The 121,901-nt window shown below is 42.3% G+C and overlaps 2 protein-coding genes and 1 long non-coding RNA gene across 7 annotated transcripts; 1 reads left to right on the top strand and 2 right to left on the bottom strand.

Annotated features, from left to right (window-relative positions):
- Positions 1 to 16,987: 16,987 nt before the first annotated feature.
- SH3GLB1 (SH3 domain containing GRB2 like, endophilin B1) lies at positions 16,988 to 55,376 on the bottom strand. Of its 3 annotated transcripts, none has more exons than XM_005298088.5 (11): positions 55,151 to 55,376; positions 46,246 to 46,387; positions 39,964 to 40,092; positions 37,266 to 37,399; positions 36,735 to 36,827; positions 34,728 to 34,814; positions 32,534 to 32,557; positions 27,746 to 27,835; positions 26,910 to 27,010; positions 22,167 to 22,398; positions 16,988 to 17,468 (listed from the first exon to the last, which is right to left on the bottom strand). In XM_005298088.5, exons 1-11 carry the CDS (start codon positions 55,220 to 55,222, stop codon positions 17,361 to 17,363), a joined length of 1,212 nt encoding a protein of 403 aa, XP_005298145.1. In that variant the 5' UTR covers positions 55,223 to 55,376; the 3' UTR covers positions 16,988 to 17,360. The 3 variants fall into 3 exon arrangements, with proteins under 3 accessions (XP_005298145.1, XP_005298148.1, XP_005298150.1); XM_005298091.5 differs by having other exon boundaries at positions 34,776 to 34,814; positions 55,151 to 55,344; XM_005298093.4 differs by lacking the exons at positions 32,534 to 32,557; positions 34,728 to 34,814 and having other exon boundaries at positions 55,151 to 55,344.
- Positions 55,377 to 55,514: 138 nt separating this feature from the next.
- LOC135973010 (uncharacterized) lies at positions 55,515 to 103,835 on the top strand. Of its 2 annotated transcripts, none has more exons than XR_010589685.1 (4): positions 55,515 to 55,725; positions 58,829 to 58,968; positions 85,681 to 85,822; positions 103,471 to 103,835. It is a non-coding gene; the product is annotated as an uncharacterized LOC135973010 (long non-coding RNA). The 2 variants fall into 2 exon arrangements; XR_010589686.1 differs by lacking the exon at positions 103,471 to 103,835 and adding an exon at positions 92,036 to 92,099.
- Positions 67,676 to 109,987, bottom strand: LOC101947008 (calcium-activated chloride channel regulator 1-like). Of its 2 annotated transcripts, XM_065554185.1 has the most exons (15): positions 109,744 to 109,987; positions 98,840 to 98,952; positions 97,147 to 97,287; positions 96,530 to 96,680; positions 94,796 to 94,913; positions 91,912 to 92,089; positions 86,792 to 87,019; positions 84,176 to 84,400; positions 83,082 to 83,259; positions 81,482 to 81,588; positions 77,878 to 78,108; positions 77,046 to 77,316; positions 75,779 to 75,943; positions 71,548 to 71,784; positions 67,676 to 69,470 (listed from the first exon to the last, which is right to left on the bottom strand). In XM_065554185.1, the coding sequence occupies exons 2-15, from the start codon at positions 98,930 to 98,932 to the stop codon at positions 68,989 to 68,991; spliced, it is 2,805 nt and encodes a 934-aa protein (XP_065410257.1). In that variant the 5' UTR covers positions 98,933 to 98,952; positions 109,744 to 109,987; the 3' UTR covers positions 67,676 to 68,988. The 2 variants fall into 2 exon arrangements, with proteins under 2 accessions (XP_065410257.1, XP_065410256.1); XM_065554184.1 differs by lacking the exon at positions 109,744 to 109,987 and having other exon boundaries at positions 98,840 to 99,011.
- Positions 109,988 to 121,901: the final 11,914 nt, after the last annotated feature.

Here is a 121,901-nt window from a genome sequence, read left to right as displayed (position 1 = left end):
TTCTGAAAGGGAATGAGCCTAGTGGTCACAGACCCTTCTGCCCATTCCCCTCAAGCCTGAACCATTCTAGTCCATCCGTCCATACCTGGCTTCTGTGCCCATTCTTTTCCTCTCGCCTCCACCACTCCCCTCTTCCCACCAAACTTCTGATCCCAGTCTCCACCTCTCGGAGTCCTTGTCCCAGTCCCTGCCCCCTCCCCGCCCTGCCCCTCTTCATTTCCCACCCTTCCCCACATCTGAGACTCCTTGTCCCAATCTACTTCCTCTACCACCCCGGTCCAGTGCTTGCCCCTCTGCATTCGAGGCTAGCACCTTCCTCCTCCTCCTTGCCTGAGAGCCACCAGGGTGAGCACAGAAGACACAGGAAAGTGTTTCCCTGCTCTCAATTTTTGAGTCCCCCCGCCCCAGCTAGGAGCAGGAATTGCAGAGAAAGTCCTGCTCAGCGCATGCAGCCCTAGGCTGGATCACGTTCAATGCAGATTGAATCAGAACTTAGCTACCAAGCTTTAAAAGTCCCTACTGAACACATGCAAACAGATTTTTCAAGGGTTTGTAACTTGGCCACATTTAAGGTCTCCCTCACCCCTGACAGCAACAGCAAGAGACACATCCCTGGTAACACAGTAACCCTTCCTGCCAAATTGCAAGTTCCTGCTCCAATTATGTTCCCTTTGTTGCCCTAACAATATGTTAATTACTACTGGTGTAAGAGTAAGTTCAGGAATGGCTCACGTGAGACATCGGTGTCTACTGATTCCAGAGAACTGTGAATCTGATTGTTTGGTCCAATGCAGTGTTGACAAAAAACTGTTTGCCAGTCTGTAAAATTGTTATAACAGCACCTCACGGGGGGCGGGGTTTGAGGCTTGTTTGTAAAACACTGACAGAGTCAGAGGAAGGTACTGGATCAGCACCAAGTATTTTTACAGGAGATTTCTAGTCACAAACCCATAGTTATCCTGATCTTTTTTCAAATTGCAGATAAAACCTATTTTCCTGAATGCACCTGTATTTTGCTCCCCTTGCTGCAGGGTCTTTTGCATGGGCCCAAGAGCAAACCACCAAGCACAATCAAGCATACCCATTCTCCCTGCCTCTTTGTGGCTGAATGCTGTGCCTCTTCAGTTTCAGCTTGGCTGCTGTTAATGGTATACACCTTCTTGCAGAGCTCATGTAAGTGGCTGTGTGCACATTATGAACTTAATCACTCTAGCTAGGCATGAATGATGTAAGCCCCCTCAACACAACAGGGAAGTTGACTATAGACCACAGACTAATACCAGAAGCAATATACTGGGGCAAAATATTTTCTTTAATAACAATGGCCATAGTGGGTCAGACCAAAGGTCCACCTAGCTCAGTATCCTGTCTTCCGACAGTGGCCAATTCCAGGTGCTTTCAGGTACTGCAATTTTGGTTGCTACCTTTGACAATAGTAGGGCCCTTTAAGGTTCATAGAATATTAGGGTTGGAAGGGACTTCAGGAGGTCATCTAGTCCAACCCCCTGCTCAAAGCAGGACCAATCCCCCGACAGATTTTTTTTGCCCCAGATCCCTAAATGGCCCTCTCAAGGATTGACTTCACAACCCTGGGTTTAGTAGGTCAATGCTCAAACCACTGAGCTGTCCCTCCACGACACCTTATGTGGTCCGAGGCCGACTGTCCCACCTCTCCGCGAGGTTCTGCTGCAGCCTTCACCGCAAGCTGCTCTGCTCCACCAGCTGTCCCGTGAGCTGCTCCACTCCGCCAGCCACTCCACTGCACCAGCTGTCCCATGAGCTGCTCCACGAACTGCTCTGCTCTGCCAGCCGCTCCACTGCACCAGCTGTCCTGTGAGCCACTCCAGCCGTCCCACAAACTGCTCTGCTCCGCCAGCCACTCAGCAACACATCTTCAGCCAGCCCACCCCCCAGCACTCAGTGATTTCAGCTCTTAAGTGATTTCAGCTTGTAGTAGGGGAGCCTCAGTGCTGGTGCACCATTGGCCCAAAGTAAATTCAGCTCAGCAGCTTGTAACTAGACTCCTAATGGAATCAAAATTAGCTCTGATATTCCACAGTGGAGAGGGGAAGAGGTGCAATTGGTGTTTCAGGCCCTCAAAAGAGGCCCATACCATCAGGTACAAATACCTGTCCCCGGCCTCTCTCCAGGTTCATGGTTTCCAATCTAATTCCTGGTTTTAATCATTTTGGCATCACAAGAGTCCTCACTGAAGAACTGTAAATTGCCTTACTCTGGAGGAATTAGGTTCACAAATCAAAGCTAAACTAAGAGCATTTGAAAATCACATTCTGAGCATGTGCAGGTTTTGTTTGTTTGTTTGTTTTTGTTTTGTTAAGTTCATTAAGGCCCTAATCCTGCAATGGGCTCCATGTGATCCAAGCCCCAGTGAAGTCAAAAAGGCTCTGTGCAGAGCGCATTGAAGGATCAGGGCTTGTGTGTACATTCTGAGAACAACATGCTTTGTATGTGTATGCAATTAAGTTAGCTTTGCAGTGAGCCAGTCAGTCATCTAGGGCCATGTTTCTTCTCTCTCTCTCTGTTGGACTGTAGAAAATGCCATAATACAAAAGCTGTTTAATTATGCCCCTTGAACATTATTTTAACATCAAGAAATTTTAAAGTCAGGTTTGTACATACAACCATAACTCTTGCCTGTAGGTGTGCATTCTGATACCGTTGAATGACATGAACACATCCTATTTCTCAAATACAATGTATTCTCCAATTTTTATTCAAAGCCTTAAGACTCAGACTTTCATAATCATCTAGTCTGACCTCCTGCCCACTGCAGGCCACAGAACCGCACCCTCTCTTCCAATAGATCCCTAATGAGTGAAAGACTTCAAGTTACAGAGAATCCACCATTCACACTACTTTAAACCTGCAAGTGACCCGTGAACCATGCTGCAGCAGGAAGCAAAAAACTCCCAGTGTCTGTGCCAATCTGACCCAGCAGGAAATTCCTTCCCCAACCCAAATATGTGTTGTCTTACAGTACAGTAGTACACAATGTCCCATGATACTGAGAAGAATCAATACATATCAATTATATGAAAGCAGTAAACTACACTTATCTAGGATGTTTTCCAAATACAAACAGAGTAATACTTAAGGTCCTCCAGCACCTCTAGGGGTTTGGAATTAAATTAAAATTCTTTCAGTGATTACAAAGCGATTACAACATTGTCATTAATACATATTTGAATAATATAAAGACATGTAATTGAAGGCCATCTTCTCCCAGAAGGGAACAGGTTACAGACAGCACAGCACAGCCTTAACTTTCATTGTTCATGTCAGCAAATGCCATTCTCTGGAGACTGCATGGTTAACTCACGCCCTGATCCTGCAATCAGTTCCCTGTGAGCAGAGCCTCAACTTCACTGGGGCTGCATTAACAGCTTACACGCAATTATTAATAGCTCTTGTGTCCAGCATGACAGAGGAAAATAGCGTTTAAATTACAATTTACACCAATTTATTCTTATTTATCTGTACAGTCCACCAGGCTCATTTCCCTACAAGAAACAGAATGTAGAAAAATTAAAATAAGATGTATAATAGTCTAAACAAAAACAACCAACATCGGCTCATAGCACTGCAGTGTTCCAATTCTCTTTCACTGTGCCAGGCACTAACATTCGGTCAGGCAATGTTCCATCTGAAATATCTGAGAGAGAGATATTTTCCCTCCACCACACTCAGGGGTTTGTTGTTAACGGAAGATCTGGAGAATGTGGTCATGGGACCACACTGGAGCCAAACTGTGGTACTGCGCATGATGGATTTCTTGTTTTGTACATAATGCCTGGCTTTCTTTTCTGCGATGAATCTACATCACTATGTATCTACCAGTTTGCTATGGCAAGTACTTTTAAAACCAACACTATAAAAACAGGAGTGAGGTAAGATGTACAAGTAAAAATTTATGAAATCTGAACCTGGCACCATCACTAGTAGGGTAAGATATGTAAGCGTCATCATCCACATAGTGGTGTTGGGCCCTGCTGTTTTGCTACTGAACTGCTTTGTTGCTAGTTGACAAGGAGCCATCCAATCCCCATCTAAAATGCAATGAAAAGCTAGATCTTGCGGCCAGAGCTCCTCTCCTACTGCACAGCACGTACATTGCTGGCATTCAAGGAGCCACCTCTGTGTCATAAAAATTCATCTAAGAGTCTCAGGGAAAGCTTTGATAGAAGCCTGCTGGACCAAGTGTGCCTTGCACTATGCCCCAGATCTTTCTGAACTGGCTCTGCCAAAGAGTTAGGAGAAGACAGATCTACAAGGGAGGACCCTCCCAGGAACATACCCTGTTGCCAGTCCTGAAGGCTTCTCTTTCCAGAGCTGACAGCAAAAGCCATCCAGCCAATCTGAACTGCCTGGCTGGAGTCAGCTTCTTGTGTAACTGGGTTCCATACAATCTAGGCCTTTCTATAACCAGAAGATGGAATTACACCCTGAACTGCTAACAACTGCTGAACACAGAGCACTAGCGTTAGGTGGAGAACTCAGTGTCTCTGCACATTTAGGAGAAGGAGAGCTGAACTCTGCAGCTTCCAGAACAGCTCCAATAAAGTACCTTGTCATAATCCAGCCTGAAGATAAAGACATGCAGAGCTGTGGTGAGGTCCATATTAGAGTGGAAAGCTCAAAGCCTAATGACAAGCTGCAGATGAAAGAGGCACTTAGCTTCTTTTGAAAATGTTCCTTAATAGATTTAGGAGCACAAGTACCAACTGACTCTCAGTGGGACTTGTGATCCTAAATCTTTTAGGGGCTTTTTGAAAATGTCCCCTGTAACTGAGAAACCAAGAGCAGCAATGGATCCAATATAACTCTGATGCAAAGACCACTCTTTGCAAATGGAGGACAACTCCCGCCCCAAAAGGGAGCTAACACAGCCTTTCCCCACGTCTCCAAATGTTTTCCCGTACAGGCATCACTTCAGCCTGATCTGGAATGAGTCTCACTACACACCTTATCTCAGCTAGGCAATGAGAAACCGACATCGCCACAGAATCTGAATTCTCTGAAAAGCTGGGGAAGAGCCAAGTATCAGCAACCTAATGACTCTGCCGCTCAGAAACTGTCTGCAGCAGCTCAGTGCACCACTGAACAGGACAGGTGACAAGACTGAATTGAGTTGGAACCCACATGTGAGCCTGGAGAGCAGATGAGAAGTTAATCAAAAGTAGGGCCCTATCAAATTCACAGCCATGAAAAACGCATCACAGACTGTGAAATCTGGTCACCCTCCATGAAATCTTTTTTCATTGTGTGCTTTTACCCTATACTATACAGATTTCATGTGGGGGACGAGCGTTTCTCAAATTGGAGGTCCTGACAAAAAGGGAGTTGTGGGGGAGGGGGGTGTCACAAGGTTATTTTATGGGGGGTCTAGTAGAGCAGGCTTCTTCTATACCTGCCCCACCAGGTGGTAGGTGATTCTGGTTGCTGTACCTGCATTACAGTAGCAGTCCTCAAGGACATAAGAACGGCCATACAGGGTCAGACCAACGGTTCATCTAGCCCAGTAACCGATGGCTAATGCCAGGTGCTTTAGAGGGAATAAACAGAACAGGTATCATCAAGTTACCCATCCCCTGTCGCCCATTCCCAGCTTCTGGCAAACAAAGGCTAGAGACACTTCAGAGCATGGTTTTGCATCCCTGCTCATCTTGGCTAATAGTCACTGATGGACCTATCCTCCATGAACCTATCTAGTTCTTTTTTGAACCCTGTTATAGTCTTGGCTTTCACAACATCCTCCGGCAAAGAGTTCCACTGGTTGACTGTGTGTTGTATGAAGAAATACTTCCTTTTGTTTATTTTAAATCTGCTGCCTATTAATTAAGGAAATGTTTATACTGCAATTAGACACTCGGGGCTGGCCTGTGCCAGCTGACTTGGGCTTGTGGGGCTCAGGCTAAGGGGCTGTTTAATTGCAATGTAGATGTTTGTGTTCATGCTGCAGCCTGAATTCTGGAATCCTCCCACCTCCCGAGAGACCAGATAGCAGTATGGACCAACTGTTCATACACAGCTTATCCAGAATAAGGCCCCTCAAAAACAAATTCCTTATATGCAATTTCAGAGCTTTCTTAAGCTATAATGCACACAAGCTTCTTAGGTCAACTAACTCCCAAATGCAAAACCCAGTGTGGAGACATCATGTGGATATAAGACTCTCCCTGAAATGTTATATCCTTAAACCAGTACATGGATGCACTCAACCCTATACATAGATTTTTAATATGTGACAGATTTAAATTATATTCTCTTTTAATTAATCCATCATCATACAATTCAGTGGATTCATTTGTATTAACTGTTTCAGAAGGCCTCATGAATAAGAACAAAAATTAGACTAAATACAAGTCCACCAAAAGCTGCAACCCTCCTAGGTTCCCTACAGGCCAGTTCAGTGCATTGCTGAGGCAGAGGTAGCTATTTTTCCTGCGAGAGCAGAAAGATGAGCAAATTAACCAATATTTTTTTTTCTTGGTCACACATGTGTTGGTGAAATCCGAAGTATGATCATAACTGCTTTGTTAGTCTTACATTCAGCAGGGAAACCATTAAATAGTCTTCTGAATTGGCCAGCTAGAAGAGAACAGTATAGAAAACTACTGAATGCACTAACCCAGCTTAAACAATGGTCATGTTTGCCAGAAGCATCATTATGGAAACTACATCCCTCTCACAATGGAGAAGTCTGCTTCAGTGACCCACTCCAAAGAAGTGTAGGTTTGGCAAACATACTGATGCATGAATTATTATTTTAGCTAGTTATGCGTTTCCAGGAGAAGCCAAAGTTGGGCCTGATCTCTTCAATAGGATTGTACTTTTCCTCCAAGGCAGGATATCACTTATATTAAAATTTTAGGATCAGGTTTTTAAATTACTTATTTTAACAGTTTGAAAGATAGCTTCAGGCCAAAAACATCATGGAAGAACAAGAGCTTGGGGAAGAAGGGAATTTTCCCCCTCTTAAATAAATCATGCAACCCTCTTCAAAAATCCTGGTTTATTGCAGTGTAGGCAGTAGCTGAATATTGTGACAGACCCAGCATGTGCCTACAGCCTTTGTACCGCAAGAAAGGAAATGCCCATTCTGATCCTCTTACTCTGAAAGATGTGGTATATCATCATATGAGCCAGGATGATAACCAGGACACATGATCCCAACTCTACATCCTCTTTTCTCTCCCCCTGCATGATTGTAGTCAAGGCTCTATATATGCCATGATTCTGTGGCTGTGAAGAATTTGCCAAAGATTTGAGCTCCAGAATCAAAACACTTAAATTAAAAAGAAAAACAAGGGAGGGGGTGTAGGAGGAGTTCAGCTGACTGGTTATAAAAATCTAAAGACACTAATTGAATGCAAATGAACAGTGTGTCATGTTCCTGAGTCTGCAGAGAGCCTGAAACAATAGCTCAGGTCAGAATCAAATGAGCGGGTTGAAACTTTAATGCAACAAATGAAGCATTAAAAATAGTTATTACTTCAGCGATATTTTAGCAGACATTCAAATTGGTGTTTTGTTTAACCTCTGTTTTCTTAAATATAAATGAAGCTTCATATTTTCCAGTCTGCTACAGAATTTGATAACCCTGCTCCAGAATTTGGGTTTGGCTTGCTACAGAGTACACAGCACTATGACTATGTTGTTTGATATGATTACAAGCCACCTGATAGTATTAATCCAAATGCAACTATTGAACAGGCCAAAAGGAAGGATTTTTCAGTGGTGGAAGTATGTACACCCACACAGGCCAGCACACAAAGTATTGATCCCTAAATACCTGTACCCCTTTTACAGAGTAAACTCAGAATGCATTCTGCATTACCACCAAAATTAAACAAAACCAATCAGAGAGAATTAACAAAAGTAGTAAAACAAAATTGCTCTATCAAATCAGAAATATAGCTTCTGTCAGAGTTTCTCCCTCCCCATCCCCAGTAGTCTTCTCAATTTTGGTTACTATAACTTAACTAGTATCCAAAATACCAAGTTATTAGTGTTTCGAGACTGAGAGCTATACAAGGCAGTGGTGATACTACTACTGGATCCTACCAGTAAAGTAGTATCCTTTGTTCTATGACAGTGGTTTTCAACCTGGGGTCCGCAGACTATAAGAGGTCTGAGAAAGGTGACTATGAAAATAGTTTCAGATTCCAGAAAATGCATTCAAAAATATGTAACTATCCCCACCTACAGGTCAAAACATGGAACTGTTGTCATTACCATAGAAGCCCACAGTTTAGCGCCCTGTCTCATGCTGCGTCAAATGCCATGCTGAGCAGGTGCAACATTTATAGTTCAATTTTGTTCAGACAGTTTTCAGTCTAAGACTTCTGAGGTAGGGGTCTGCAGACCTCAGGGTGATTTTCCAAGGGGTCCGGACCTCCATTTGAAATTTTTTAAGGGTCTGCAAATGAAAAAAGGTTGAAAATCACGGTTCTATGAAGTAGAACATTAACAGAGGACCAACAGATTTCTAATGTAAAGGATAGTGCGAACAAGGCGTACTTTGGAAGGAGGAAAAGTGAACGATGAGAGCCGCGTAGAAGTGTCAGGGAAACAAAATGGAAGTTGCAATGGAAAACAAGGTTTTGTACCCATAGGTACATGGTCTAAGATAACTTTTGTTTAAGGACCAGCTTGTCTCTCTAACCAGATATAAGGTAAGCCACTGTTTAGTGACAAGCTTCCAAAAGAAGATGCCAGTTTATTTAAAAATAGGTGATGTTTTTCCACGTTACAATACTGGTCCCAAATGTTTGGAAATTTTCAGTGAGTGTGATTTTTGCCTAGTTATGGCCCAGTATATGGCTTCAATTTACTGAAATATCTCAGAAGCACATCCCACATAAAACTTCTGCTCAGAAAGCCTGGGGGTGTGCATTTACTTAGGACTAATGTACAGCTGAATTGTTTAGACAGTGGTTTCCTGCGGCACGCACAGTGCTATTGTATCTGCATCCTAATTTGAATGCATAGCATAAAAAACTAATATAATTGGCTGAGAGATGAATAATGCTTCATAAAATACCTCAATAGTACAAGTTTATGCGTGTTCTATAATTCATGTGAAAATAAACTGCAAGAACTACAAAATGAGTTCAGCTTCCTCACATATCAGTCTGGCGTTAAATACTGCTTATACATAACTATAGAAATATATATGGTCCTCACGGTTCATTTCAGTTTTGCATTATTCATTTGGGTCATTGCTAATCGCACCTTAGTTTGACAATTAATTTATTACGCCTTTATTTTATCAAATGCATCAAACCAAGAACGTGAAGGAAGATGGAAACACACAACTAAATTTAGAAACCTGATAGATCTCCGGCTCTCCCTCGACTAACTTCAACCAACGGGGCTCTACTTTCGGACACCCCACCCCTGCATTCCATGGGAATGTTCATACTGAGGCTACTTTTGACTGAACAAATTATCCATTTTTCTCAGGATGATCAAACGGTCAGAAGATCGAAGATAATGGGCCATTGTGAAATGAAGCTATAGAATTCAGCAAGACTTCTAGAGAACAAGAAGGTAGCAATCTTTTCAGAACTGCTGTTTATGCAGCATATAGGCTATGTCTACACTAGCATCTGGATACATGTCCACACATCTGTATGTTCCCCTTTGACAAGTGTCCAAATATGCTGTGCTAGCCATGGCTATACACTTTGTACCTGGGTATATCCACATCCACGCTGGTACACACTTCTTTGGTACACAAGGTTAGCTCAGGGGTGGTATCCCGGGGTTCAGTGAGTCACAGGAGACGTCCTAGGATCTGACTTGCTGGGTATTGCAGGCACCTTCACAAATCTGGCAATGGCAACCCCTGCTCAGCCCTCTCTCCTGTCTAACTTGGTGGAAAACATAGAGCAAGTAATTGATTATGTGGTTCTGCTCCTGCTCCTTCTTCCTGGACAAATGTATGTATATTACAGTATGTGACCATTGAGAATCTTGGGTGAATGGACTCGAATCTCTCTCACAAGCCAGAGATAGGTGACTGATCCACTGACACGCTATGACACAGAGATGCATGAGAGTGCCAGTGTTGTGACTGTATATCAGGGGCAGGCAATCTATGGCACGTGTGCCGAAGGTGGCACCCGAGTTGATTTTCAGTGGCACTCACACTGCCTGGGTCCTGGCCACCCGTCCGGGGGGCTCTGCATTTTAATTTAATTTTAAATGAAGCTTCTTAAACATTTTAAAAACCTTATTTACTTTACATACAACAATAGTTTAGTTATATATTATAGACTTATAGAAAGAGACCTTCTAAAAACGTTAAAATATATTACTGGCACGCGAAACCTTAAATTAGAGTGAATAAATGAAAACTCGGCACACCACTTCTGAAAGGTTGCCGACCCCTGCTGTATATCCATGGTGGACTGCTGCTTCTGGATCACAAAAATCAGTGGAGTATGGTGGGGCAACATAGTCTTCGAAACTCCGGAACTTCAGAATGAAGCAGATGTTCCTGGACCTCTGTGAGGAGCCAATCCCAACTCTAGAGCAGCGAAACACGTGGTTCCAGAGATGCATACTGGTGCAGCAGCAGGTGGTTATTGCCCTCTGGAAGCTGGCAATGCCAGACAGCTACCAGTCAGTCACAAATCACTTTGGGATGGGGAAGTCCACTGTCAGGCTCATGGTAACGCAGATTTGCGAAACTATCAACACTCATCTACCCGTGGGTGGCTGCCAAAGTTATAGAAATTATTGCGGGTTTCCAGACAATGGTGTTTCTCTGAAAACATCCACTCCATATGCAGCGGCAGTCAAAAAAGCTAACAATGTTGAGAATCATTAAGAAAGGGATAGATAAGACATAAAATATCATATTGCTCTATATAAACCCATGGTACACCCACATTTTGAATACTGCGTGCAGATGTGGTTGCCCCATCTCAAAAAAGATATATTAGAATTGGAAAAGGTTCAGAAAAGGGCAACAAAAATGATTTGGGATATGGAATGGCTTCCATATGAGGAGAGATTAATAAGACTGGAACTTTTCAGCTTGGAAAAGAAATGACTAAAGGGGGATATGATAGAGGTCTATAAAGTCATGACTGGTGTGGAGAAAGTAAATAAGGAAGTGTTATTTACTCCTTCTCATGACAAGAACTAGGGGCCACCAAATGAAATTAATAAGCAGCAGGTTTAAAACAAACAAAAGGAAATATTTCTTCACACAATGAAGTCAACCTGTGGAACTCCTTGCCAGAGGATGTTGTGAAGGCCAAGACTATAACATGGTACAAGAAAGAACTACTAGATAAATTTATGGAGGATAGGTCCATCAATGGCTATTAGCCAGGATAGGCAGGGATGGTGTCTTTAACCTCTGTTTGCCAGAAGCTGGGAATGGGTGACAGGGAATGGATCACTTGATGATTACCTGTTCCGTTCATTCCATTTGGGGCACCTGGCATTGGCCACTGTCAGAAGACAGGATATTGGCCTAGATGGAGGCCATCAATGGCACTCACCCCCCTATACTTTGTCCATCAAAAGTGAGTGAGTACATCAATCAGAAAGGGTCCTCATTCAAGGTCTAGTAGACCACAAAGGCAGGTTCATTAACACTAACAACAGACACACAGGAAGGGTGAGGAGATTGGGACTGTACTTGAAGTGGAAGGAAAGGACTTTATTTCCCCAGAAATAATTGTTTCTGTATAGTGTCTCTATGCCCAGAATCATTCTGGGGGACTCCATCTAACCACTCCTACCCTGGCTAACAAAACCCTACCCCAACACCAACAATCTGGCAAAAATGGGAATTCAACTCCACACTAAGCAGCTTCAGGATGGGAGTGGAACACATCTTAGGATGGCTAAAGGCTTATTGGTGATCCCTCCACACCTGGTTGGATGCCAGTGTGGCCAATGCCATCCCCATTATTGTGGTATGCTGTGCATTTCATAACATGTGAGACTGAAGTGAATACTTTGGGACAGAGCAGGCACAGAACAGGACATGTGCATGATGGCACAGTTACATCACTGTTTTTCCTGTTCCGTTTTGTCAAATGCATAGGGAAGTTTATCCAACCTTTCTTCTCCCAGACTCCCGTTAACAAAGTTAACTTATTTCCATGCACATTGTATTTTCAATACGTCTCTAGCTTATTTATATTCACATACATGGACAGGGGTGGGGTTGGACTGGCTGGAAGTTCTGGGAGGGACAGATAGGACCCTGTAGTTCTCTGTCCTGGGCAATTACACAACTCAAGGCACAGACTGGTGGGGCCCAAAACCAAAGGGGGGGGACGGGACCCCCCCAAAAATGTACCTTCCTATCATAGCCTAAATGATGGGTCTGCACACAAGTAAAGGAAACAAACATTTATTGAAACTAGTGCATATAACGTAACACTGAACATTAAAAAAAACAAAAAAACAAATCAGACTCCCTGAAGTATACTAAAACTTCACTGCCTATGACTCAGTCTCCTTGGCCTTGACCTCCCTCTCCCCTGGACAAGGAGGGGGTGGGAAACAGCTGTGGAAAACATTTTTTTTGGGGGGGGGGGAGTGAAGACCACAAAGAGGGGCATCTCCAGCATGGCATGGGGGGGCAGACATGTGTCAGGCAGTCTCAAGCTTATCCCCCTGCTGCACTGGCACAGATCTCCCTCAGGAGCGGTTTTGGGTACTTGTGCAGTGTGTTATGCCTGGAGTCCTGAGGCCTCCCCTCTGTCATGGGGGGTGGGGGTGGGGGTGTCCTCCACCTTGAACAAAGTGGGCTGCAGCAGGAGGTGCCAGCTCTCAGATACTGGCAGCAGCTATTGTAGCAGGTGGGACGCAAATCTGTTCCACCACTTGTAACAGGGACTACAACAGGACATACTCCTGGCTCCTTTGGGGCAAGCTTCCCTGAACCATGAGTCCTGCTCTAGGAATTGGACCATTAATCCCTCCTGCCTTTCAGAAAACATTCTTCCCTCTCAACAGTCTGTTGTTTCCACTCCACAGTTCTTCGCTCCCGTTCCCTCAGAAAGTCAAACTACTCTTAGCTTCTCCTGTCGAGCCCAGCGAGCGGGTCCTACTGTCCCCCTGAAAAATACATGCAGTCGCCTCAGCCAAACGTCCTGCAACTACAATCTCAAGAGCAGTGCTATGTTTTATCTGTCCTTTGAAAGCAAGTAAGAAATCCTCCCACAACTTTGCTGTGGAAGGCCAAGATATAGGCACTTTACAGCATCTGAAGAATGCTATTGTTTCATTCAGATGCCTTTTACAGACCAAGAAAGGAACACCTTTTGAAAATGTAGGTAGTATGAACTAATGGTTTTAAAAATTGTAATGCCTTGTGTGCGATTGGACTGATGGGGGCATTTATTTCAGGGGCAATATTAAGAGTTCTCAATTTTTTCCTCTTCAGACTGGCCATCTGTTGCAGAACATAGCAGTTTTGGAAGTACACCTCTACCCCGATATAACGCAACCCCATATAACATGAATTCAGATATAATATAGTAAAGAAGCACTCGGGGGGGGGGGGGGGCAGGACTGTGCATTCCAGTGGATCAAAGCAAGTTCAATATAATGCACTTTCACCTATAACACAGTAAGATTTTTTGGCTCCTGAGGACAGCGTTATATGGGGGTAGAGGTGTACCAGACTGGAGGGTTTGGGGATGGGGGTGAAAGAAGGTGGCTTTACTGTCCTGTGATGGGGATCCAGCAATCTATGCAAAAGAAGTTTGTATAACTTGTCAACTCTTTACATAATTGCTGAACGGAGAGGCTTGGGGAGCCATGAAGGTGGAGCAAGCAGAATTACACTGCTGTTGATTCTTAAGAACTAGCTGGGGTTTCTGCTGCACCAAACATTTGCTAACTGGGAGACTATTCCAATGGAAAGAGACTATAGTCTAAGCTAGCAGACAGAACTTGCACAGAAGTAAGAATGAACCACTTCAAGTGCTCACCTGTACTCACACCAGCCCCTGCAATATCAGGAAATGAATCCCCTTCATCCAGAGAACAGTTGTGTCTTGGTTGGTGACTACTGGCTTCTATACACAGGTCCACTCACATGTTTATGCCAGAGCTCCCCTACCATCTGCATCTAAACACAGACTTTAAGGCATTTACGGGGTGGGGGAGCTTCCAATCATGCATGGATCCTATTGAGTCTCAGGGTCCTCCTCTGACTCCTCAGGAGGGGCTTGCTGAACTGGCTCCTCCAGGTAGAGGTGCAGAATGTGCTCCTCTCCTTCTCCATGGTCCCTGCTGCCTCCACAACCTTGCCTCCATTAGCATCCCACCAGATGACAAAGCCAGCAGGCTTGAGGAGTGGGTCATGCATCACCTCCGGCTCAGTACTTGGAGCTCTGAAGAACACCTGGTTCTGCTCCTTGAAGGGAGATGTTGCAGGACCCCTCCCAGAATACTGCCAGAGTCTTTTGACCTCTGTTAGTGGAGCCTTAAGTGCTTTATCCATTCCCGGCCCTGGGCCACGGTGCAGTAAATGCCCGCCTGTGCCAACTCTCCAAAACTTCCTGGTACAGGTGTAAGTTCCTGGTGTTGTGGGAGAGGCAGTGGAGGATGGTGAACTCCAATCACAGATTTAGCAGGACCTGAGCATGCTCAGCTGACCAGGCAGCTGCTCTTCAGCATGTTCCATGTCCATGTGTGGGTGTGTGAAAGAGAGAGAGGAACCTTTGTAGATTTGGTTAGAGAGTCAGGCAAGACAGTGCAGTGGATTGTGGGAAAGGGGCTAGAGGACCTAGCATGCACCTTACCCTCATCCACACTTCAGAGTGGCATGGGTAGGAGGAATGCCACACCACAGCCCAAGGTGTGATCATACCCACATCGCTCAGGAGTGCTAGAGTTCTTGCCTCGTACATGCCTGGAAGCCGGTGTTTCTGGAGTTTAGATGCAGAAGGGGGGTTCTAGCACAAACACGAGTGGACATATGTCTAGAAGCCAGTGTAGACATAATTTAGAGGTATGTCCAAGAAACATTCAACACCATGTTGAGTATTTTATTCAAAGGAAGGTCTAAATCAGGGGTAGGCAACCTATGGCATGCGTGCCAAAGGCGGCATGCAAGCTGATTTTCAGTGGCACTCACACTGCCCAGGTCCTGGCCACCGGTCTGGGGGAAGGGCTCTGCATTTTAATTTAATTTTAAATGAAGCATCTTAAACATTTTAAAAACCTTATTTACTTTACATGCAACAATAGTTTAGTTATATATTTAGACTTATAAAGAGAGACCTTTTAAAAACATTAAAACGTATTACTGGCACACGAAACCTTAAATTAGAGTGAATAAATGAAGACTCAGCTCACCACTTCTGAAAGGTTGCCGACCCCTGCTCTAAATGGTAACTAGTTCCAAACTAACACTGAAAGAGCTGTTCATTGTGGCTCCCCTCTGACACAGTAATAACATTCTAGAAAGTAAGGGTGGGTGGGTGAAGGAAAAGCTGATGCCACCAGAAGGTATACGTATAAGACATGGGGGGTGGTGAGATGCAAGAAGGTTGAACCCTTTAACATGACTGAGGCACTTTTCACCTTGGTTGGTCAACTGTCAGTCACAAGCCCACTCCAAAAGGAGTTCAGCATAAAAAAAAAAAAAAATCAAGGTTTTAAGAACTCTGCACAGAAAGGAGATCACTGCTCAAGAAAATTAAGGGGGCACAAGGGACTGTTTCTGCAAATGACTTCTTAGTTTAATTGCAATGAAGTTGTGTTCAGCTTCTGAACAAGTGTTCATGTCTGTGTATTCCTCCCAACCTCCTGCTCTGTTCCGAGTGCATCAAGTCACCTTTAGTGATACCATTGTGGTAACCCAGTGTAACAGTTTGGTAGAGTAGGAGTAAGGAAGAGTCTTGTCACCTAGAAAAACAAAACAGATGCATCTCCCTTTTTACCTCTGCTCTTGAACTCCAAGTTTTTTTTTTTTTTTTTTTTTTAAATAAACTGTTTGGTTATCTATTTATTTTTGTCCATTACAATCATGTTAGGCCCTCAGAAGATCTCTTGCCATGTTCCAACACAACTTCTGGGTTTCCATGACATAGATCATTTCCAGACATTTTATCTACTTTCACTAGTTAAAAAATGACATTTCATTAGATCCCCATTATCCTTTTCAAGAGCCAGGCTGCTCTGTGGCAGCCATAGGTTGGTGCATCTCACTAAGATGTAATTGACAACATACTGAAAATTCAATTACGCCCTTTGATTAGTTTGAAGTTAGTCTATTAATACTAAGTGTAAGAGTAAATTAGTGAACTGCCTACCTTTACCTACATGTGACCTTGAACTTAAAAGCACATCTGATGCAAAATGCGTTTGTTACATGAAAGGGACAATTAAAAATAGCATAAATTGACACTGATTTGGGTCATCAGTGGAAGTTATGGTTAAGTCATTGAGTCATTTTCTGCTCACAAGACTTTAGTACTATCCTTTCTTACGTATAGTGAATGCAAACAGATGAATGCAAGTAAATTTGCAAACATTTATGATGCTTTCTGTGACATTTATATTTAATGGAATGAATATCTAGAATTTTCCTGGTATTTAGCTGTTTATTTGAGTAGACTGCAGTAAGCCAGTTTGAAATTTTGGGTTGGTTCATGTGTTTGCTTTATTAAAGCTTTGGCACGAGGGGAAAAACAAAAACACCAAGCAGGGTTCTCTAGAAGTGTTACTTTAAAACAAAAACAAATATACACATTAAAAAAAAAAAAATCAAAAATTGGGTTTTCAACTAGGAACTCAATTTATTTTAAAAGGATTAAAATGCATGTATCATTCAATTGTTAACCACAAATGTCAACAAGTTCATATTCGATATACCATGTTGGAGAACCAGAGACAAATATAGTTTAATTTTTAAAGTGTTAACACCGTTTTTTTGGCTATTCACTATGCTGAGCAAATAACTGGAGTCAGACTGATATCAATTCACAATAAATTTATTTTATGTGAGGAAAGAAGCTTGCCATTAATGAAAAATTCAGTAGAAAACAGTGCCCTCCTGCTTTCGGTCTAGATTACTCAAAAGTAGAAGCTTGGTATTAGTGAAAACTTCAGTAGAAACAATTCTGTAGGAAACATTCTTGGCACATGAAATAAAAGCTTTAAACTCAAATTAAATCTGAACAGAGTATTTACCATGCAACAATACTGGCAGAAGAGCCGGTTTCTGATGACTGGTATTCTTCTCCCTTAAGACAATAAACATGGAAGACACTTAAACCTGCTTTATATAAACTTAATTGTATATAAATATGGTGTCGCCGTAAGTGGCAGTCTTTATTCAGGCCAGCCATTTAGTTTAGCAGTTCTAAGTAAGTAATAGGCACTTTGCCCTTCTGATTTCCCCTTTCACCCATCAACCAGTCTGAATCCATACCAGGGACACTGTACACCGTGATCACCTAAAAACAAAAATACACCATTAACATTTGACCCTAGAATAAATATTCCTGGCAATAAACAACCTATTTCCAAAGGCTCGGATTTCTGATATTAGCTACATGCATATTTTTAAAGGGCATATTTGACATGAACTTCCATAGAGCAGTAAGCAAATGTTTGCAGAAACTATTACTCATGATCAGTAGGAGAGAGCTTGACAAAGTAGAAAGTATTTAAAAAGGCCTGAGTTAGAAAGAGTCCCTTTTCATATTTAGATGAAACCTTTGCCTTGTTATTGCTTTTATACATGTTGACTTTACATATAAATCCTCCATACAGCAGTTTTCCTTAATACTGATAGTTCCTTGGCAACTTAAACTTCTTCTGCAATTTAAAGTTCCTTCAATCATAGAAATGTAGGACTGAAAGGGTCCTCGATATATCATCTAGTCCAGTCCCATGCATTGAGGTAGGACTAAATATTACCTAGACCATCCCTGACAGGTGTTCTTAAAACCCTCTAATGACAGAGATGCCACAACCTCCCTAGTAATTTGTTCCAGTGTTTAACTACCTTTTCAGTTAGAAAGCTTTTCCTAATGTCTAGCTTAAATCTTCCTTGCTGCAATTTAAGACCATTGCTTCTTGTCTTATCCTCAGAGGTTAAGAAGAACAATCTCTCTCCCTCCTCCTTGTAACAGCCTTTTATGCACTTGAAAACTTATGTCCCGTCTTCACTTTTCCAGACTAAACCAACCCAATTTTTTTCCTCCAATCTTTCCTCATAGGTCATGTTTTCTAAACCTTTAATCATTTTTGTTATTCTTGGGACTTCCTACAATTTGTCCATATCCTTCCTTAAATGTGACACCCAGAACTGAACAATATTCCAGTTGAGGCCTTATCAGTGCTAAGTAGAGTGGTAGAATTATTTATCATGCATCCTTACAACAATACTGCTAATACATCCCGGAATGATGTTTGCTTTTTTTTTTTTTTGCGCAACAGTGTTACATTGTTGACCAATGAAAAACCGCAGAACCTTCTGCATTCCTTCTTTCTAGGCAGTCATTTCCCATTTTATATTTGTGCAACTGCTTATTCCTTCTTAAGTGTAGTACTTTGAATTAGTCCTTACTGAATTTCATCCTATTTACTTCAGACCATTCCTCCAGTTTGTCCAGATCATTTTGAATTCTAATCTGGTCATCCAAGGTGCTTGCAACCCCTCTCTGCTTCAAATTTATAAGTGTACGCTCTCGGTCATTATCCAAATAATTTATGAAGATATTCAACAGAACTGGACCCAAAACAGATTCCTGTGGGACCCCTCTCGATATGCCCTTCCAGCTCGACTGAGCCATTGATAACTACTCTGAGTATGGTTTTCCAGCCAGTTGTGCACCTACTTATAGCACAGAGGAGGGCAAACTACGCCCTGCAGGCTGGATCTCGCCCATCAGGGCTTTCAATCTGTCCCACGGGATTGCCAGCCCTGTGGCGCAGTAGGGATAAGGCAGGCCCCCTGCCTGCCCTAGCCCCGTGCCACTCCCAGAAGCGGCCGGCACCATGTCCCTGTGGCCCCTAGGGGGGAGAGGGAAGGGCGGGCAGAGGGCTTTGTGCCGGGAAACTGTGTCCAATGGGAGCTTCGGGGGTCATGCCCACAGGTGAGGACAGCGCACAGCAGAGCCGCCTGCCCCACCCCACCCCCAGGAGTCACTGCCAGATATGCTGGCCACTTCTGGGAGTGGTGCGGGGCCAGGGCAGGTAGGGAGCCTGCCTTAGCCCCGCTGCACACCGCTGCCTCCCGGGAGCCGCTCGAGGTAAGTGGTGCCGGGCTGGAGTCCACACCCCACATCCCTCCTGCACTCCAACCCCCTACCCTGAGCCCCCTCCCGCACTCCCTCCTGCACCCCAACCCCTTTCAATCTGACCCACAGGATTGCCAGCCCCGAGATGCAGTGGGGATAAGGCAGGCTCCCTTCCCTACCCTGGCCCTGCTCCCAGAAGCGGCCAGCACCATGTTCCTGCGGCCCCTGGGGGGAGGAGAGGGCAGAGGGCTCCTGCACCCTAACCCCTTGCCCTGAGCCCCTTCCTGCACACCGCACCCCCTCTGACACCCCAACCTCCGGTCCCAGCCCTATATTCATGGCCCTGCATATAATTTCCCCACCCAGCTGTGACCCTCAGGCCAAAAAGTTTGCCCACCCCTGTTATAGCAGTTTCATGTAGGCTATATTTCTCTAGCTTATGAGATGATTATGTGAGACAGCATCAAAAGATTTACTAAAGTAGATATGACATCTACCATCTCCCCCATCCACAAAGCTTATTACCCTGTCAAAGGAGGATATTAGGTTGATTTGACATGATTTGTTCTTGACAAATCCATGTTGACTGTTTATTACCTTATTTTATTATAGATGCTTGCAAATTGTTTGATTATTTGCTCCATTATCTTTCTGTGTACTGAAGTTAAACTGACTGGTCTGTAATCCCCTGGGTTGTCCTTATTCCCCTTTTAATACATAGGTACTATATTTGCCCTTATCCAGTCCTCTGGATCTCTCCCATCCTTCACAAGTTCTCAAAGATAATAGCTAATGGCTCAGAGATCTCTTCAGCTAGTTCCTTAAGTATTCTCGGTTGTATTTCATCAGGCCCTGCTGACTTGAAGACTTTTAACTTGTCTAATGGCACGTCTACACTTAAAATGCTGCATCGGTGCAGCTACATCAACCCTGCTACACTGCTCTAGCACTTTAATGAAGTCACTATGCCAATGGGAGAGAGCTCTCCCATCAGCATAGTTAGTCCACTTCCCCGAGAGCAGCTCTCCTGCCGACATAGCGCTGTCTACATGGGAGGTTACATCAGTATAACTACATTGCTCGGGGGGGAGGGGGTGTGTGTGTGTGTGGATTTTTCACACCCGAGTGATGTAGTTATTCTGATATAGGTCCATTCTGTAGACCAGACCAAAGTAATTCTTAACTTGTTCATTTCCTATTTAATATGAGATCCTATCCCATTTACATTGATGCTCTTTATGGTTTGTCTGATGAGTGTTAACTTTTTTGGTGAAAAAACATAAATAAAAAGCTTTTAGTACTTCAGCCATTGGTGCATTTTCTGTTATGGTCTTTCCCTCCTCATTGAATAATGGGCCTACCTTGTTCCTGTTCTTCCTCTTGATTCATATGTATTTGTAAAATGCTTTCTTGTTACCCTTTATATCCCTAATTAGTTTAATCTCATTTTGTGCCTTGGCCTTTCTAACTTTGTCCTACATGCTTGTGGTTTTTTTGTATTCATCCTTTGTAATTTGACCTAGTTTCCACTATTTATACGACTCTTTTTTTGAGTTCCAGGTCATTGAAGATTAATTGGTTAAGCCAGGATGGCCTCTTACCATCTATCCTATGCATTGATATCGTTTGCGCTCATGCTGTTAATGTATTTTTAAAAAACTGCCAACTCTCTTAAACTCTGCCTCCCCGCAGACTTGTTTCCCCCCCTTTGAATTTTACCTACCAATTCTCTGAGTTTGATAAAGTCCATTGTCTTTATTCTGCTGTTCCCCTCCCCCCATACCATTCCCTAGAATCATGAATTATCGTTTCATGATCACTTTCACCCAAGTGGTCTTCCACCTTCAGATTCTCAATTAATTACTCCCTGTTTGTCAGAATTGAATCCATAATAGCCTCCCCTAGTTCCATTCTCCACCTTCTGTAATAAAACGTTATCTCCAATGCCTTCCAAGAAGTTGTTGGATAATCTGTGCCCTGCTGTATTATTTTCCCAGTCTATAATGCTAATTAGCACTTTCAGCACTTTCTAATAGATTTTAATGTCAAATAAAAGCCCAATTGTGCCACTTCCTTCCAAGTTCTCTGTTGAAATCAAGTTTCTGTGCTTATGCACTCATCCCTGAGTGTAACCTAAGCAGAATTTAACGACTCAGTCATTATAATGGTAACATCAATGGGTTCTAATGGAGGGAGGTACTATAACATGAAAAGGGGTGGCAGAATTGAACCCCAACAGCTTAACTCATAAGATAACACTTACTGTGCCTGCCTCACAGAAGTTATCCCCATTTTATGATACCAGGATAAGCAAGTACTGGGCACTTCAGTGACTCGCAAACAGTGGCAGTAAAATTCTGATACATTAGGTCAGTGGTTCTCAACCAGGGGTACATATTACAACTCATCTAGATATTTGCCTAGTTTTACAACAGGCTACAGAAAAAGCACTAGTGAAGTCAGTACAAACTAAAATTTCATACACACAATGACTTGTTTATACTGCTCTATATACTATACACGGGAATATAAATATTGTACTTTCATTTCAATTGATTTATTTTATAATTGTATGGTAAAAATGAGACAATAAGCATTTTTCAGTAATAGTGTACTGTGACACTTTTATAGTTGTGTGTCTGATTTTGTAAGCAAGTAAATTTTAAGTGAGGTGAAACCTGGGATATGCAAGACAAATCAGACTCCTGAGAGGGTACAGTAGTCTGGAAAGGTGGTGAGCTACTGCATTAGGTTACACAGAGGTTTCTAGCCTCCACTCCAGAATACTTAAGTCACTATTTCTATGTTGAACACAAGTTTCCTAAAATAGTATTTAGGACATTTAAACTGGTTAGTCATGAGTATGCTGGTTTTAAATTACAATGCTATTTAGAAAAAGCCTCTTACCTCATCTGCAAGAAGTGATAGTTCACTGCTGTTTGCAGCATCATAATCATAGAGAACTCTGGCTTTCCTGCTGCCACTTGATGCTTTCAGTTCACTGAAGCCTGAAGTAACTACTGAATTGCTTACTGAAGGCAATGAAGCAGAGGCAGAAGCCAAGACTGAGGAAGCAGAAACACTTGGCACTGGGGTCGAGGAAGACTGATTATTGTTAGAGCGGAAGGTAGATGGAAAGCTGTGGAAAAACAAGATGACCACTGACTGAATTATTTCAACACACATGGAAGCAAGCCTTCATCACTATAGTAAGAGTTTCAATTATATGACCCTGTGACCTTTCCTACCAACTGTGTAACAGGCACTACACGTTGTGACAGCAAAGCTTATTACCTTCCTTGAAGTCTGAAGTGTAGTTCTCTTCATGCCAGTTGCATCTGTCAACACCCCAAATGGGAATCACCTTTGATTCATGGATTTCACAAGCAGAACCATTATAGCTGACAGAGCTAGCTACTAAGCATTATTAATGAATGATAGTATTTGTGAAACTGATAAAACCTATCGAACATGAATAGGAATATAATACTTACAACTCAGGCGATTTCCCTGACAAGAGAATATATTGCCCATTAAAATTCACACCCCCTCCCCCGCCCGGAAGCCATTGTTGCAAATTCCATTTCACTCTGCCCCACACCCTCACATACCCTCCATCTAACCACCATCCCGTACAGTCTATATACAAAAAGTGTTCCGGCCACTCTAGCTCAGACATCATCTTGCTGCAGATCTCCAGTTTCTCCCATCAGCCCTCCTACACAGGCTGGAAACCCCACAGGTGCTACCCCTTTCACACTCCTGATGTGGGGAAGAGACTTCACCCTTACTCTGCCTACTTTATGTTACCACTGAAAGCATTCATGGGATTTCAAACAAAATTAAGAGCTGGAGTCTTACCCTGAGCATCTCAGAATCCAAGTTGGAACTTGCATATACTGGCTGCAAACCCCAGAGTAACTACATACCCTAACAACAACATAATTTCATCTCCTCAGACAGAAAACTAAGCTAGAATGTCTGCCCTCCTTGCTTGGCAGCCTGCTTCTACAGAAAGTCGGGCTGTTGTCTATATCTGACAGCACCAGTGGTCAGTCAGCTAGTACGCAAGCCCAGTGGTCTACATAGCCTCTTCATCCTCCTATTCTGAGCAATCAGCAGCTATGCCCCATCTATTTACAAATTTAGGGCCCTATCCAGTGTGAAAAGTGGAACTCAAGAAACTGTCCTGTCACGCTCCATGACTAATACAGTGGAGACTTTCTTGTCCAAGATATATGGCAGGAAGGACAGGAATTGGTTTAACCACCACTGTAGTTTTAAGCTAAGTAGATTACTCCTGAGGGAATTCTGTGCCAAAAAATTAAAAATTCTACAATTTTTATTTGTCAATAAATAAATGTGGTTCCAGCATGGTAGTGAGGAGCACAGACCACTGGCTGTACTGAGGTGAGAGATCACCCTGAAGCCCCCACCTCCCCTGGTACTGGGACTCAGCAGTGAGGCTGCACCTGACCCTGACACAGTGCAAGGGCTAGGCCTGCCTCAGAAATACCCCGGGGCCCTGCCCCTCTGCACCAGGTGTGGGTGGGCAGGTTTAGCCCACCAGGATCCAAGTGTGGAGGGCTTAGTGCAGAGGGATCCCGGTGTGGGGTGAGAGGTTTCTGTGTGGGACGATCTGGGTGCAGGTGACTCAGTGGGAAATCTGGATGTACAGGGGCTCAGGTGGGGGTGGTGGTGGTTCTGGTTGAAGGAGCAAAGGGACTCTGCAGGGGATCCAGGTGAAGGTGGTTGGGGATCAGCAGGGGGGTTTGGGTGAGGGGAAATGGGGCTCAATGTCCAGGTGCAGCTAGTTGGGGCTCAGTGGGGTGGGAGTCCAGGTGTAGGGGGAAGGACTTGTCAGGGTGAGGGTTCAATGGGCCTGCTTAACGGGGGAGTCCCAGCTGCTGCTGAGAGGATGCCGCATGCCAGGCTCCCGTTTCCCCCTGCGATTCTCCTATCCCCTTTTTTCCCCTCCATCTCTTTCCCTTCACTCCCACATTCCTCTCCCCCTGCCCTATTCCATCCCCTCTTCCTTCCCCACTGCTTCTTTACCTCACCCCCCCGTTCCCTCATTTCCCCCCACCCTCCCCTTACCCAGCCCCACCATGGGCATTCATTGTTGCACAGAAAACAGGAAGGCTCCTAGCACACAGAAGGAAATCACAACTGACACTAGGACCCAGGAAGTGGCATTCAGCCCCAAAAAACTGCACCCATGGTAGTCCATTCCCCCTTCTCGGTGGCATCCGAGGTTTTCTGCAGGGAAGCACAGGAATTCTGCAGAGGGGGGCTGTTTTCTGTGGGCACGCAGTCCCACAGAATCCCCCTTGGAGTAGTAGATGCAAGTTTCATATGGCAGTTTGAGAGACTTTCCAGCCCATAGACTGAGCATCAGCAAGATTATGGAGATAGGGTTAAGGCCAAGTTTCAAGACCAGATTGACATATTTCCATGAACATTGGCAGTTTGTATGAGCATGCTAAAATAAAAGCACTGTACATGCCTAGGCAAAGAAAATTAGTTAAGAGGAACAATCTTCTTTAGGTTAAAACTATTATGCTTAAAGCAAGTCCTATTTGCTTTCTATAGATTATCAACCTAGTTCTTGAAGTCTGTACTCTTGCCATTTTCTGTTACTCGGAACAGTCTTCCAAAAACACTTCATTTGACTCATCATAAAAATTTAAGTGATCCAAAAATCTGCCCTTATTCTCACGTAGCTTCTCTTCAACTTTTGATTCTGCGGTATGTGTTGTATACAAGTTACTTAATTTATACTGGTGTACCATCTTTCATGGAGGCGCTCAATGTGTTTTACAGATATTAAACCTCTTAACTTGTTCATAGCAACACAAGCACTTTTTTAGTGGAAGAAATGAGGCATAGGGCTTAAGTGACAAGTCAAGAAAAGACACAGGTGTATTAGCTTTTTCCTGCTATAGCTACTACACTCTCCCACTCATTAAGGCAAAGTTTATGCATTCCTTATCTATATAGAGAAATAGAAAGCCTCATAGTAGAACCTCAGAGTTATGAATACCTCAGGAATGTTGGCTGTTTGAAACTCTGAACATAACGTTATGGTTGTTCTTTCAAAAGTTTACAACTGTACATTTACTTAAAACAGTTTTGAAACTTTACTATGCAGAAGAAAAATGCTGCTTTTAACCATCTTAATTTAAATGAAACAAGCACAGAAAGTTTCCTTACCTTGTCAAATCTTTAACTTTCACTTAAAAAAAAAGTTTACATTTAACACAGTACTGTACTGTGCTTTGTGTCTGCTGCTGCTGCCTGATTGCATACTTCCAATTCCAAATGAGATGTGTGGTTGACCAATCAGTTCGTAACTCTGAGATTCTACTGTATGTATGTATATTTTGGGCTTGTCGTTTTAGCAGCCCCCATACAACATAACAAAAGTTGTAAATGAATTAGTGCAAGTTATAATACAGCATCAAATTTTAAACATACTAGTTTCAAATGCCAGTTATTTCTAAATTTGTTTTGAGAAGGCAAGTTAGTGGTAAAATTCAGTTACCACCATCACAAAAAGAAAGAGTCCAACCACTGAGTATGTGTTAGAATGTGTTTCATCAGGTCTGCTAGAGTTCTAGTTAAAGCAGCTTGCCATTTACAAGTGGCTGCAAAAAAGAACCTTTTCTTCTAGTAAAGAAAAGGTTGTTAACAGGGAAATTATCCAATTAGGGCTTGTCTACACCTTGAAATATACCAAAATAGCTATTCCTGGATAATTATTTGGGAATAGCTATTTTGGAATAAACCCCCACGTGGACACTGATTCCAGAAAGCTTGCTCTCCGTTGAATAAAGTGGTCTGGCATACACCATAGTTTCAGAAAAATTCTGATTGGGACAAAGGGTTTGAAATAGGGAGCTGTATGAAATGTGTAGAATACAATTTGTATAGAATACAAATGTATCAGCATACAATTCTTTAAAGCATTTTAGAATTTAGGCAATAGATGGTTTCTTTCACTTGCTTTTTAAAAAAAAAAAAAAAAAAAAAAAAAAGCTTAAGCTATCCAGACACTAGGCAAGTAGTTTACCTACTCAGTTGCTACCATTAATTTCCCCACCAACCTTCTCATATTAAGAAATGTATTTCTCCCCATAGTAATTTGCTTTACTGGTAACCTGCTCTAAACTTTGGAGAACACGCCTGTATTCTCAAATCAGTTTAAGGTCTTGCATGTCAACATTTAACTTGCTAATGGATCTACAAGTAGTACAATGGCCTCCACTGCATTTGACAGCCGTTTGCTAGAATGGATCACCACCAACACAGTACAATAATTAGAAGTATTCTGCTAGGAATCCTCTAGATCTCTACCAGAAGTGGTCATACATGCTCCCCATCCCTCATTATAGACTCCGCAAAGTCTCCGTCTCACTTTATGCTTCACAGCACTGGCTCTATCTACAGGTTTGGGATTTTTTGCTCCATGGGTGTAACTATAACAATGTAGTTACATTGTACAAACCCTGTTTTGCACCAGTGCAGCACATGTGCATTAGAGGTTTGTAGAACTATATTAATGTAGTTACAACAGTGCAAGTTTTCCTACCTCAAACAAGTCCTTACACAAAGCTGTAACTATAAAAAAAGCTTTTGCAGTTTTATTACCTTCCAAGTTGTTTTTGGAGGTCCAACATATATTGGTAACATTGTGCATAATAGGTCATCTGAGCTTCAACAAAATCAGTCAGACAGCGAAGATGATGTGCCTATAATATAGTGAAGAGTTCAAGTTTTTAGTGCACATGAAGAATACTATACCTGCATTAAAAAGGCTGGCTTGGTAGATTAGCATCAGTGGCAACCCTGAATTGGGGGGGGGGGTGGAAAAAGAGAGAGAAGAGGAGACGGATGGGGAACAACAAATTCATGATCCAGACTCAAAAGGTAATTGGGATGTTAGTGCTATAGAAAATATTTTCAGGCCTGAGAGATATGATGCTTGCATGATGCCCACCATTCTTAATTCTCTGTCCAATTGAAGAGTTACAGTAGTATGCAGTAATTTTGTAATTTGTAGCCTCAACACAGGGTGGGTCTGGTGTGGATCTCAGAAGCTTAGAAGAAAGGCGCCCAAAGGGTCTTCTTACTAGGGCCCTGAGGAGACCAGAGTTAAATTAGCTGGACAGTAACTACAGCTTAGAAGGTTTCAGGGTAGCAGCCGTGTTAGTCTGTATCCTCAAAAAGAACAGGAGTACTTGTGGCACCTTAGAGACTAACAAATTTATTAGAGCATAAGCTTTTGTGGGCTACAACGTGCTGAAGCCACAAGTACTCCTGTTCTTTTTACAGCTTAGAAGTTGAGATTCAAATGGGTATGTATTGTACAACACATTTTAAGGTGTTAAGGAAAAATTAGCATTTTAAAAGTATTTCCAAGCAACTTCCTGTAGTTATTTTAGAGAGTCTCAATTTTATTCATTTTCTTCAATTTAGATACTCACATGTGTACTGCTGATGCCTTCCAGCAGCAGTCTGGTAATCTCTGCTTGACGGTCAAATTCACTCTGAGTTATTCGTACTTCCTGTTCAGACTGAAGAGTATAAACTTATTAGAAGTTTGTACAACACAGCTTAAAACACTGCTTACTAACACCGTTACAGTTCCTACTTGAAGGCCTTGATCCTACAGCCAGGTGCTTAACTTTATGCATCTAAGTGGTTCCACGGACTTCAATGGGACCATTCACATGCATGCAGTAAAGCATATGTTTAGGTGTTTGCAGGATTAGGGCCCAATTTTTTTTTCATGCTCTACAATACTGAATAGATTACAGCTATTTAGTGTTTTCAGGCAGTTTCAAATAGCCATATATGAGCCTTTTTGCCAAAAATTTAACAGAATGTTTTATTAGTCACCAAGTTTTATGTCTGATAGATCTGCATAGGCAGATCAATGGGTGCCTCAAAATTAAGATCTCTAAGGAGAAAATGAAATTTAGATTTAGTCCCAGTCTGATGTTTTAACTTCTCTGCTACACTAGAAAATGAATTAGGCCACCAACAGTAGAACTTCAAGACTTCATATATAACATTAATATTTATTTTTAAAACTCTTTCAAATTCATGGATTACTCTAATTGCTGCTAGTTAGCCTACAGTTCTTAGCAATTTTAAAACAAGTCTAAAATGATCTAGTAACATTAGAGGGTCTCATTTAAACACAAGAGCAAGTCATTCTGAATTCCACACTGTTCTGAGCAACCAATGCCACCCAAATTGCACATGACTATATAATCAGAGTTGCAGTATCCAAGATTCACTGTTCTGAGGTCTCCGGTGGGAAGTATGCAGTTCTGGTATCTAGATTCCTCTCTCAGTGCTTTTAAATTTGACCATTTAGTGTCTCGTTTCTGTATGGGATAATTCAGCAGGCAAAAGTCTGTCTTTGTCTGAGGTGCAGCAGTTAACTACTCTTACAATAAGGGAAATGAATTTACAAGACCTATTGAAGTGGCACAACTTTTTTTCTTGCATGTCATTTTACTTGAGACTATATTTCTGCTTATCCTACTATGAATAGTTCCATGGGAACACAGAAGTGACTCAAAGGAATATGCACAGAAGAATTATGGAACTAAAATATTTCAGGGTTAAGTTTTTACAGCCACTTTTGAAATGGTTTAAAAGACAGTGAAGAAGCTGTGGACAATGAAGTATACAGTTGGTATTTAGTAGTGAGATGACCTATAAATTTAACACAAGTTAATTCATATTAACTTTCCAAACTTTGTGCAGAGTGTCCCAAATGGACAGCATGGGTCCATTAGAACTTGTTCTGTCAGAAGTCTTTCAGGACAAGCTAGCTTACTCCTCCCTCTCCCCCCAGAAAAGCAGTCGTACTTTTAGAGAAAACAGCAGACACATTTACTATAAATGTTTATGCCTGAAGCGTTGACGCGTATTGCTTCAGAAGTCAGGACTTCACCAGCACAATGAACTCATGGCTGGCCATTCGGAAAGAGCTGTGTAAGAACAGGAAGGAAAATAGGAGGGTTTGTGTGTGTTTTGTTTTGGTGTTTGTTGTTTTGCAACAAGAGAGATGGGAAGGTTGGGGAAAAAAAAAAAAAAGGAAGAGTTGAATTTCCTGCTTTTGCACTCCACACATAGCTTCCCAATGGATGGGAAAACTAGTTAACTGTCTTGAGTTTTACAAAAGTAAATCTTTTTTGGTACTTCCCCTGAAATGTACTGCAATTTGATTGTTTTTAAACACATACAGATATGAAGTTGTAACAAGGCTGATACTTTAATGAAACAGGGCAGAGGGCAAATTATCCACTTTAATGATAGAGAAAATAAAGCAGATTCCTTCCCTTATCAAGTTCATAATGACAAAAGAAGTTATACAACTGTGTGTTAAACAGGCGCACACTGAATTAGTTCACCAGACAGAAGGGCCTTTGGAAGCATCACTGCTCAAGCTTAATTGCTATATGCAGAGCATTACTTGAACTTGGAGCATGCCATCGCAACCTCCAGATCTCTAGTTTCTTCATCTTCCCATGCATTGCCTCATCCCCTTTTTCACTGCTGCTGATTGAAGTGAAGTGTATACCTTATGGTATACCGATTTATATCACTGGGGTAAAATGGTATACATGCACAACTGACATTCTGAGCTCATGCAACTTGTAACCTTATCACCCCTGAGAAGGGTTAAGGATAGAGCCTTGAACTGTAAATCTAGGCTACCCTGCCCTCAGTGTATAACTGCAACCACAGTCAGTGAAACCTCCTGTTTTAATAGGAAGTAGCAGATGACTGTCACTGTCTTGCCATGAAGGGCCCTTGACGTGATACCTGCTCTCCACCTCAGTTCAGACCAGGGATTTGTAAGCCTTCTGAGCTGAAAAGCTTATTGATAGATAACCAGTTGACCCAGAGTATAGTGCGTCCAGTTCAGACAGCACTTCAAAAAGTTAATTGGAAAGGGTGCAGAAGAGCTGCAAGACTAATTCAAGGTCTGGAAATCATGCCTTGCAGTAAGAGACTAAAGAAGCTCAGTCTATTTAAAGTTCACTCAAGAGAAAGTTAAGGGGTGACAATCATCTACAGGTGCCTACCTATATGGGAAAGATTTGATAGACTAAGCTAGCAGAAGCAGGCTTAGACCAATTCAAACTAAAAAAAAAAAAAAAAAAAAAAATCTGTGCTTTATTTCAACAGTGAAGGCAATTACATCCATAAGATTAGTTGTTCTAGTGGTTAAGTGATTCTTCATCACCTAGTCTCTTAAAAGCAACACTGGAGATATATTTCTAGTGATAAGCTATTTCAAACAGAAGTTATGGTTTGATTCAGAGAGTAGTTTATGAATCAGACTCCCCTCTCTCCCTGGGCTTTCAATAAAGGGGAAGGCAGATCAACATAAATGCATTTACATCAGTTACTGGGCCTTCGGAAGGAGGCGTGAGCTATAGGTTGGAGGATTTGACTGGGTGGTCTCTGGTTTTATTACTTTTTCATTTTTTAAACTCTACAGCACTTACAGCAACAGAGAGGTACTTTTATAAAGTACTAAGAAATTCAGAGTGTCTAGCCTCTCTTCGTTAAGATTTGAAAACAAATAAGCCAATAGCTAGCATTGAAAAGTTGCCACTGGATTTTTTCCTTAGATGTACATAACTCAGTCCCCCAGAATTGGCTTTTGGGATACGAGACAGCTCTCCAGACCACTTCTCTGCTAGTTGGGTGATGGAATGCCATTCAGGCTGCTGCGAACTGCACCATGACTAGTGACACCATGATTTGGCAACAAGCTCTGATGTTTTACTCCCAGCTCTCAGACTCCTTAAGACTTTTCTTCTTAGCCCTGGTCTACACTTGGGGGGTGGGATATCGATTTAAGTTATGCAACTTCAGCGACGTGAAAAATGTAGCTGGAGTCGACATACTTAGATCGACTTACTGTGGTGTCTTCACTGTGGTGAGTTGACTGCTGCTGCTCCCCCTGCGCCTCTCGCGGCGCTGGAGTACAGGAGTCGACGGGAGAGGGCTCGATTCATTGCGTCTAGACTAGACACGATAAATCGATCCCTGCTGGATCGATCGTTGCCCGCCAATCCGGCGGGTAGTGTAGACATACTCCTAGTTTTGCCATACGGAAAGAAAGGGGAACCAGTTTGATAGTGTTTATTAAAGCACTGTATGTGTGCTAAAATCCAACAGAAGGCACACAGAAGCCTCTAGTAAGTCAAGTGAAGTCTCAAAGTATCATCTTGCCAACCTATGGTTTGTGTCTTGCATTCCATTACATTGCAGGCAATTAGTTGTTTTGCAGGCCAACCCAAGAGTGCTAAGGCTAGCACTGCTTCTCCTTTTTTCATCCTCCTTCAGATGAGTTTGCTACATCCACAGTATCAGTTCCCCATTTGAGTACTAGGAGGCCAACAGTTGAATTTCTGTTTCTTAATTGGCAGTTCAGAGAACTACCACACAATCCTTCAGGAAAAAAAATACATAATCTACAAAGAAATTTATTACTGTGATTTGTTTGTAATAAGATACTGTCCTAAGAAATTAACTTTTGTAAGAGAAGCCCTACTGTCTTGTTACTTGCAGGCTTACCGTTTTTTCATATTATATTTTGCCACAAGAATGTCACATAGTGGCAGTAGTTACCCAGAAACAGTATTTCTTCAAATTCCAAGTTTATTCCTAAGTACGATGTACATCACTTAGGGTGACCAGACGTCCCGATAAAATTGGGACTGTCCCGATGTTTGGATATTTCGCAATACTCCATTTTTTCCCCCTCCTTTTTGCTCCACCGGCAGCAGTCCACTTTTTTTTTTTTGGCGCTCCGCCGGTGACCTCTCACCCCCCCCCCCCCCCCATGTGTTCTGATATTTTCTTCCTCTCATCTGGTCACCCTAACCTCACTTCACTACTGGAATCTGAAATTCTCTGTAAGGGGCTAAATAGTTGATGCAATACAGCAGAATAGCTGCCAGCAATGTATTAACTACACCTCTATCCCAATAGAACGCTGTCGGGAGCAAAAAAATTCTTACCACATTATAGGTGAAACCCTGTTATATCGAACTTGCTTTGATCCGCCAGAGTGCGCAGCGCCCCTCCCCCGCACCCCAGAGCATTGCTTTACCACGTTATATCATGTCGCGTTATATCGGGGTAGAGGTGTGCAAGAACATGGAACACCTTTTATTACACGGGTACCAAACAAGTAATTGTTTCATAATGCTGCAGTTTCTGAACCGTTTACTTACTTTTGTCACTTCCTCTGCCCAAATCTTGTCAGCATTAAGAGTTAAGACAGACATTTAGAATAACAGAGTGGTTTTAACATAGTAAGCCATACTTGTGTGTTCTTTAATAATACCTCCTTCCCCTTCGCCCGAAGATGTAAAGAGTGGACAACTGTGACTCACTGCACCCATATGAAGGCCTTTGCTATGAACTATGTTCAGTCAAGAAAACGTAATGCATTCTTTAAACACAATAAAGAATTCCAGCTTAAACTGCACACCTATAGCACTATATTACGTACATTATGTGATGTTATGGAGCTATTATAAAAAAAACTTAAGTGGATACTCTACAGAGCAAAAAAGTGATAAAAACCAAAATTCTGTAAAATGGGATACTTGTCCGTAAAACATGAAGCTCTTACAATGTAAAATATGTAACTACTTGAAATGGATACAAACTAGACAGTCTAAATTACTTATTGCAAGTTATAAATAAATTAATGATTTTTAATTTAGTTATGGATACTTTAAGGTTCATAAATTTGAAATACTGATCAACTGAAAGATATGCTCACCCTTCACAAGAGCCCACTAGACAAAACTATGTTAAATATAAAACAAATTGAGAGAAGCGATTTCTCTTGCCATCTTAATTCCATTATTGGTTGCTGCCTCCACAAGGACTTGCAATAAATTGGATAAATTTCAGTGAACTGAAACAATTGATTAAAAATTCTATTGTGACATCTCAATAATAACTTAACACAGCTAAAACAGGAGTCTTCCTAACAATGCAGCTTTCCTTTAGTTTATTATGTTGAAATTGGAAGTTTTTTGTCAAAGTTGTGGTTAAAATATGCAATTATGACCCAAGACTTCATTAGTTTTATAACTAGAGGCAAGATTCTTTGGTTTAACGATTCACTGTCCATCAACAATGGAACCTTAAACACTGAAGTGTTTATTTGTATTACAGGCCACACTGAAAATCAATGCCGTATTGTACCAGGTGCTGTACAGACCAAGGACAACACCAGATTGAGGAACCATCATAAGATATTGTGCATGTTCTACAGAAGTAATTTTGACTAGTGTGAAAACACTCTGGTCTAAAAACAGTGTGTAAATATTTTCCAGGCTGAGAAAGAATCAGCAAATCTTTGCAACAAGTATCTTACAATTGTTATTTCTAGATTAGCCCAATAATCATATTGCAATATTCATAGTTTCAATTGTTTGTACAATTAGTTTGATATCAAAGACAAGAAAGAGTCCCTAAAATATTTAGATCCACAGTTTATTCCAACTGTGATAGATGAGACCCTGATAGCATGGAAACTACAAAGATTATGATGTTGAGATTATTTATTAATACAATAATTCAAACAACATCTTGAGTCTAGTCAAATGCTATGGGCACATAGATATAACCATTTATGAGCAACCTATCTATCTATGTATGTGTGTGTGTGTTCCTGGCTCATCGGGTGGGTTTACTGTGAAATCTGGAATCATTAGGAGGTAATTAATGCAAATCCATAGAAATACGACACAGACAATTATATATACACTGGCTTGGACCGGGTTTCAGAGGTGAGCAAACAAACATCCCTTACCCCACAAAAAACTGCACGAAAAGTCAACCTGCACTGACTGCGGATGAAACTCTGAACCAACACATGTACAGACCCACCGGATTATGGGTAATCCCTGGTAAATTTAACTTGTGTTTATGACACTATTTTATGACATGTTCTCTGTAATGCTTTTGACTGGTTTTGGGGTACCCTCAAGGACACCATAAAGCAGTGTGCAGTTCCCCTGAAATGGTCCTGTACGAAATACTATGGGGAAAGTCAAATAATGCATTTCAGTTGTTTTCCCACAATTGCACTTAATTTTTCAATAGTAAATTTTTTTTTAAATTGGTACATTAAGCTTTCTGACATCAATAAAGTTGTGGAAACAAGGCTATAGTATTGCACACTTTAGATTATTGGCTGCAGTCTGACAAGGACAATTTAACAATATAGAGCCATGAGTCATTTATCTAGTACTTTTTTGGTATTATTAAAGTAAGGACTCCAAGAAATTGGAATATTGATTCAGTTCTCCATTCCAAATATTGGATATGACAATTAAGGCCACTAGAGTTGGATAGCAAGAGGAAACACTTTGTAAAGGAATGTATGAACACAGGAGGCCAACAAACCTTTAGCCATTTTACATGCAGCAAGTTGAGCATGTAAGAGACATTTACCATAATGTTATTTTCTTCAGGCTGAGACGTGTTTAGTTGCTTTAGTGCATAGACAGAGACAAAACCAGGTTACACTGTTATTACTGCAAGTGAACAATATGTTACAGAACACAAAATAGTTAAACACTGCAAGACTGAACTGAGCAAGTGGTGAAGCATACCTAGAAATCCAAACAGTTGCTGGTTTAGTTCAAGTAGTTTTATTCAGCCATTTTAAATACTGCTCTGGACTACTTCATTTAGCTATTGAACATAACGGTGCATGACTTATGAAGAGATTAAAGTTACATGTTACTCCATCTGCATTTGTTTCATTTTCTTTTATAGAACAGAGAAAACATTTGAAACAAGACCTGAGGCTATCACAAAGACTAGCGTTAAAACCCTCAATGAAAGCGTGTGCTACTGACTCAGACATTCACTACAGCTAGCAAGCCAGGCAAACTGCTTTTAGAAAGATCTATGGCAACCTGAACCAATCCCTCCACACTTCTTCACCCCCTCTTGATCTTCTGGCTTCTACTCTGAACATTCACTACCAACTGCAAGGTAAGGCTTTATAGGCCCTTTTGAGTATACCCTCTGGAAGCTTGAAACCCAGGGTTCAAGAGGCAGAAAAGCATTAAAATATTGTTGGTTTGAGTTAACTACTAAAGGGGTTTGGGACTGAAGTATAGGCAAGCAAGATGGTAATGTAGATGTACTTTTAATTACGTCACAAATTGAGGTGTACTTTATAAAACGCAGGTAGGCATACCCGTACTAGCTTTAGCACGGAAGACGTGATGGCATGAGCTTCAGTGCAAACTAGCTACCCCAGTTTAAGCATACCTGATATGTATTCTGTATGTATTCTGGTTGATAGCCCACACCAGGGTCTGTGCACCACATCTTCACGGCTATTGTTACCCATGCTAGCTAAATTAAAGCTAATTACAGGTATTACACCTTAATTTGCAATGTAGATGTACCCTGAGAGGTAGGAAGTCTCATGATCTACCACCATTGAAACACTGACAGATAAATGTTTACAGGACAAGTATTTTTCTTATTACTAGTCCTGTAGTAATGATCAGCAAGTAATTTGTTCCTCTGAATGAAGTCAGCAGATTAATTCCCTCCTGCAACTAACAAAAATCTAATAACGCATGTAAGCAAATCACAACATAACTTGAGAGAAAACTAAGATTAATGAGGCCACTTAAATGTTTTGGAAATGGTTGATCCTGGGATTTTTATGTTGAGTAAAATGGTTATCTGCTATACTGGACCTTGCAAGCTAATATCTAAGGTAACAGGACTTGGAGCTGCTGATATGTAAAAAGGTATAAAGAGGTGATAAATTCCCTGAAATTATGTAAAATGTGTGACAAACCATTCCAAAGAAAAAAGACAAGAATATTGAAGCAAAAAGTAATTTAGCATAGGACAAGGTTAAGCCTTCAGAAGACTCCCAACTGTTCCACTTATGCTCCCACATGTCTAGTAAAACAAACAAAAAACACAAACAAACAAGAGCAACTCTTAATGTTTGGCACACCCCACCTTAAAAATTACTATGTGAAAAAGTTGCTCCACATTTTGAAGTATTAGTGATTAGAAGTTAACACAAACTATGTGACTTATTACGGCTCAAGAATTGTCATTATGACAAAGGTTCATGTAGGATAGAAGAGGAGCAGCATAAAAATTTGCTATGCCTACATTTAAAAATAGTATTAAAGAAGACAAGAAACCCAACACAAAGTAAGCAATGTGCCATTTTCTCTTAGATTCCACCTAGGCATTTCTTATTCAGTTTGACATAGAAATATTTGCTGAAGTAATAATATTAATGTCTGGCTTCTAGTATAAGTAATTACAATTTTCATAGGGCCAGAACTGTCTACATTTGAGACCCAAATGGGGAGAGTTATAGTGAACTTCTTGTTTTTTTAAAGAAAAGATTATTCTACTTACTGCAGCTCTAGCTTCTGCAACTTTTGCCTTCTTCAGTCTGGTTTTTGCTGCATCCAAATCTAGTCTTTTATTTTGCAATAGTTTGCGTTCTTTCTGGAAGTTTAGGAAAATCAATTAGTTTAAAAGGATCATGAAATAAAATGTGGGCTTGTACTACATAAAGATAATCTACAGTAATAAGTGAGTGATATTTGTAACATACTGCATACAAGCGGCCTCCTAAAACTGAAACCGCAGGCATAATTAGATGCAGAATTAGATCCAGATCATTATTTTAACTCCTATCCAAGATAGGACACTTACTAAAAAGTGGCAGATTCAAGAACATTTTCTTGAACCAGACCTCCCCCCCCCCCCCCTTCTCTCCTCTCTAAAAACACGACAGGCATTACTTAAGACAAAAGTCAAGTCTCGACTGCTTTTTCCTTATTGGGAGTTTTCTTTAAACTCCATGTGATTTATCTATCCCTTTACTTAAATGTTTATATTTAGAACTATTTACAAGTGTTTACAATACATTTGTCAACTTACAGTAATTGTTTTATAATCTCCTTCTATAAAATTTCTTAGAGGAGTGAGGAAGTTTATAGCAGATGTCTGAATTAGTTCTCTATCTGCTGTTCCAATTCGCTTTTGTGTTTCTCCACATTTAATTAGTGCATTTCCTGTAAAGGAGAAGAGATGGTTGTTAAACAGTGATCCCTGTAGGTGGTTATGCAAATTTCTACAAGCACAAGAATTTAGGCCAACATTTTGAAGAATTACCAAATGCTAAACAAATTGCTTTTAAAGAAAAAGTTAGAACCAAGGCTGTTTTAATGAGAGTCACTAACTGGAAGTTCTGAAGGAACGAACATTCAGTGTTAGATCTTAATCTATCTGAATAGATACAGAATTGTGGTAGTGGTACTACCTATGGCAATTCTATTTCGCATTTGCTAATGAAAGTTCCAATTGTTAGTATTAATCCAGAAGCAATTTCCCCCTTTTGACAGTTTGAATCACCCATCTGAGGTTTTTGCTAAATAGAAAAATTTTAACTGTTGAGAATGCTTTTTGCATTTAATGTAAACTCTGAAAGTCTACTTTTGAACACACAGGTAGGATTTGTACTTTAATACAAAATGTTAGTAAATTTGATTCTGAAGAACAGTGTTATGAAAACAACTTCAGATAGACACCATCACACATTTCACTGTTCTTGGAATTTTTATTTAATTAAAAAAGAGGAAAGGGACTGGGGACCTTACCATTCAAAGTTTGTTTTGTATGCCCTTGAGGTATGGAACTTTTCAGTGCAAGTGCTGATCAATACCAATTTCCTACCAAAATTCATCCTTGCTCAACATATTAAGCATCATTCAAATGGTGTCATTGCAAGCTAATAGTGTAACGTTTATTTTTGCATCCTAGAATGAATTAAACAAGTTGCAATGGCTGTATACTTATAAGAAGTTACACACACATTGGTCTGAATAAGCTGAGTTTCATTTAGCTTGTTTTAAATAAAGACGAGCAAGCTTCAGGCCTGGTTAATACTTGGACAGCAAGCCACTGATGTTTTCAAGTATCTTGTCGCTTCTCTGATTGTAAAGGTTGCCACTACTAAAGTTATACCCATACACTTTCTGTGAAAATCTTTACTTTGGATGCTTCCAACAAAAAGAGTAGGTTATCTTCTACTTTAACAGAAAAGCCTATTACTTCTAGATGCAAAGATCTCTGATTAAATTCCTTGTGGAAATTAATCTCACAAAACAACTTTTTTTATTTACTTGCGGAGCTACCTTGTGTTCTGAAATGAAAACTATCAGGCTTTGTAATATGTGTATTTTGGCAACAATATACCTACACATTAACGGTTGGTTAATTTTAACTGTTACCTATATTAAACTGAAGGGTAGGTTTAAGAGAATGAGAACTGGACTTCATGTTAAGGCCCAGTCTCTAAAATTTTCCTGGAAAATGCCAGAGATGCCATTATAGAGGAGTAGGTTTTTGAGGGAGTAAGAGAAAGGTATCCATGAATAAGTCTACTATAACTCTAATAATCCCTTGTAGAAAGTACCGTATATACTTGATCATAAGACGGTTCGTTTATAAGCCGATCCTCCCCCTCCCCCCCCCCCCCAAGATGGATAAGTAAAAATGGAAATTCAGCGGTCAGCAAACTTTGGCTCCCGGGCCATCAGGATAAGCCGCTGGTGGGCCGAGATGATTTGTTTACCTTGAGCATCCGCAGGCACGGAGGTGAACCTAAGTAAACAAAGTGTCCTGGTGCACCAGCTGCTAATCCTGATGGACCGGGACAGCAACTGGTGGGGAAATGTGTGTGTGTGTGTGTGTGTGTGTGTGGGGGGGGGGGGGGGGGGGGGGAAGAGAGAGAGAGAGAGAGAGAGAGAGAGAGAAGAAGCTGGGAGTCAGGGGAGTAACCCCTGTGACCACCCCCCACATGACCCCACACCTAGCCTGGGACCCCCACACTCTCCCCATCCCTTCCCACCTTATCTGGGGAGGGCCAGGGGAGAATGTCTCTGACCTGGCTGCAGCCTGCTTGGGGGGGGTGGGGCCGAGCGGCACGGCTGCAGCCTGCCAACCCCAGAGCTGCAGCTGCTTCGAAGGCTGGGGGGGAGAAGAGAAGAGCAGCGTGGCCAGAAGCGGAGAGACTCTGGCCCCACCTCATCCCTTCTGGCTCTGCTGTCTCTCCTTGCTCCCTCTGTTGGGAGGGGCTGTGTCCCACCTCTCCCTCTCTATACCCGTTCATAAGCCGACCCCCTTCTCTGGTGCTTCCCTTTTTTACTAAAAATATCTGGCTTATGAACAAGTATATACGGTAGTTAAAGAGGGAGTCAGGACTAAAACTGCACTGAGATTTTAAACAAGAATTTAGTTGTTTCCAACAGCAATTTCTACTCTGCACACAGTACATATGTATTTCATATTTTTTTCAAAAAAATAACTGTATTCAAAAGACAGGAACTGCATTTTTCCCTTGTGACTAGACATTCATAGGGAAACAAAATGTGAGCTATCTATTCAGGTAGTAAAGTTATGCATTCACTAGGGGGGGTAGAGTTAGGGTTCCAATCGCAGCTATAACTAATGCTACTCTCATCTTCATTTTGGATTAAGACTTCAGAGCTTTAATATTCTCAAAGATGTACACTGAATACATAAATTTGTGCAGTCATTTTTTGAAATTTGAATCATCTTCTTAGCTCAAACTTACCGTATGCTGTTCCTGGGCCAAACTCATTCCCTGCATCAATCATATACTGGCCTAGTAGTTCTGGGTTATTCATACGACTTGGTGCTTTGCGGTCCAGCTTCTCGTAGACAAATTCTTCTATTCTAGCATCTAAAAAAAAGTGTTATTTGCTAATTTGAAGTGCAATTACTGTAAATCAAAGCAGTATTTAAAAAAAAGTGTTCATTCATAGAAAAGCAACTTACTAATTCATTCACAGAATATCAAAGTATTAGGTAATTGAGGAAATCGGATAGTGATTGTCACCAATGTGATATGTTAGTCTAAATATCCATCTGCTCTGTTTACAAGTATTTCTAGTATTATCCATGAAAATTCAATATAGGCTCGTGTAATAAAGCTAATTCATACCTTCTTACACAGCACCAGTATTAGAGGTTGTGCAGGCCACATTATCCCCCAGTAACACTTGAGCCACAGTGTCATTGAATTGTCATTAAATGCAGTTTCGACTAATTTCATCTGTAAACTAGCGTAGACATAGCCTAGCACTTTTTATAACTTATGTTGCTCAGGGGTGTGAAAAAAACACCCTTAAGTGACAAATTACACCAACAGAAGCACTGGTGTGGATAGCACTACGTTGGTGGGAGATGCTCTCCTTCAGACATAGCTATTACCACTCGTTGGGGGTGGTTTAATTATATCGATGGGAGAGCTCTCTCCCATCAGCACAGAGCTACTACATGGGAGATCTTACAGCAGCGCATCTGCATAAGTACAGCTGTGCCGGTGTAAGCTCTCTAAGGTAGACATGGCCTCAGTAAGCAGTTCTGAATTCACCAGGAACAGAACACAGCCTTCTTCCTTATAGCTACACTGATGTCTGTTTCCAAGAATACTTAGTAAAAACTCTGCCTCTAGAGTCAGTAGTAGATATGACTACAGGCAGGGAGTATATATGTTGAGTATGAAGGACTTTTTTTTTTTTTTATTAAAGAGACACGAAGTCTAGAAGCCACACAAGTTATGCTCGCTTCAGCTTTCATTTCTTTAATATTTCAATCTCTTTAATGTGCTAGAGATCAGTTTGACACTGAGCCTTGGATGTGAATACACCTCAAACTTTGACTTGGCTAGCGTCACGATCTGAGTTTTGTAACTTTGGCCCATCTCTAATTTCATAAAAGAGCACTTATGCTTACCACTGAAATGGTCAGGCACTTGTCATACATCTGCCACAAGTTTCTGGTGAGCTAGATTAGCATTTTGGGGTAAGGACTATTGTATAGCACCAAGTACACTTTCCCCACGTTAGTGGTTGCTTGTACCCTTTAACTGTAGCATAAACAAATCCGTTCCCCCTGTTTACATATCTATTAATACTACTTAGAATCCAGCATTCTTCTATAGCAGAGCTTTTAGTTCCATTACTCACAAGAATGAATGGCTGTGCTTGGATGGTGGAGAGAGGATATAAATGTCTTAAAGGTACCAAATAAAGCATTTATGCAGAAAGCATTAAAAGAACTTAATCTACTGTTTTAGAGAAAGGCAGATTAAGATGAAGAGGGATAGCTAATATGAACTGAGTATTTTCAGATTAGATCAAAACTGAATACAATTCAGAGAGCTGAAAATAAGGTTTTGCCAGCATAATTGAGATATTGCCATCCATTCATTATTTACACCCAGCCTGTAGTTAATGACTCAGATTTCTCTTTAAATGTTTAGTGAGACATTTTATAGGCTGTTTACTTTACTTTTTTCTCTTTTAAAACCAGAAACCCAAATTATGTAAGTGTTTAACTTTATTTCCTGTATTATTTCAGGACAGAGGCTCAAAGCACTGTAATTGTATTATCTACAGTCTGAGTGAACCAGAGACAGTTTAGATTTTAAGTGGTTAGACACATGTTTCAGGCCTTAAGTTTGCTGATCAAGAGAGATCAGATACTGCATTGGAACCTAGACTTGAATCCTAGACTTAAAGTCAAGCCAGCCTCCCATAGCACTCCTGCCAAATAGATGGCCCATCTGAGCTCAGAAGGGGAACCTGAAGCTATTGCCTCCAGCATTACTGCTTCTCTGCTCCTAGCAGCAGTTCCAAGGACAAGGGAAAGAGACCAGCCTGTGGAATAAGGTCCGTCCGTCCGTCAGCATTAGAGTGAGGTTAACCACTGGTGAAGGAGTTATGTGAGACCTGTCTCATTTCCAAGCATTGTGAATGCACAGCTCCTCCAGCAACTCAATAGAAGGGGAAGTAAGGAAGTGTTGCTTACTTTTAGAGTAGGGGAACATTAGTTCCAGCTACCAACTGTGATAAATGTGACTTGTTGCCAAATACACTCAAACCCTCCCCTACATATCTGAATCCCTACCATTTCAAAGGGGGGAGGGAGGGAAAGAGGAAAAAAAGAGGGGAGAGAAGAGGGTGAAAGGGGAGGGAAAGTTACTCAGCTTGGGCAGTCACATCTTTTCCAATACCATTAGTTTATCAGCCATTCATCTACAGGGGTCAAATTCCCTGCAACCATCCTATAGCTTTAGGAAGCAAAGAACTTAACCCTCTGCAGCATCTACTCCTCCTCTTCCCCAAAGAAGAGAATGGAGCTAGCATTTTTGTTATAGGCCATTCTATTCATGTGGTTTCATAGAATTTGGCTTTTAATTATATTTTTATTCAAGGCCTGTGTGTCCAGCTGCTGCAGAATTTACTCTGGAATCCACCTCTTGCAACAAGCGTGTTCCATTTCAGCACCATTCACTTAAGAGAATTGTATCTATTTTTCGGGACTCGGGAAAACTTTGAAGATGTGAAGCAAGCTTAAGTTGGAGGTCTGAATATATAAACAGCTTGAAACAATAGCTCCGAGAGGCATGAACTGATCACCTGTTGAGGTGAGTGTAAGACCGAAACCCGAAGATGACAGTTTGCATCAATATTGTCAACTATTTCACTGCTGCTCATTTTAGTAGACTTATACAGCTAATGTGCTTGTTCCACAAACCTAAACTGCCTTATACCATGAGCCCCACTCACCTCTTTATGCAGCTGCCAAAACACTCAGCTTTACCTTTGATTTGTATTAAAGCATAGTTGCTTTCTAGAACCTAACTGGCATATCAAACTAAGTGTGGAACACCATAAAATTGATTTTTTTATCTGAACAGTACCAGTTGTAACACTTAATTTCATGCTGAATTAATCAAAAACACCCATCTTTTAATTGAAGAGAATCTAACAGGATTTCCAGTTTGCCACACCAGACTGTCACAGAATCCAGGTATCTTGCAACAGAGTTTAGGTCCAGCTTCCCATGGAATACTGTGAAGATGTGGACAGCCTACAATTTATGATTTCTAGTAGGTACTATGAAGTTGTGAAAACTGCTGTATCACTGAATACCTCTGTGTAAAAATGGAATCCACCATGGGCGGACAGTTCTTGTGTACCCACCAAGCTAGGGAAAAAGGAAAGCAGTTACCCTTAGTAACTGTATTTTGACCACACAAAGGATATGTTGAGGTTGGCTGAAGTTGGGGAAAACCAGTTCTCCGAACTCCTCAACAGCGAGCTGAGATTTGGAACAGCTGAACAGAAACCAACGTAGTGATGCTAACCTTTGAACCCTCTGAGGCTTTGTGGGTCGGGGAAGACTCTCAGCCACACAGGACGTTTTGGGCAGGAGAAGGGAAAAGATTGGGATGTTTTTGTAGCAGGGAGCCCTGGTACAGCTGCAGGACCAACCAAGGTTAAAGTGCTCCACCACTAGGAAAACAAGCCATGAACTGCAGGAGGAACATGGAAACCCACAGAGAACTCTGACCCTAGCCCAAAGAATGCTCTGGAGTGGTGAGCCAGGGAAATGCATGCAAGCTGTATTTTTGGACAGATCTGGGTACTTCCAATGCAATTAAAGAGAGTAAAGTCTGTGTTATGCCTATCACACTGAAGAGTTAACCCAAGCGTATAGAACAGTTTCCAGATGAACAGACTTTGACACAGCTTTTCTATTACTTTAAGATCAGCAGTTGCAGACTAAATCAAAGTTGAAAAAAATCAAGGGGTTCTTGCTATAATTGTACATGGTACTGTGCATTAATATGGAACCTTAAGCAGGGTGGATAAAAATCAACTTTTTAAATAAAAAAGAAATTTGATGTGTTTAATACACTCCCTTTAAAAAAAAAAAAGTGTAGGTTGCCATAATTTCAAATATATTAAGGCCTAAACTCAGTATAATCTATTATAATTATTTAAAGTAAGTAAAAATATTGAAGCAGTATACCACTTCTGCTGTGAAATTTTTGGAGTCACTGAACTGGTGGAATTCACTGGCTGAGCACCTGGAACCAGAGTCTGTTTAAGTGCTAAACCAGCTTTTGATGGCAGTAGCCACTTTTGTAGGTGCAGAGAATATTTTCTTTTCAATTTATTCAATTCAATGACTAGTTAATTCAGAGTTGAGAAGCCAACTGAAAATTGAAAAGGAAAAAAAAAAAAGCAGGAAAGTTTGTTTTCTATCCACTCTCTAAATAAAAATGAGGTGTGTGCAGATGAGATCTAGTAGTACTGAAGTTTTGAAGAACAGTGACCATACACAATCAGTTCAATTCAATAACTACGGATAATACTTACTTTGTTTGTTAGGCCAGTGTCAAATGAAAACAGGTTTGATAAACTTTGTCCAGCACATTTAAGATGTTTTGTGTTACATAAAACAGTTTTAAAATTGGTTTGTGCATTTTTAATTGAATTCCAATTTCTATCCAAATATAGCTCAATGTAAATGAGTAAAAGTTAGTCTAGCAAATTAAGGCATTAGTCAATTTTAACTTAAAAATGTAAATGTTAAGATTATGAATAAATGTATGCAAAGCTATATAGTTGCTTAAATGTTTATAGATATTGTTTTCTCTGGTTAGGAAAGAGCATCAAATTTAGTATAAAGGCTATATTTAATTGAAAAAAAAAGAAAAAGAAAATCAATGTTTTAATGGTTACCAACCAATGAGAATCAACCTGTCTTTAGGAAAATAACTGAAGAGTACAAATGTAAAGTAAAGTATTTAAATCAAGGTTTCCTGCTTGATGATTAAATGATGATTTAACAAACGAAAAAAAAAGAAAAACTGGTTTACATCAACCCACCCCAAAAGACATTAAAAACAGTTTATACATTTTAATACATGTTAGTTAATGAGAATCATATGACCCACTAATAAAAAAAATCTAGAAGAGGAAATGAAGATTATAATCAATTGAAACTATAGGGGGAATTCAGATAGAATATAACTCAAGAAAATCATTCAAGTAGAAATTGGCCAGGATATTAGGTTTACAACTTGGAGTAAAGCCAATAGTTTGCAATGAAAAGCTTAGTTGATGAATTTAGCCTTATTCTGTGAGCAAATTTGAATTTATTCACTTTAAGGATTTACTGCCAATATTTGACGTTTGAGCTCTGTTGCTTGTGTGTGACCAATCAGCTAAGGATCATGATCTTGTTTATTTTCCAACTGAATAAGAACACAAGCTCTTTTGGTTTCCACAAATACATATGAAAACTTGAAGTTTTGTGAACATTTCCCCAGTAAACCACCACTCAAATATTTGTGAAAAACAAACCAAAAGGGCAATTAGCATGGCCAGAACAGATTTGTTACAAAACTCAGAAGTATGCTGGCATTGTTCACCAAGGTCTAATCAAAACTCTTTTTTGTAAAAGAGTCACTAAAGGTAACATGACAAGTGATCAGAACCCCAGTTCCTATTCTCAAAACAAAAAAAACAAACAAAAAAAAGAAAATATCAAGCAGCATCATGCCCCTAATACAATGGTGGAGAAGCAACACAATACAGACTGAGGGAAAAGTGACACCTATTAAAATAAACATATCTTCCCTAGCATTTTGTTTTCCTTTGGGCTAGGAGAAATTCTCTCATCTTAGTACTGATGAAGAGAGACCCTGCATAGCTTAAATAGGCTCTGATCCTGTCAGATCTCAAGATGTTTTGAGACAACCCACACGCAATCATTCTGTTAGATTCCAGTTGCCATCTTATGCAGTCAAGTCTTTGCACTGGAATTAAGAGTTAATTTGTTTCATTATATCAAAAAAGCATTGTACATCTTGTACATGTAAGAGAAGTTTTAAACAGGAACAATGAACAGCAGTGTGTATAAACATGCAGCAGTGACTGCCAAATACACACACACACACACACACACACACACACACAAATAGACAAGCTTGTTGGCACTAAAGTATAGATGAAAAACCCAACATGTTTCTTACTTGGGTTTGGCTGCAATAAAACTTCTGTCTGTTTCATAATTTTTTCTGTCCACAGTTTAGTACATTCTGCTTTGCTGAGGAGGTTCTCCAAGTGAGCATCCAGTTCAGTCTTCTCTGCTTGACCAAGTTTTTCTTCGGTAAACTATAGGTTAAAGAGAGCTAGATTAGCAATACTAGTCTGGTCAGCACAAACAGCCACGTGTAATGTTAGCCTTTAACTAATTATGTTTTATTTTATGTATAAGCTTTTTGAAGACTGACACTTTACTCAGTCTTCAGCAACTAAGCCCTACTAATATCACCGAAAAATAGTTTTAAATGAAATGAAGATACCTTTGAAAGCTAGCAAATGTGCATTTGAATTTGCAAGTTCCTAGTTTTAATTTATTTCAGTAAGAATTTGAAATCTCAAACATAAACACCAGTTGAAATGAATAGTAAGTCACCATAATAAGATTTTAGTTTTAACATGGGGAAATTTCGTGCTCATAAAAAGAGCACATAGCATCTTTGTCTGGATCTAGACAGAGGTATGCTTTCCCAAACAGCTTTATTATTACACCTCAGTCCTCACTTGCAAACCTGGTGCCCATCACAAGCAGATATTTAAGTCTAGGTAACCAGCAGCCATTTTAAGTTGAGTTTTAGTCTTCCAGTTAAAGAAAATTGCACACTAGTGGGTCTGGGTCTTGTTCTAACCCCTGAACTAATTTAGTGTTTTCACCTCCATCTCCAATGTTAGATTATGTACTCATCTGACAACCCCGTTCAGGTTGGCCATTTTCAGGGAAGGAAACCTGGCTAGGCAATTAAATCCCTAGCAAGTTGACAAATTTAACATAACCAGACTACAAGTACAGTAACTCCTCACTTAAAGTTGTCCCGGTTAACGTTGTTTTGTTGCTGATCAATTAGGGAACATGCTCGTTTAAATAGGGTTACCATATTCAAACATTTAAAAAAAAAGAGGACACTCCACAGGGCCCCGGCCCCGCCCCTGGCCCAACTCCGCCCCTTCCCCACCCCTGGCCCCGCCCCAACTCCACCCCTTCTCCGCCCCCATTCCAACCCCTTCCCCAAAGTCCCTGCCCCAACTCTGCCCCCTCCTCTGAGCACCCTGCATTCCCCTCCTCCCTCCCGCTCTGATCTTGGTTGGGGGTTGCTAAGTGCTTCCCTGCTCCCCACTCGCCCTGCAGCCCCTATGCCCTTGCCTGCCCTGCTCCTCACCCTGCAGCCTCTGCACCCCCCCGCCGCCTCTGTGCCCCCCTGCTCCCCACTTGCCCTGCAGCCTCTGCACCCCCCCCACCCCTGCAGCCTGTGCCCCCTGCTCCCCACTTGCCCTGCAGCCTCTGCACCCCCTGCAGCCTCTGTTGCCCCCTGCTCCCCACTCGCCCTGCAGCCTCTGCACCCCCCCACCCCTGCAGCCTCTGTGCCCCCTGCTCCCCACTCACCCTGCAGCCTCTGCACCCCCCTGCCCCTGCAGCCTCTACACACACACACACACACACCCCGCCGCCTGCCCTGCTCCCCCCACTCACCCGGCAGAGGGTGAAATGCAGGCTCCACGTGGAATCAAACACAGCCCCGCTGCTCTGTGGAGGAGGAGGGAGGGGTGAGGGGGGAGGGACTCTGGCTGCTAGAGGCCCTAGTGGCTGCGAGCGGCTTTCAATCAGGCCAGGCGTCCAATCAGCCGCGCCGCACAAGGGGAAGGGGGAAATCCCGGACATTTCTACTTGATTAGAAATCCCCCTCCCCGCCCCGGACGGCCATTTAACACTGAAAAAGCCAGACATGTCCGGGGAAAGCCGGACGGATGGTAACCCTAGTTTAAAGTTGTGCAATGCTCCCTTCTAACGTCATTTGGCAGCCACCTGCTTTGTCCACTGCTTGCAGGAAGAACAGCCAGTTGCAGCTAGCTGGTGGGGGCTTGGAACCAGGGTGGACCGGCAGCTCCCCGCTCTCCTAAGTTCCCTGTGCTGCAATCGCCCAGCAGGCTATCAACGGGTTATCAATCGGCAGTTCAGCTGTCCCTCCCCCCACTGCCACGTGCTGCTCCTGCCCTCTGCCTTGGAGCTGCTCCCAGAGACTCCTGCTTGCTGTGCAGGAGGGAGGGGCCACAGGGGGGGGGGCTAATGTCAGGGTGTCCCCCTCCCCCTTGCTCCTGCACCCCACTTACCCCTTCTCCATGTAGAGCAGGGAGGGGACACGGAGGGAGAGAGACAGAGAGCTTGGGGCAGCAGCTGCTGCCTCAACTTCCTGATCCACGTAAAAAGACAATGCACTTAAGAGTGGGTCATCTTACTTAAAGGGGCAGTGTGCATCTCTCTCCCCCACACACAAGGTGTGGGTCTGTCTTTGTCTGCTATGCTGTCTCTCCTCCCTCCTGTTTGTGCTGCCTTGATTAGAGGCTACAATAACAATGTGTTAACCCTTGAGGGCTCAGCCCAGTGCTAGTTCATCATTTAGCAGCAAGGCATTCCCTGGGAAATATCCCTCCCTCTTCCACCCTCTAACTTCACCATCTCAACCAAGCTTCACAATCATCATAGCTGTGAACAGTATTAAATTGTTTGTTTAAAATGTATACTATCTATATAATAGATAGCTTTTTTGGTCTGGTGAAAAAAATTTCCCTGGAACCTAGCCCCCCCCCTCTACATTAATTCTTATGGGGAAATTGGATTCGCTTAAAGTCGCATTTTTCAGGAACATAACTACAATGTTAAGCGAGGAGTTACTGTATTCTGACTGCAAAGCTTCATTTGTAGTAACCTCAACATTCTCTGCAGTAAGCTGTACATGATAACCAAAAGCAAAACTAACTGGAAAAGGAATTGGATTGAACAATCTTGTTTCTCTTTCCATTATGCAGAGTGAAAAAAGGTAACTTGGTAGTGCCTCCTTTTCAAGACTGGACATATGTTCAGCTTCCCTGGGGTTCCACATCAATGCAAGGAGCTGTACAAACATTGTCTGTGGTCTTATTTTATAGGCATATTAATATTGTTCTGCTTTCTAATGTTCAAAAAAATAATTTCAAAACTGTTACATTGCTTTATGTTTGCTAAAATTAATGTTTGATTAAATGAAGTTTGATTAAACCATGTTTTCCACAACAGAAATAAAGTAAGGTGGATAGCAAAAGAATAAGGAGTTACTCTTCCTATTAACAGCATGCACTGTTCCTTTTAATGGTGAAAATTGGAATATAGATGGAGACCCCAAATTTGCCAGTCAAGACAGTTCCTTATTGAATCAGTTCAAAAAACAGATCCTCATCCATCAAGCAGATGGAAGTTTATAAAAACATTAAGGTTTGGCTTATAAAACATGTAGCTCTTGGTTATGAACTAAGGCCAAATCTACCCTACAAACTGTTGCCAGCATAGCTATGTAGGTCAGAAGTGTGATTTGTGATCAACATACCTGTGCTGGCAAAGCAGTCCTAGTATGGAAACTGCTTTTGCTGGTAGAGTTTATTAGCCTAGATTAGCTATACCATCAAAAGTACAGTTTATACTGACCGTAGTATCTGGGTGAGACTGGTGCAGAGCTAACTGGCTAAAACTAATCCAAATAAGGTTGAGGTGAAATTATCTGGCTGGAAGAAGCAACGCAAAGGGACTGCAAGAATATTGGCTTGTTTAACTGAGTGTGCATCTCCACCATTTGTTTGTCAGATTCACAACACAGGAGTCCGTTTAGACTCCAAGCTGATACCAGAAGATGTGGCTTGCTCAGCTTTTATTATTTACATAAAGCTAGGAGGCTGCAACCATTCATTTTGTATGCAAACCTCACAACTATCATCCCTGCCTTTGTCACCTCAAGATAAAACTACTCCAATGCATTCTGTGGGGCAACATTTTAGAAGTTTCCAGAAACTGAGGCTAGTGAAGAATGCAGCTGCCCGCTTGGTAGTTGGGATGTCTTGCCACGATTCTCAGTGGCTGTCTGTGGGTTTCCAATTTACAATATTGGTTTTGACCAATAAAGTCCAGAATGGCAGAGAACCAATGGGAGAGAGTGCCATACCACAGAGCATTAAAACTGCTCAAGATTAAGTGCCCACTAGCATAAGAAAGAAGACATTGCTGGCTAGGCATTCTCCATGAGGGACACTTCCCTCTCCCTGATCTGTAAGAACCCAAATATCTGAAGGGCATCCTGCCAAGTCAACCTGCCACCATCTCAGCAGCATCTGAGAGGGGAACTTAAAAAGTGTGGAACTGCTGGAACAAGGATATTTGAGTTTCTAATTGCTGCATGGTGGGTGCTGTACATTAATTATGTTTAGCTATCCATTTTGCTGTATTTTTAATTATGGTCAAGGGTGCATAGAACATACGGATATGTGTTTTAAACAAATACAATACTTCCATATTTTAAATAATTAAACTCAGTTTCTTTTTCATCATTTGTGTTTACTTTTTCATCATACTCAGAAACTGGAATAAGATTGGTTAGTTTCTCTTTCTAGTTCATAACCTTTAGTGTAAAGAACGTTAGGGTACAGAAACTGAAGTTTTATAGACATTAAGACATTTCTAGTTCTGTTGTGTTCTTAGATTGAAAGCTCCTGAGGTAGGGAAAGTGCCTTTACAAGCACCATAACTTGTGTGATGACTAAGTGACATTCACCACAGTTTACTTTTTAGGGTTAACTAATTTCAGTAAGTTACACTGTCATTTTTGATACAGCATCCTCTAAGTCATTCGTCTTACGAATGAAGAACTTTTCTGTTGTCCTAATGATGTCTGTATGAGCCTTCCAAGTAACAGAGAAGCTGATTGGACAATTTTACTATTCACCATTTTGTGTAAATGCAGGGTATCAAGTACAGTTTCAATTGAGAGAAAAGACTTAAGCACATTAATTTTGAACGTTATTTGCAATGTAGTAACAACATTTTTAGACACAAATGATTGTTGTATTGATGTTCCCCAAAGTAAATGCCATACTACTGCCACTCTAGTTCTCCCCAAAGTGGCGAAAGCTACCTTAAACTCTAAATTGGAAATGGCTTTGTTTCACATCCTCTTCATGATTTATGTATTTAATATTCAAAACTGAAAAGGTAAAGGAGGCAGTGTCCTGCACCCTGAAGATTTGCCTTAAACTTTTAAGGGATAGCTAGCACATGGCTGCTCCAAAAAAGGCAGATGCTGTTACATTTTAATAAAAAGATAGATAAGATTTTTGTAGAGCTCTGTTCAGAGTAGAAAATTAGACTGCTTTCTAGGACACAGTAACATAGGCATTGCCATATTGAATCATACCAGTGCGAGATCTAGTCCAGTAGCCTATTAAACCAAACAACAAAAGCAGCTTGTTTTTAATATGGACAATTTATTTAAGGGAAAAATTGGCTTTTTCCACATGGGAACAAATCAGTCTACCCTTCTGCATACCTTGGTGTTATAGAGCTGTTCAGAGGCAAAAGGCCATATTAGTGAGGTCCTGAAACACAGCCACTACTACCTCCCCCAACTCCAACAGAGGCCATGCAACAAGAGGTACAGCTTCTGCTGTATGGCCCCAGGAGGAGGGGAAGACTGATCCATTCTTGCCTGGCTTTTGATAGAGAGCATATCAATTGTGGGAGCTGGTTGGGAGAAAGGTCCCCAGAATCTTCCCCACTGTTGCTGTTCAGGTTAGTTTGAGATTCCATTTTCCCCCGAAGACCAGGGACATCTAGACACCTTCCTTCTTGCTACATGAATGACAATCAAGATGAGGATCAGAAAGAACTCTTCCACTCCACAAAAACTTCCTTTTGTTCCCAGAAAAGAAAACAAGGGTGATGACAGCTAGGAAGCTTCACTTTTATGAAGTTGTCCTTTTAAGGGTCCTCGCCACCCAGAGAGAGACAACCTCCTTCTAAGCTTCTATGGAGGCAACAGCTTCCCTCTAAGTCATTCCATAGAATAATAGCAGGGAAGTGGAGTGGGCAGTGATGGGCAAGATGAGCACTGGGCCACTACATCTGCTGAAGATGAAGCAGCCTCCACTGAATGTAAATGCAAGGTACAATTTTCAAAAGCACCCAATTGAATAGGGCTTGGTCCTCTTGAAAATGTTATGCACCCTCTTGTTATGCACCTCCAGCAACTTCCTCAGAAACACTAAGCTAGAGCAAGCACTTAGAAGTTATTTTCCTACAACTATATTATATTGTTTCACATTGTGTTTTGAAAATCTTGTTTTGAAATAAAGATGTTTTACATTTAGAGACAATTTCTACGGCTTCTTATACTCCAAACTACCAAGCCGTCTGAACATTAGAGCACAAGAAGAGTTTAACACAAATCACAGAGCAGTGCTAGTTATTTGCTGCCACACACAGGAGTATAGCACTGTATTTGCAGTTCCTACGTAGATTCATAGATTCTAGGACTGGAAGGGACCTCGAGAGGTCATCGAATCCAGTCCCCTGCCCGCATGGCAGGACCAAATACTGTCTAGACCATCCCTGATAGACATTTATCTAACCTACTCTTAAATATCTCCAGAGATGGAGATTCCACAACCTCCCTAGGCAATTTATTCCAGTGTTTAACCACCCTGACAGGTAGGAACTTTTTCCTAATGTCCAACCTAGACCTCCCTTGCTGTAGTTTAAGCCCATTGCTTCTTGTTCTATCCTTAGAGGTTAAGGTGAACAAGTTTTCTCCCTCCTCCTTATGACACCCTTTTAGATACCTGAAAACTGCTATCATGTCCCCTCTCAGTCTTCTCTTTTCCAAACTAAACAAACCCAATTCTTTCAGCCTTCCTTCATAGATCATGTTCTCAAGACCTTTAATCATTCTTGTTGCTCTTCTCTGGACTCTCTCCAATTTCTCCACATCTTTCTTGAAATGCGGTGCCCAGAACACAATACTCCAGCTGAGGCCTAACCAGAGCAGAGTAGAGCGGAAGAAGATAGTGGCTTATAGAATTTAAAATCTAGAGAGAAAAGATGGGGTGGGGGGGAAGTAGTGGTATACAACATACAAGCCGTGTGACACAGGCAAAAAGAACCTGCTTTTTTGTATTAAGCTTATTGTATTCTTTGGGCAGCAGTTGATGTAGCAACACACACTTGCACATTTCCTTTGAGGCTGGTCTACATTACCGTTTTAACCTCTGATGTAGCTACACTGGTGAAAACCAATAATGTAGATAGCAGTGCACTGGTTGTAAGCCATGACTCTCAGCAGTGCAGCTTTACCCCTACTTTAACTCAGGGTTGATGGCAAAAGATCTACAGTAGGCTTAAGTGTTGAGTTGATTTACATGCAAAAAAAGGAATCAAGATATTAAAAAAAGTCACAAGATTTACATCACAAGATCTTACAATGCAAGGAAAAATGTGCCTCTTTTTTCCCCGTTCACTGAGGAAAGACAGAAGAAGCCACTACATAATCAAGGGGATGTAAAAAAAAAAAAAAAAAAGTCTGGGAAGTATGGAGACACCCCAAAGACCTGGAAGAGGATAGAAAAGAGAAAGAAATGTGCTAGAAGAGCCCACAAAGAAGCCATACCAGCTTTAAGCTTGTTTTAATGGCACCGATTGTTCACTAAGCTGGGTCTTCTGTTATGTTTCTATCTCACCTCTACAAACCACCCCTCTGATCCACACGGTTCCTTCTATAATGTGAAGATTTAGAACAGTACTATTTTCTCAGGCTCATGGCTAGATTCTGGCCAGATATTAAAGTATTCTTTTTAGCATCATAAAATTTTAAGTCCAAAGCCTGATTGTGACTCACCAAAACATTATGACAGCCACAAAATGAGTTTTCCTTGGGAGTCAGATACCTGAAAAGTTTTGCTGTGGGAGTGATTACATAACACAAGATCAGAGGCATATGCCCCCCACACAGGACTAAGGAACAGGAGCCAGTTTCATTTTTTTTAATGCTAAGGACACGGTGTAAGAGTAGTTTGGAGACAGACAGAAGACTGCTAAGAGAGTTTTTTGACATAATATCAAAGTCCACCAGCATCTCCTTAGCGAGAGACTGAATGGTTAAAAAAGATGTACAGACAGGTTCATACGCCAGGCCAGTTGCTTAAGGTACATCACCCAAGTTCATTTGCTTCAGATGACTATTTATTTTTTTACTCACTAAAGGGAATTTATCTTCATATTTCAGACCCCCAAACGGTTAACAGATCCTGTGTCGATATATTGTACAACACTGTTGTAAGACCCAGCTGCACTATCTAGCTAGAGTACTTACTGTACATGCCCTGCCCCATGCCCACAGCATCCGAACTCCGCAACCCGCAGGCATGGGAGGGGAGGGGAGGGGAGGGAAGGAGGTTTCCCGTCTCCCCTTCGCAAGGCCCTGTAGCGCCGAAGGGCGCGGCGTGAACACACATGGAAGAAGAAAGGGCTCACACCTGAGGCGGGAGGGGAAGGAAGGAGGAGCGGGTTTTTAAACAGGGCGGCTCGATCTGTAGCCGGAGCGGATGGCACCAGCCCTGCTGGAGAACTGGCATCAGCCGCGGCTTATTGTACTACCTGGGAGGCGAGACAAGAGACGCCGTCGCCTCCCACCCCCGTTCTCCCCACAGCTCGGGGCGCCCGGTCCGCGCTCACAGCCCGGCTCAGACGCCGTCAGCGCCCCGCCCCCCAGCAGGGACAGGGGCGCACAGCCCGGGTTACAGTGGCCCGGGCCGGCCTGGGACACACCCCGCCGCCAACGGCCGCCCCGGCGGGCGGGGACTGGCCTAGGGCCCGGCTCAGGAGCCAGGCGCCGACCGAGCGCAGACCAACGCCCCAGCCGCCGGGCCCCACCGCGGCCACCCAGCACCAGGCCGCAGCCTCCAGCGCCGCCGCCACAGGCGCTGCCCGGGCCCGACCCGCTGCCCGTGCCGCGGCGGATGGACTCGGCTCCCGCCGGCTGCCGGTACCTGCACGGCGCGGCTCAGGAAGGTGCCCGCATCGGCAGCGAACTTCTTCACGTTGAAGTCCATGATGTTCATCCCCTGGGGGCTGAGTCAGCCCCGACACCAGCTGCCGCTGCCGTTCCTCGGGGGAGGCGTCGGGCGCTGCCTGCCCCGGCCCGGCTCTGAGGAACCCGGCAGCCGATTGGGCGGAGCGCGCGGCGTCAGGGCTAGCGCGCCGCCCGCGTTACCGCCCCCTGCCCTGAGGCGCTGGCACCGACAGCGGCCTTAAAGGGGCCCGCGCAGCCCGCCCTGCCTCAGGGGGTCCGGTAGGGGCGGGGATCTGTCCTGGGATCCACCTCGGGCGATCGGGGGCAGAGGGTGATGGGGGATCCGCCCTGGGATCATCCTCAGCGGGCCCGGGGCTAGGAAGATATATACGTGGAGAATAAGGATTATACGCAATCCTGATTGGAGAATCTGGTTGTTTGGAGGGTCACAGGTGGAGTTGGTTTCAGTTTCATTCCCATCACCTCTCAGAGATCATCCAGATCTCACCCGTTCAGATGGCTTGCGGTGCGCTAAAATGTGCTATACCTAAGGTGAGAGGCAAAGTGGGTGACTTAATATTGTTTATTGGACCAACTTCTGTTGATGAAAGAGACAAGCTTTTGAGCTCCGTAAGAGGCATATCCTCTCTGAATGGGAGAGATAAACTCTCCCCACTTTGCAAAATCCACTGTTTTATATTGGTCAAATCCTGTTGTTTTGTCTTCCAAGTGAGTAGTATCAGGATAATTCATGACAAGGTAAATTGGGAAAGGCCAAGAAAAAGACTACAGAGAACAGTCCCATTTGTATACATAATGCAATTTATTTATTTACATACATATAAATCTCCATACACTCTAGGTGTCTTTAATGTTACTTAAAATACATTAATATCCAAATATAACTAAAGTGCAGGCAATATAACTCACTAACAACAAACCAAAAATGTACAAGCTCAAATTACTCTCCCATTTATATCATTTCCCACTATTAAAATCCCTTCCCTCACCACCTTCGGACAATTTATAAATGCTGGGGAAACAAATATGAGATTTGCTCATATAGATTAGTTTGCTGTTGACCATTATAGGATGTGACATGTTGCATAAACAACAAATTGTTATTTTTAGTTGGAGAATAATTTGGTAAATATGTTTCACTTAAGCCACACCACAGCAGCAGTAATTACTGGCTAAACTTAGTAAAACTGTTTTGCCTATGGACAAGGAGATTCTAGGGTACTAGGATAGGAAGTAAATTCCAGGAAGAGGAAGTAACCAAAACAATCAACTCAGTCTTGTTTACATTCTCCTACAGTGGGATTCTAGGAGGGGGCGGAGAAAACAAAACAAAAAAACCAAACAAACTTTCAGCAAAGTTGCCATTGTGCAAAATCATTCTTGATAAAGACAGAGCCTAAAAGCTGCTGAGTATGTATGCACTTGTTCTGCTTGAGGGCATTTTACCATCACCTTTCACTTTAGCAACTGTATATATCTTTGCTGATTGAACGCTGCTTTCAAACCCTTTTTGTACTGTTGATTTATCTCCATTTTGCTGAAACTATTTTTTGTAGTATAACGTGTCATTGTTCTTCAAACCTCAGAGGAGGCAGCATGTTCCTGTAGAGACTATAGTGTAGTGAGACTGAGAGGATCAGGGTTTTATTCCTAGTGCTGTCACTCTGAGACTTTCTGAAAGTCAGTTAAGCTAAAGTTCTCAAACTTGAGTACAGAGATAAAAGTGGTCCTACTTTCAGGGGTTGAGTCCCTATAGCTGCCATTGATCAAATGGGAGTTGTGGTTGCTCATTGCCTCTACAGATCAGGCCACTTATGTCTCTAAAGATGGATTTAATAGCTAATTTTAAGTAACAGTCAGTGTTTAAAAGTAGGGTTGCCATCTTTCTAATCCCTGAAACCTGAACACCCCTGCCCCACCCCTTCCCCCAAGGCCCCGCCTCTTCCTCTGAGGTCCTGCCCCACCTGTCCATCCCCCACCCCGTTGCTCTGCCCCCCATATCTCGGGACTCACCTGCTGCTGCAGAACTGGGCTGGGAGGAGCCTGCCCCCCTGCCCCATCAGAGCACAGCGGGGTATGGCAGGGGTCAGTCCCTGGAGCGATGGGGTGGGGAAATTGGGGCACAGCAGGGTGCATCCCTGGAACGAGGGGCTGGAGTGGGGAAATCAGGGCACAATGGGGTGGGGGGAGGCAGACAGATTACATCCTGCTCCCCTGGATGGCACTGGTACCCATAGGTGCTGGAACTACGGGTGCGGGGGGATGCTGCAGCACCCCTGGGCTTGAAGTGGTTTCCATCATATACAGGGTTTACAGTTTGATACAATGGCTCTCAGCAACCCCACTGTACAAATTGTTCCAGCACCCCTGCCGGTACCTACTTTAATGACTCCGGGAGCCAGCCAGTTCTCTCCATCCGGCTGGGGGATGGGAAGAGCGGCAGCTGCTAAGCAGGGCTGCTCCTCCAGGCTCCAGCAGCAGCTTCTGCTCTTCCCACACCCACACCCCGTGGTGGAGGCCAGTTACTGCAAGTAACCAGACTTTTAGTGTCTGTCAGTTTCCCTTTTCAATTGGACATTCTGGTTGAAAACCGGACACCTGGCCAGGTTGCCTAGGGCGCTACAATTTGTGGGGTGGCGACCGTGGCAGTATTTTGGCAGCGGGACCTTCCGCCGCCTCTGTGGGAGGGCGGCATTTTGGGGCGGAACCTTCCGCCGCCTAGGGCGGCAGAAAAGCTGGTGGCACTCCTACACCTGGCAACCCTATTTGAAAGACTGGGCTTTAAATGCTCACACAAATGGGGTTAGAAAGTAACTGAGGACCTTCTTCCCCACTCCCTGCACTTAACTTCTCCAGGAAGAAACTGACCTTCCTGAAATTTTGCATTCCTTGTCTCATCCCAGAATAGAGTTTTTCTGGGAAGTTTGATTAAAAAAAAAATCAGACAAAGAGTTTTAAGGCTATGGTATTTTGAAAACTTCCCTAACATTCACTTTTCAAAACTTTTTTGTCCACATGCAAAATGGCTTGTCTGATAAACTCAAAATTTGTTTTGTTGGCCTTGGTCAGGAGAGGTGCCTTTTAGTTTTGGCAGGAACATGAGGGATGTAAAGATATATGAAGAGTTGTTTTTAAGTGTATAGGTCACCATCCATTCAAGTCTATGGGAGTGTGTCAAGAGTCCTTCTATTAACCTCAGTGCATGATGGATCTGGCACATAAAAAGCAACATTCATTGAATAATAATTATAAACATTTGTACTATAAGTATTTCATAACTGAAATGTTTATAAATATAAGCAGCTCTTCTTCTGATGCGTGTTAGAATTGGGGGCGTGACCTGAAGAGCAGGAGGCCATGATACTCAAGGCTTTTACAAAAGCTAAGTCCATTAGAGTCAGTTTAATTTCAATGGAAACAGAGTTAAAAAACAAAACTTTCTGCAGTGTTTGTTACCCCAGCATTGTACTAGTGCAGGGGTTCTCACATTCTTAATAGTGTGGACCACAGCTCCTGCCATTTGTGACTCTCCTTCCCATCCATGATTACATAACATCCTTGTGGCAACTACAACAATTGCTTACATGAAAAAGACATATTGAGAAAGTATTTATGTATTAGTATTTTTTTAAAGATAGTTTAGCAGCTGGAAGCTGGAGAAGAGCCAGCCCCTTGTGACCAGCCAGCCGATCACAGACTGCCAGCCAGCACTCTGCAGGATAGAAGTTGTCCATGGACCAGGGTTTGAGAATTGCTGTGCATGAAAATCTGAAGGTAAATTTGATTAAAAATGGACTAGTTTATTTTCATTGTCCTCGCTGAGAGAAATACAAAAACTGAACAAGCAGCATGAGCAGTGTAAAAATAAAACAGATATTTAAAATTCTTTGTGTTTTAATGATCAAAGTTATTAGTCATTCAGGTCAGGCCATTTGTTTCTGTAGATATATAAAAATGCACAGGGCAATATTTTCCCCTTTGCCAAATGAACAGATGGGGCTCTAACCTGGGGGTAACAAGGTGAGAGGCCATAAAAGGTGTAGGGCCAGCTCCATTACATACTCCCCCTTCCCATACTCCATTCTATGAGCTTTGTGCAGTTAAGGCTCCATGGAAATTTGGGGACAGGAGAGGACAGAGCCAGGCAACAGCTGTTCCCTACAACGTGCTTCCATCCAGAAACCATGTGTGATGGGATCCCCGGGACCTCTGTGACCCCTTAACTCTCCAGCCTGGGCTGTCTCTCACAATGCTTTGCTAGTGACCAGTGGCAAACCCCTCCAGGCGCTGTTATCACTCAGCACAACTGCATGGGGAGCCCCACACCCAGCTAGATTGCATGAATGCTCTAAGAGCCACTCATGAATCACACAGAGAAAGGCACCAGCTGAATCCCCGCAGCTCCCAGCCTTATACCTCAGGAATACACTGTCTTGCACTGCTCAAGACAAGCAGTGAAAGTTTATTAATTGGTTCACCACTTCATCAATGGAAAGTGGATATACACCACCCTTTGTAAACCTGAGCAGATTTACCAAACACTTAAGGCAAACTCACTGGTAAAGATAAATAGTAAAATAAGTTTATTGACTACAAAAGATAGATTTTAAGTGATAGGCAAAATGTCAGAGTGGTTACCAAAATAAAATAAAACATAAGCACGCAGTCTAAACTCTCAACCCTATTAGACTGGGCAACATCTAAATTAAGCAGTTTTTTTCACCCCACTGAATATTGCAGTTCATAGTACACAGGTTTCACCCTTGAAACTTGGGCCAGTCTCCTCTGTTGGAGTCTTCAGTCTTCTGAATGTTCTCGTTGATCGCAGCATAGGTGGGGGGAGGAGAAAAGGCCAAGCATGGCGTCACTGTGTTCTGTTTTATACCCTTAGTCCATGTGCTTGGAGAACACAAGTCCAGGCATGTCTGGGTGGTATTGGTAAGTCCCCGGGCCAGGTTGAGCAATTACCCTGGTGTGGCCTTATGCAGGTGAGTCATTGAATTGTAACTCCCTTGCTGGACAATGGCTGTTGATGGTTGTTTGACACCCTCCCGGGCACTGGTTACTTTCCTTGCTGTTGTCTCACAACCATAAAACACAATCTCATAACTTCATATGCACTATTGATATACATATTTAGATAGAACAATGACTTTCAGCAGATCGTAACCTTTCCCCTGATACCTTACATGGCATGCTTTATATTCAAGATCACAATTATATATAAATGAGGAATATGGGAGTTATAGGGTGCTCCCCTGAAGTATAGAACGTTACACCATGGATATCTGAGTAGGAATTAATGTTACTTCTCGCAGCATAAACTTCTACTGGCCCCCACTGTAGTCGCAAGTGTTCCATCTACTGTTCTTCAATAGGAGTTGTACTGGTAGAGGGAAGAGGAACATGAGAGCTGTGTGGCGGGATTGTTACCCACACAAAATTCTCTGTTACTTGCACATTCTAGGGGCACCAACCTTTACCCCATTCCTAGGGCTCATGGCATAACCTTATGCTCTAGGGCACCCACCTTTACCCTTCTGTGGGTGTAACCTTACACTCTGCGGGTTTGCGGGGTCTTTTACCAGTGAAAAAGTCTTACACAGTAATATCCTACTTAACCTCTATTTTAACAATCACCAAAACAGAATACACACCCTAAGCATACAATGTTCACCACTCCCAATAAGGCAGATGGACTTTTCTTGATGGCCAGTCAGGATCAGGTCATCTGGGGGACTCCAGCTTCTGCTCTGCACAGTGCGATTGGTAGGGTGTTGAGGTCTGGCAGCTCTGATTTTGGGGCTGTGTCCTGGAGTTGGTTCCCAAGAACTTCCTTTTGGATTCCAGTTTATATAGCAAAACTTGAGTCCTGCTTAGGTATACCTTAACCAATATATTTAATAAATTTTACCAAACAATTTTCTATCCAATCCTAACATATTGTAAAACAATTATTTAACCAATCATACCCCACCACCTTCATTGATTTACACCTAGCAAAATTAGTTATGCAACAGACAGCAACAATCAAAGAGCCAGACAGAGACCACACAGATAAATAATAGAGAAGTGGGGACTATAAAGGCAAAACAATAGAAGTGTAGATTTTACAATCACAACTGTTGATAAGTATTTTTTTGTCAGACAGAATGCTATCAGACAAAGTTTTCTTTAAACATCTTAAGACCTATATGTTTATCTGGTGATGGTGGATACTGTTAGGACAGGATCGCCTTCTCAGCAGCCTGATATTACATTGTTTTAATGGAATTTACATGGAATGTAAGGATGTGACGTTCTGCTTTTTAGCTCATGGCTGCTGTTCTCCTAATATGGCTGCAGACAAAGGCCTCAGAACTTACAATATGGCTACAGGAAAAGGCCTTATCCTTACAGGATTGAGAAATGTACTGTAGGCAGCAATCCTGACTTCACAGGGAGATGGACTGGATGAACACGCACGGCTGTTATTATAACTCCTGTCCTTCCACTCCCCATCTTCCTTTTTTGTCCTTCTATGACCGTCACTTGTTGGCATGTCAAATTTAGGCTGTAAGCACTCTGGGGGACGACTATGCCTTTGTGTCTGGGGCACCTAGCGCTGTGCCGGGCACTTGAAAATAATAGTGATGATGGCAGTGATCTAATAGGTCTTTTCCATCTCACATTTCTATTATATTATAATATAGCATGCAAATGAAAACTGATCCATGAAACAGTAAAGAGAAGAGATCAATTGATAGAAGCAAAATCAAACTCTATGTTAACTTAGTATATTAGTATAGGCCTTATTCTGCAATGATCTATATAAGTGGACCTCTGCACATGTATAAAGCCCTGTTGAAATCAGTGGTGCTCTGAATGGGCCTGGGGTCCACCTGCATAGAGCTCATTGCAGGAGCAGGCTCAGATGCAATACAAAGATTCAGACAAGAACAAATGACACACAGGACTGGCTCCAGGCACCAGCGCAGGAAGCAGGTGCCTGGGGCGACCAACGGAAAGGGGCGGCACGTCCGGGTCTTTGGCGGCAATTCGGTGGCGGATCCCTCAGTCCCTCTCGGAGGGAAGGACCTGCCGCCGAAGAATGAAGCAGCGGCGTTAGAGCTGCTACTGATCGCGTTTTTTTTTTTTTTCCGCCGCTTGGGGTGGCAAAAACGCTGGAGCCAGCCCTGATGACAAAAGATTATTATGCATATTAGTATAAAGTAAAATGATTCCCAGCATAACTGGAGAGTAGTAGGGGGGAACTTTTTGAGACTTTTACAAAATGAAAGTAATGACATTTGTTTAAAGTTTGTCTGAAAACCACAAAGGACTAGATTAAATTTCTGACACTTCTAGAAACAGATTTACTTGCTGTGACCATGGTTGCTAGAGGGGCCACACTGAGAATGCTCAATGAGGGCAAACTGCAAAGAATGGGGTGGACGATCCCCCAAATTGGTGGTTTATTCTAATACTTAGATTCACCAAGCCAGCAATATCTTACTGGTTACCAAGAAGCCCAAAAATACAGTTTCCCTTAAGCAATCCAGCCCTGGGCTCCCACCCAAACAGCCAAGTCAAATATGGTGAGGATTACATATATAAAGTTCTATCAATCCTAAAATATTTGGCACATTAGCCACCAGGTCAGTGTATATTTCAAATCTTACCTAAATACACACTTACAGCCAATTCTTATTAACTAAGAGAGAGAGAGTATTGTGATTAAAGATCATTATATATACAGATATGTATAAATAAAGTTCTTAGATCAGTTTCATAGCAGAGATGGTGAGCTGCTGAGTTGTATATAATCCTTCCAGAATCAGTTCATTAGGTTATAGTCCAAACAGGCAATCCATGTGCAGAGTCTGTTTAAATTCTTCCATGAAAAATAGCAGTGTAATCCAGACTGGAGCTGGAGACCTCAGTCTTGTGACTTAAACTTCCCCTGATGAAGTTCAAGCAGATCAGGCCCTGGAGTTCTTTTATAGATCTCTGGCAGGCTACGATAGCCTCTTGACATCTGATAATACAGCAGGCATTCCTTGGATGAAGACTAGGTAATATACATTGTTGCTTTGAAGTAAACCTCCTATTTCCTATGTATACATAGGTAAACTAGTAGTATTAATTAACATAAGGCAATTGTCCATTCAAACTATCAAGGCATTCCATTATGGAACAGACAATTTAAGATGAAGACAATGTAAGTAATATTATTTCCTGCAATATCCTATGTCTTTGATCTTAAGGTTAACTGAATCATCCACATGCATAATGCACCTCTACCCCGATATAACGCGGTCCTCCGGAGCCAAAAAATCTTACCACGCTATAGGTGAGACTGCGTTATATCGAACTTGCTTTGGCCCCCCTGCTCCTTGTCCCCTGACAGCCCCCTTCAGAGACTCCCCTCCCTAATCACCCCAGGACCCCACCCCTTACCCAACCCCCCTGCTCCCTGTCCCCTGACTGCCCTGACCCCTATCCACATCCCCCGCCCCCGGACAGGCACTCACCGGCAATGGCGGAAGCGGAGCAGCCCAGCCCCAGCCCGCTCCACTCCGCCAGCTCCCAGCTGCGGCACTCCGCTTCCCGCCGCAGGTGAGTACGGGGGGTGTCCTTTTCCCAACCTCCCCGCACTCACCGGCAGCGGGAAGCAGAGTGCCCCAGCTGGGAGCTGACGCGCTGATCCACAGGAGCGCTGCTTTACCGCGTTGTTATATCGGGTCGCGTTATATCGGAATAGAGGTGTATATTGTAATTAAGACATGCAAAGTAATTAGCATCTATAAGCTAATCTGGTTACATTGTTAACATCTAATAAGATACAGATAAACACAGACAAATACAATTAGTATTTACCTCTAATTCTCTAACAATACAGAAATCTCATCCATTTAACATGGGTTGGATAACCGTCTACAAGGAATGGCCCTGTTTACCACTTCAATACTTTCCTAATATGTCCTTAAAGGTTGATTTGGGGTTACTTAGCCTGCTGGTTGTCTAACCCTTGCTGCCTAAGTATCACACTTGCATTTAAAGGAACAGGGTTGCCAATTTTGGTTGGACGTATTCCTGGAGGTTTCATCACATGACATAATATTTAACTAAAGATTAATCTTAAAGTCCTGGAGACTCCAGGACAATCCTGAAGGGTTGGCAACCCTAGTGTCATGGTTGCAGACTGAAAACGTTACTTACTTTAAGGGCTACATTTTGGTGTTTGAAAGCCAGTGGAGCACCAAAGGATGTGCATTGAGGTGTAAGGTTCTGTGCATAATGCTTGGTGTGTGTTCTAGTGGTTAGAGCATTGGACTGGGGCCTCAGGAGACCTGCGTTCTATTCCTGGTTCTGCCACTGGTCTGCTGGGGAAAATCACTTCATCTCTCTGTTCCTCAGTTTCCCAATCTGTAAAATGGGGATACTGATACTGACTTCCCTTGTAAAGTACATTGAGAGCTACTGATGAAAAGAATTGTATAAAATCTAGGTATTAATTTATTATTACTAAAAGGGGGTGTGGGGACCATGTTTAGTAGCACTGTCTAGTATACAAAATGTGTAGCTTTCATTCAACCACGTGCTGCCCTTGTAGCTAACCAATGCTAACTGTTGTGTGGCAGTACTGTTGGGTAGTCATGGTCGCACCCCACATTTCCTTTGGAACGTACAGCACTGCCAACATGAGCCTGAACCAAAGCTCATTGAAGTCAGTGGATCAGGCCCACTGTTAACAACCTCTCCTCTTGCACTCAGGAAGCATAAGCAGCCAACTTATGGCTGCCCCCTTTACAGATGTGTTGGAGGTGAAGTGATTCACTACATTACGTAGGCTGTGAGCTCTTTGGGGCAAGATTGTCATTTACACTGTGTGTGAAAAGCAGCCAAAACAATGAAGCCCCAGTTGTAGTTGGGTCCTCGAGGTCAGAGGTGAGAAAACTATGGCCCGGAGGCCTCTCCTGCCTGGCCCCTGAGCTCCTGGCCTGGGAGGTTAGCCCCCGGCCCCTCCCCTGCTCTTCCAGCTCCCCTGCAGCCTCAGCTCACTGCGCTGCCAGTGCAATGCTCTGGATGGTGGGGCTGCGAGTTCTTGCCAGGCAGCGCAGCTGCAGAGTGATACGTGGTGGCGTGGCTGGCTCCAACTGGGTGGCACAGCTGCTTGTCCTGGTGCTCTGGGCAACGCGGCTGTAGCGCTGCCAGCCATCGGTGCTCCAGGCAGCGTGGTTAGGGGGCAGGGAGCAGAGGGTGTTGGATGGAGGACAGGGGAGTTTGGGGTGGTGTTCAGGGGGTGGAGGTGTGGATAGGGAGTCGGGTGGTCAGAGGTCAGAGAACAGGGGTGTTGAATGGGGGCAGGAGTTCTGGGGGGGCAGTCAAGAAGGAGAGGGAGGTTGGATGGGCGGCGGGGGGCAGTCGGGGGGGTGGATGGGGCAGGGGTTCTGGGGGGCCGTCAGGGGACAGGGAGGGTTGGATGGGGGAGGAGTCCAAGGGTGGCCATCATGGGGTGTTGGATAGGGGTCGGACCACACCTGGCTGTTTGGGGAGGCACAGCCTCCCCTAAACGGCCCTCCATACTATTTTGGAAACCCCACGTGGCCCTCAGGCCAAAAAGTTTGCCTGCCCCTGCTCTAGGTATTTGTGTAATATAAAGAAGAAGAAGAAAAAGAAGAGCCAATCACAACTGATAGATGAAAACTTGGATCTATCATTTTTGACTGTACCACTAAATAAGTAGAGATCAGTGCATCCTTGAAGGAGCAGTTTTAGTCTGTTGGGTAAATGTGTGATTTTGGAAACATAATTGAAAATTTTGTGTGTGTGTGTGTGTGTATTTTGACGATCCACTAGATGTCAGTGTAACCAAAGCATTAAGCTGATAAACAACAGGTCTATTAACTGGGGAACCAGGACAGGAATGTCTGTGGAATAATAGTAGTTATGCTCTATCTTGCCTCATGGACACAATACATGTGGGGACTGCTACATTTTTACGCTACTCTAGGAAATATTTACAGGAACAATCTCACAACTGATTACTCTGACTCTGTGATGTACTTCCTACCCATACAACTTCTGTGGAGTAGGAATGTATGTAAATACTTCTGAGAATGATGAGCTGGTAGTACCCTCCAGTTTAGAGGTAGGATGAGCAGGCAAAATGAAGTGCTACTGAACAGGTGGAATGCAGGTAAAACTAGGGGCACTTGAGGGGTTGATACCTGTCAATGTTGCTTTGTGGTTGTAATTTTTCACTTTATTCCTCCCCAAAAGGGGTCTTTCCAGCTTTTCTTCAGAATGTGATGACTATTCTTCCAGACATCGAAGAGTGGTCCTGGCCCTCTCCAGAGATTATCAGGGCTGTTCTTGAATCAGCTAGAGAAAGTGTTGCAAAGTGCTATGAGGTGCTCCCTCCCTAGGTTGAGGGCATTGTCTCTTTACAGTGCTCCTAGCTTTTGCCATGTCGGGAATGAAGGACCAGCCCCAAACACAGATCTCCAGATGGTAATCAAACTGTCATCACTAAGTCAAATGCTCCTAGGCTCCCAGGTCAATTTTTCTATCAGGAAACAGCTGATATATATGATTGGGCAGATCATAATGTGAGAAATCTCCTATTCTTAGAATATTTCTCACCAGGACTAGAGATTAATTCAAAAATAAAAAGTAAAACACAATCTCCAACTCCCATGGTCTGTTTTGTTTTACTGGTCTTTATGCATAACACATATGTATAAAGCGTCCAAGCCTTCTGTTTATTACACAGATATTCTACTAATCACTCTCTTCTGTCCCATTCACCTATCTCCAAGAGAAGTGAAGAAAACCAACATGCACCAGACAAAACAAAAACGGGGAGTTATATTGCCTTTACATTTGGAAGAGCAACTAAGAGTTGAATTCAATTTCTTACTTTTACTTCATGCCATAAAAAAACCATCTGAGAAACGTAGGAATTGCATTACCCAATCAGATCCATGGTCCATGTGAGCCTAGATACCCATCTCCAAAAGGGTTTGTTTTCACTAGTGATTTTCACTTAATATGTTTGTGAAAGCTAACATGGACATTCCCCAGTGTTTGGTCCAGGCATAGTCCAATGTGGTAACTACAGTCAAACCTCTCAATAATGCACCCCGCCATAACGTGAAATCGCATATAAGGCGATCATACATCGCATTGGCTCCCCTTTAAGGCCTAATACCAGTGGTCCCCAATGCCATGGCACCCGCCAGGACATTGATGTGCCCCCGCCTAGTGCCCAGCAGGGGAGAGACGCTGCAGCCCCGCGCCTGCCGGGGACAGAGAACTCCGAGGCTGCGGGCGCTGGTGCTCTCTGTCCCTAGCAGGTGCGGGGCCACGGTTCCTCTCCGGCTTCAAGAGGAGCTGCGGCCCCGCGCCTGCCGGGGACAGAGAACTCCAGGACTGCGGGCGCCGGTGCTCTCTGTCCCCGGCAGGCGCGGGGCCGTGGCTTCTCTCCCTTGCTAGGCACTAGGCACTAGGCGGCACACATCAATGCACAGCGTTGGGGACCACTGACTTAAACTGACCGGCTTGAAACCCTGCTATACCGTGACCCTGCATTTATCGCGATGGAATTTTTTGGACCCCAAACATTGCGTTATAGCGGGGTTTCACTGTACCTTGAGCTAACTCTCAGTTAAAATTGTAAAAAAAATCTGAGTGTAGGCATATTCATGTTGGCCAATATTTCAATATTTCTAAGTATATGTCAATGGAAGCAGCAAGAAATCCCATAATGGACAATTATGGAATAATTTGCACATGGAAAAGTTCCTCCCTAGCCCCTGCTAATGATTAGCTGATGACCTGAAGCATGAGGATTTATATACCTTATAAAATAATTTGATCCCATCTAGTGTAACGATGGATGTTTTCATTATCCAAAGAATGAGCGATCCTTTCCCATTTCTGGAGCGTCACATCACAGATCATGATGTTGCAAGTTGGGCTTGCAGGAGATGGGAAAAAACAATGAAAAGTCACCTGCTGAATAGCTTTTCCTCCTGGGTGCTACATGCCTTTGCTTCTGTCACATGCTGTGGTAGGTGGCATTTCTGCTACCTAGGAATTTAGTGTTTCCTCTTCTACTATTTTGCTTTTGTTCTGTCATTTAGAGTTGGAATGTTGCATTTGTGATTGATGATTATGTCAGGTAAAATGTGTTTTCCATATGATCATTTGTGGATAACATATGGCCCTGATCCTGTGAATATTTAAACACCTGCATTAGTCATAGGATGAGAGTTGAGTTATGCATGTACCTAAGCAGTTGCAGGCTCAGGACCAACAGATGTATAGATTTATGTTTCATACTCATTGAATATAACTGAAAGCAATGTATGAACACCAAAGATTACAGATCTAATTTCTTCTTAAATCTCCCCTCCCTGACTGCTAAGCAACTGGAAAACAAAATTAGAAAGATTTTTTCCCCTATTTTTTAAAAAATAAAGCACAGAATACCTAATGTTGCAGAACTCTAGCAAGATTAGAATTAAAGTATACATCTAGATTGTAATTTATATGCTACACATTATACTGATGCGTCTTAGTTTACTCAGTACATACTTTTAAATTCACTGTTCAATCTACATAATGTACTGTAACATACTATACACTCATTGAAAGCACATCAAAATACATATAAATCCACCTCTATTTTAAAGTCAATGCACTTAATTTTCAAATCTATTACAAATTTGTCTTTCCTTATATATTTTGAAAATAGAACAAATTAGGATAAATATAAATTGAGCTTTCATCTTACAATTAGTTTTATTACATTCTGAGCTCAGGGCCTACCTTTCTATTTTTCTTATGTAAAATACAAACAGTTATACTTACAGCTATTAATACAGCTATTACAGACCCAGTAACTATTAATACTATTATTGAAACATTGACACCATCATTGATAACATCAGTAGGAAGCGTATCAGGCAAGGATCCTTGTGTAGGAACACTGTTAGTGATAACTTCAGTAGGAAGCGTATCAGGCAAGGATTCCTTTGGAGGAACAAACAGAGCTGCCTGTACTATATTAGACACCTCTGAGGTCAGGGAGGCATTATCAATGGCACGTACTGCAAAGTAGATTATGGTGCCATTTTCTATTGTGACATTTTCTGGTTTAAACTGAAATGATTCTTTGGTGCCGGCAGGTTTAGGTACCAGACTAGAGGTATTCACTGAAGTAGCATTCTCAAAAGTGTTTCTTAGGTCCAGAAAACTTTCACTCACTTTTATTATGTATCTGTCAGCTGGAAGAAGAGAGGAATACAAGTAAGGGTGTGTTAGTAATGCCGATTATATTATCTCTAAATGCAAGCACAGTACAGGATTTGTAGAACACTTTTTGTATCTTTATAAGAACTCCAATGATACTCCATTACCATCCCTACCATTTTACCCACCCTCATTATTGATGGGCCTGCTTAATTGACTAACATCTGTTCTCTGAAGAGCTCTGGACAGGATTCCTGTTAGAACTTATCAGTTCCACATTTTATTTGGGTCAATAGTCTACTGTTAACTGATGTGGGGCATTCCCTCCCTTCATGAGCACTAACCACATTATATTACCAGCACTCTTAGCTCCTGCTGGGCAGATGAGTCTTCCATTTGGCAGTGCAGATAACTGCCATTAAACTGCCTCTCTCCCACACACTTCACACAAGTCTCTATAGTACTAAAATGGAAACATAACTTTTGGATGAGAAATGAAAATAGGATTTCTTTCACCTGTCTCTGGCGAGTATCCAGGTCAAGTATAAGATCAAACAGCACAGGGAGAGATCCCTGCATCCTGGTCAGCATTCCCTCTCTTAATGTGAGCAGGTTCTAAAGCATAGGCTGAGAGACAGCAAAATGCCTGCTTCATTTGCCAGTATAGTTAGTGTGTCAGGGATCTTGCTGCAAATGTGCCTGGCTTCCCACTGTCCACAGTTATCATTTCAAGGCTGTATGGTTCTGTTCTGCTCGTGGGTTTTCTAGTTCTTTGCTTGATTTGAGTTCTACTTCCTGCTCCTCATCTTCTTTTCTATCCCTTCAGAGATGGGGTAAGGGGTAGCATAAGAGTGCTATTCCAACTTTATAGCATCAGAAGATCCTCCTAACTGAGGTTATTCTTCCATTGCTGGCTACTCTAGCTGTAAGGCTGTTTTGAACCGGACAAGTAGCACAAAGTAGCCACGTAGAAGAACCTAGGCCAGTGTTTTGGGGATTTAATGGAGTTGTTGGTTTGTTCCCTGGTGAGCTGGTTGACAAGAGCTGTACGCGTATGTAAAGATTTTAATCTGAAGCTGCTCTGTGTGTGACTGCAGACTGTCTATCTTAACCTCTCTGGCTCGTGCTGATGTGCACACTATAACATAACCTGGTTACAACATACTTAAAATATATATTATAAATAAGACCTAACTGTGTCCCCATAAATGGACTAAAGCCTTGGACTGCCCATGTTGTAACTGGGTCCTCTGACTTATTTATAGTTGCAGTGTAGACAGGGGCTAAGTCGTGGAAGAGTCATTGGTGAGTATGTTTTTGATTTAATTTGTTTGCCTTTGTAAACTAGCATAAGGCTGGTTGGTATACAAGTTTTGCATATTCTGTTGTACCAGGTTTGGGAGAACAGGCACTGACTTTTGTTTTTCTCGGAGGGTGTTCCACTGCTGCTCTGGCCCGAGGCCCCGCCCTCACTCTGCCTCTTCTCCTGAAGCCCCACCCTCATCCCACCTCTTCCCCTGAGATCCCACCCTTGCCCTGTCTCTTGCCACCCCCACTCTGCCCTCTCCCCCAAGTCCCCACTTCTTCCCATCCTCTTCCCACTGTCCCCTACCTCATCCCCTTCTCTTCCCATCACCCCATCCCCTTACCCCTGGCCACCAAACAGCTGATCGGCGGCTAGCCTTGGGGCCCTACCCAACAGCTGAGCAGCAGACAGCCCCGGGACCACACCAAATCACTGTGACTAGTGGGTGCTGAGTTCCCTCTATTTTTTCCCTGGGTGCTTGAGCCCTGGAGCACAGCCATAGTTGGTGCCTATGTTTGGGAGTATTCCATGTTTCTTTAAACATTTTTTTTAAGCATTAAGTGGGACTAACATGAATTTCATATTGTACAAGGAATTTATTGGTTACACTGAGTCTTGATCTATACCAGGAAATTTTACAGAGAAAATCTAGACTAGGTCAAGCCATAGTGATGGTCATATTTTTTGCAGATGGGAAAGACATAGCTTTTTTCCTCACCTCTCCTTGGCTGGCTCATCGTATGTAATTTCAGATAACTGACAATAATGCATCATTTCCTGCTGACTAAAACAAAACTTCACCTTACCTTGTCCTACATCCAAGTCATTCCCAGGAGCTGTCCAAGACAAGTGAATTTTATCTTCTTCAAACTGAGCCTCAAGGTCAGTAATTTTACAAGGTGGGAACACATCAGTAATTCCTCCTGACGGAACATTCTTCACTACAAAAGAACCTCCTGTTGCAACTCTGTTGAAACTTCCTAGCTTTGCCTGAATTTCATCATCACTAACTTCAGGTCTCGGTGCATTCATTTTGATTTCACCTGCCCCAAAAGAAAAAAAATTGCTCATGCTATTTGAACATTACAAAACTCCAAATCATAACACACTTCCTTTTTATCTAGCATTCCCTCTCTCTTTAATCTACTTTTTTTCTTTGGCTTATTCAAGCTTAGTGCAAAAATTAGCAAGGCTAAAAACCAAAGTGAACTTCAGGATCCTGCATCCTTGCACAAAACTAAGGGAGACCCCAAAAGCAAACCAGATTTCAAGTGCAGTTGAAAGCAGCAACAGTGCCTATTACCCATTAGGGTATTTAAGGTATTAAGCAGGTGTCAGTGGGAAGTGGTTGTGTTAAGGTAGCTTCCACCCATCTCTTCCTAGACATTGCAGGCAGCATAAGAATTACAACCTTGTAGGAATTTCCTTACTTTTCTGGGTTTAAGTTGGACACATTTTCATGTAGACTTTTTAAATTCAGTATATTCTAATTTTCTTGGAATACAGAAAATTGTTTCTGTGTGTGTGCACACGTGTGCAAGAAGGAGGATATGCAATGCAAAAGCTAAGATTAATCTAAAATTAAGCTTGATAAATCAGTCACTCAAAAGTCAAGAAATTCAAAAAGCTAAATTTTCTATTACCATATGTATATATATCTTTACTCCTGCGGGGGTTCTGCACGACTGCATGCATGCATAATTAGTGAGTCTGGCAGATTTTTATTTTTTTGTGGAGAAAAAGCTGCTGCTGAAATGTTGCTGCAGTTCCGCCTTTTGCCCACCAGAGGTCGCTGTGGCAATAGACCAAAGCAGCAGCTCACAGCCAGCTAAAGAAGAGAAAGCCTGCAGGTCAGGAGATGGGGGCTATGGGGAGACAGACAGCCCGAGGTGTTGGGAGGGGGTCAGACAGGGGCTTATAAGGGCTAGTGGGGGAGGACACACTGGGGCAGGGACTGAATGGGAGTGGAGGCACAGGGCCACAGGAGGGAGGGGGGAGGGAGGTGCAGGGCCACATGGTGATGGGGAAGGGGGTGCAGAGCTACATAGGGACGGGGTGGTTGGGTGGGGGTACAAAGACACATGAGGATGGCGGAAGGGGTACAGGGACATAAGGACGGGAGTGGCTGGGTGGGGGCACAGAGACACAGGGGGAGGGGTACAGGGACAGGAGAGTGGCTGGGTGGGGACACAGACACATGGGACAGGGGTGGGGATACAGAGCCACACAGGGACAAGGGGTGGGGGTGCAGGGCCACATGGATGGGGGGAGTGGGTGTCTGGTGGTGAGGGACACATGGACAGGGGGTGAAAGGACACATGGGGGTGCAGGAACACATGGGGAAGGGGGGAGTGGGTATCTGAGTGGGGGTGGAGGGACATGTGGACAGGGGCAGATGTGCCTGACTGAATGGGAGAGGCTAGGGCTTAGCCAGGGTCTGCATGGGGGAAGCTCCCTAACAATCCCTCCCTGCCCTCACAAAAACCCTTGTTCCATACTTTTCCCACCCATACCCAACAATCCTCCAGGTTCACACCCAGGCTCCTTCCCAGCAATTTACTTCCCTGTCCCTCAGCTCTCCATTACCTCTGACTCCCCCAAGCCTTTACACTGCTTCTGAGGGCTGCGGGAAATACAGTTCTTTATTGTAGTTTAAATGAATTATTACTCAGAGTTCTGTATTAATATGCCTAGTAAGGAAGCTACTTGTCAAAAAACATTTCCTGAATTTTTTTTGTTGTCTGTATTGTTACAGACATACTTGCTGACAGGTATTTTGAAATAAATGACGAAAAATAATTGAAACTGGTGTGATTCTATTGTGTTATTTTGACAAATAAAATATGCAGAATTTTGCAGAATTTTAAAATATTGTATGCAGAATTTTTATTTTTTTGGTGCAGAATTCCCCCAGGAGTAATAATCTATATATTTACTGCCATATTGCATAATTTTCTGGGTGGTTGGTTTTTTTTGGGTGGGGAGGGGTACTGGTAAAGTAAAGTTAAGGTGTATATTTAGCAAGGAAAACAGGAATAGGAAATACTACATTGTGCGATGTAGCCAAGTGAACACTGAGGTACAAATCTTAACTGTTTGAACCTCCTGAGGTTTTTGGGTGCCTAATATCTCAAGCTTGGAGTGTGGTTCTTACTCAATAGAGCTGCCACTCTGTCTACCCAGAGTCAGATCTGCTGGCTTAAATGGCAAAAAGTAAGTTACTATTTCCCCCTCCCAAACAAACCGTTGTTAACCAAGCGACAAAGAGTCCCGTGGCACCTTATAGACTAACAAACATATTGGATCATAAGCTTTTGTGGGTGAATACCCACTTCGTCAGATGAATGTAGTGGAAATTTCCAGAGGCAGGTATAAATATGCAGGCAAGAATCAGTCTAGAGATAATGAGGTTAGTTCAATCAGGGAGAATGAGGTCCTCTTCTAGCAGTTGAGGTGTGAACACCAAGGGCGGAGAAACCGTTGGCTAACCAGTATCAGGGGGTAGCCATGTTAGTCTGTATCTACAAAAACAACAAGGAGTCTGGTGGCACCTTAAAGACTAACAGATTTATTTGGGCATAAGCTTTCGTGAGTTAAAACCTCACTTCTTCGGATGCCTTTCGTGAGTTAAAACCTCACTTCTTCGGATGCATCCGAAGAAGTGAGGTTTTAACTCACGAAAGCTTATGCCCAAATAAATCTGTTAGTCTTTAAGGTGCCACCAGACTCCTTGTTGTTTTCGTTGGCTAACTATTCACAGTCAAGATCCATTTGCAGAGCAAACTCTGTAACTAGTGCCTTCAAATTATGCCCCCAGTTACACCCAGGGCTGCCGAGGGTGGGTTTGTGCCCCGGTGAAAAAATTTTTCGGGCCCCCTAGCAAGGGCAGATCAGCTAAACAGGGCCAACAGGGGAAGGAGGGGAAAGCCGGGCCCCGGGCCACCTTCCAGACCGCTGGGCCCTGGTAATTTGTACCGGCTTCCCCCAAGTCTCGTCGGCCCTGGTTACACCTGTACAATCCCACTGAAGGCCAGAGGGTTGCATAGATATACTGAGCATGGCATTTGGCCTGCAGACCCCGGTAACAATGCACAAACCAGAAAGAACACAACTTGTTTTTCAGATCCTAGGCTAAGTCTGCAGGGCTGGGAGTTAGAACAGCCATGTTGCTAACCTGTAACTAGAACAAATTTGTTCTGAAGCGATTGAGACACAAGTGTAGAATTCGACAATACTAATTTTATAAAATCACTTTTCAGAATAAAAGTATATTTTAATGATGAATTAACTGTTTTCGTTGCACTTGATTTCTCTGGGGCCTTTAGATCAAAAGAGAAATGCAAAAATAATGGAAAGATGAAAAAATATACTAAGTCTCAACATACTCGTAACAGACTCATTGTAAAAGTAACATTAATTGAAGCTCCATTGATTGAGAAGGCTTAAGCAGCAAGATCTTAATAGCAGTATCCATACCTGTGGTTTCTAGAACTGAGAATCTTTAACTCACACAGGCCTAATGGAAAGAGTCCTGAACAATGTGTCCAGAAAACCCAACAGAAGAACAGAAAAATTCTCATGTGGCGGCATTAAATGATAACTTTAAAATTTCATAACTTTGAAACTGATTCCCTGAAACCTTATTTTTAAGTCTCAGTAAAACATACAAATTTAAAATGTCTAACTTCAGCTATTTTTTAATATGATTTTCAGTTCCAGGATCTTTGGCAACTCCCATGTGTTCCAAAGAGAACTGAATTATTATAATATATATATTTATAAAATATGGTACTATACCCAGTGCTCATATATAGCAAAAATACTGTGGTTCCAGCTACTGTTTTCTAAAAGATAAACAATAGTGGAAAAGATACATGTAACAAATGTTAAGTTTAAAAAGCTTTTTGTGAAGCTAAATGATCTCCCATTCACCCATATTTTTACTTACTTTACACAGAGAGAGAGAGAGAGAGAGAGAGAGAGAGAGAGAGAGAGAGAGAGAGAGAGAGTATTTTCTATTTAATGAATGTTCCTTACCATTTTCTATGTAGCCTGGAACATACAAGGCTCGACTCTGCCTGCGGCCAAGTCTGACAGTCTGATTTCTCCCCTGGATATGCACTTTTAAGTTGTATCTACCATTTCCCTTGAAAGATGTAAAGTACTTTGAATAGATTCCATCATTCTTGGTAATATCAGCACCTAGACATACAAATAGTAATAATTAACCATCCAAACAAGGTACCTCTGTTAAGCAAGGGCATTTTTTTGCTGTTCAGTTCAGAAACACATAGGGCCTACTCCTTCTTCTATTGAAAGCAATAAGAGCTTTGATACGGACTTAGGTGAAAACAGGATCGGTCCCATTGTGGTGACATGAGCTCATTACATATTTAACTGCAGATAACAATGTAGCATTAAAACATGTTACTGTGTATTTACTGTTGTTTCCAATAGTAACCAATAGGCCAGTAGTTCTCAACTGCTTTTTAGTAGTTCTCCATATTGGTCTGATCTGTGGAGCCCTTCTTGGTGGTCTGCAGACTAAAATACTTTGAGATTGAAGCAATGCTGGAATGTGGGGAGGAGAGAGTCTACAGTTTGCGTGACATGGTTCAGATAATGGAGAAGTTGGAGAACAGCAGAACTGTGCATTTGAATCACATCACCTCTGTAGGCACAGTAGATTGGAATGGTAGAATAATAATCTATGTAATTCATACTTTCGAAGGAGATTTTTTAACATGGCTATACTGCCTATATAGCATGTGACAAGCTATAGAAACAGACTCTTGCTCTCCTGTTCTGCCACCTGCATCCCCTCTGCAGGGCAGACCATCATGTAAAATATACATAAGTTCAAACAGTGAATATGGTTGAATCAGACACACAAGGCAATAGACCCCCTTCTGTCCCTGTGCTGGCTATTGGCATCATGGGTAACAGCACAGGAGAGGGAGAAGGCTCTGCACAACCACGACACTCCCTTCTTCTTGGGCACTGTTTCTCTCTCTCCTCCTTCCTATCACACCCAACAGTGTAAGTGCACCAGCATGTCATGGCACACATGCTGCACCAGTTTAGACCCAGTGCAGTTTACTCTCATCCTGAAGCAGTGGGGAGACCAGAGTTACTATCTCCCTCCACTTGCTTCCCCTTGTTCTGTGCTCATGGCATAGGCAAGACTTAACCCTTAGTGATAAGTTTGGAAGCAGTGTGCAGAGACATTCTAAAATACATACCACATTTTGTGATGTGTATACATTTCTAGATAAAAATGTAAGGAAAGTAATAATCAGATTACCAGAACCATCATCAAGGAGTTTGAGCTCCACTGCAGATCCAGTCTCTTGTTCAATAGTGGCCATCACGGTTGCACCAAGAACAGGCAAAAATCCTTGACTAACTTCTGCATAAATCACCATTGGATTAGGGAAGTTGTTTGTATCCTTATTCATGTGGGCTTTCACAGTCACTGGAGGCACAGCCAAAGATGCTGCTCGAGATGTTACTATCATTGATATGACTTGAGATTCTGTGTGGTTATTTTGAATCCAATATAACCAATTCCCCACCTGCAAATCAAATATATGGAGCATAAAAATATAATATAAGACTTCATTAGTTTAAGGGCAGCTTTGTGTTTCCCTTAGTTAATTATCATTTTAGTTCAAGGGAGATTTTCCAAGGCACAAAGGGCAGTTAGGGTATTGCTACAGGAGCACAGGTAAGGTAATTTGGGTACCTTACTTATGATTCTTCATGCTCTCAAATGTTTGGTTTCTTTTAACTGAATTTGCTCAGTTTTAGTGGTGGATGTTTGAGAATTATCATATTCTTGGAAGGATTAGAACCTGTATATTATAGATATGTACTCTCAACTTTAACTTCCCCAGAATTCAATGTTTTGTCTGGCAGTCTTGTATACTTGGGATGTGTATAGAGCATAATAAAAAATTAGGATGAGCACAAACAACAGTTAGATACCCAACTTCCATTGCAAGTCAGTGGAGTTACACCAAGGATAACATTGGTTCATTAGGAATATGTGTTTATAACTTCTAAAAAGAGAAGGTGCATTTTAGTCTATGAAAATGTTAATATGTTTAGATAACAAAAAAAAGTTTAGTCTTTACCTCTGCAGTGCCTGCTATATTCAGTCGAGCTGTTTGGAGATTTAGATTACTAACTGTGAAGTTTGATGTTCTATATTCTTTTCCTTTGGGGTCCTTCAGTAAAATGTCTGGTGGAGATGTGCTTCGATCCCATGTTACTACAAAGAAGGTGTCCTTTCCCACAGTGCTATCTACAGTCACTGTACCATTCATCCACTGCTTGACTGCAACACTCTGAGCTGTACTTTCAAGCTGTTAGACAAATAAAATATGTTTTATGGCTAGTTAGGAGATAAACGCTTAAAATACCAGTAATTACAGAGTGGTTCATTTCCTCTTAATGGGGAGAACAAATCAATATTTTGCCCATTCAGAGGGCACCTTGACTGGCTGGTGAATTACTGGCCCACTGCTGGAAGAGGGGATAGAGGAGTACTAATGCTGTAACAGGCCTGTTTACACCATGATGAGCAGGTCTCTGCTGTTCTGTGCAGAGCTCAGGGCTGTGCAAAGGAGGCAGAAGCCTCCTGCCACTGTGCCTCCACACATGGGGAACTAGCCAGAGGGCGAGGGCCACGTGGACTAGCCATTGAAGGGAGTGGAATGATTAAGCCCTGAGCAAATTTTCTGTAGTGCTCATTTGCAAAGTACAATTGCTTACGAATGTGAAAATATAGTAACCAAAGGTCTTCTGCCACCGCTCTTTGTGGTCTATCCACCTAGCTATCAAATCATATCTTTGCAGGAGATTAGTGCTACATTTCCTCTCCAGCTGTCAGCCTGCTTCCAGAAAGACAGCACAATGAGAGAGTGATATAACCACAGGCAGGGACAACAGAAAATCAATGAGAGACACACAAACAAAAATAATAAAACACAGCAAGAAGAGAAACAAGATTTCCTTTATCAACAATGGTATTGCACATGTGGGCTACCAGAATTTACAGATAAGCTACCAATATGAGTTTTATAGTGTCCCATTGAACTACCAGGCTGCAAGTAGATTTGCTCACTTCCATTTTATGGCTTAGAAAAACTACAATTAGAAAAAGTACCTTTTAATAAAATAACTTTGTTTAGAATAAAAATGGGAAACTAGATACTGAAACCCTATTTCAAAGAGCATCTGGGTGGACATTTGAAAGTCAGGTATTCAGATGGTACTCTAGTGATCAGATTGGTATAAGTGCTTAGAAAGTGAGATACATTGTCTTTTAATAGCTGTTAATAGCCCAGAAAATAAAGAAACATTTTCTTTTCTTTCTCCTGAATAGATGTTATAGTGGAGCTACAAAAACAGGAGACCCAATAATAATGGGGGATTTCAGCCATCCCCATATTGATTACGAATTTGTCACCTCAGGATGGGATGCAAATATAAAATTTCTAGATATCATTAATTATTTTTTTGTAGCAGCTAGTCCAGGAACCCACAAATGGAGATGCATGTCCTTAATTAGACCTAAGTGGTTCACAGGATCTGGTCCAAGAGGTGAATATAGCTGAACCTCCTGGCAATAGCACCAATACTGTAATTAAATTTAACATTCTTGTAGGGGGCAAAATACCAAAGATACCCACCACAGCAGCATTTAACTTCAAAAAAGGGAACTACACAAAAATGAGGAGGTTAAATGGAAATTAAAAGGAACAGTCGGAGGAGTGAAATGCCTTCAAATTGCATGCAACCTTTTAAAAAACACCAAGATAGAGGCTCAAAAGATATGTATACCTCAAATAAAAAAAAATGCTGTTAGTTTTTGTCTCTCTTGCTAGCTGCTCGTCACATTCTTTTTTGGCCTTCCTAATTATACTTCTACACTTGATTTACAAAAGTTTGTTCTGTTCTATTTTCCTCAGTAGTATTTGACTTCCAATTTTTAAAACATGTCTTTGTTTCTAACCACATCTGTTTACTCTGCTGTTTAGTCATGATGGCACTGTTTTGGTCCTCTTCCTGTTTTGTTTGAGTACATCAGAAGCAGGAAGCCTGCCAACCAATCAGTGAAGCGATTGGACGATCAAAGTGCTAAAGGAGCACTCAAGGAAAACAAGACCTTTGTGGAGAAGCTAAATGAATTATTTGCATCAATCTTCACTGCAGAGGATGTGAGGGAGGTTCCCACACCTGAGCCATTCTTTTTAGGTGACAAATTTGAGGAACTATCCCAGACTGAGGTGCCAGTATAGGCGTTTTTGGAACAAATAGATCTATTAAACCGTAATAAGTCACCAGGACCAGATGGTATTCTTAATTTCTTAAGGAACTCAAATATTGCAGAACTACTAACTGTGGTATGTAACCTATTGCTTAAATCAGCCTCTGTACCATATGACTGGTGCATAGCTTTTGCAATGCTGAGTTTTTTAAAAAGCTCCAGAGGCGATCCTGGCAATTGCAGGGCAGAAAGCCTAACTCCAGTACCAGACAAATTGGTTGAAACTAGTAAAGAACAGAATTATCAGACTAATAGATGAATGTGATATGTTGGGCAAGAGTCAATGTGGCTTCTGTAAAGGGGAATCATGTCTCACCAATCTACTGTATTAGTATTCTTTGAGGGGGGCCAACAAAAGTGGACAAGAGTGATCCAGTGCCTATACTGTATGAGGACTTTCAGAAAGCCTTAGACAAGGTCCCTCACCAAAGGCTCTTAAACAAAGTAAGCAGCCATGGGATAAGAGGGAAGTTCCTCTCCTGGATCAGTAACTGGTTAAAAGACAGGAAACAAAGGGTAGGAATAAATAGTGAATTTTCAGAATGGAGAGTGGTAAATAGCAGGGTTCCCCAGCGATCTGTATTGGACGAGTGCTGTTCAACATATTCATAAGTGATCTGGAAAAAGGGGTAAAACAGTGAGGTGGCAAAGTTTGCACAGGATACAAAATAGTTAACTGTAAAAGTTAAATAGCTGACTGCAAAGAGTTACAAAGGGATCTCACAAAATTCTTAAGTTCTTATCAAGACCAGTATACAATTGCAGAGAAGCTAAGGAGTCCATGATCAAACCTATATTAGTTGCTATGCATGATTCAGATAAAGTGCAAAAGTGGGTCCATAGCAGAGATTTAATAAAGTGAGGGATGAGTTGTTAAGTTATAGATAGCACAACCCAAGACCTGTTGTAGAAATAGGAGGAGGGGATAACTCAGTACTACTAGCCTCAATTATTTTGAAGAAATCATCGTTGAGTTGAAATAGATCATGAGAAGTGTCAGGAAAGCTGGGAATCAAAATGTTATCTATTTTGTATAAGAGAAGCAGTTGAGATAGTTTCCTCATTATTGATAACGTTAGTATAGTAACTATTCTCTGGAAGATAAGATCACTTATTTACAGCATTCTACACATACTATAGTATTTCTGCCTACCTCTAGCTATATAAGTCCCTTTGCATTAGCTAATGGTGAGAAATTTTAATTTTCTTTGTTTCATTATCTGTTTCATTTTATTGTTAATAACAGAGCACACACACACACACACTGCCATTTCCAAATATCCGTTTATATTTTAAGATCAGTCACTGACAGTGCAATAGTTAAGATTACAGACTACTAACATTACTCTTAATTGACCAGTAACTGATTAATAATGTGAAAAACAAACAAAATTTGAAACTCAGACCTGAATAGGCTGTTCAGAAATATTTCCACTTCCTGATGAAATTCCACTGAATGCATCAATTAGGCCATTGGAATCAACTTTATCTGTGGCATGGAACTTTAAGCCTCCTGAAATGTGATTGTTAAAATAATCAGAATAGTCATTTACTATAAAACACTAGGTTTTTGTTATGTACCTTGTGCTAGTTTGGCTGTTGCTATAGTGCACAGTGTTAATCTGATCAATTAAATTTTGTTCCTTTATCCTTTATTCATGGGGCAGTGAAGGGAGGAACCGCTCGGTGGTGGGGAATCAATTCATACAAACACCCAGAAAGTTCCTGCAGAAAGCAAGTCTGACCTGGGAAATGATCCCATCTGTTCACATTTTAAGTCCACTTAGCTTGGTCTGACTAAGAATTGTCACCTGTAGCACTTCATCCAGTACAGTGCTCACTCATTGGCTGAGCTAGGAAAGTCTGCACTCTGAGCCATGGACCTGTAAAGTGCAATTCCACTCTGAAAAACACCTCTGTAAAAATGACATGGTGGCATTCTATGATTATTGTTTCTCAGTGACTCAGATCAAATCTGCTTAGTTTACAAATACAACGTTTGGGCCTCTTTTTATTTGTGCTGAGCACCCATAATGCCAATGGGAACTTCTGCTGCTCAGTGTCTTTGGAAATCTGGCCATTTATTTCAAACAGTGAGCTCTGCCCGCTGAGACTGGGCTCTGAAAGTCCAGCTGGGTTCTTTTTGGCTCACACATCTATCACTTAACACTAAAGATTCTGTGATCAGAACTTAGTGAACTATTCTGTTATAATACACAAACCAGAACTGAATTCAGGTTGTTCTCTCAGAGCCATGTTGGCTGTACAATGCTAACAAGAGTAAAAAGCAGTACAATTTTATTTAAGTCCCTAAAGCAAGCAGATGTCACTCTGAATATACAAAAGGGGCATCTCTGTTGACTAAGAAGGTGCAATTTATACATAGTCACTATTCAGAGTACAGCTACATTATAAATCAACACATGGAATTCCCATGGTAGTTACCCTGTACTGCAGCATCACCCAGCACCTATCTGGCTTTCCTTAAAATGGCTGAAGTTCAAAGGAACAGTGCAGCTCCAACTCAAAGCAGAGCTGACTGAGTCTCCCAGTTGCAAGTATAGAGACTGTGGTTGCTGACTCCTCAACTAGAGTCCTCCAGCTGTGACTGTTTGTGAGTTGGTCATTATTTAACTACTTAGGACATTAATAGGTTTGCATATCACTGCTATGTAAACATCAGAAATAAAACGTTAATAATTTAAACACTGAGCTTATCTTTTTGTTTACAGGAACATCCTCCAGTAATATAATTATCAAATCTCGCTATTAAGCAGGGTGTTATCAGGATAAAGGTTTTTTTTTAAAGCAAGAACAGATAAAAGATAAACGATTGCTTCCAATATTGTTGAGTTTATTCATCTAAAAATAAACATTCTGTAAATACAACTGGAATTAGTTGACCTTATTTTCTTTTCATATTACAAGCTGTAAACCACTCCAGTTTTACATTTCATGCTTAAGGTGTGCATGCCAAAAGCAGGATTAGTTTAGAAACTTACTTACCTGTCATGTCTGAAAATTGTTCTAGTTCTGGAGCAGCACTTGGCCCCAAGGTAATGGTGTGAATGATCGATCCTTTGTTTTTCACATCCGTAAGGCAATTGCTCATAGTCCGATCCTCTCCATCTGTCAGCAGTACAATTTCAGAACCATCGAGATTAGAGTATTTTTGTTTAATCACCTGAATTGAGAAGAAAATTTCAGGTATTAGCAATAGGACTTTATTGTAAATGTTAGCTGTTCTAACACAGGCAGTGTCTACATCAAGAGAAATTCTTAAAGTGCAAGTGTAAGGCAAAATCTTTTCCTTACAAGTGTGAATTGTGCTGGTGTAGGAGGCTGTGTCATGTGGCAATGGCTGAACTGAAGGTGTCTGAATTACAATGTCTGTACAGGGCAGGATGCTTCAGGGGAGAGGTGTCTAAGGGTAGCACACCTCTTACAGCATTCCAAGTAGTAGTAACGTTTGTCTGCCGGTCCCCACTCCAGGTCCTGCTGCCAGTGCCAATGACAGCATATGCACAGGACTTGTGGAAGCCTGTCCATGCCCATTCTGGAAAGTGACTTGAGAAATTATGGAGCATGAAGGTACCATTTTACATAACCACTTTTCAGAATAAAACCATGCTTAAACCAAGGTTAAAATAAACAAAATTTGGATTTTCTATATGAGAAATTATATGATTTTGATCTTCTGCACAATGCCTTGAGATTCCGACAAAGCATTTTTGTAAGATTTTTCTCAAAGCAATCAATTTTTTTGCCAGTATAAACATAGCAGGGCCTTGTTAATTTCTTAGTTCAATAGGAGCAGTTTCAGGGCCTAATTTGATCGTGCTTCCTAAATCTCTCACTATAAAACACATTTTCCAAACCTTTAATTGTTCTTGTAGCTGTCTTTTTGAACCCCTTCCAGTTTCCCCAACATCCTCTCTGAAATGTGAACACCAGAACCAGAGACAGTAGTTCAGTAATGATCTCAGTACTGCTGTACACAGAGGTGATATCACCTCCCTACTCCTCCTCACTATTCTCCTTCCAGTTCCATTTGATTATCACTGCATTCCAGGATACATTCCCCCCAAGTTCTCCTTCACCTCAAATCCTTTGTATACTCCTTCGCAGATTTTAGTTCCTCCACCAGCTGATGTAGGCAGGCATTTGATGAGATCCTGGCGTACATTCTCACTGACTATTTGTCGTAGATTACATGTAATTTGTGCTGTAGATTGGAATGTGACAATTCCAACCCAGGAACCCATTTCGATAATCTGTAGCAGGAATATCTCCGCAGCTTGGTACAGACGATTAATGCGGTTATACTGCAGGTGAAGAAAGGGACGAACTTAGAAGTATCAAGACTTTTCAAGAGAGATAGCAAAAAGCAAGAATACAGCAATTACTAATGTTGTTCAGTTTGTACTGATAAATGGGAATGTAACTGCCATAGAGTAGATAAGAGATTTGAGAGGAAAATATGGAAAATTAGACAAATACCAAATATCTGGGTAGCCCAAACTACCTTACATATCATCCCCAGGCATATTCTTTCCAGACCAGTGGAGATGTGTACTATGTTCTGCTATCATTGAAGGGTATCTGCATATTGAAACATCCAGGAGATATATAACAGTGTCAGCCAAACAGCATTCTAATAATGTGGTGATATTCCTCACAAATAAGGTTCTCTCTTTCACATAATTTGTTTAGGTAAAATGGCTGCAGCCTCAGAGAACAGTATTCAACCTACCTATGCTTTAGGATAGCCCCTCTATTTCACAGGTTCTTGGCACTTTCACTAAAATTACCAAATTTTCAAAGAGCTTATTTTAAATGTAAATATTTGAACAGATTTCTGAAAACCAGCTGAGAAAGTTTACCCTTGGAAGCTTTCCTTTCTCTATAAAACTAGCTGTCATTATTCTTGATCTAGTTAAGGATTCTCTTCCTCTCCTATGTTAAGATTAAGGGATGGGCTGATTTATATCTTTTATCTCTGGAAATCTAGTATTTGTTTGCCTTTCAATAGCTTTGGGTTGAATTTGATGCTAATGACAGTAAAATGCTCATAGTACTAGTCTACATAAGCTTTTCTAATTTGAAATCTCTCCAGAAGAAGGAATGTCAGCTGTATTAAAACATTTGATTGTGAGTTGAGGATAGATAATCATTAGAGAACACTACATTCATTTTCACTTGTTATCTAGAATTTGAAGTATTATCTCTAGAGAGAAAAGTTTGGCGCATTTACATGCTGTGCCTGTGTTGATTGTTGAACTGAAGACCTAAAATACTTGTATTTTAAAGAAAGTTATAGTAGAACACTTATTTATACTTTACAATAATATTTATGGAGTACATGATAGTGTGATATAGCATGAACTGGGGATTCTAATGTTATTATTTCATGATGAAATTTTGACTGACTATATTTGGTATGATAGAAGAAAGCATTCTTGGAATGTTTTAGAGAGGTTTTAATTTTTTTATATTGGGACCACTTTTTATCCCCCACCTGTAAAGACAGGAGCCTTTGTTATCATTATTCAACCCATAGAGGGCTCATAAAGACTTCTAAAAATTACATACTTTTTCCCTTCAGACATAAAGATGCCACAATTTTAAAGCGAGATATCTGGGGCCTCTCCAGGGCACAAAAGGATGTTGTGCCTCCCACAAGGAAGCTGAGGATCTTCTCTTCCCAGAAATATACTGGTGAGAAGGTCCTATTTCTAGCCCTGAAGGTCAGTGAGATATCAAACTTGAAAGTTATAACATGTTTGAGAACAGACGTTGTCACTGGCTCAGGATTGAATGTTTGAAACAAATAAATTAGGGATGAGGAAATTCTGTATATTAGGGAAAGAATACAACAGAGGTTCATATAAAAATAGCTCTTGGAAGCTGGGTAGTGGTTTGGAATGTAAGAATAAAACCTGGGGAGATGGATTTATGGGCAGAAGGCAGGTGAAGCTTGAAAAGGTACAGGATAAATTGCAAAAAATGTGGCAAACTTATCACATGACTCTCATTTCTATGTGATATTTATACATATGAACACACCTTATTCAAGGAATTTATATTGGATTTACTTTAAGAATGGAAATTTGAGGCCCTAAAGAGATTGAGAGTCTCTGTAAAGGTTCATATCACCTATAGCAGCCTCTGCAAGATGAGAATTGTGCTGAATTTAAATTAAAAAAAAGCCTCACCCTGATTAATCCAGCATCAATTATGACAACCCACATTCTTGACTCATTAGGATGAATGATTATGAGGAAAAGCATTTCATTTTTATTTTGCTATACTAGTGACATATATTTATTTTTTAAATAATTTGAGAGAGTCACATATGAAAAATATCCTGCAACTTGCATCTATGATATATTTTCTGTTTTGGGGAAGTACAGTGGTTCTGACATTCTGGATCTGAAACTAAAAAGAGGAGCACAAGTTATATTTTGTAAAGAAAAAGAGACCAAGTCCGGCATATCATTTTTAGGAATTTGATGAGTTTCCTTTTAGCAATCCCTAAATAGGTATAATGGGAGAAATAGTGGCCTCAATTTTTTCTTAAAGAATAAACAATGATTACGGAAATATTGACTAAAGAAAATACTGTAATATATGTACACCACATTGTTTTATAACTGCCTAACTGTTTCTAAGCAGTTCTGAAAAAAAAAGAAAAGAATGTGTATGTTTATTCTTACCCCGTCCATGCTCCCAGAAACATCAAGTACTAGACAGACTGCTCTGTCTTTGGTCTGCAGCAATGAGAAGGTGGTCTCAAACGGAGGACTTGTGCTATTTATTGACGAGGTGTTTGTGAAGTCAGGAGAATTCATAATTACTTCCCAGGTGCTTTTGTAGTTGCACATTTTGTTCTGCATATTTGTAGCCTTTTCATTATGAGTACTTTGATCACAGAACTCAACCACCTAAAAAAAGCCAATTGGAAGAGAAGAATGATTACTCAAAAGCAAGTGAACACATGTAGTAGCAAACCCCAGTCTACTATTTTTCGATTGGTCACCACAACCACAAATACAGAAATTCTTTGCCTGCTCTATAGGCCATAGAGAATAAAATCCTTCTATGTCCTGGACCTTGGAAGAAGTCATCAAAGAAGACTGTTCCCAAAGAATCTGTCTTAGGGGTTACACAGGTATGTCCACACTTCAATCAAAGGTATGACTGGAGCTCAGGCGGGCATACACATTCTATCTTTAATCCAGCTAGTTTGTCTATTGATAGAGGTAAAGATGTGGCAGCATGGGCTGTACAAACCCACCCAGAACCCTGGATATATACTCCACATTGCTAGCCTGCACCAGTGTCCATGCCAGCATGTCTTTGCTGCTATTTTTAGCCTCGCTAGCTAGATTAAAGCTAGCACTCATATGCGTACCTGAACTTCCGTCATACCTCTGAGGGCAGTGTAGATATTTAATCAGTGTTGTAAGGATGCCCTGGCAATGCAGACATCATCAGTAAAGTTCACAGTTATGTAGTTACTATGGCGTCTCAGTGCGTTGATACATAAGGCTCTAACTCACGTGGGACACAACATACTCTGCCAGGGGAAAATCATGCAGAAGGGGAAAAGTTTTCAAAACAAAAACCCTCTGATCTTCCTGGCTGGCAGGAATACTTTTAAAGAGGATGAACAGCTCACTGTGTCTGTCCCCCTTGCTACTCCACGGAGGGCAGAAGTTAGCCCATAGAATATTTTCAAAGCTCCAGAAGTAAGGTGCGGAGTGTCTCTAGCAGGTTGCTGAGCACACTCAATATCCATACATGTTAGTGGGAGCTTAGCACATCACAGGATTAGACTGTCACAAAGGAATAAACCTTCTCAGTGTTGTAACAGAAAATGCCCCAGCTGGGTAACTTTGTTATCTGACCCAAACGGGAGCAAAAGTTTCCACAATGTCAGGGTATTTCCATACACCTGTGATGGGACAGATAGGCCCCACACTGGCAATGAAAGGGTTAATGAGAACCTATGGACCCATGCAGAACAAGCTTGGGGGAGGATGCAAGCACAGACCTAGCACCAGGGGAAGGGAGGAGGTCAGGACATTTAAAAAAAATCAACACACATAAGGAAGAGACTCCCCAGAAGTATGGACATGGAGCAACTACTGAAATCAATGGCGGAGCAGAACACCCAGCAACACCAACAGCAACAGTGGCTCCTACAGCAAATGGCCACTCAGCAGCAGCAACTGACTTGAGACTTAGCTGCTCAGCAGCAACAGCGACAAAGGCTGGTGCAACAGGGTGTGACCTGACTGCAGCCTCCCACAGTGGCCAGGCTTCCACCATGGGTCTGGTGGACACGGACCTGGCCTTGGCCCTCGTGCTGGTTAGATTCATGAAGATGGGGCCTGAAGATGATCCAGTGACTTTTCTTGAAATTTTTCAATGGGTGGCAGCACTGTGGCCGCCGGAGCACTGAGCAGTCTTACCCGTCACCTACTTAACTAGGACAGAACCACAGGCTGCCTACTGTGGGCTAGACCCAGCGATAGCATGGGATTATGCCTCCGATGGCAAGGTTTAAGTCTGTGGCAAGGTGGCCATTTTAAACTGATTGGATATCCCTGGGGGCCTGGTCCTGGATGGTGGCACAGAAACTACAGGACTTGTGCTGGTGGTGCGGGGTGGGTGGGGAAGCTCGCAGAGCAGGGGGCCAATAACAAGGTCTGGAGGGCCTGGGGTGAGGGGCGGGCGGGGAGCACCCTCCTGCAGGATCTGCTCAAGGAAAAACTGAGAGGCGGGTAATAAGGCTGCCCGCACCTCCTAGAGTACACACTGGGAAGTATGAGGGATGGAGAGCCCCTTGCGCTGGCGAAGTGCCAGGGGATCCACCCAATCCCCGGTCATAGTCCAAAAGGTCTTCAATTCTGGTCGTTCCTGCCAGGACCAAGCTCTGGTGTACCAAGTGGGACTCTGCCACCTGCAAACCAAGTTGGAGGTTGTGTAGCAGAGCCTCTGTGATGAGATCTGCTGTTGGCCGCCACAGACCTGGTCACCAAAACTAGCTTTCAGGTCTGGAGGAGATCCTGGTAGAAGTCTTGCAGAAGACCAATCGGAGATAAAAGAGCTGCCAGTCATATTGGAGCCCTCAGATGTGGTGAAGGAAGGCGTGCATCAACGTGCGCCATGCTCAACTACCTGCACCATAAAGGAGTCTCTGCAGGGCCTGGAGGCAGAGGAGATGAACCTGACTGCAAAGGCAGAATGGGCTCTGTCCTTCCTCCTCCAGGGGAAGACTCAAACCACCTTCCAGAGACACAGAGCAATCCTGGCCAAAAGATCTAACCTCTGGAGCCAGGCCAGGATATCCCAGGCCGGGCTCAGGGTGTTGAGCCGGTGCCAGAACCTGGACAGTACCGGCTGGTTGAGCACCAGTGCCCTCCCCCACAGGGAAAGGCACTGGAGCAGTCCTGTCCACCTCCTCAGCCGCTCAGCCAGCCTGCCCTTCAAATATTACTAGTTCTCCAGCGGAGAGAGATGGGTGGCAGCAAGGTAAATGCCCACATAGAGCAGCGGCCCCACACTCCACCAAATGACCTGAAGCACAGGTGTGAGGGAACTCGCTACCATCCATCCCTGACCACCAGGCCAGAGCTCTTGACCCAGTTGACTGCAGTGGAGGAGGCCACCGAATAGATAGCCTGGCAGGCCTCCAACCTGCGACAGGTCACCCGGGTCCTGGACCATGAGGAGTATGTCATCAGCATACACTGACAGGAGCACTCGCAACTCTGGCTCACGGAGCACCCATCCTGTTAACCTCCTACAGAAGAGACGGAGAAAGGGCTCAATGGCCAGAGTGTACAGCTGGCCTGACAGTGGACATCCTTGACACATCCCTCGCCCGAGGCTGACAGGTTCGGTCAGAGTCCAGTTGAACCTGACCAAGCACTCCACAGAGGCATACAGGACCTGGAGAAAACCCACAAACTGGAGCCTGAAGCCAAATGCCCGCAGAGTGCCCTGGAGATAACCGTGTTTCACCCTGTCAAATGCCTTCTCCTGGTCAAGGGACAGGTGGGCGAACGACAGACCATCCCTACACCCGTGCTCGAGGAGGTCCCAGACCAGATAAAGATTGTCGAAGATAGGATGGCCCAGGATGGTGTAGGTCTGGTCAGGGTGGACCATATCTGCCAGCACGGAGCCCAGGCACAGCAAGATGGCCTTCACTGTGACCTTGTAGTCCATGCTGAGAGACGGGAGGCCAATTCTGAAGGTCACGGAGGTCCCCCTTCTTTGGTAGCAAGGTGAGTACAGCTTGCCTGTGCAACAGGAGAGGCACCCCTCTTCCTAAGGACTCAGCCCAGATGATGGCAAGGTCCGGACTGAGGACGTCCCAGTAGAACTCCATGGTCAGCCCGTCCATGCCTGGAGATTTATTAGTGGGCATCTGATGGAGGGCTTCTGAGAACTTGGTCAGAGTGAGAGGCAGCTCCAGCCGGTCCTGGTCACCGGCGCTGACTGTCAGGACTCCTTCCCAGAGCACCCTGCAGGCATCTCTGTCGGTCAGACCAGGAAGAGGCTGGCATAGAAGGTCTTGGCCCGCACATCCATCTCCACCAGATCTGTGAGGAGGGTGCTATCCTCTGCCAAAAGGCAGGTGACATGCTTCCAGCTGCAATCCATCTCCCAAAAGAAATGGATGCGGGATTGAACAAAGGCACCCCGAGCCTGATGGTCCGAGTCACATTTTGGGGTACGAGTCAGAAGGTGAAGGCGCAATCAAGCTGAGATCGGAGCAGGGAGAAGTCATGGCAGCTACAGAGACCCCTGAAGGTGGGACTTCTCATGGTCTGTGTCCACAGCAGGTCATGGGCAGTGGCTGGCAGGATACTACTACCAGTTTGTAGCAGGGTTCTCATCTATTGTGCCCTTTATCAACAATCTGCTCAAGAACATTAGCCCGAGAAAGATCCGTTGGACGGAAACCTGTGAGAAGGTCTTTCAGTCACAAATGGCTCACCTCTGTAGGGAGCTCATTTTATACAGCCTGGACTTCACCAAGAAAATCCTCCTCCACACTGATGCTTCTGAAGCTAGATGGGGACTGTCTTCTCCCAAGTGGTTGATAGTGAGGAACATCCCATTCTGAGTTACAAATTGTTCCCAAGAGAGGCCTACTCCATTACAGAAAAAGAGGACTTAGCTGTGATATGGGCCATGGAGGCACTCCAATATTACCTTCTTGGCAATTAATTCACCCTGGTCATGGATCATGCATCTCTACGATGATTCCATGCCATGAAGGACATCAACCCCCAACTCATGGTGATACCGCTCTCTCCAGACCTTCTCCATCTGTATCTGGCATAGGACTGGGTTGCTCACTGACATGCAGACTTTTTCTCTCAGTAGAGGGGAGCTGCAGGGCAAAGCAGTGCCCTAAGTAAGATCCTTTGTGGGTGCGTGGGTGGGTGGTTGATGAGGCAAATAGGCCTGACAATGACAAGGTTAATGAAAGCCTGTGGATCCATCTCACGATACTTCAGCAAATGTTGGATATGGGGAGGGAGGACTGGAAATGTTGCTCGGAAAGCAGAGGGGAAGTTTTTTGGGCAGAGTAATGGGTGGAAAGAGGCTTGGAACTGTGAACAAAGAAAGTACCTCCTGGTGTTTGATTCCTGCTGTCTTCAGAGTAACAGGACTTTGTGTATATGCTTTGTAAACAAACAGGATTGCATCAAAGAAATACTTTACTCCATATCAGTTTCTCCTAATGGAAACAATCTACAAGACCCCGAATATCGGCTATCCAATTGGGTCAAAAAGCAGTAACAATACTTACAGAAGGGAGGCTCTGCATGTACATTATAGATGCTGGGACATTTTGTGTTTTTTCTGGTACAAATTTACATCCAGCTTCATACAGCTTTGTCTGTTGATCATATTTGCATTCTCTTGTCATGCAGCTGTTTCCCATGCAGCTTGGGACTATATATTTACCAGTGACATCAGCCGAACATCTGAAGGAAGGTGAGATAGGAAGAGGCTTAGCTAACAAGCCACATATAACCAACAAATAATAATCTGTTATTTATTATTTGAATCATGGTAGGCCCAAAACCTCCAAACATGATTGGCATTAGTTAGACACCATGGGCAGTGGGTGAACCACGGACTTGGGGAGGCTAGCCCCCCGACCGCCCCATCACTTCTGCCTGGGGCCCTGCCCCTCCTGCCCACCTTCCCCCGCTGGAGCCCAGAGGACTCCCCCCGATTCCTGGAGTGCCGAGTGGGTGGGTAGCACAGCACAGCCCTCAGCCCCAAAGTGGCAGGCAGGCAGGGAGCTGAGCGCGGCCCCCAGCGTGGTGGGCAGTCAACACGCCCCACCCCCACCAGAGCACAGGTTGGTGGGTGGCACAAGCACCGGCTCCAGCCGCCCGGAGTCCCTGGCTGCAGGCCGGCCCCCACAAGGCCCAGCCTGGGGCAAGGGCCCTGGAGCCCTCCCAAGAGTGGGAGGTCTGGAGGCTCCCACCCAAGGTGGAGGTAGAATCAGCCCCTGCTTGTGTCACAGGCCCCCTGCCCAGGGTAGGTGGAGGGGCCCAGTCTCCCCACAGCTGCCCTCGTAGCTCTCCCCAACCCAGCTCTGGCCAGGGTGTGGGGCTTCAGAGCTGCAGCCTGGCCATTATAAGAGCCGGGTGGGCAGCTGTGGGCAGGTGGAGGGTCCGTGGCTCTTACCCTGGCCAGGCTGCAACTCTGAGGCACGCCCCGGCTGGAGCCGGGTCGGGGTGAGCTGTGCAGGAAGCTGTAGAGAGCTGGTGCAGAGTCACAGACCCTCCTCCTGCCCTGGGCAGCCGGGCAGCGGGGGCACAGGCCGGGGGCTGCTCTCAGCCCTTTTCAGCCCCCGCTCACACCCTGGGCAGATGGAGGGTCTGCCACGGCTCCCCACAGCTGCCCGGGCTTCTCAGCTGGACTCCATGCTGACCTGGCCAGGGGCTGGGGCTTGAGGGGGGAAGAGGAGGAGAAGGGGTGGGGTCTGGCCAGGCCTGTCCACTTTCAAAAAGTGGGAGGGCTATGGCCCCTGGGTCCTAACTGGTTCTGGCACCACTGGCCCTGGGCCCCGGCCACATGAGAAGGAAAAGCCACAGCAGAGCGCAGCCGGAAGCAGGAGGGGGTCTAGGGGAGGAGTGTGGCTGGGGCCACGCAGACAGTCTGGGTAGGCTTAGCCTTCCCCTGCCTTTGATACCCGCCACCCATGTTAGACACCATCTCTGCTCCAAAGACTTTACAATCTAATTTATAAGTGGTTACAATAATAAAATACTGGTAGTCTTTTTTTCCCAGAGGCATCCTCAAGAAATTATTTATAGGTTGTGTGTGAAACACCATCTATGTGAAGAATAACAGTGCAAGTGCTTCCACTATTCCATCGATATGCTTCTATCTAGACATGAAGGACCCTCTCCTGAAGTGAACTGGTACTACACTCTCCATGCCCGTTCAATCACTGCCTCTGGAACAGAGTTCTAGGGCTAGAGCTGATCCAACACTCTGATCACCAAGGTACCAGCTATTCCCCCTGGAGTGGATTTAACTGGGAAACAGGGGCTCAATGGCTTAATTAGGCCTGATGTGCTAATGAGAGCAATCAACCCATCAGCTGGGAGCAGTTAAGAGGCAGGAAGGAAGTGCAAGAGGGAGGATGCCAGGAGATACAGGGGCACATGATGAGGAGATATTTCCCTCTGCCACCCCAGAGAGTGGGCTATGGGGAAGTTTATGTACACTCGTACGTTGCTGCCCAAGGCTGTTCTGATGAACTGGTGGAGAGGACCTAATAAATAACACACTCATGCTTATAAACCTGGTTTGCAGTGTTTGAAAGGGTGGAGCAGGGAGCCCTGTCACAGTCTCCATCAGTGGTGATTGCCAATTAGAGTGCCAATTGCAGTAAAGAAGTTTGGTGATATTGATACTTGTCCATTAGGAATTGGACTGAAAACAGCAATTATTTCACATTGGTCAACAACTGACTGGCAGATGGTAATAAATTTTAGGCACTACCAAACGGGTTCCAGTTCAGATCAGTGCCTGAGAGATGAAAAGTTCTGTATCCCATTTTGAACCCGTTGAGATATCCAGTCTCACTCTGTTTTTTGTTTCTCATTGACAGAGTTGTACATTAAAAAAACCCACTTAAATATGCAGAATCTAGAGAACATTATCATAAGATAGTAATAGCACTAAAACAGGATAATAATGGGGTGTGTACTTTGACCATATCCCTTTTTAATATTTAAATAACACTAAACATGAACTAGTAAGAATGTTTTGGAACTTTATGGATCCCCCCCAAGAGGAACTTGAGAAAACATTCTTATTTACTATGTGCTAACTGCTATTTGATAAAGCCAGGGTAAATCAAAACATAGAGAACGATAACTCAAATCTGTAATTGCACCTAAATTAAAAGCTCATTTCGTGGTAAAAATGTGATGCATTACAAAACGATAGTGATAATTCAATGAGACTTATCTCTGGGCAGCAATATTGTTAGTTAAACATTGTCCTACAGCTTCTTTTTTAATCCTATGAACAACAACTCAACAAGACTCTTCACATAGGGCTCAAAGTACAGACTGAACACAGATATCAAGTATGTGCCAAGTATCACTGAGATATTTAAAATTTCATCAGCCGAAGACAAAATATAATAATAACACTGGTACCTAGTTGCTTCAACATTTGCATTTCCAGAGTTTACAGACACATAGAAAGGTGCATCGTTATTATATTCATCAAATACTCCCCAACGAAGATGGGCCCATTCATGGACAAAAACTTTAGCTGTGGAAGAGCAGGAGCAAATGTGAATTCTAAATACAACACTTTAAAGTTTACTTTATATTTCCATAGATCATTTAAACAAATTTAGCCCCAGTCTTATAATTGTCTCTGCTTGACACACACAGGACTCCGGCTTGAAACCCAAATAGATCACTGTGTTCAGATTAACCCTCCCAGAATATTAACAGACCTAAAGTAAAGATCTGTTTCCATACAGTAGCTTGTGCCTATTCCTGGTATCAAGCAAGGTTTCTCATATTACCCATTTCTTTTAAAATCATAATTCTTGGCTCTTATATAACACAAAGGAAAAAGTGTATATTAGAAAACCATAGAGAAGTTAGTTTAACTTCAGTTCAGGATAAAACTAAGGATTACGTAGATAGTTGAAGGCGGATAAAGTATAAAAGGTTAGACAACCAGAATACTTTTGCAGAAAACCAAACTATCTCACCAAGACAATCTAACCCCTTTCTTGGAGGTGTTGGTAAAGCCATTGACATGGAGAATGTATATCATGTTGTCTAACTAAAGCTTTCAACTAAAGATGGGCCAAGGAAGCAGAGCTCAGATCAGATTAAGTTTAAGCCAGAATTCAAGGTTTGAGTTCAATGCTTCACCCAGCTAGAATTTGGGTTTGTATTTGACTTAACTGGAATCCAATGAATTATTCTAAGGAGATTTTTGTCCCAAACTGCCAGAAATCTGATGAGAAAGACTGTTCTTGTGAGATTTCCACCATTTTAGGCCAACAAACCTCTAAATTTTTGATCCAAGCTAATACAGGTTCGTCTTGGATTTGAATCCAAATAACCTTGCACATTTACCAGGGTTCAGATTTGAGGGACTGGTTTTGACATAGCTCTATTTTAAAAGAAACACATAAATGATTGATTCTAACTTGTGTATACAGAGATAAATAAATTGGACAGTATATTGGTTAAATGGGCATAGGAGAAAGTCATTGTTAATGACAGCAGGTTACACTGCATAAAACTGAGAGGTCTCTATTGGGGCTTTTTTATTTGCTTATTAATGGCCTTGCATAGGCAATGCCCATGCAGTCAAAAAATGTGCTGATGAAATCAAAATGGGAATATTGTTAATTCCTTCTGAATGTACACTTACAAGAAGGTTAGTTGGGCAAATGTGACTTTCAGAAGTTCCAATAAAAACCTTCACGTCCTCAGAGCAGTATCCACTCATGAGAGTTTGGTCTATTCTAGAATCCTCTGGGATTGATTTTACCTGCATGTTCACCAGGTTACACCCACTGCAACTCTCAGATTAGTTTACTGCACTATAATGTTAGGATATAGATTATCTCCAAGTCAAAGCAATGATTTAAGAGGAAAATCAACCCTCATTTACTGTAAAAATATTAGCCAGAATTTTCAAGAGACTGGTCATTTTAGGTGACCTCATTTCTGAGTGTTCAACTTAAGACTCATCCAGGGAGCCTGATGTTCAATACTTTGTGAAAAAAACAGGCTCTTTTAAAGTTTCGCAGGTTGGTCAACCAAAAACTGACGCATCCCAAATCACTAGTCACTTTGAAAATCGTGGCCATTGCATATTTATAACAACAAAAGCAGAAAATTAATAGATTGTGCTACCTCGTGATCCATAGATGTTATGGAAAGTGTCATTTAACAGGAAGTTGGGAGTGAAATGAATGTATCGTCCCTTTTCCCCACATCCTCCATATTGCAGTGTGTAGGGATCATCTCCGTGCTTCAAGTAAGGATTAGCCACGATAACATCTGCCTGAAAATAAAATAGCCCTTGTTTAAAGAGCAGCAGGAAATGGAGAGTGGCAGATGATTCTGTTGAATGGGATCATCCTGCAGCTTTTACTCACGGAACACCCCCATTGATTGTTTCCCTGGGTAAGGACTGCAGGACTGGGCACTAGAGGGCAATACAAATTCTAAAAAGGGCAATTTATATTCCCTCGTTATTGGAAAAACTTAAGGCTTGTCTACACAGTGGGGTAACACGCACTACGGGGTGGGGGGATTTCTAAAGTGCAGCACTATGTTAAAGTGCATAAGGGAATATTTAGTACACACCAGCAGGGTCAACAAGGACCAATTAATGAGCAACACGTTAGTGTGTTTTAGAAATCATACCTCCACAGTGTGCATTGCTCCACCTTGTAGACAAGACCCTATGTGTTAAGCATATGAACACAACAAATACTTTTGATTTGTAAGGGTGCTCTATGTCTTACCTTATCATATGACTCTGTTTTCACACTTAAATACTCAGGTTTTGGCAGCCAATGCAGAGGAATTAGAATTTTTACAGCCTTGAAAAAAAATCTCTGTTTTGTAGCATTGAACAAGTAAGTAGAAGCCTCTTTGACCATGGCCTGGTAGGGAAAGAAAAGAAAAGATTTATTAATTAAAAATTGAATGGTAGAGGCAATGAGTAGTTTAGCCTTGCCAGGAAACAAGGGTACATAAAGTAACACTAAGTATGTGACGGCATAGAAAGAAACCAACCTTGACCAAGGGAAGGGTTGGGACAGATTATTTCCCTCATGGAGCAAGGAGAGACCAACTGTGAAAGACTCTGGATTGCTCCTAGGACAGTACAAATATACACCTCCCCTTCCTCCGGGCTCATGATAAAAACCAAAATCTGTCCCTTAAAATAAAACCTGAAAGAGATCCTTCCAAACATGACATGTCCTCAGAAAAGTTACATGGGCTTGGGGTGAAGGACGGTTCAGTCCTGGACCAGTCCTTTTCATTAATCTGTGAGGCTTGGTCTACACTACCCCCCTAATTCGAACTAAGGTACGCAACTTCAGCTACGTGAATAACGTAGCTGAAGTTCGAAGTACCTTAGTTCGAATTAGTTTGAACTTACCTTGGTCCACACTCGGCAGGCAGGCTCCCCCGTCGACTCCGCGGTACTCCTCTCGGCGAGCTGGAGTACCGCAGTCGACGGCGAGCACTTCCGGGTTCGACTTATCGCGTCCAGACTAGACACGATAAGTCGAACCCAGAAGTTCGATTTCCAGCCGTCGAACTTGCGGGTAAGTGTAGCCAAGGCCTAAGTGTACTGTGGTGCTTGATAAATCAAATAAAATGATAAATAGTAAGTAATAAACTGTGGTTTCCTTTTTCTTATCCCTGGGATTCCTCATTTCTCTGCTCCACTTCTATTAGATTCTACTTTCTTCCTGCCTCTACAGTGGACACTACTTTGTCACTATTTTCCTGTTCCCCTCCTCTTTGCTCCTTCCCCACCTCTCCTGAGTAATTTGGGGGTCACTAGTTAATGGCTATGCTCGCCTCAGTTTATTGTTCTCTTTACAGCAACTGAATGCTCAGTGACGAAGTCATGTGAACATGGAGCAAAGATCTACACTGTGATACTGAGAACTTAAAGAATAACTAAAAACAGAAATATCACTATCTATCTATCTATCTATACACACACACACACATACATATACGCACACCAAGGGTTTTTAAGAACACAGTGAATATCTGCAAGGACTGGAGGAAAGGAGGGATAAAAGCAAATGGCAAACATTGTAATGGAGGTGCAGTAATTGGCAATTAAATATCCATGTTCTGGAGATTCTCTAGTCTAAGGTACTCATGTTTTGGAAAGAAGTAATTAAGACGGAGGTGATACATAGAATCAGCCTGACCCTGAGCCATAATATTCCTTCAGGAGATGAGTACACTAATTTCATTAACAGCAGCACTTGAATAAAAATTCAAGGTAAGAACCAATTTAGTAACCATAGAATTGATCTAGCTCCCACAAAAATGAAAAATAAATTAAAAAACCCCTTGACATTAATGGGAGCTGCAACTGGTCTTTTAAGATTACTGCTAATCTAGAGGTAGAAATAACCTGACAGTCTGAATATCATTGAATGACAAATATACAAATGTTCTTACCTGTATGTTTCTAATGATATTGTGATCTTCTGGTAACTCAGGGTTAATTGCAATAACAATATCCTCATAGCCACCATTTTTCAGCTGTACCATAGAACCTCTCACCGCAGGTACTAGAAATAAAAGAACCAAGCTCTTAAACACCCTCATTGTCCCGTTCCCCACAATTGTTTGTTATGAAAATGATGGCACAGCAGCGCTATTTATACAATTGCTTATTTACACAGAAGAGTTTGTATATTTTATGGGAAGTACCAGTATATACGGATGTGCTGTGTAAATCAAGGTTGCATAACTGCATCCAATCTGATGGTGTCAGGTTATATATTAATACACTAGGGAAATTCCTAAAGACTGTAATAATCTAAATCTGAACTATTTCCTCATCCGTTTCATGCATCCTGAAGTGACCGATGTCGTGTTGTCATGAATATATTATAAATTATTTATAAGGAATTTAAATTTTACAGTATCACAAATGAACTTGCAAACACAGCAGTTCTGAACTTCTATGAGAAAACTCTGATCAGTACAAGAGCTATGTACTTAGGCCCTCTCAGAGATCCAGAGAGGCCTGGGCCACTTCCAACTTTTGAGGACCCTAGCCACAATAAAAATAAAAAATGAGGACACATGAAAACAAAATAAGGCAACAAAAAACCGAGTGAGACAATTTGAATTTTTTTTATTTAACAAATGCTTTTCTAGCTTTTTTCTGTGCAAATGCACTAATTATTGAAGAAAAATCTCACTTTCGTGCAATGTTACAGTTGATATTAAGCATGGCGAGCCCATTCAAACACTCTTGTTCCATAGTTGAACGTATCAGAGGGGTAGCCGTGTTGGTCTGTATCCACAAAAACAATGAGGTGTCCAGTGGCACCTTAAAGACTAACAGATTTATTTGAGGATAAGCTTTCGTGGGTAAAAAACCCACTTCTTGCATCTGAAGAAATGGGCTTTTTATCCATGAAAGCTTATGCCCAAATAAATCTGTTAGTCTTTACAGTGCCACTGGACTCCTCGTTGTTTTTATAGTTGAACGGTGATAGCTCTTTACCTGCTTCAACACGTTGAGGCTGCGTTCACCTGAAGCCACTGATGCAGGCAAACTGACAAAAATGCGCAATGCAATTGTGATATTAGGAAACACCCCAGAGAGTCCAAGTTTGAGTATTTCTTGAAGCTATTCCTTTGGCTTGCAATCCAATTTAAAGTTTGTGGAATATATCCGTTTGAGGAAGATGACCTTGTCACTGAGATCTTTTGACATTTCTTTGTTGTACAGTTGCTGAAATTGTTCAGCTGCAGGAAGTAGATCTTCATTATTCAGCCAAAGAAATCCAAAAAGGGTACAAATTAGTCGCAGTGACTCAAATTGACGTGTAAGACCTGATTGAATAGAGTCAATGATGACAAGGAAGACATTGACTCTATAATGCTGCTCGGCATTGGATTCAGTAGGTAAGTTGCGATTGATGGAGAACTCAGATGAAATGCCAATATTCTGTGCTACTAATTTGGCATCCCATTGTTCAAGAATCTGTTGAATGTCATTGCTAAGACTTTCAATGTTATCCCTCTCAACATCAAGTGTAGCATTGCGTGCTTCAACTACCAGATAAATTTGGTGGATCATTGTAAGTAGCTTCATCCACAAAGATAACATCAGAATGCATTGAAATTTGGACACGTGCTTCTGAATAGACTGAAATTCAGTTTGAGCCTGTGCAGTGAGATTGAGAGATTCAAGCTCATTTAAAGCCATTCTCACTGAATTCAAATGCTGCGCAACTGGTTGAACACCATCAATCCATGCAGACCATCTAGTTTTGGACATCCCATACAGTGAAACAGGAAGATATTGCTTCAGAATTTCCCACCTTTGTGGACTGCTACTGAAGAGATTGTACATTTGCTGAACAGTTCCAAAGTAAGTAATTGCTTCCTTGCATGATTCAGCACGGTCAACTTCTACAAGGTTCAGTGTGTGGTTTCCACAGCTGGAGAAAATACAGTTTGAATTATGCTCAAGCAGAACTGCCTGTACACCTATGTACTTTCCAGCCATATTAGATCCATTGTCATAGGCTTGACCAATGCAGACTTGAAAATCTAACTTAAAACCTTCTAGAATTGCTAGTACTCTAGCAGCAATTTCTTTTCTAGTTTTTCTTGTGAAATTATAAAACAAAATAACCCTTTCTTCAATTGAAAATTTTGAGCTGTCTACAATCTTAACATATTGAATAAGCATAGTAGCCTGTTCCTTGTGAGAACAATCTGGAGTGGCATCAACAATGATTGAAAAATACTTGGCATTTCGAATCTCATTAAGAATTGTTGTTTGTACGTATAACCCACATAGCTCAATAAACTCGTTTTGTATGCGTGTGGAGAGACAATGGACTTGCATGTGCTTTTGACTCTCTTGCGATTCTCAAACACATTTAACATGCTCTGATAAAATGTGGGTCATATTTACTGAGGAGCTCAAGTATGCCTAGAAAGTTTCCACGTGCATGATCACCAATACGTTGACTGGAACCAAAGAAAGCCAATCCCCGCTCAGAAAGAAAAAGGATGACATTCAGGATGCACTCAGGAAGTTTTTTCCAGTTGTTAGTTTCTGTAGAGAGTTCAGTCAAGAAGAGTAAATTCTCAACTGAACTTTCAGCTGATGCTGCCCTACTGGCTGATTTCCATGCAACATAGTTTTCTTTGTGTGACGTTGAACTCTCATGTGATGGTATTCAGTATTTCAACTTCCTCCAACCTCTGTTGATGCTCCATCCTGATTGATTAGAGAGAACTGATGCATTCGCAGCACTTTTGTTCAAAATGAAGCAGGGTGCACAGCATGGAGATTGTTTTTCCATACTCCAGCATAACCAGTCTCTTGTGCAGATCTCAACATTTGGAAGAGTTTTTGTCAGCAGATGAGTAGGGAAAGCATGATTATCAGCATCTCGTGGAATGTTACTTGGAATTTCAAAACAACTAATTTGAAGAAAAGATTGCGTTTAGGCAGCATTGCTTTTGTCAATAATTCCACTGTCAGTCACAGTCAAACCTGTTGTACTCATGAATTGTTCTTGCTGTGTAAGATCTACATCTTCCTGTTGCTGTTGAGTTTCTTGATCGTACACAGGATCTTCTGCTGCATCTGTTACTGTTGGCACATCTCCTTCTTGACTACTGTCCTCATGTTCAGGTATTGGCATTGCAATATCACCTGTTGCAGTTGCGGAGTTTTCATTATCTGTAGCATTGTTTGTTGGGTAAGGTGTGTTTTCCAGTGGTTTGAGAAATTAAGTTATTGGCTTTGAGCTCTTAGCTGCTGCTTCACTCACTTGTTTTTGCCATCTCTTGCTTGCACCACTTTCAAATCTCCTCTTCATAGTGATCGATCTGATCAATATGTAGCCTATCCACACTTGAAATATTCTGCTGTAAATAGGTAGCTTATCAACCCTTGAAATCTTCTACTGTAAACATGTACACAAATGCTGAATGGTATACAAATGCTGATAAGACTTAAAATGAAGGAATACAAATTAAGAACACAAAATGAAACAGTCAGGTTATTATCCTTATCACTGAATCAAAGTTCAAGCTTGAAAGGTATAATTGCACAAGCTGAGCTGAAGACAAAGGGATGACATACATATAGTAAACACAGACATGGATACAGACAGAGGGATAATGTCCAAAAGTTTCAAACGTGTGTCCTCACGAAACTCACTGTACAAGATTGTCCTCACAAATTTTCACCTTGAATCTGGGCCTATAGACTACGAAAGCCTATGAAGATGGCCAAGCTATCAAGCTAGGGCTCAACCAACCAGTCACCTCTTTTAACAACCATATGAAGATAATAATGAGGAATTCTCACAGCTAAATAATTCCTTAGTCAGCTAGACATAAAATTATAAAGACACTAAAATGTAACAATGCTCTACCTTTCAACGTGCACTTGTTCCGGCACCAGCCACTAGTAGTGGTTTGTTTATATAATCAGCTGATCTGAGAGGATTCATCACGGTCTAGTCTTGTGCTATCAGAACGGATACATTTTTATTAATATTTATGAACATTTTACACTTATTAATATGATAAAATTATTATCAGTTAACAAAAAAAAATATGTCTTTTACCAAATCACATCTCTTATTTGCTTAAATTTGCAGCTCTAAGCTGAGAGAATGTGTCACATTTTGGTCCGATAGGGATGCGCATAAAAACAAGTTGTGAAACTTATCAAATGCCAAAAAATTAACAAGTGTCTAAATTCGAGGCCTCCTTTGAGCTTGAGGCCCAGGCCAAATGGCCCTCCTGAACTCCACCCCCGAATTGGCCCTGTATGTACTACTGAATGGGAGAAATGCAGATTGAGTGGCAAAGGCAGATCACTGCTAATCTATGTGATTTGAGAGAGAAATTCCATATGGGATGTATCAGAGGACCTATTAATTTTCATTAGATGCTTTAGTTTAAATAGTACTATAGAAATTTGTCATATCTGCCAATATTTGAAATCTACTATATAAATAAAATTAAATAGGGTCAATTGTTATGTACTGTATGTAACTTTATATTCTGTGTAATTTAAATTGCTTTCCTTTTTGTAGCGAGAACACTTCCACTCGGCTTAGCTGTTTTACTTCAACAATGCATATAACTGCAGTCACAATTCACAGATGCATCAATTTTAAGGCCACCAGGGACCACTGGATCATCTAGTCTGACCTTCTGTATAATACAGGCGATAGAATTTTATGATGACTAAAGCATGTTTTCCAGAAAGGTCCAGTCCAGATCTGAAGACTTCAACTGATGAAGAATCCACCACTTCCCTTGGCAGTTTGTTTCAATGATTTATCACTCATACTGTTAAAAATGTGTGACATAGTTCTAACTTGAATTTATCTGGTTTTAACTTCCAGTCCTTGGTTCTTGTAGTGACTTTCTCCATGAGATTAAAGAGCTTGGTATATTAAAGAGATTAATGCCTAGTATATTCTTCCAAGGAAGGTATTTACACACCATAATAAATCATCTCTTGATTTTTTTTAAATCAACTAAATAAATTGAGCTTCTGAAGTCTCTCACACTGAGATAAGTTTACCAAACTTTTAATGATTCTTGTAGCTATTTTCTGAACTCTTTCCAATTTTTCAACATCCTTTTTAAACTGCAGACACCAGAATCTGCACAGTGTTCCGGTATTGGTCTCACCAGTGTTGCATAAAGAGGCAATCTTCTACCTGCTGCTACTCACAACTCCCTCTTTATACACCCAAAGATTGAATTGGTATTGGTCTCACCAGTGTTGCATACAGAGGCAATCTTTTCCCTGCTGCTACTCACAACTCCCTCTTTATACACCCAAAGATTGAATTGGACCTTTTGGCCACAGCACAGCACTGGGAGCTCATGCTGAGTTGTTTGTCCACTCTGACCCATAAATCCTTTTCACGGTTACTGCTTTCGGAGATGCAGTTCCCCATGACCTGCATTCTTTGTTCCTAGATGTATGATTTTACATTTGGCTGTATTCAAATGTATTTTTGTTTGACTCAGCCCAGCTTACCTAGCTATCCAGATCACGCAGTATGATTGGCATGGCCTCATCATTATGTACCACTCTCCCAATCTTTGTGTCATCCCTACATTTTATCTGCAGTGATTTTATTTACTTCCAAATCACTGATAAAAATATTGAATAGTCTTGGGCAGAGAACCAATGCCTTGGTAACCACACTAGCAACACCCTCATTTGATGATTCCCCAACAACAACTACTTTTTGAGAGCTATCAGTAAATTAGTTCTTAATCAATTTAATGTGTGCTCTATTGATAATGTATAGTGCTGATTTTTAATCAGAATGTCATGCAGTGCTAAGTCAAACACCTTACAAAATATAAGTAAAAGACAACTGTGTGGAGGTCACTTGGAATCTTATCAAAAAATGAAATCAGGTTTGTTTGACAAGACCTATTTTCCTTAAAATCAAATCATTTACATTCATTATATTCCCATCATTTAATTCTTTATGGACTGATTCTCATATCAGCTTTTCCATTAATTTGCCCAGGACTGATGTCAGGCTAACCAGCCTATAATTACCCTGTGTGATGGATTAGTATGTGTCTATTTCAATCTGCAAACCCCATTCTGTTTTGTGAACACCATTCTGGTTATAAAATTATGCTGTGCCTTCCCTTTGGCACTGCAGACTTCATCTTGAGCTGAAAACACACCTAAGGTGACAGGAAAAATCCTTGCATCTGGCAGCAGGCTAATAATGGACAGCAAAGCAGAGTCATCAACCTGGATAATCTTCTATTTCAATGGAAGCTTCCTAGAACAATCTGCTGGCTGCAGTTTCCCAATCTGGACTTCAGGTGGAACTGGAACTAAACAACAAATCACTTGATGAGGGAATTGAAGCTGCTCAGAGGAGTCCCCTGACAGACAGAATGGGAATGTTATGAAAGGATAAGTTCTGTTCTGAGGTGGTACTCTTTCATTGGCCACCCAAGGAGACAAGACTGGGCTGGAGGAGAGGAAGTGTAAAAGAATCTTGTTCTCCCTGGAAGACAATGAAGATGATCCAAAGGACTCACAGGAGGGATGATGAAACTTAGTAGAGTCTTGCATGCAGCTGTTTAATATTTTTCCATAGATCTGTATATCGCTTGTGATTGTTTAGAAGTACTTCTGTAAAGTCTGCGTGTCTCTTGTTTTAACTGTCATGAAATCCCTGAAGGTTGAAACACTCATTCTGAGTACCCACAAGGGTGAATCTGGAGAGAGGGCATGCAAGAGCTATTGGGGAGACTAGCTCAGTAAGCTTAAAAGAACATGGGACCATGGGAACATTAGGTTTGGGATCTAATACAGCCTGGTGATCACCCTCATCTTGGGCTATAACATCCAGGTTGTCGTACTTGCCATTTTTGAATATTAGTCTGACATTAGCACACTTCCAGTCTCCTGCAATTCCTCAGCCAACTCTTATCAATTTTCTACACTTCATGATTTCTAATTTATACTGATTGCTCTCTACTTCCTCCCCTGCCCTTTGTTATATATTGTTCTTTAATTTCTAACTGCTTCCTTCACTTCCCCTCAGAAGCAGCTCGGCCTTTTAATCAAAGTTGTCCTCTATTGTAATTGTAGAATTGGGGCTTTTTGGCCATCTAGTAAACTATTCTTATATAGCTCCCAATTTTCATTCACTTCTGTCCTAATTTTTACTCCCAAGCAATTTCACTCAGAATTTTCCTAAATTGGGGGAAACTAGACCTTTTAAAACACCAAGTGTATATATTTCTGGTTGGGACGCATCTGTATTTTGGATTAACTTTTCCACCTCTGGCAGCCCTCCCGCTGCTATCCCACACTACATTGCTTCATACCTGGATTGACCCATCTGTTTACCTGTGTCCTCTGCTGCTCTGGGGTCAGACTGACCAGATGTCACCTCCCTGTTTAATGCTGACACACAGTCAGGTCCACCCCAGATATGAGTGCACATTCCCAGAGTCGCATACCCTTCTCAGCATTATAGCAGCCATGTCTCCTATTTCCACATGGACCCCATGCAGAGATCATGGATTGCCTTGAGATCTGCATAGATGAGACAGTGCAGTTCTGCCATAACAGCAGCCACTCGATTGCCAAGGTATACAAGGATTTATTGAAGCAAATGACAGAGTGGGGTCATTCCTGGGACAAGTTCCAGTACCGCAACAAGGAAAGGAGCTCTGGAACCAAGCCCTGACCAGAACTCTGAGGAGGAGATTTCCCTCAAAAGTCAGGATGTCTTCCCCACACAAGACACCAAGGCAGAGACAGCATTGGAGTACCTCCTGGAACCCAGCAGACAACTAGCATGATATAACGTGACCCAATATAACACGAATTTGGATATAACGCAGTAAAAGCAGTACTCCGGGGGGGCCGGGGCTGCGCACTCCGGCGGATCAAAGCAAGTTCGATATAACACGATTTCACCTATAACACGGTAAGATTTTTTGGCTCCCAAGGACATGTTATATCGGGGTAGAGGTGTATATCAAATTCCACAGCCATCAGCCAAACCATAATCCCCTTCCTATGCACCTGCTCTCTCCTTGTTGACCACCACTCCCCCAATCCCCATGGTTGAGGCTGGTGGCACTGCAGAGGTTAAAAATCGCATACATTGTAATGCAGGCATGTTTACTGAAATGGCAGAAGCTCATGGGCTGGATCAGAACTTAGTGACTAAGGAGGAAAGCCCAGCAGCTAAGGGCTGGATGGGAGGAGAGTGGACAGGCTGTTCCTGATGTCAGGCAAGAAACTAACCTTGAGCTGGAAATTGACTGAGGACTGCAGCCTGACAGAGGCCGTTGGTAGGAGGGCAGATCTGATCTGGGTACATGCGTTGACCAGAACCTAGCAGCTGGCTGTTCGATGGTGAGAGGGCTGTTGCTGCTGGGAACCTGCCTGTTAGGAAGGTGGTTGAAGGCTGAACCAAGTGGGACTGAAGGCACTGTTGTGTTGATGGTGTATTGGACTGGACTTAGAGACTCTGTTACCCTGGAAGGGGATGAATGCTTTGAAGTGGCTTGGCCAGAGGGCCAAGTTACCTCTATGGCTGGAGCAGGCTGAAAATCATTGTGGGGAAACTGAGGAAGAGTGCTGTAGTACTGGGTCTTGAATGGGTGTTTTGGGATGGTCAGTCTTGTAACAGAGACCATCACTGCTTCTGAGCCATGGACCTATCTGAAGAAGCAGCAATGTCATGAGGAGATTGCCATGTAGCCCCCTTTGACCTGCTGTACAGCCTCACCTACCAATTTCCACAGTCTTACTTCCCTCTCCACTGCAGTAATACAGTTCACCAAGTAGCAATCCAGCTGTGTGAGTGCCATCCCCCTCCTAAAATAGATCAAAGCACCACCCTATTTAAATTTAAGAATGTCATCCAGTGCTATGTAGTAAGTAATCTTAGTGCAGCACAGCACATAAAGCTAACTGTACAAAACCCAGGGAATGCTATTTTCTATTACAGTGGAAGAAGGAAGTATGGCTCTGCATAGAATTCACTTGTGGACTCTTGCATGCACAAAGTCCTTATATTACTATTCTAGCAGATGTAGCTATATCTTATCAGTAATCTAATTGCACTTTGGAAAGACTGAAAATGCTTTTACAAAGCCGTTTTAAGAGACAAAGTTCACGCAGATACCAGGATCAACCGTAAGTATACTAGTGGCTTTAGCAAAAAATTCTTGGTACCTTGATCACCTAAACACACACCATGCCCACAAGATAGAAATACAGGGGGAAAAAAGTTTGCTAAGCATAAAATGGGTTGGCTTTCATTTTCCAGTTATTGCTTCCACTCCCCACTTTTCATCTTCCATTCTCTCACCCCACCTCCCACGTAATTGTTTTGAGCTCCTCCCTTATGTCAGTTCTGTTCCCTTTTATCTTTCTCTTCTTTCCTCTGGATCCCATCTTCCTGTGTCTCTCGCATTTCCCCCATCTCTTCCCCCCCAACACAATCAGACTGTCTCAGAGCAATAGCACAAAATCAAGTCGGAGGCACTTGACCCGCATGATTAAAAATAATGAATTATTAAAAATAATTCTCCTCATGGTGTTTAATGGGGCCTGTCCCTTTAAATCATGCACATTCAGTGGCTTCAGCCCTCCACCACAGGTGTTACAGTTATGCAGTGATACAGTTCACAACTCATCACTTGAATTATAAACCTTGATTAATAGTAGAAGTGGGCAAAAAGAAGTGGTGTGAGGACTAGGTTTAAGTTACCGTTTGAGTTGAAACAGAATCATTTCTTACTTTCAGCTTCAATCGTTCCTAAATCATGGAAGTATTTTTATGAGAGTTTGACTCCAAATGGCTGAAAACAGATTTGCAGCTGCATTTTCTGAGTGAAGAAGCACATTGGGTTCCAGCATTCCTGGGAAACTTCTTTCACTCGCGCTTTTTAGTCTCCACTAAACACACAGTAGTTGGCTGTCTATGAACTAATAATCAGGTGAGGACCAGCATGAAGCTTTTTCCTGCTTCAACACATGCTCCAGATGGGTGCACTTCTAAACCAACTGTTAGCTGGCTGCTTCCTCTGGATGCCATGACATGCATGAGAGCTGAATTATAAAGATGTTCACCATATTGGCAGCTGCAAGAAACCTCATTGTACGTCTTCTTTTGCATAAAGATTTAAGACCTTATCTCATTCAATTTAGTTACAGTTTTTTCATCATACTATATATATAGAATATGTAATCAAGTGGCATAAAGCTTTAAGTGGCGTGAGTTCAGAGTGTATATATGTAGTACATATAAAGCAGTTGTCAAGGCTGCTTCCCCACTCTGAACTTTAGGGTACAAATGTGGGGGCCTGCATGAAAACTTCTAAGCTTAACTACCAGCTTAGATCTGGTCCGCTGCCACCACTCCCAAAGTGCTAATTCCCTTCCCTGGGTAGCCTTGGGAGACTCTTCACCAATTCCCTGGTGAAAACAGATCTAAACCCCTTGGATCTTAGAACAAGGAGAAATTAACCGTCCTCCCTCCTTTCTCCCACCAACTCCTGGTGGATCAAGATCCAACCCCCTTGGATCTAAAAACAAGGAAAAATCAATCAGGTTCTTAAAAAGAAGTTTTTTAATTAAAGAAAAAGGTAAAAATCATCTCTGTAAAATCAGGATGGAAACTAACTTTACAGGGTAATCAAACTTAAAGAGCCCAATGGAATCCCCTCTAGCCTTAGGTTCAAAGTTACAGCAAACAGAGATAAACACTCTAGCAAAAAGGTACATTTACAAGTTGAGAAAACAAAGATAAAAACTAACACGCCTTGCCTGGCTGTTTACTTACAAGTTGGAAATATGAGAGACTTGTTCAGAAAGATTTGGAGAACCTGGATTGATGTCTGGTCCCTCTCAGTCCCAAGAGCGAACAACCCCCAAAACAAAGAGCACAAACAAAGCCTTCCCCCCACCAAGATTTGAAAGTATCTTGTCCCCTTATTGGTCCTTTGGGTCAGGTGTCAGCCAGGCTACCTGAGCTTCTTAACCCTTTACAGGTAAAAGGCTTTTGGAGTCTCTGGCCAGGAGGGATTTTATAGTACTATACACAGGAGGGATGTTACCCTTCCCTTCATAGTTATGACAGTAGTTTTAATCTAACCTGTCCTAGAATAGTTTTAATCTAATTGAGGTACATGCAGTATGATACTGGGGCTAAATCACAGCAGTTTCATACACTTCTGCATTACGGCTTTCTAACTATTTTATACACCCATTTTCTGTACTAGTGCAATTATTTTTGCGTATTTCTTGAAAGCATCTAAACAAATCCTAGAAAAATAAGTGGACATCATCCAAAGTTTCATCTTAAGTCACAGTAGATTTGTTATAGATCTGTGATAATCACTTTCTTCTTTTTCTTTAAAGCACATATGGTTGCACTTTTAAGAAGGCAAACAGCTGTTATTAACCCAAATCCTAGCAACAGTATCCTTGAAACACTGTACTCAGTATTACCAGCGAGATAATCCATTGCAGGAACCAATGTCACTGTTTGTGCTATATTAGATATATCAGAGTGCAGGGAGGCTTCATCGATGGCACGTACAGTCATATAGATGATGGTGATATTTTCTGTTGCAAAAGCTTCTGGTTTAAATATAAATATTTCCTTGTACCCAGCATGCTGAGGTGTCAGAGTGCAGGTATGCACCAGAATAGCATTATCAAAGTTGCCTCTTACTTTCAGAGGATTTTCACTTGTTCTTATTTAGAAAATTGCAGCTGAAAATGGAAATATGTAAGGGATTATACAGCATGTATTTAACCCTGTAATTAAAACTGTTGATCTGTTCCTTTAGAAGCAGTTAACTTGTTAGCAGCACAAGTGAGCGCCTATTCCAGTCACCCAATTCAACCATCTGAACAGTGAAGGTTGCATGCTGGACAGATCCCATAACTGAACACTTTCTCTGCTAACTTGAGGAAGACTTAAGGAAGCACTTGTGAACTTCAAATTCTCACTGAAGACAAAGATTCAGGACATTGAAATTAATAGCCAGAATGGGCTAACTCTGTCCTCACCCAAAGCCTCGCAGCCCTACCAACTTCACTGAATTCAGCCTAGAATGAAGAAGTAAAAATGTAAATAACGTTATTGAGTCAAAAGCTTTCACTCTTTACTCCACTCTCTCCCTTCACCTTTAGAGACCACATGGCTCCCTTCTGTGGCTGCTCGGAAAGCAATACGACAGTATAGTGAAGGTAAGGCTTCCCATCACAATTGCAAGCACCACTTCTGCAATTCTTCAAAACCCATTGGCCGAGTCAGTCCAAAATCACCCCAAAACCAGGAGTGAAATCCTGGCCCCATTGAAGTTAATGGCAAAACTCCTATTGACTTCAATAGAACCAGATTTCCCCAGGGACTTGTGTGGTGTACTATGTTTCAGGCTGAGTGACAGGAACGGCACATATAGGTAATCTATGGGTAGAACTCTGGTTCGTAATCACATTTTATTCATACTAAACCAACAGAAATATTGGGTCAAATTTTCAGAGTTTCTTCACTTGGTCTCATACTTCAGAAGCATGTTGGTTTGCACAGGCAAAACTTGTACTGACACTTAAAAAGGTGTGCTTTCTCTGTACAAAATGGTTGCAAGTTTTTGTGAGCACAGATAAGGGGGACCAGTGAAAATTTGCCTCAGTCATTGTGCAATTTCATTGCAATCAAATGACAAGCAGACAAACCATCAAACATACCTTGCCCCTGGTCAAGATCATTCCCCAGTGCTGTCCATGATAAAATAATCATACTGTCAGCTGTTCTGGAATCAAGATCAATAATTGTACATGGTGGAAACACATCAGTATGGGGTCTAGTAGGAATGCAGACAATATGAAGGAGCCTCCTGAGGCTGTTCTGCAGAAGCCACCTACTCTGGTTTGAATATCTTCGTTACTGATAACTGAGGTTCTTGATGGGTTCATCTGGATCTTACCTACAGACACACACCCTGTTGGATTTGTCTCAATGTTTTCACATTACAGAGCTCTGCAAATACTGTGACCCCAATTCTGATCTCACTTATACTGCTGTAAATCAGGAATAACTCCATTGAACTCAGTGGAGTTGAGAGACCAGAATAATCGAATATCAGGGTTTGAAGGGACCTCAGGAGGTCCTCTAGTCCAACCCCCTGCTCAAAACAGGACCAATCTCCAACTAAATCATCCCAGCCAGGGCTTTGTCAAGCCTGAGCTTAAAAACCTCCAAGGAAGGAGATTCCACCACCTCCCTAGGTAACCCATTCCAGTGCTTCACCACCCTCCTAGTGAAAAAGTTTTTCCTAATATCCAACCTAAACCTCCCCCACTGCAACTTGAGACCATTACTCCTTGTTCTGTCATCTGGTACTACTGAGAACAGTCTAGATCCATCCTCTTTGGAACCCCCTTTCAGGTAGTTGAAAGCAGCTATCAAATCCCCCCTAATTCTTCTCTTCTGCAGACTGAACAATCCCAGATCCCTCAGCCTCTCCTCATAAGTCACGTGCTCCAGCCCCCTAATCATTTTTGTTGCCCTCCGCTGGACTCTTTCCAATTTTTCCACATTTTTCTTGTAGTGTGGGGCCCAAAACTGGACACAGTACTTCAGATGAGGCCTCACCAATGTCGAATAGAGGGGAATGATCACGTCCCTCGATCTGCTGGCAATGCCCCTACTTATACAGCCCAAAATGCCATTAGCCTTCTTGGCAACAAGGGCACACTGTTGACTCATATCCAGCTTCTCGTCCACTGTAATGCCTAGGTCCTTTTCTGCATAACTGCTGCCTAGCCATTCGGTCCCTAGTCTGTAGCAGTACATGGGATTCTTCTGTCCTAAGTGCAGGACTCTGCACTTGTCCTTGTTGAACCTCATCAGGTTTCTTTTGGCCCAATCCTCTAATTTGTCTAGGTCCCTCTGTATCCTATTTCTACCCTCTAGTATATCTACCACTCCTCCCAGTTTCGTGTCATCTGCAAACTTGCTGAGAGTGCAGTCAATGCCATCCTCCAGATCATTAATGACTCCGCTTGATACCGGCTGCCAACTAGACATGGAGCCATTGATCACTACCCGTTGAGCCCAATGATCTAGCCAGCTTTCTATCCACCTCATAGTCCATTCATCCAGCCCATACTTCTTTAACTTGATGGTAAGAAAACTGTGGGAGACCATATCAAAATCTTTGCTAAAGTCAAGGAATAACACATGCACTGCTTTCTCCTCGTCCACAGAGTCAGTTATCTCGTCATAGAAGGCAATTAGTTAAGTCAGGCATGACTTGCCCTGGGTGAATCTTTGCTGACTGTTCCTGATCACTTTCCTCTCCTCTAAGTGCTTCAGGATTGATTCCTTGAGGACCTGTTCCATGATTTTTCCAGGGACTGAGGTGAAGCTGACTGGCCTATAGTTCCCCAGATCCTCCTTCTTCCCCTTTTTAAAGATGGGCATCGAATCACTCCATAGTATGTTCTCTGTATCTTCAAGAATACTGAATTAATGAGAAAGAAAATAATATCAAAGTGAAGTACTTGGGACTTAGCATAAAATGGTAAGTGTTTGACATTTGCTAAACCTTTGTAACAATTCTGAATGTAAGATGATTGATTATGATTTTCCAGTGCCATTGGGGTACATGGCACTTTACAGATGTAGAGGCAGGAGAACTTCCAACATCTGCTTTTTTCATAGGCAGAACATAAATCCGTGTGGATTTATTCCTTCTAAGGTCCCATCTCCATTACAAAAGTAGCATTCTAGGAAATAATGGTTTTAAACTTACTTTAAACACAGTTTTAGCTACCCCTTTTTTGCTCCTGTGTAGAAAGGGCAGAATTTAGTTAAAACAATTTCTGAAAAGCATCCAAAACTATCATCATCCAGCTGGGCAGATCCTCATACTTATGAAGATCTCTTAGCAAGGATGTCAATGCTCTAATGTCCTTTAACAGTGTTTGAGAGAATGTGATGCAGTTATTTATTCCAGGGTATCCACAATGGAGTCTGTTTTACATGCCTCAACCCGCATTACTTCATCTTTCTATGTAACTGGGTATATAGATAGAATGACTCCATGGCACTGTGGGGTGTGGTCTGACATTCTTGTTAGCTCAGTGAACAAGTACTTTCAAGTTGTATCTGCCATTTTCTGAGAAAGAATAGATGTACCTGGAATAGACATCATCATTCTTGACACTGTCTTACCCTAGACATAAAAAACAACAGAATTAGCACAAAGAAATTACTGCATTAGTTAGTTCTTCATTGTTAGAAAGAAACTCAAAGACAGGGATGGAGGCAAATTCTGCTCTTACTTATAGCCCATGCAACTCCATTGACTTTGGTGCTATACAAAATCAGAGAATAATTTTTCCCAGGCTGTTTATATAGTGACCAAGAGAATGAAATCGGAAACTAGAAAGCTTGCTTATCACCCTGAGCGATACTGACTCAGGGAGCAGCTGATTTCTCAGCCTGGGAGAGTTAAGGGATTTTCATTTTCTGGGCCTATTACTTCCCAGCATGGATGATCATACAACTATATTATTAAAGCCAAGTGAGCCAAAGTCAGACCACTGTAAGAAAAGGGCCACAGAGTCAAACCACAATGCTCAGTTAAAAGACAACGATGCAAGTATTATGCTTTCAACAGGCAGGCATGGTTGTGCAGCTGAAGGAAGCTTCTGGGAGGTCTTTATTAAAATTCTGCCAAAAACTGAAGGGAGGTTGGGATGATTTTTCTATGTATGATGGCGCATACTCCCTTTTTGTATACGGCTAACCCACTTTTGGAGATAACTTTTCTCAGGCCTCACAAAGAACATACATATTGCCTTGGAATGCACCACACAATAGATATTTTTCAAGAAATTTCCCAGATTACCCCCATTTAAATCTTCATCCACAACCAACACTTCAAAAAACTCCTGTGCTACACTATCAGTTATACCTAACACATTTTTCATTAACTAAGTATACCCATTTCCATTAAAGCACAGGTAGCCAGTTTCTTAGCCAATTTGTAGTGTCTCCTTCCTGACTGGTTATGAGAAAAAGAATAGATTCCTAATTCCCACACACTTCCTTCCTTTAAGCACATATACACCTGGTAATAGGGTTGCAGTGAAAAATATTTATGGGAATCCTTGTTAATTATTAGCTGCACTTCGCTGTTGGCAGATGACGACTTGATGTGAACTATGAACCAAATATAACCCTAGTTACAACCTGTTCTGGAAGGCCATGCAAAAGACAGCCCAGAGTCCATTTGTTTCCCTAGCTATACACCATTAAATTCAGCTCAGATGTCAGAAAGCCAAATGTGTGTACGATTCAGTAGTAAGTGCAGTCGAATGTATTGCATATAACAGATGGCAAGTCAAGAGCACCACTCACATTAAAATCTTTACTCTTCCTGGGCGCCTCTCAGAAATTGTGCTTTGAAATTGTTGAAAGTGATTCAACTGCCACACCCTGCAGAAGCAAGAAGCTCAGTGTCATTTCTGAAGCAACAGCTAACCTCACTGAGGAACACTTGGGGGTGGGGGGTAGAGGAAGACAGGGAAATAAATAAAGAAAGGTCCAGAGGAGAAGCTGAAAACAGGAAACACGTCTGCAAACAATTCTTAAGTGTGGAGAATTCCCACAAGGAATTCCCTTATTCCCACATGGAGTCCCACTGACATCAGTTGGATTCTAACTGAGGCCTTAGCTTTGAAGAGGACAGCAGTGAGTAAATTAAATAAATGGTGATGTAACTGAGGTTAGATTAATCATAGCAGTAAATGCTAGATAATTGCACAAAAGAACACAATGTATAAATCACCTTCCAATATATAGAAATGTCAGTCAAAAAATTATGAAGTGACCAACTATCCACAGGAAACATTTTGTTTATAATATACAGTATATGGTGTAGCACAGAGGTACACATCACTTCACAAAATACAAAGAGACTGATTTGTCACTGCCTTGCGCCTTGCACAATCATTTAAATAAGTGCAAAGCAAATTCATAATGGGTGTGAATGGTACTAAAGCAGAATGGTGATGTTTTACATCCACTTCACATAGATACAAATGATTGCACCAGGTGGAAGGCCCTGGAGAATAAGGCTAAAGTTTCTTGCCCTGAGGAGATTACAGTTTAAGGGCCTGATCCTGCAAATACTTATTACTGAGAAGTAATGTGAGTTTGGAGTTATGGGCCATTAGGGGCCTGATACTACAAGCACAGACCACTATCCCTCCATTTGAAGGGGAGTGTGACATTGCACTCTATATGATTTTATAAATATATGCTAATGAGTGAATATAATGTAACTGGAATATGCTTAATGCAAAAGTTCTCTCGTAAGGTATCATTACAAAGCTTATAATCTACTGAGTGTGGTCATCCTATTTGTATAAATGTATCACTCTTGTATCTGAAACTAGAAATATGAAATATAACTCTGAGGACCTATTGTAATTATGCAGAGTGAGCCATTAATGGTGGTTTGGCATCTTGACCAAGACAACTGACTGAGGATGGCTCTGTTTGCAGGCAAGCCTTCTTGTGAGTCAGGTTGGGAGGAATGAAGGCTTGAAGTCTTACAGTGACATGATCATGTCACCTGAACTGGAATCCATCTTTAACCTGGTGTCTTTCCATTGAGAAGGAATGGGTGGGAACCCAGAGAGGGGCAAAGGATTTCTGCCTTATGCAAAAGATATATAAATGGGTGGAAGAGAGCAAAGTGGACAGCCATCATGAGGAATCCCCTAGCTACCACCTGAGCTGGAATAAGAGTGTACTGGGGAAAGAATTGTGCCCAGGCCTGGCAGCTGTCCAGTCTGAGGAAAAAACTTACTGAAGCATCTCTAAGGGTGAGATTATCTGTATTCAGTTTGATTAGACATAGATTTGCGTGTTTTATTTTATTTTGCTTGGTGACTTACTTTGTTCTGTCTGTTACTACTTGGAACCACTTAAATCCTACTTTCTGTATTTAATAAAATCACTTTTTACTTATTAATTAATTCAGACTATGTGTTAATACCTGGGTGGGCAAACAGCCATGCATATCTCTCTATCAGTGTTATAAAGGGTGGAAAATTTATGAGTTTACCCTGCATAAGCTTTATACAGAGTAAAACGGATTTATTTGGGTTTAGACCCCATTGGGAGCTCGGCATTTGAGTGTTAAAAACAAGAACACCTCTGTTAGCTGCTTTCAGGTAAGCCTACAGCTGTTAGGGGACATGATTCAGACCTGGGTCTGGGTTTGCAGCAGGCTAGCGAGTCTGGCTCAAACCAGGCAGGGCACTGAAGTCCTAAGCTGACAGGGCAGGAAAGCAAGGGCAGAGGTAGTCAGGTGGTGGCTCCCAAGGGGGGTTCTGTGATCTAACCCGTCACAGGGAGCTCACTCAAATACAATATACACCAGAAATCTCTTAAGCCTTGAATGGAAGTACTCACATGCTTAAAGTTAAGCACATGCTGAAGTGCTTTGCACCTAAACCAGGAGTAACTCTACTAAAGTGTATCATACACTGCATTAGCAACTAAGATAGCCCTTTAATTTTATTTTGTAAAATTGCCAAATGTATCACAAGATCTCCATTACCTGTACCATTGTCTAAAAGTTCCAGGATAATTGGATCCCCCTTCTCTGGTTTGATAATCACAGTCACATTTCAATCCATTCAGTGCTAGATATCAGACAGGGAAATAAAAAGGAAGAAAATAGGCTCTCTGGATAGCAGTGAGGGTTGGGAGATATGGAGGTGAATTCTACTGTAAAGGAAATTTAAAATAAAATGGATATAAGCTTTAAAGTGTCTTTTTTTAATCTAATGAGACCTATTCCTCAGCTCAGTGCGTAAAATAAAGGTCATGAAATTACAAAGTGGAAGAGTCACCTTATCATACTCTGGTCAATGATTCCATATGTGAATACAATTTAAATAATTCATGTTTTACACATTAGTTATGGTCATATGAGAAAGGAGAGAAGTTAATTTCTACCTCGGCAATTCCTGGAGATGAGCTACCTGCAACACTGTATCAACCTCAACATCCTTATTCATGAAGTTTTTTTCCACTGGGATGAAGGAGAGTGATCTTTGGTGGTTCACTAATCTGTCATGTACTTTCACACTGTGCTGTGAACAGTCACCATCCTACGGAACTGGTTATAGCTCTCAGTCAGTCCTTTCAATCTATCAGAAAAAAATAGAATTACTAGATATCTATCAGTTCTAAAAGCACATTTTGCCCCAGATAAGATCTTCCATTTTCCCCTTATAAATAAAATCTGATTCTTAAAAAGAACAAAATACATATTAAGATATTTGTCTTAATGATTTATAGTCCTGATTTCCCTCTCACTCTGAGTATATTTCAGCAGTAATTCCACAGAAGTCAGAGAAGTTATACTGGTGTAAATAAAAAGGATCTTCAGGCCCAATGGCTTTCTTCCCATAATGGTGCACACAGTTCCCTCTACTAGATGGAATTTCTGACAAGATCAAGTGTATGTTGGGGTGATCCAGTGGATATAATAAACTTGGACATTCAGACAGCCTTTGAAAAGGTCCCTCACCAAAGGCTCTTAAGCAAAGTAGGCAGTCATGGGATAAAAGGGAAGGTCCTCTTATGGATCAGTAACTGGTTACAAGATAGGAACCAAAGGGTAGGAATAAATAGTCAGTTTTCACAGTGGAGAGAAGTAAATAGTGGGGATCTGTACTGACTAGTGCTGCTCAACATATTCATAAGTGATCTGGAAAAAGGGGTAAAAGTGTGGTGGCAAAGTCTGCCGACAATACAAAATAGTTGACGGCAAAAGATATAAAGCTGATTGCAAAAAGTTACAAAGGGATCTCACAAAACTGGGTGACTGGGCAACAAAATGGCACATTACATTCAGTGTTGATAAATGCAAAGTATAATACACATTAGAAAACATAATCCCATAATGTAGACATACAAAATGATGGGGTCTAAATTAGACAGAGATCTTGGCCTTATTGTGGATAGTTCTATGGAAACATCTGCTCAGTGGGCAGTGGCAATCAAAAAAGTGAACAGAATGTTAGGAATCATTAGGACAAGAATTGATAATAAGGCAGAAAATATCACTATGTAAATCCATGGCACACCAACACCTTGAACACTGCATGTAGTTCGGGTTGCCCCATCTCAAACAAAGATAATAGAATTGGACAAAGAACAAAGAAGGGGAACAAAAATTATTAAGGATATGGAACAGCTTCCATATTAGGAGATATTAAAGAGCCTGAGACATTCACCTTACAAAAGTGACTTCTGAATCCTGTTCATTAAATACAACGATGTTTTCTACTATATTGGATTCAGCAATACAACCGTAACATTACAGCTATCAAATCAGCTGTAAAATCATATTTTAAGTACATGACTGGGAAGTTTTATAGTAGATCTGGTATGTACTGTATAAAACAATTGAAGTAAAATGCACAATATAAGCACTGCCATTCCTCCGGACACCTCCCATGTCTGCCCTGGGATTTAGGGCCCGGTTCAGGAGCAGGAGCCAGCTATGAGTGGCCACCGAGCACGGACCAATGCCCAGCCACCAGGCCCAACAGCGGCTGCCCTGCACCAGGCCGTGGCCTCAATGGCCACCGTCACAGGCACAGTCCAGGCCTGACCCACAGCCTGTGCAGTGGTGGCTAGTCTCAGCTTGCCCCCACTGCTGGCACCTGCACTCTGCGGCTCAGGTAGGGAGACCAGATGATACGATTTTATAGGGACAGTCCTGTTATTTGGAGCTTTGTCTTATATAGGTACCTATTATCCCCCACTCCCACCTCAAATTTTCACACTTGCTGTCTGGTCATCCTAGGATCAGGAAGGTGCCCGTGTCAGCAGCCAACTTGTTCATGTTGAAGTTCATGAGGTTCATCCTCGGGGAGCCACCATGGCCGGAGGGGCGGGGGGAGAGGCAAGCGGGGACTGAGTCAGCACCAGCACAGATACCAACACCAGATACCACTGCCCTTCCCTGGTGGAGGCGTCATGTTCTGCCAGCCCTGGCCTGGCTATGAAGAACCCAGAAGCTGATTGGGCAGAGCCCAAAGCATCACTGCCAGCACCCAGTCCAATTGCTGCTACCCGCATTACCACCCCCTGCCCTGATAGGTTATGATAGATAAAGACCTTAAAGGGGCCCACACAGCCCGCCTTCCCTCAGGGGAATCTGTGGTGGAGGGAAATGGGGAAGAGAGAGGAATAGTTGGAAAGAAGTCTCCCCGCTATGCAAAATCTACTGTTTTATATTGGTCAAATCCTGTTTGTCATCCAAGAGAGTAGTATCAGGTGTAAGCAGAGTCAGAATGAGCTCTACCCTGACATCTGGTGGTGAATTATGGCGAGTGTGGAAAAGAACTTCAGGGGCTGATCTTGTTTGCACTGGCACACCCACCCCGCCTAGCATGAGCCCACAGCAGCCTAAATGGTCACTTTGGCTGCTGTGGGATCCCCAGTTTCTCTGTTATTGGGGCAGGAAGAATAAAGTGTTGTTATCCTGATTATGTGAATCAAGTACAGTGGAACTGTTTTATGACAGAGGGACTCGCCATCAACTAAGTAGCACTCACTAGACAAGGGTCCACAACCCAGTGAATTGAGAGGGGGTGGTGGATAGGTATTTGTACCTGATGGTATGGGTCCCTTTTGAGGGCCTGAAACACCAATTCTACCTCCTCCTCTCTCCACTGTGGCATATCAGAGCTATTTTTGATTCTATTAGTTAAAGGCTGCTGAGCTGGATTAACTTTGGGCCAATGGTGCTCCAGCATTGAGGATCCCCTACTACAAGCTGACATCTCTAAAGAGCTGAAATCACTGAGTGCTGTGTTAAGTAGTGGGGGGCCTGAAGCTATATTGTGGAGCAGCTGGCAGAGCAGTTTGTGGAACGACTGGAGTGGCTCACGGGACCGCTGGTGAAGCGGAGCAGCTGACAGAGCAGAGCAGTTTGCAGAATGGCTGGAGCGGCTCATGGGACGGCTGTGCGGAGCGGAGCGGCTGGCGGAGAGGCTCATGGTGAAGGCTGCAGCAAAACCCCATGGAGAGGTGGGGCAGTTGGCCTCAGGCCAAGTAAGGTGCCCCTTAACACCACTGGGCCCCCTCCCGCATTGCCACCCAGGCTGGAAGGTAAAACTCTGCAGATAAACTTTTGAACTCTGGGGCTGCACTGACCAGGGACAGAGACTTTTGGGTTGCTGGACTTTTGGGTGATTTTTGGGTTGCTGGACTTAAGAACCTGAGGGGAAAAGGACACTGCCAAATTTACTCGGGGAGTGGGTCTTTTGCTCATGGTTTGTGTTATGAATCCTGCTTGTGGTGTTTCCCCAACATAATACCGCATTATTTCCCTCCTTTATTAAAAGGATTTTGCTACACTCAGACTCCATGCTTGAGAGAGGGGAAGCATTGCCTCTTAGAGGCACCTGGGGCTGGTATGTAATTGTCCCAGGTCACTGGGTGGGGGCTCAAGCTGATTTTGCATTGTGTTATTGACATGGAACCCCTAGATACTGAACCCGGCCCTTGTTGCTGCCAACTCATACGGGCAGAAGGATTACACAGAATAATTCATGTCAAAGTGCATTGGGAAAGGCCTTGAAAAAGACTACAGAGAATAGTCCATTATATATATATATATATATAAAATAAAATTCATTTAGATTTATATACCTATCCATACACTTGAGGTGCCTTTAATGTAACTTTAAAATACATTAATATCCAGATATAACTTAAGTGCAGTAATAAATATAATATAAATATAGCTCACTGCCAACAAATCAAGACAATGACAAGCTCAAATTAGTCTACCACTTCAACAATTTTCCACTGTTAAAACTCCTTCCTCCCACCACCTCCTGACAATATTCAAATACTTGGGGGGGAATGAAGTTTGCTCATAC

This window comes from Chrysemys picta, chromosome 8 (genome assembly GCF_011386835.1).
Source record: "Chrysemys picta bellii isolate R12L10 chromosome 8, ASM1138683v2, whole genome shotgun sequence".
In the NCBI taxonomy this organism is placed as follows: Eukaryota; Metazoa; Chordata; order Testudines; family Emydidae; genus Chrysemys; species Chrysemys picta.
The sequence above is the reverse complement of the archived record's forward strand: the minus strand, read 5'-3'. Positions and strand labels throughout refer to the sequence as shown.

Bases quoted from the DNA above. Each gene is read 5' to 3' on its own strand.
- SH3GLB1 (XM_005298088.5), bottom strand. From the start codon at position 55,222: ATGAACATCATGGACTTCAACGTGAAGAAGTTCGCTGCCGATGCGGGC. The intron at 22,399-26,909 runs GTAATAAAACTG...GTTTTTCCACAG, and splicing joins CTCCAAAAACAACTTGGAAG to CTTTCCATCTACCTTCCGCT. The intron at 17,469-22,166 runs GTAAGAGGCTTT...TTTTGTTTTTAG, and splicing joins TATCACTTCTTGCAGATGAG to GTGATCACGGTGTACAGTGT.
- LOC101947008 (XM_065554184.1), bottom strand. From the start codon at position 98,989: ATGAGGGTGTTTAAGAGCTTGGTTCTTTTATTTCTAGTACCTGCGGTG. The intron at 96,681-97,146 runs GTAAGACATAGA...TTTTATTTTCAG, and splicing joins AAACAGAGTCATATGATAAG to GCAGATGTTATCGTGGCTAA. The intron at 75,944-77,045 runs GTAATCTGATTA...TTGTATGTCTAG, and splicing joins ACTCCTTGATGATGGTTCTG to GTGCTGATATTACCAAGAAT.